Below are 144,179 nucleotides of genomic sequence, written 5' to 3'. Positions count from 1 at the left end.
GCGGGGCTCGAACTCACGGACCGCGAGATCGTGACCTGAGCTGAAGTCGGACGCTTAACCAACTGCGCCACCCAGGCGCCCCTACACACACTCACTTTCATATACTTTATCACAACTGACTACATGCATATATGTGTGGGGTACTGATATCCTAGTATAGTGGAGTTCTAAAATCGACTTTTAATTCCTTTTTTCCTAAGGAGCTTATGAGACCCCTTTAGCCAGTGTAAATGAGGAAAAATAGTATCTGTATTGCCTCAATCTAAAATCTTCTTATATTCTCTTCTAGACTGTGATAGATTTTAGCAGGCCACCTGCGTTGGGATTTATGTCTTACTTAAAAGCCCTCATTACTATTTTCAGAGTAGTCTTTTTCTTTTATATCTACATGTTCGAATTTCACTATCAGTTGATTTCTATAGAGAATTGACTTCTCTGATTTGTTCCACAAAATAGTTTCAGCCTGCTTTACTTCTTAACCTTGAAATGATCTCTCCCCCACCCCATCTCTTTCTTGGATGGATGGTGGATGGATAGGAAAGAAGAGAGGGAGGGGAGGAGGGAAAAGAAAAAGAGAAAGGAAGAAAGAAGAGAGGGAGAGAGAAAGGAGAGAAAGGGAGGAAAGAGAAAGGAGGGAAGGGAAGGGGACGGGAGGAGAGGGGAGGAGAGAAGAGAAGAGGAAAGTTAGTTTTCAGAGAGCATTGGTATTCCACAAACGTTGGCAACAAGTGTTATCTCCAGTGTTATCTCTAGTTGATAACAACTTTCCTATTGGCTAAAACATGAATATCATGCATGATACGGATTGAGAAAGTATCTATTTAACAGTTTCACCCATAATGCCATAGAGTTTAAAAACATAGTTAAAATTCAGTTTCCTCCTCTTTTGATAGAGGATAACCACAAAGGCAATAGGTACACAGGTGTTGCAGAGAGGGGGCAAAAAGAGGCTCAGAAAAGAGAGACTGAGGCTGCCAAATACTAACTTCTCTACCTCAGTGCTTGACCTTTTCTGTGGCTTAAGAATGAGCAGAGGAGAAGCTTTGAAAAGCCTAGGGAATGGGTTTAATTGCCCATGCGGCACTTTTGAAATCAGGGAATCAGTAAGGGAGGGCCTGAGATCTTATGTACCTCCCATTCCCCCAGCCTTTGGCCAATTACTTACTGACACAAAAATATGAATGCCTAACCCTTTCTCCTCCAGTCAGGACAAATGCTGAGGTGAATTTTACTTTTCAGAAGACTTAACATTCTCTGAAAAACAGGCTAAAGCTCCTCCCTGGCTTCTTTTTCTTCCCTGTCCTGCTAACCCTACTTCCTTCCTGGGATCTTCCTTGAGCACTTCCTTTACAAATCATGTGTCTGGGGGTTGGTATGCTTGTAAGAAACCTGGCCTAAGAAAATATGCTGTCTTGAATAGAAGAAAAAAATTATAAACTTGGAGATGATCTATCAGAAATTGCATAGGATGGGGCGCCTGGGTGGCTCAGTCGGTTAAGTAGCTGACTTTGGCTCAGGTCATGATCTCACACACAGTTCAGGAGTTCGAGCCCCGCATCGGGCTGTGTGCTGACAGCTCAGAGCCTGGAGCCTGCTTCATATTCTGTGTCTCCTCCTCACTCTGCCCCTCCCTGCTAGCATTCTCTCTCTCTCTCTCTCTCTCTCTCTCTCTCTCTCAAAAGTGAATAAATATTTTAGAAATTAAAAAAAATTGCACAGGGCTCTAAGTTCATCCACAGAACTACTAGCCGTCAAAGGAATGGCATCTGTCAAATGTCACCACAAAAATACAAGGTTGAAACCCTCCCTAAACTAAGCCTGGATGAAGAATATTTTTATATATTCAGTCTTTGTACCAAAGGAAAGAGAGAAAAAAAATAAGTTAATGTCCATACAAGTTTAAAGATTCTTCTATCTAATTGTGGAATTTTTTTTACTTATTATTGAGATATAGTTGACCAATTGTGGAATTTTTTTTAAATATTTTTAATGTTTATTTATTTTTGAGAGAGAGACACAGAGCATGAGCAAAGGAGGGGCAGGGCAGAGAAAGAGGGAAACAGAATCTGAAGCAGGCTCCAGGCTCTGAGCAGTAGAAAGCCTGATGCGGGGCTCAAACTCATGGACCGTGAGATCATGACCTGAGCCGGTGTCAGACACTTAACCGACTAACCCAGGCACCCCTTGTGGAATTTTTTAATAGAGAAAAATGAATCATAATCTATTCCTTTTTAAAATTATTAATGGGAATATTGAATTCTATTGATTTATTCCAAAGATAATAAAATTTGTATTTCAGTTACTTTCTAGAGAAGGGTGAAGAACAGAAGGAAAAGAACAGGGGACAGGGAATGGAGACAAGGAGTCACAATGAGAATCAAATTTGCAATCATGTCTAATGCTTAGAGAGTGCTTATTGTGGGCCAAGTATCATCTGAATACACACACGTATATGGGAATGTACATATACACATGTACGTATAGATATACACGTGTCTATAGGTATGTGTTTACCCACCCACAAGTCTGAGTTGGGGACTTTTATTATCTTCATGTTTCAGATGAGTTTAAACTATGTGGACCCACTTATAAGCAAATTTTTTACAATACAGTACTATAAATTTTTTTCCTCTTATGAGTTTCTTAATAACATTTTCTTTTCTATAGCTTACTTTATTGTGAGAATACAGTGTATAATACATGTAACATACAGAATGTGTGTTAATTGACTGTTTATGTTATTAGTAAGGCTTCCCGTCAACAGTAGGCTATGAGTAGTTAAGTTGGGTGGGGGGGGAGTCAAAACTTATCTGTGGATTATTGTCTCCATGAGGGTTGGTTATTCAAGGGTGAACTGTACACATATCTATGTATAGATATAGATGTGGTGTACGTAGGTATGTATTTATCCACCAAAAACTCTTTGGGTTGGGAACTATTATTATCTTCATATTTCAGATGGGAAAGCTGTAACACTGAGATGCTAAGTTTGTCCAAGGTTTTCACATAGTATGCAGCACAGCTGAGGTCTGGTTCCAGGCAATCTGACTCCAGTGTCTATGTGTTACCTGTCTACTTCACTGTGCTCCCTGTCCTGAGAGAGAGAGAAATAAGTAGAAATAGACAGAGACTGGGGTGCCTGGGTGGCTCAGTCAGTTAAGCACCTGACTCTTGATTTTACCTCAGGTCATGATCTCAAGGTCTTGAGATCGAGCCCTGCATCAGGCTCTGCACTGGGCACGGAGCCTGCTTGAGATTCTCTCCTTCTCCCTCTGCCCCTCCCCCACTTGCACATGCACTCTCTCAAAACAAACAAACACATAGAAACAGTGACTGAAAAGGAAAAATGGAAAGTTAATTAAATATGTAAAAACTGACCCATACTTAAAGATTAAGCCTCAGACATAAAGATATCAACAGAGAGAAACACACACACATCGCACAGAGGCAATGTGAAATTGATATAAAAAGGCTCAGAATGATACCCACACACAAAAATAAGGCATGCAAACTTTATAAAGACAGACCAATAGACAAACCAAGGTGGAAGAGGATGTACATATAAATAAACAGGACTCAAGAAGAATGGGACATGCCAACTAAAGCATTCTGGGAACCAGAATTCAGGCAGACATGTCTTTACCTATTGCAGGAATGGCTTTGTTGGTGTGATTTGAAGGGAACGATCCATCTTCAGAGACAGAGAAGAGGGAAACTGACACAAACCATCCCATAAGGGAAGTTAAGTCCAAGATTCAGAATATCCATTTGCTTCCATTACCTATGGCTGTGTAAAAATGACTCCAAAACTTAATGGCATAAAACAATAACCATGTTATTATATGCCATTATTTTGTGACTCAGGAATTTGGGCATACTTACCTGGGCAAGTGTTCTGTTCTTTGATTCCAGACCAATGTTCTTTTCACTTTAACCCCCCTAAAAATATCATTTTCTCTTTTTTAAAAAAATGGCTTTGAATTAATAGGTGGAATTTGAATTAATGCTAGGTGAAGTTTGGGATCCAAACTATAGTCACTAGTTATAAATTATTAAGTTAACCAAAAGTTATTAAATAAAAAGAAGCATGGAAAAGTTGCATTCTTTTGGCTGCTGGTAAGGAATCATGCAGTGTATGACCATTCTGTTTATCCTATCACTGGGGAATAACCACATAGGCACTTGCATGTATACACACAGTTATACACAGGAAATTTCACTCCAGATACGCAACACCATCACAATGAAGCCATTTCTCCTCCAGTGATGCAGTTAGGAAGATCAGACATCTATGTCATGTTCCTTACCTTAGTTGGAAGGAAAATACTTGTTCTTTTACCGTTAAGTATTATGTTAGCTGTAGGTTTTTATAGATTTCCTTTTTCAAGTTGAGGGAGTATTCTTGCGTCCTTTCTTTGCTGAATATTTTATAAGGAATGGATGTAGAATTTTATTAAGTGCTTTTTTTCTGCATTTGTTGAGACGGTTTTCAATATGACTTTTTGTTTTCAGCTTGTACCATAGTGAATACGTTGATATATTTTCTGTTAAGCCAGCCTTATATTCCTTGGATAAAGTCCATTAGGTTATGATGAATTATCCATTTAATGTATTTGGGGGCTCAATTTGCTAAAATTTTGTTTGGAACATTTATAAAGACACTCATGAGGAATATTGATCAGTCATTGTTCTTACTTTTTTAATTTTGTTTCTTGGAATGCCTGTGCCTAATTTTGGAATCAGTTTAATAGTAGTTTCATAGAACAAGTTGGGAAGTTTTCCTTACTCATTAATTTTTGGAACAGTGTGTGTGGTATTAATATTGTTCCCCCTCTTAAATATTTGTTCAAGTTCACCAGGTAAGCAATCTGAGCCTAAAGTTGTCTTTGTGGAAAGTTTTATAGTTATAGGGGTATTTAGATTATCTATTTGTTCATGAATGACCTTTGGTAATTAATGTCTTTCAAGGAATTTGACAATTTCCTCCCTCTTTCATGAGCTGGAAACTCTCTCAAAGCATTATGATAAGGATATCATAGTACTCACCTCATTTGTTTCCTATCTGTCAGAAGTCATTCTCCTTGAAACTTTATGTGTAGTGTTTTGAAATTATTGCTTCATATTATTTATACAATTTTTTATTTGTTCCTTATGTGTGGGTAAACTCTATCCCTGTTTCTTTACCTTGGCCAGAGTAAAAGTATTCCAGCATGCTTTTGATTGGCCTTTGCATGGCATTTATTTTTCCTTGCATGGTCTATCTTTTCCTGTGCTTTTGCTTTTAACTTATCTGCTCTTTTCTATTTAAATTCCAATCTTGTATACAGCATATATTTGGGCCTTTCCATTAAAAATAAATCCAGTCTAACTATTTTTTTGCATTTTAATTGGTGTATTAGGCCATTTACATTAAATATAATTATTAGTATTTAGGGGTTTAAATCTATTACCTTACTATTTGTTTTCTTATTTTCCCATCTGCAATTTGATCCATTTTTCCTGCCTTCTTTTGAATTGAGTATTATTTTTTATTCTATTTTATTCCTACTACTAACTAATTACCTCCATTTTATTTGTTTAGTGATTACTTTGGGGTTTACATTTACATCAACATTACAGTCTACCTTCAAATAACTTTTTAAAACTCATATGTAGTCTAAGAGCCATAAAACTGTATACTTCCATTTCCCCCACCTATCCTTTGTACTATTTTTGTCATACATGTTATTTTATGAATGGTTTAAACTGCATAGGGCATTGTTTTTATTTTTGCTTTAAATAGTAATTATATAAGAAGATTAATAAGGGAGTTAAGAACAAAATATTCATCTTCCATCTATTTATTATTTCAGGTGTTTTTCATCCCTTAAATCCAGATTTCCTTCTGATATAATTTTCCATCTGCCCAAAGAAGGTTTTTATGTTTCTTGTTTTTTGCTTTTTTAATTTATTGTTCTACATATCTGGTGGCAATGAATTCTTTCAACTTTTATTAATATGAAATAAAGTTTTATTTTGCTTTTGTATTGGAAACATATTTTCACTAGCTAAAGAACTCTAGCTTGACCATATTGTCTTTCAGTGCTTGGAAGATGATACTCCCTCCACTGTTTTATGGCTTCCATGGTTTCTGATGTTATTTTTAGATATGTTCCATTATAATGTGACTTGTTCTCTGGCTGCTGCTAAGATTTTCTCATGTTTTTCTGGTTTTCTAATAATTTGATTATGATATGATTTGACATGGTTTTTGAGTAATTTTTATTGAACTTTCTGGATCAGTGGGTTTATAGTTTTCATCAAATTTAGAAAATGTTTACCCATTATTTCTTCAGATGTTTTTCTGACACCCTCTTCCACTCCATCCCTTTCTCTGGAATTTCAATTACGCATATATTAAAATGCTAGATATTATTTTACTGGACATTGACTCTTGGTTCTTTCAATCTATTTTTACCTCCCTATGCTTCATTATGGATAGTTTATATTGCCGTGTCTTCAAGTTCACTGATCTTTTCTTCTACTGTATCTAGTCTGTTCTTAAGTGCATTATTCATATCTGATATTGTATTTTTCCTGTCTAGAAGTTCCATGTTAGCCATTTTTATAGCTTCTCTATAAAAGATTTTCACCTCATCATTTCATGTTTTGCTCTACCTTCTTGAACATGTGGATTATATTTCTAGCAGCTGTTTATATGTCATTGCTAATTTCATTATCTCTGTTATTTCTGCATAGATTTCTATTCATTGATTTTTCTAATAGTTATAAGTCACAATTTTTTACTCATTTGCAGAAAATTTTTAATTTTGATTTTGATTGGTAATGGACATTGTGTATTTTATAGCATCAGTTGCTGTGTTACATTTCTTTAAATTGTATTAAATTTTATTTTGGCATGTTACTTATAACACATATGCTATAGGTAAGTTACACAACAGAAACATAAGTTACTTGTAATCAGATCACTATGAGTTTTCTTTTAAACTTTATTATAGTGTGGCTGTAGTATAGAAAATTACAATTTCAAGTGCTGGGGCACCTGGGTGGCTGAGTCAGTTAAGTGTTCAATGCTTGATTTCGGCCCATGATCTCAGTGTCATGGGATCAAGCCCTGCATGGGAGCCCACTTAAGATTCTCTCTCTTCTTCTCCCTCTCTCCCTTCTCTGCCTCTCTCAAAAACAAATAAATAAATAAATAAATAAATAAATAAATAAATAAATAAAATTTCAAATGCTTTGAGTTTCACAGGTCTCTACAGGCCTTGCTATGTGTTCTCCTGCCCTCAATGGAAATATCCTTTTCACCCATTGGGAAATGCTGTCCATCTGGTTAGTTCCTCTATCAGCTGGACCTGCTCCACTGTACTTGGTTTAACACATCTCATCTCATTAACAAATTTATTCAAACAAGCCAATCACAACATCTCATAAGAACCTATTATAACTACAAACCCTGCTTCCTACATTCCCACTGGGGTTACTTTGCTCCCAAGGGCAACCCCCATGTAGCCCTGCATGGAACTTTGTGTCCATTCTTGAGCTTTGAGTATATGTAACCAATAAAATGCTGGCAATCTCTTCTGTGCATTGTTGGATGCCATGTGTCTGACAATCTCCTACTATTTAGGGTGGGGGACACCTCCTTCACCAACAGGGCGAATAGGAGTTCATCAGAACAGTGTCCAGAGTAGCCCTCAGTCTAGGGCTAATGTAGTCCCACTATGGTAATACTCTTTTGAAAATTCTATCAGATGAGTTTTGTATTATATGATTTTCACACATATTTAGGTAATAACATGAACAACTCCCAAATTTGTGTTATTTCTAGGAATTATTCCTCTTACTCCTTCATGGTGGTTCTTTATGTGATCCTCAAGTAGTTTTCCTCTTACTTATTATATGTAGATAACTTTTCAGTTAAAGACTCAAAAGATCCCTCTGAAAACCTCTGAAACTCTTTCTGTGCAGTTTTTTTCTTCTCCAGTATTCACACCAGCAAATTTTAACCAACTCAGCCTCCCTAAGATTTGGTTTTTCACTCACCAACTTAGCAAGACTCTTGGGCTCTGTTTGGGTTCCTATCAATATACTGCAGCATATAAGCTACTAGTAAAATCATAGGGCTCATACTATTTACTTTTCTTCTCTCAGGGGTCACAAGCCTATGCTGTTTGCTATACAATATCTGAAAACTTTTATTTCTTTTTTTTTAACTTTTCTTTCTTATGTGTCTCTTTTTTAAGTTAAGGCAATGGATGTGGGTAAAATTTGATCCCTACTAGTTCATCTTGACTGAAGGAGAAAGTTCTCATCTAAAATTTTAAGTGTATTTTTAAACAAATAATTATGTGATCAAAAATGGAAAAAATATTTATTTTTTAAATAGAACTAATTTCCCCTTTAAAAATTCTGAGAATTTATAGATGTGTGAAGGACTTCGTTTTTACAGATTTACTTTGAAACCCTGGAAACTGTTATTTTCACCAAGATATATGTTATTCCTTGGCAAGTTTCCTATTTTTCTCAATTCTGTCTCTCAGATCTCTTGTCATCATATGTCTCTAGATTAAAATAAACTCCTGTCTGATCCTTCTGGCCCCATCCTCAACCCCATGTCAGATCTCTCACCCATCAACGCAGAATAGATTGTTCTCTACCACTATCTTCACCATAGTATCCTGCTCAAAATTGAAAGATATTTTTCTAATGCTCACATAATTAAATCAAAACTTTCAGAATTTGAACTACTTAATAAACTAAACCACAAAACAAATGTTATTTATTAATAGAATTATACCCTGCTTAAATTTAAAAACAAAAACAAACAAACAAAAAAAAAAAACCTCTAACTTCTTTCCACTAACAATGTGAGTCACAGACTCATTGGTATTAAACTGGAATATGTTAAGCTTCCTGGGTTTTTTAAAGTTTACTTGTCAGTATTTGAATGCTGCATTGAGGATAATTTTCTTTATTTTTTGATCTAATATTTATTGAATGTTCACTATCTTCCAAGTGCTATATACATGTTAGACACCTAGATGATAGATACTATAGGGTTATATATAGTATAGTGTTACACATAATAATACATATAATAATATAATATTTAATTTTAATACAATGTCATAAACTCCACACGTATTTTCATTTTACAGTTGAGGAAACATTCAATTAGAGAGATACACAATGATCATATCACAGATATGAGATGTATATATGATCTTCCTCTTTCCAGAATTGGTCATCTTAACCATTATATATAAATGGGCAATGTAGAATATAACTGATGCAATTATTTATTTATTCATGGCATCTTGAAATAACAAATTATAATTCAAGCAAAAAACTACAGAAAAAGAGTGATATATAGTGATAAAGTATAAAAGCCACAATGACTATTTAACAGGCATGTAACTTTATAAACCATTGCATCTCTTATAAATCATATCACTTTTTAAACCAATTTATTTAACTACCATCTGAATAAATACCATTAAAAATATAACACAAAATATTTTTTAAAAAATTTCAGAAACACAAAAGGAGTAAATAAATGTGCTGTGTCATTCTCAGTTCATTGTGGTCAATTAAATGAAAAATTGCTAATATAGGGTATAAATTAATATTCTCATTAATAAGATTTATATAATAGCTATGTGTTGACTAAGTTCTACAGAAGTTGCATGGTCTTTTCAAGCATACTTCCCAATAGGAAAATTTTGCACAAGTAAAACCTCAGTGAGTTTTCTAAAAAGATACAGAAGAAAAAAAGAATGATTCCACAAATGTAAACTAAGAAAATTTTACTCAAAACATATACCTCTCCTTAACAAATTCTTCACAGAGAAGTCAAGTCTTAAATGCTTTTATAAAATTAAGAACAAAATAATAACAAGAAAATGAGGAGTGAACCCAAGAGATTAGAACAAAATAGTAAGTGAAAAATAAGAAAGATATAGAAGACAAGAATCAATGAAGCTACAAGTTGGAATTTTTATCTAAGTAAAAGGAAATTAATGTTAGAATGGGAAAGCAGGAGAAGAGCACACACAAACAGCAAGCTGAGCTGGTACAGATGGCTTTCCTTGGACTATAAGGAAAATTCTGGATGAAATGTTTTTTTAATGGCTTAATATAACTCTTAGCTTGAGAGCAAAACAAGAAAACTCCAGGAGCCATAAACATAGAAGTGAAGCAATAAACAGAGAGGGTAGGTGAAGCTGATGTCCTCGCCTACAAGTATTCAACCAGATATATGAGCAGGTGCTGGGGTTCTAGGGCAAACAGGAAGATTGAGGTGTAACAAAGTATTTACATAGTGGAGAATTTTAACACACTTCTTTCAGAAAGTGGTAGTTAAAGCACAGTAATTAATAGTTAATATGAAAAAAAAACACTTTTAAAAATATGAGCAAGAAAATAATTTAGAGAACAGTTAGGGAATGCACATTCTTTTCAAGCTCAAATGAGATATTTTCAAAGGCTGATCAGGTTCTGGACCACAAAGCATTCTCAATAAATGCCAGACTATTAATAACAGATACCACATTCCTTAACTACTCTGCTACAAAATGGAAAAACAATAACTGACAGTGTAAAACATAAATAAATCGAAATTACTATGACAGATATCTGGACATTTAAAATATATCCACAGTTCTAGGTAAGTCATGAGTCAAGAAATCATAATAGATAGTGTTTATCATTAAATATTAATTCATGAATTATAACTAAACTCCAATGTAGTAAAGCTTGTTCAATATAATTAAAACAGTTTCTATATCTTAAAATGCATATATTACAAAATTAGAAAAACTGAGAATCAATGAGCTATTCATCAGCTTAGAAAAATAACAGGGAAGAGTGCCTGGGTGGCTCCATCAGTTAAGCATCCAACTTCCATTCAGGTCACGATCTCACAGTTCGTGGGTTCGAGCCCTGCATCGGGCTCTGTGCTGACAGCTCAGAGCAGCCTGGAGCCTGCTTCAGATTCTGTCTCCCTCTCTCTCTGACGCTCCCCCACTCACACTCTGTCTCTCTCTCTTTCAAATGTAAATAATCATTAAAACAATTTTTTTGAAAGAAAAATAATAGGACAATCTTAGAGAACAAGGAAGATAATAAAACTAGAATCAATTTGTGTAAGAAAAAAAGATACAAACCAGAGAATCAAGTTAACCAAAAAAATCTTTTTGAAAAAGATTGATGGGAGAGACAGAGGAAGAGAGAGAAAAAGGGAGGGGAGGATGAGGAGAGAAAGAGTGTTGTGGTAAATCAGCTCTCTCTGGAATGGGGGTAGGCCCCAGTTTGTGAGATTTCTGATTTCCATAGTGTAAATATTGACACTATTGCTGATTTTAATCTACCAACACAATGTCACTGTACACAGATTGGGAAAAGATGCATAGAGTTGGCTCTGGAGAACTACTACAAGCCAGCTCTAGCACACCACTAGAGAGAAGTCACAAACAAATAATATTAGGACTGGAAAATAGGACACAATGCAGTAAAAATTTTAAATATTATAAGAGAATGTCTTGAATAATTCTTTCAACATTAATGAAAACTTGGAAAAAATAGATAATTTCTTAAAGAGCTATCCCTTTCCAAATAGACCTAAAAGCAAACTAGACGAGAACTAGGGCATGAAGATCGTGAATTGATAGTTTAAAATTTATCCATTAGTTAAGAAAACAAAAGAAACAACTTGGCTTATCAGGCTTTATAAATAAGATTTACCAACTATATAGGCCAGTGCTTCTTAAAGTCTAGCCCTCAGAACAAAAGCATCAGCATCATCTGGGAACCTGTCAGAAATGCAAATTCTCACGTTCCTCTTCATACTTCCTAAATTAGAAATTCTGGGTGTGAGGTCACTGAATCTGTATAGTGATGCAAGCTGAAGTTTGAGAATGATTGTTTTAGGGAAAAGATCAACCTGAAGTAATACAAACTTTTTCAGAGGATAGAAAAAGAAATTCCTCTATGCGGCTGATATAGCCTTCAGTCCAGGATCAGGCATAAATACTATAAGAAAAAATATGAGCTGATGTCACAGGGAATATAAACCTTCTAGCCAAGGTATCAACAATGGAATCCACTAGCGCTTGTGTGTGTTTGTCTCTGTCTGTATGGCCATGACTAAGTTGGGAATGTTCCAGGAACCAAAAGATGTTTTTGTATCTGGAAATCGGTTACTGTATTTGCCACATTAATAAATTAAAGGAGAAAAGCCATATGATGATCTGTATTGATACAAAAAGTATTTTTGGTAAGTTTAAATAACCACTCATGATAATATTTTATTATTATTACTAACTCTTAGCAAACTAGAAATAGGAAAAGTTTAACCTGATCAAAACTATCATTAAAACCTTTATGGGGCGCCTGGGTGGCGCAGTCGGTTAAGCGTCCGACTTCAGCCAGGTCACGATCTCGCGGTCCGTGAGTTCGAGCCCCGCGTCAGGCTCTGGGCTGATGGCTCGGAGCCTGGAGCCTGTTTCCGATTCTGTGTCTCCCTCTCTCTCTGCCCCTCCCCCGTTCATGCTCTGTCTCTCTCTGTCCCAAAATAAATAAAAAACGTTGAAAAAAATTTTTTTAAAAATAAATAAATAAATAAATAAATAAATAAATAAACCTTTAACAACCATAGTATGCTGATAAAATAATAGATCTATTCCTTGGAACAAGACAAAGATACCTGCTATTACCACTTCTGTTCAGCCTTGTATTGGGAGCCCCAGTCTGTGCAGTAAAAAATAAAAGAAGTAAAAGAGTATCAGTCAGAAGAAAGAAAGTTCATTCTTTTCTTAGTGATATTATTGTGAAGAAATATACAGAAATTCAAGACACTTTATAGACAAATTAATAAAGTTCAAGAAGATTGTTCAATAGGAGATCACTGTATAAACATCAGTGGGATTCCTCTGCAATAACAGTAGATCTCATTCACAATAACCTTAACATTTTTAAGTCACTTAGGAATAAATCTAACAAAATAAGCAGGATATACAACCCTAATTACTTAGTGATATAAATGCTAACTAGATGGAGAGTATAGAGTGTTTGTGAAAAGGGTGACTCGGTATTTTAAAGATATTTCTTCCTAAATCAGGGTTGCCAGATTTAGCAAATAAAAAATAGAGAATACTCAGAATAATTCTTATGTATAAGTATCTCTCAAATATTATATGGGACATACTTACAGTAAAAACTTATTGCATGCAGCGCCTGGTGTCAGACAGTTAAGCGTTGGATGTTGGAGTTAGCCTCAGGTTATGATCGCACAGTTTGTGAGATCCAGCCCCACATCAGTCTCTGCACTGACAGCATGGAGCTTGCTTGAGATTTTCTCTCTTCCTCTCTCTCTCTCTCTGCCTCTCCCCCACTCACACGCACTCCTATGCCATTTTCCCCTTCAGTTTCAATTAATTTGCTACAGTAGCTCACAGAACTCAGGAAAACAGTTTACTTGTTTACCCATTTATTATAAAAGGATATGATAACGAATACAAATGAACATCCAGATGTGAAAGATGCATAAGGGAAGTTATATGGGAGGGGCACTGAGACCCTATGCCCGCTCTAGGTATGCCACTTTGCCAACACTTCAGTGTGTTCAACGGCCCGGAAGCTCTCTGAACCTGATACCTTTGGGACTCTTATAGAGGCTTCATCATGTAGGCGTGATCATAATTTACTCCATTTCCAACTCCCTCCCCGTTTCCTGAAGGATAGGTGATGGGGCTGAAAGTTCCAAGCTTCTAATTATGTCTTGGTCTTTCTGGTGACCAGTCCCCATCCTGGAGTCCACTGTGAAACACCTCATTACAACAAAAAACAGTGCTATCACCCAAGAAATTCCAAGGGATTTAGAAACTCTGTGTCAGGAACAAGGGCCAAATGTAAAATATTAGAACAAAAGATGTTCCTAGTATTCTTATCACTTAGGAGATTACAAGGATTTTAGGAGCTTTGTACCAGGTGTGTGTGTGTGTGTGTGTGTGTGTGTGTGTGTGTGTGTGTATATTCACTCACAGGTTTTTGCCTTAGATCTATATGATTAAAGAGACATTTTTAAGAAGTCTGATACAAAACAAGGGAATGTCTTCCTCAAAGATAAATTCAGTCTTTTTACCCCAGAACTCAGAAACCTCAGCCTCAATTATACCTGCATTGGCCTATTCACTCCTTCCCAGTGGCAACAAGAGGGGAAAGGAGAACCCCCCACATCACTGTCATTGCTTTCATTTATTCTCTTCTCTTCCCATCAGGAATTCAAAGTCTGCTTTTGATTTGTAGCAATAAAAAGCAAAAATGAAAGTATTATAATTAGAGAGTAAGTCATGACAGTCATTTGACCTCAATAACCATATTACAGGTGCGATCTGATCTTAGCCCCATTTTGTGAATGGATCCAGCAACTCAAGAGAAAAGTAGAGCAGATGGAAGAATGGTGTCAGTAAGATCAATTTGGAATTCTCCTCATAGATAGATGCACCCAAGTAACAGGAAATTTGGAGAAAAATCATACTTACATAAAAATGCAACCATGAATAGAACTTGTATCATTTGGGATTCTTTAAGTACAAGAAACAAAAATCAATGCAGCCTAAGAAGCACAGGGGAATATATGGAGGATTGAAGACTATGGGACATCTTTACACAATCTCAGAGTCACTCTTGGAAAAGTAAGGAGTCAAAGTATCTATGGGGAAATAGAAAGGAACAGCCAGTCACAGCCAGATGGGATTGATCATCCCTTACTGCTTTTTCCACCTTTCTCCACATTCCATGTGAGCTTCAAATTCCAAGGAGAGGAAAGAATCTGACTGGTATAGCTTGGGTCACATGTCCATCCCTTGGCCAGGGGAAATGGGGACATCTTGATTGATAACTCCATGGTTGTATCTAATAGTGAAGGAGTGGTTTTCCCAATGTAAGTTCAAGGCACCATTTCAAAAGAAGAGGAAATGGATTTTTGGCAGCCATGAACACCAGATGTCCACTGCATGACCAAATAACACAGGTTTTGGGAAATGTACCAATGTAAAACAATGACATTGTGATTGTCAGTTGAAACTTGGTGCAAGACTGTGGTTTTTATATATATATATAAGAGGAAGGATTTTTCTCAAGATTACCCATTCTAGGCAGTGGTTAATAGGAGAGTAGAAAATGAGTAGGACCCCTGTCTAGGAAAGGAAGGGAAACTTCTTCACTCTCCAGGGCTGGAAGCATTATGCTGACCCCAAGGTGTTATTTTAGAACTACACCCGCCTATGGTGGCTGCTGGGAATCTCTGTTTGCTTTGTGAAATGAAACAGCAACAACAATGAAGAAAGGTAAGCTACCAGTATCCATGATGGTAGATGTAGAAACCTCCCATGTCAAGGAAGGTACCTCTGAGTGAGTGGTCAATATGGTACATGGTGAAAACAAAACAAAAAAGAAAAAAAAAAAAAGATGCCCTCTCCAGCAACAAAACAAAACACTCCAGTTATTTGGACCGCATGAGGTTTCTTTGCCTAAGATCAGGATGGAGTTTCCTCAGTGGCGATCTGTAGATGGTCTGTGGCCAGCAGAGAAACAGTCGAAAGATTCAGCAGCAGCAACACAGCATAGAAGCAAGACGAGCACGCCGGAGTGAAAGAATCTGCTTAGTGAAAGAATCTGCTTACTGCAGAGCAAGCATATGTATCTACCCATCTAGTGAAAATCCATGTAACCATTCTTGCATAATAAGGTAACATATAAAAAGACAGATAAGAAAACAGAAACACATGCACATATATATAAATGTGTACATATGTATATGTAATAAACATAATGTATATTTCACTTAGGAAATAATTGCTACTAATATTTCCAACACTTTTTCATTCTTTATTTAATTTGTTTAAGGTATTTTTGCTGTACAGAAGTTTCCCGCTTTTTGTGTGTTTTATTTATTTTTTTTTTCAGAAGTTTCCCATTTTGATGGCAGCAAATACTGTTCTTTTCCTCTATAATTTCTTCTATTTCTTTCGTGCTTGGAAAGTCCTTCCCTGCAAAAGACCAATATTATGTGTCTATAATTCACATTAAATATAATTCACTGGCTTAGGGTGCCTGGGTGGCTCAGTCAGTTGAGCGACTGACTCTTGATTAAAGTTTAGGTCATAATCCCAGGGTCATAGGATCAAGCCCTGAGTCAGGCTCTGCACTGAGCGTGGAGCCTTGCTTAAGATTCTCTTTCTTAAAAAAATTAAAAAAAAATAAAAATAATAATAAATAAGTAAAAGATGCTGACATGGACATACCTGATGCTATCAGGTATGTGCTAACTTGCTTTAGGCTACATATTATGTGTAGTCATTTGCTGTAATCAGAATTTCCCATCTAAAGGGTAATCAGCTAGCATTAGGTCAGAAAGGCCACTCCCCTAAGACTATGTATGGGCGCTTCAGCTAGTTTCTGATCACCACCAGGAATTTTGCTAATCAACATATGAATGATAGACAAGGGTATCTGTTGGTGAGATGGATTCTTATTGATGAAATTAATGGCATTTAAGATAGGTACATGGGATAAAAATTTCAGAGACGACTTCTGCTCTTGGTTGAGCAGTATACAAAAATCAAGGGAACCCTATATCTGTTTGCTCAGGGATGGCACCAAGACTTGACCCCTAATAAGGTGATTTGCCTACTAATAACAATCTGATCAACGGCTGCATGTGTGTCAGAATCTGAACTGAAAATTGCGTTCTTTATAAACTGAGAGAGGTTGTTGAGGAAGTAATTAATCTTCACCCGCCTCTAGCCCTTGGAGACTACTATTAGCTAACAAAAATAACTGAAGAGTTGTACAAAATCAAATTGGCTTAGGCCAGTTCACAAGAACCAGTTCAATACCTGTGTTTTCTTCTAATTTATTTCAAGATTTTATCTTTTATATCTAACACTTGACCCATCTGGAGTTTTTAATTTCAAATGCCTGCAGGACTGGAGCGATTCATATAGATTCATGAGACAAACTGGCATAAAACAGGAGGTAGAAAGAATTGCGCCAAATTGCAAGGCACCAGGGGGCCATTACTCTGTTCGTGCCAATTGCTGCCATCTGGGGATGTGAGTCCAGTAGTGCTAAATTATCTCATTTACTTTTTCTTCGTGGCTTTTTTTAAAAACATTTATATTTTGTTGAAAAATTTTCTGGTTTTTAAAATACCATGCAACAAACAGTATAGTTTGTGGTCCAGTTACAGTACAAGGGTAGTCAGTTTGCAATATTTACTTTATCATATAAGAGTTGGATGTAATATATTTTTTCCTCCAGGTAGGCAATTTTCCCACAAAAGTGTTGAAAACATAGCTTTTCTTTCTTTTTTTTTTTTTTAATTTTTTTTCAACGTTTTTATTTATTTTTGGGACAGAGAGAGACAGAGCATGAACGGGGGAGGGGCAGAGAGAGAGGGAGACACAGAATCGGAAACAGGCTCCAGGCTCCGAGCCATCAGCCCAGAGCCTGACGCGGGGCTCGAACTCACGGACCGCGAGATCGTGACCTGGCTGAAGTCGGACGCTTAACCGACTGCGCCACCCAGGCGCCCCAAAAAACATAGCTTTTCTTATTAAGGTCTTATTCTGCCTTTATCAAACCCTATACACTTGTATACTAGCAGCTGTCTATTATTTCCCACATTATTTGGGTAAATTTAAGAGTAGCATCCACCTCCAATAACATCCAGATTCTGATTTGGAATTTTAATTACAAATTGAGTACTTTTTACTTCAAATAATTTTTAAAACAATATTAATATTTAATACAATATTTACTTTAATACTTTAATAAAAATATTTAAATTTTTATATATTTTTTTGTTTCTAAATATTTCGCTTAAGGTTTTTCTAGTTGTAAGAATTTTAAAATTTATTCTTTTGGGTGTTTTAAATATGTAATTGAATAATTGGTCATCACTTTCTGGGCTAGCAAACATGTTATGTAACTTGGAGAGTTTTTATTTATGAAAGTTTGCAAGGGCTCAACAGTAAAACTGTCATTTTTTTGAACTATTTTTTGAAGTAATTTCATGATTATTGGATAGGCCTTGTGATTCTAGTCATTTTTATTTTCCTAAAAAATTACTTTATTTGTTAAAAGTTTTCAATGGAGCTATTTTTTACTTTTCTAGTAATTCACTTCTGGTTTTTATTCGGATATTTCATAATACTACATTTTCTGTAGAGAATAAGTAAGACTTTCATTGATATCAACTATGTACCTCTGTTCTATGAGCCATGGGCTGTAAAGATGTTCAAGGCCCCTGTTTTCAAGAAACTTACATTCTCAGAAGTAAAGACAGATAATAAACCAAGAAATAAATTTTTACATTATCAAGTAATAAAAAATATTCTGGTGACATTAAGAGTGTGATATGGTAGGGACACCTGGGTGGTTCAGTCAGTTAAGTGTCTGACTTTGGCTCAGGTCGTGATCTCACAGCTTGTGGGTTCAAGCCCCACGTCCAGCTCTGTGCTGATAGCTGGGAGCCTGGAGCCTGCTTCACATTCTGTGTCTCTCTCTCTCTCTGCCCCTCTCCCGCTCACACTCTGTCTCTCTCTCTCTCTCTGTCTCTCTCTCTCAAAAAATAAATAAACATTAAAAAAAATTCTTTTTAAAAGAGTGTGATATGGTAGGGAGTAACAGGCTGAGGGATGTTGAGGAATTATCGACATCCAGGAAAAAAAAAAAATCTGAGGAAGTATACCTTTAAGCTGAGACATCATTGACAAGAAGGAACCATCACAGATCCAGGGAGACTTGTCTTAGTCCACTGGGGCTGCTATAACAAAATACCACAGATGGGTAGCTCAGAAATTTAATACAATCCTGGAGGCTGTAAGGCAAGATCAGGATACTGGCATGGTTCGGTGAGAACCTCTTCCGAGTCTCAGATCTCTCCACAAGCAAAAGGGCTGGGGAGTCCTGTGGGAATCTTTTACCAGAGCACTAATCCCATTCATGAGGGCTCTCCCCTCATGACCTAATCTTCTCTAAAGTCCCCACCTCCTAATACCATCACCTTTGGGAATTTAGGATTTCAACTTGAATCTTGCAGGGACACAAACCATAGCAGGTTCCCATGTAGAAGGCACAGTTAGTCCAAAGTATATGAAAAATTTATGTACAAAGATTAGTATGTTCCAGGTTACTCATGTCACTGGAATTTTTTTTTTTAATTTATTAGTATAGTGTTACTTAGTAATGTTATCTTCCTCTACATCTATGGCTGTTTTTCTTTTTCATTTTTAATATATATCTGTAGTTTATATCTTTTGTTAAAATTTGCCCAAGATTTATCTGTTCGATTGTGTATTTGTTTTTAAATCAAACAAAACTTTTGGATTATCAATTCTACTTTGATTGTATTTCGGATTTTATTCCTCTACCCGTGTCCTTTTTAAAGATTCTGTATTTTTAGTAATAGAAAATTATAAGACTAAGAAATTTTCTCTGGTAAGTTTTGCCACATTCAAAAAAAAAATGCTGATACATTGTGTTCTTGTTATTCTTGTTTTAAGATCATGTCAAGTTAGGGGTGCCTGGGTGGTTCGGTTGGTTAAGTGTCCGACTTCAGCTCAGGTCATGATCTTGCGGTCTGTGAGTCTGAGCCCCACATTGGGCTCTGTGCCGACAGTTCAGAACCTGGAGCCTGCTTCGGATTCTGTGTCTCCCTCTCTCCCTCTCTCTGTCCCTCGCCAACTTGTGCTCTCTCTCTCTCGCTCTCTCTCAGAAATAATAAACTTAAAAAAAAAAAAAAAGGTTGTCTCAAATTATAATACTGGTTTTATTGTTGGCCCAAGATTTAGAGACTTTAAACTTTGAAATGATAGGTAATTTTTTCCCATTTAAGATTTTATTAATACCCAGTTTCATTACATTAACAGCAAAAATATGACCTGAGAAATTTATTGAAATATTCTTTGTAGTCTAAGTACTTGAGTTTCTTTTTTTTTCCTGTTTGGTAATGATTATATGGGCCCTTGAATATAAGGTATATTCTTCTCTTGTGGATATAAAGTTTATTGTATATCTATTGATCAACCTTAAAATATCATGCAATTTCTCCTTGTTCTCATTACCTTTTTAAAAAATCTATGTACTTTATCAAAGTTTGAAAGATATCAGTTGTTCAAAACAGGTACTTTTTTTTCAGGCCACCTATTTCTAATGGCTTAGTGTAGATAAGGAAGTGTGAGAGCCAGAAATACAAGTTTGTAGCTAAAGTATGGGACTGTTCATTGCCAGATCTAGGAACTGTATCATGTACCAGGATGTTTCTTACTGAAAATACTGCCCAAAAGTGAACTCAAGCTGATTAAAACAATATAGGGGCCATATGAACTTACATAATTGAGAAGTTCAGAGAAAAGGCAGCCTTTAAGTGCTTCAGTGAGGCCTCGGTCATTTTCTCAGCCCAGTTGTTCTCTCCCCATCAGTTTCATCCTCAGGCTGGTTTTCCTCAGAGTAACAATATGGATGAGGCAGCCAAAGGTGTGACCTCTGCACTTCATGCTATCCAAAAGAGGAGAGGGTCTGTGTCCCAAAGCTCTCTGCAAAAGTCCCAGAATTCCGCACAGTAGCACTGTCTTAGGCATTAGCCTGGGGTTAGTATATACTCACCAACTTAGTCCAGTTTCATGCTCCATTTACAAGAATAGTGTAGTGTTTTCCAGAATCTCATGGACCTCTTATGGAAGGTTCATAGGACAATGAGGAAGAACAAGAGGGGAAACTCAATACTAGGTAGAGTGGAAGCAAATACCTTGTCTGTTGATGCCCAGCCTCACACTGGCACTTTTATATTCTGCTTGATATCTAAGGGGGCTGGAAAAAATAATTTTCCAGAATCCACTGACTGTTAGTTTCCTGGGTAATTGTACCAATGGAAGGCACTCAAATGGAAATAGGAGATGGAAGGGAGGTGATTCTGTCCTTGTTCCTGTCTCAGCAGTGGCAGGGGTAGGTAGGTAAGTCCTGGTGGTGATGAGTTCCTGGATCCCTGCAGCCTCGGTGAGCTTATGAGCTCCTGGCTTGCTATTGCAGCACTTCAGACAGATGTGCCCCAGCAGACTTGGGGAACATGTGAGTAGGTCTTGGGAACACCAGGAAGCCCTTTACTCCTTCGACCTTAGGAGAGCTAGCAACTTTCTAGTTACTGATTTCATCGTATCCTTATCTTCCTTCTTTCGCTCCTCCAGTTTTCTAAAACTTGCAACCAATTCACTGCATTATGTCCCCTTCCTTTGAAATATGTAATGTGGTTTCTATTTTACAAACAAGACCCTGACTGATATAGTGCTATGAAAAATATTTCAAAGTTCTAGGTTATAATTTTATTAAACTGATAATTGATATAATTCCATAAACAAACAAAATCCCAAATATGCATGATTATAAAACCATTTAACATTGATTTCCTAAACCCTAGCCATTCTGAGGAATATATGATATTGCAAAATATATTTGCTGCCTATATGACTATAAACTATTTCCTCTTATATAATAGGGCATATTGTTTAAGTTTCAGTTTTATTAAAATAATCATCTAGCTTTAAAATAATAAGTGATTCTGTCAAAAAATAAGAGCACTTATTCTTATTTTTTAATATTATCTTCAATGAGTGGTCATGTCATCCAATGAAACAAGCATGGACTTTGGAGATAATAGCTAATATTGTCAATATATCTAAAAATGAATACATACATCATGTGTACATACAACCAGAGTTAGGAAAGCCATGCCTCACTTTACAATCAAACTGTAAAATTGTGACTCAATGGCTATTTTGTGTTGTGTTATTTCCCACGAATACAATTGTCATAATTCAGTTGTAACTTCTGGGGCTGCAGGAGGAACACGGAGAACTAGTCAAAGAGCAAGCACTGATTATCACATTAGGTAAAAGAAAAACACAAGTAAAACTGTCTACTATACTATTACTTACAAAGGAATTTCTACTGGGAGAGTATATATTATTTGATTACTGTAAGTAGGAACAACATCAAATGGTAGGACAGAGACCAAGCTATGTATCAGCTCTTGGAGCAAAATCTCCAATTGAGATGGAAAAGTTTGTGTTCCAAAACTTCCCCTTGGCTTTATTTGTATTCATCTGCTAGCTATAATGCTGCATTTCTGAATCTGGTTTGTCCTGTTTCCAGACATATGAAAGTTGCGTCCACAGATGATTGCTGGCATGTAGGAAGAAATCTAGCTTAGAGTGGGGACATGAAATTGCCCGAGACCAGTGTTCTCAAACTTTTTGGTCTTAGGATCCTTTTATACTCTTAAAAATTATAGAAGACTCAAAATTAGCTGTTGTTTATATGTGTTCCTTAGAAACTAAAATTGACAACTGTTTAAAGTATTTATTGATTCATTTAAAAATAATAACCCTCTTAAGTATAAACATAGCACATAAATATTTTCTGAAAAAACAAAAAAACAAAAACCCTCTATTTTCCCAGAAAAGGCTTAGGGCATTATCTTATGTTTTGCAAATCTCTTTTAGCCTGGCTTAATTGTTATAGTCAAATTCTAATATTTCCTTCTACATTTAATCTGTTGCTACATCACATATTATGTAACCTCTGGAAAACTTCACTGTACAAGGGGCCAGGGGTATGGGTTGGGGGGCGACTGAGTGAACCAGGCAGCTAGAGTCTTAGTATTATTATCAAAATAATTTTCACCTCTGGAACCCTCTGAGATCTCAAGGGGCCCCAGGGAATACTAGAAAACACTTTGAAAACCACTACCTTAGACTAGTTACATCAATGGTTTTCAACAAATTTTTCATTGTAACACATAATTTTCCCATGTGTGTTTTCATGGATGTCTTTAGATATTAACTAAACAAAATGAGTATTTTTATTAAACAAAGCAAATAACATCAAACAACTTTGAGTGTTGGGGCAATACTATGGGATGCCTATGGGGTGCCTGGTATTCATAAAAATATTTTCTGCGCTCGTGGGAAACAGATAATGCATTAGCAATAATGAGCACTTCCTAACAGTCTGTTGCAACTCCTTTATCTCTGATTCAATGAAGCAAAATAGAATGCTAGTGACAGTAACATTATTACAGAGATACCCTGTATCTGTTAGGCTCTGATTTATTTCTTTAAATCACTTGAAAGTTTGGGTATTTTAACAAATACTGAAAACCAGTCACTTTCAAAACATTTCTGACCACGGTAAGAGGTGCTGTACTGTATTATTCATAGATAGAAACCCACCACTATCTTTCAGGTGGCTGGTGGAAACTGGGTGAATAGTATTGTACACATCCAATTCTCTTTATATGCAATTGCTGACAAATAACAAGTTTGTATTCATTTATATATTATTTGAGATATAAATGTGTATGCACATATTCATTCCTTCAACATATATTTAGAGAGAGTTTCTCTAATGTGTCAGGCTCTATTTTTGGCAGTTAGGATACAAAAGAAAACACAAATTCCTGCCCTGGAGAAATTTATGTTCTAGTGTGCAGAGACACACAATAAAGATGAGTAAGCCAACTAAATCAGACTTTAAGTATTAGAAGGAAAAAAGTAAAGGAGGAGAATAAGAAATACTGGGAATAGGGGGTGCCATGATTTAAAATAGGACAAATAAGAGAGAGGCAAACCATAAGAGACTCTTAAATACAGAGAACAAACTAAGGGTTGAGGGGGGTAGAGGCTGGGTTAAATGGGTGATGGGCATTAAGGAGGGCACTTGTTGGGATGAGCACTGGGTGTTGTACGTAAGTGACGAATCACTGGGTTCTACTCCTGAAGCCAAGACTACAATGTACGTTAACTATTTTGAGAATAAAAAAAATAAAATAGGGTGGCAAGTAGAGGAGTGACTGAAAGGATGGCTTTGGGGAACAGAGAGAGGAAGGAGCAAAAACGGGGGAGGGCTAGAGAGAGAGGGAGACACAGAATCCGAAGCAGGCTCCAGGCTCTGAGCTGTCAGCACAGAGCCCGACGCGGGGCTCGAACTCACGGACCGCGAGATCATGACCGAAGTCGGCCGCTTAACCGACTGAGCCACCCAGGCGCACCTAGTTTTAGATTCTTACGCTGCTTAATCTCTCCCTCCAGCTCCCCTATGCTCTAATCTAAGAAAAGTGGGTCCAAAAGGAAATTAAGATCTATTTTTTTCTGATTAAATTGCTCAACCCTTCAGATGGTGAATAAAATAGAACATCTTAGAAGGCCCTTTTTGTTGTTGTTATTGTTAAGAGAACAAGTAGTACTTTGCCAAATACTCTGTACCCCCAAATCCAGCTAGGCGCTCAACCGCTTTTTCTGGATCTTGCAGCGGGGTTTCAGAAAAGCACCACCTGCTGGTCCTACATGCGTCTTACTTCCTCGGCGCCAAACTCGTGGGCCTGCATTCTTTCAATCTTCAGCACCTAATTACAAGTAAAGTACAATACAAAGCAGTTAGAACGGCCAGGGCAGTGAAACTACAGGTCTCCAAAGGCAAGAAAAAGCAGGTATCTAACAGCTCGCTCCACGGTTGGGTCGTGGGGAAACAGGACGCAGAGGGGGTTGACACAGGCTCCCCGGTGCAAGGCGCTACTTCCGCCCCGCGCGGCCCCGCCCCCGCGACGCGACGGGAGGTCACGTGACAGCCGCGCGCGTTCCCGGCCGCTGCGGGCTCCGAGGCCGAAGAGAAAAGACTGCGAGACGGCCGCGGTTGTGGCTAGAGAGGTGGGAGTCGGGGTGAAGTCCTGGCGGGGAAGGGTGAAAGTCAGCCATTCCGGGATCCTAACCCGAGGAAAGGCATAAAGGCTTGCGGCGTCACCTCCAGCCGCGACGCTGTCTGGGTCGGCCCTTCGCTCCGGGCCTGAGAGGGGCGGCGGCGGCGGGGTCAGGGGCCGGTACGTAGGTGGACGCCCTTGGGCCAGCGCGGCCGCGGGTCTCTGCACCCAGGCGGGATGGAGCAGTTCAGCCTTTCCCGCCGCCCCCACCTTGGCTGCTGTCACAGGCAAGAAGACTGTGACGGGCGCTGCGTAGTCCGCGGCCGTCGCAGCCCCTGCCCAGGGCGACGGCCCAGAGCTGGTCACGGTCCGGGTGCGAGAGGCGGAGCAGCGGCCATTACTGCGCAGCCTCTTCCGCCGGGGTCCTCTTCTCCGCCTTTGGTGGCAGCCAGGTTTCTCTTCTCTCCCCTTGGCGGTGGTGTCAGGCCTCTACGGGGGGACCTTTTGGCCTCAAGATTTAGGGGCGGCGATGGTTTGAAGGGTTTCGTGCTCCCTGTTTCCCGTGTGGAGGCCTCTACCCTGGCCCTGGGTCAGATCGCAGCCACGGCGTAGAGTCCCTGCATTTTGTCTTTTTCCTGAGTGTGTTTTGCGGCTTCCTTCTCTTCCCTCTCTCCTCCTCCTGCTCAGTGTCTGGGTCTTGCCTAATAGGAAGAGCATTCCCTCCACCTTGCCTTGGTTAAACCCAGCGCTGCATAGTTTTCGTTGTTTTGATGGTTATTAAAGCATCAGAACAATGAAGAGATCTCTTGATACCCGTGAAGCCAAAACAACAACAACAACAACAACAGAAAACCTCAGGGCATCTTAAAAGCGGAGGCTGTTGGCTTTGTTCTGGTTGGTGGGTGCGAGTTCTCTCTCTATCCCCCAACCCGTCTAAGAGTAGGGGTCTTCCATTGTTGTCGCTATTTTATTTGCCGTAGGCGTCTAGAGAAGGTTGCAAAATTGTTTTCAGTTTACACATACATTTTGGCAACTAAAGCTTTCTCTTGTTAACCATTTCGTATATGTTTTTTTTTTCCCTTCCCTGCGTGCCGTTTTAGTGACAGTCTTCAACTTTCGAAAGTACTTACATTTTGTTTAAATAATATTTTTGTAGTATTGGAACAGGGTGGAATTGACGGAAGAAGAAAGCCAAGAAATGATAGAAAAAGCGTTGTCTTTGTAGCTTGACATTTCAGGTGCATCGCCACACTCCTTCCCCTCCAGTGTGTATACTTTTTAAATAGGATGCGAAAGTATAACATTGGCATTGAAAGCAGTGTATAATTACAGAAATTGGAGGAGTTAGGATTTTTTGTCTTTTGAGCAAATGAATCTATATTTAGACTCTTAAAAAGACGTGGAATATAGGACATCTGAAGAAAATGACTCGCAGAAATAACAGGACTTGTAATGTTGGCTTTGCTGTTTTCATGACCAGCAAATATTTTCTTGAGTGTCCGAGTTTCTAAAAACACATGAAAACAGGTCAAGTAATTCTCTTTTTAAAGAGAAAACCAGGAAAGTGAAAGCCATACTAGAAATAGATTTTGGATGTGTTTGTTTCAGCCTTGTGTATCTTAAACTGGAGCATTTTGTTAAGCCTGCTCTTTGATTTAGAATTTATGTTTGAAATGGGCCAATATTAGTTGTGGGCAAAATGAAAATAATAGTAAACATTTGAAGGTTTTTGTTATTTACTGGTTGTTAAAAACTTGGTAGATTATGATAACCAAGGAAACTATCTTTCCAAATAGCTGGTCATTATTAGAAGGAAGAAAAAGGAAATGGCGTTTTTTTTTTTTAGGAGACAAGTATTAACTGGTAAGGTATTTTGTTTCAGTTTCCACCAATTTGAATGGTCAGAAGAATACGGAAGATTTTTTTAAAGGATCCAGAAATTATTTTTTGACTGAGTATAAAAGAAAAAGGTTGTATTCCATGTTTGTTTGTTTGTTTGTTTGTTTTGCAAATACTAATGTATTTAGAGAATATTATTTTATGTATTAGCACTTGACTAGCATGAAATGCCTTGACACACTGTCAGGTGGATATTTGAATTTTTTTTTTCCAGTGTCAGTAACAGAGGGTGCTGACCCTTCTTTCCATTCCCCCTGCTTGGTACCTGGTTGTGGCTAAGGAACCTGCATGTGTGAAACAACAGGCTGGATTAGGAATAATCTTTGTGGGTATGAAAACCATTTTATTAACATTCTACTGCAGCCACCTGTGCTTATTTATGGACTATTGAGTGTGGCTTATTACCTTTTGGATTAATTAAAATAAAACCCGTTAAATGCCTGTTAATTATTTAGAATTACAAAAAAAAAAAAAAAAGATTAGGGTGAAATAACTAAAACAATGGAGTTATGACTTGACCAAGGTCACACGTATAATTAGCAACAGTGCCTTTCTCATTTACAAAATGGCTGCAGGCTATGAAGCTTCTGTTTGCTAAGATTAAAAGAACATATTTGTTCACATTCATATTTCATGTTTTGTTTAAATTAAAATGCAAAGCTCACATTTGGTTGGGGAGGAATATAAAAATTGAATGCTTGACTGTGAAGATTGTGAAGGTCATAGGTTGCCATACAGAGATGTTTTAAGGGAAGTGCTTAACAATAAGGGAAATGATTCTTTAAAATAGTGTAGAGTCAAGTGTTAGCCCCCATTTGGTTGAAATGAGTTTTGACTGAAGACTTTTGTTTCCCAGTATGACCTGTGCTTTCTGTAAGCTCAGTTTTAGCAGGCCGATGAGAGGGAAAGCTAAAAATGGAAACATTAGGGCATTTAGTTACCTCTCTCAATTTGAGACTCTTAAATATGAAGATGTAGCTGCTAAATTTCCACACTATTCCTTCTTTTACTGGTTTTTGCTTTTCCTTGCTTTTTTTTTAAATTTGTATACCAAAAGTTGGGAGGTTTGAAGTATTTTTTTCTGTCACTGTTAGCTTTTATATAGAACATTTCCTGTTTTGTGTCTTTTGCATAAAAAGGAGTAAAAATATTTTATTAAACATTAGCTCTTAGTAATTGGAAAAATACAGGAAGTCTTCAAATCTTTGGTTAAAATACCAAATACAGTTAATGTGCTTATCTTTTTCTTTGATTAGTTATTTAAAAAGACAGTCATTTATATGAATCTATTATGTGGGGAAAAAAATGTGTTTTTTTGACTTTGTGACTGACTTGAGAAAATGGAATTGTAATCCTAAAATATTTTCAGAGAAGATAACCGCATATGCAAATAAGGAGTGTGAATTTGTTGAGTGGTCACAAATTATAAATAGTATGGTATTACTTCATTTTCAGTTATACTTATTTACTGTCTGGTTGAGTGGGTAAATAATTTAAATTCACTGACAATCCTAAATTCTTACATATTTTTAAATTTAGTGTGTCACCTTTTTTTTTCCAGAATTAAGAGATGGGAATATGTAACATAGTTTCAAATCTTTTCTTTCTTTATGTTTCCTTCCTAATAATTCTTTTCTGTATAAATTTTCACCTAGAGAAAGAACCTTAACCCATTAACTAATTGGTATTTGCATATTAGAATACTGTGGTAAATTTTACTGTAGTAATTCATAAATTATATTGAGTTTGGCATATAATTTACAAATCATTCATTGCAGTGAGATTTATGTATGTTTGAATTATTTATGTTTGCCAAATTAATTCTGGCGTATAGTTAGAATTACACTATTCAATCTTACATGTTTAACTGAAAGTAAAATCCTCCCCCACCCCTCATTTAAAAAAAGTCTTTGGTTTCAAATGTAGAAGTTTTCTGAGGACTACTACACATGACTATTCTGAATATTACATGCTGTGCCCTATGTTGTGCCCATTTGGCATTATAATTCTGAGGTTATAGTGGATGGATCAGTTTGGCAGAATTATTGTCACTGCAACCAGTCAATTTTGATTACAACAAACTATGCAATTTTCTTTTTTATCTGTACCAGCAGAGGTGTGGGTAAACTAATATGGAGTTATTTTCTTTATTCAACGATTCTGATAGTAAATTACCAGTTTTGTATTTTTAAAAATTGTTAAAAAGCAAAACATTCTAAATCGGCATTGCCTAGTTATGGTACCCACTAGCCCCATGGAGCTGTTGAGCACTAGATACATGGTTAGTTTGAGTTGTGCTAGAATTTTAAAATATGCACCAAATTACAAAGAATATACACACACATAACAATGTAAAAAACACATGAATAACTTCTTTATATTGAATACATGTGGAAATGGTAATGTTTTAAATATATTGAGTTAAATAAAATATATTATTTAAATGAATTTTACTTGTTTCCTTTTTCTGTCCTTAATGTAGCTAATAGAAAATTTGTAATCACACAAATGTGGCTTGCATCATATTGTTATCTAACAGCATTATCTAATGCTATTCTAGACCTTTTCTCTGAGATATAGTACACTGAAGAAAAGATTTTTTTAAAGGTACCCTTGGGAATGAATTGCAGCTCCCCAGTATTGATAGCTTTGTGATTTGGGATTAATCCTTACGGGCTTGGGTTTCCTCATGTAGAAAATGTGTATAGTCCTATCTCACAGTTGTTTTGAGGATATCTAGAGCTTCATGAACTTTAGTATGCATATGAGCCACCTGGAGATCTGATTCTGTAGGTATGGAATGGGGCTCCAGATTTTTCATTTTAAGGGACTCCCAGGTAAATGCTAGTATAGTTGGTTGGGAACACAGTTTGCATAGCTAGGATCTAGAATACTACATAGATTTTAGTTTATTTTCCTTCTCCCAAGCATTATTATCCATTTAGAGTCCACCTGGAAAATTATCCATGGGATATAGGAATTGGAAAAGTCACTGTAGCTTGCAAGATTTACTTAAACCGGTTTTATTCTTGGGTTTTTATCTGCATTCTGGAGATTCATTGACAGTGAACAAAGCCTAGGTAAACGGTGTGCTTGGCAAAAGATATAAAGATGATTCTAATCTTAAACTTGTAAATGTAACTTCCCTGTGTTATGTTTTAAGTTCTTGAAAGAAATGATTAGAACTTGGGTATCTTTATATTTTTTGTGGCTGGATGCCTTGTTCACAGAATTGAAATGTTGTGTTATGTGAATTAATTTAGTTTTTCAATATTTTATTTCTCTCAGTGGTTATTTTAGGAAGTTTTTCCTTCATCCAAGAAATAATCACTTCAAGTCAACAAAAACTGATTGGCAGATTACTAGCCATTCAGAGATAGAAAACAGTCTTTATCATTAGGGGGCTCATGGTTTAATAGAACAGTCGAAAGCAAACAAATAATTTCAGTGTATATATGATAAGTTTGGTAATAGAAGAATGTACAAAATATCGTGGAGGGAACCATTTTGGGGATGTAGTCAGAAAAAATGGTAGTAGCATTCATAAGCTATAAAAGAGATAGATTATACCAGAGGAGGAAGTACACAACTACAAAGGGAGGTTTAGAGAAATATGAATAATTTGGTGTAACTATATTATTAATCTGTGAGAGTGGTGGTGAGAGAGAAGACTAGAGAGAGATTGAGGTTTCAGGTCATTAAAGCCTTTGAATGCTGTTCTTAGGAGCTTTGCCTTTATGGTATAGGCTGGAGAGCTAGTATAGGGTTTTGTGTATGGGAGGCCCATTTTGCCTTTTTAGTATATCATTCAGAGGCTTAGTGAATACATTTGAGGGGTTTTACTGAAGCAAAATAATCAGGCTGAACAGTCGTTCAAGTAAGAGATGATATATGTCTAAACCAGGGCACTAGAAATGGCAAGAGAGTAGAGGATTCCGAAGGTGTTTGGGATAGAAGTTGACAGAATTTGGTGCAGTTAGTTGGATAGAGGATGAGGAAAAGAATTTTCTGTTTTTCTTCCTGCCATCAGCATTTGTTGGTTAAAGTATGGAAGCTGAGATGTCACTTTAAGATTCATTCAGAAAAGGGGTTTGTAGAGAATGTGCAGATGAGAGATGTGAGAGAACCAAGGATTCTGTTAATAAGTTAAAATGGTGGAGCTCCAGAATGGGCAGGAAAGGAATTGAGACTGGCACCTGGATAAAGAAAAGGAGGCTGGCAAGAAACTGGAGGTCCTTGTGAAATTAAAGAACAGGTGTGGGAATGAGAGCATAAGTTAGCTGGGAACACGTGAGTTTGTGATCCAAGAGTGAGATTAAGATTTTAGAGAGGCAGCAGTTTAGGTGGCATCCAGTTCCAAATGTTACACATCATACTTTGTTGCTGGAGGGACAAGGAGGTGAAGTTCATTGAATGTAAGATTTTAGGATTTGAAAACAGAACAGTGTTTCTCACTGTTCTACCTGTATTCGAGGGACTACCTGCATCACTGTCACTTGACATGGGATTCTTGGGCTTAAACCCTTCCATGTCTACTGGCAAAGAGGATGATGAACAGTGAAAATTAAGTCAGTGCCTTAAAGGTTAAGGAGAACTGCTGTTAGGGGATTGTATAGTCAGTGGTAGAGACTTCAAAGAGATAATGTTTTCATTAAGAGTGATGATGTTAGAATGTTAGAATGTTTCTTCCTGTCCTGTGTGTGCAAATGGGCAGTTTCTGTTTTTAGTAGCCTGCAAGAGAGACACGGAGTCTCCTGTGGTGCCATGAAAGTTGTAGGCACCTGGAAAGTAAAGTGAAAGGGTTGGGGGGTAGGAGTGGTGATCAGGACAATGGAGTCCATTTAATGTAAAGACTCAGTTTCCAAAGTCTGTAAAACAAAAAGTCAGGTAATTTAGGAACTCTTTTTTAACAGTTGAAAATCCTCTGGTTCTGAAAAGATTATTGTTTGTTCTGTTAAACATTTGGTGGGACAAGCTGGCTTGTATTTAAAGGCTATGTATTAAAAATATTTGTCTTCAAACACTTAAACTCCTGTGTATTATGAAAGGCACATGGAACTGAAAGAATTCAATTTTTTATTGTGAGGTTTACCTAACTCTTTCGTCATCATGTATACTTGATTCTGAGTTCTGTGTAGTATGATGTGCCTCCTGCACTGGGTATTGTGAAGTGGAATGAACACGTACTAAATGAGAAGAAAGAGGATTAATAGCTGAGATGATGTTTTGTTTGTTTCTTCTGGATTCCCTGCATAAGTTTGGCTTAATGTTTGTAAAGTTGGATATACATAGAAGCAGCAGGAGGTCCTGGTTAATGTGATGGCCTAGTCTCTTCACACATGACTTCCTTGGAAAAAGGCAATGGCTATGGAATAAATTCCATATGGACTTTTTTGTCCACATAGAACTTGTCTCCCTTTAAAAATTTTTTTATTGTGGTAAAATATAAATAACGTATACAAGTCAGTACACTTTTAAGTGTACAAGTCAGTGCCATTAATTACATTTACAGTGTTGTACAACCATGACCACTGTATATTTCCACAACTTTGTCATCATTTCAAACAAATTCTGTATCTATTAAGCAATAACTCTCCCATTTGTAGCCCCTAGTAACTTCTCTACTTTCTGTGTCTGACTAATTTCAATATTTCATGTTAGTGGAATCACAGCATTTGTCCTTTTGTGTCTGGCTTATTTCACTTAACATAATATTTTCAAGGCTTATCCATATTGTAGTATGTATGAGAACTTCATTTCTTTCTGTAGTTGAATAATATTCCATTGTATTTGTACCACATTTTGTTTATCCATTCTTCTGTTGTTGGGCACTTGGGTTGTGTCCAGCTTTTGACTTTTGTGAATAATTCTGCAGTGAACGTTGGTGTACAAGTATGTGTTTCAGTCCCTGTTTTCAATTATTTGGGGTATATGCCTGGGAGTGGAATTGCTGAATTATATGGTAATTCTGTTATATGGTAAAACTTTTTTGAGGAACCAGCAAACTTCACAGTGGCTCCACTATTTCCCATTCCCATCAACAGTGTACAAGGGTTCCTGTTTCTTCATATTCTCACCAATGTTTATTATTTCCTTTTTTTTAAATTTGTAGCCATCCTCATGCATGTGAAGTGGCAATACTTGTGGTTTTGATTTACATTTCCCTAATAACTAATGCTGAGCATCTTTTCATGTATTCATTGGCCATTTCGATATCTTCTTTGATGAAATGTCTGTTCAAGTCTTTTGTCCATTAAAAATATTTTTTTCTTTGTTGAGTTGTAGGCATTTTTTTATATATTGTGGATATTAAACCCTTATCAGTATATGATTTGTAAAGATTCTCTCCCATTCTGTAGGTTGAATTTTAACTTGCTTGACAACGTCCTTGTATGCCCCAAAGTTTTAATTTTGATGAAGTCCACAATTTATCTTTCATTTATGTATCTGTTTTTTTTTATTGCTCATGCTTTTGGTGTCATTCATATCTAGGAATCCATTATCAAACCCCAGGTCATAGATATATATCACTCTATTTTCTTCTAAGGGTTGTATGGTTTCACCTCGTATATTTAGATTGTTGGTCCATTTTGAGGCAGTTTGTGTATATGGTGTGAAGTAGGGGTCCAACTTCCTTCTTTTGCATGTGGTAAATCACTTGTCCTAGCATGTGTTAAAGAGACCGTTCTTTCCCCCCTTGAATGGACTTGGCACCTCTTTAAAAATCAGTTAGGCATAGGTGTGCCTGGGTGGCTCAGTCAGTTAAGGGTCTGACTTCAGCTCAGGTCATGATCTCACAGTCTGAGTTTGAGCCCCACATCAGGCTCTGTGCTGACAGCTCAGAGCCTGGAGCCTGCTTCAGATTCTGTGTCTCCCTCTCTCTCTGCACCTCCCCTGTTCACATTCTTATCTCTCTGTCTCCATCTCTCTCAAAAATAAACATTAAAAAAAAATTTTTTTTTTAAATCAATTAGCCATAGAAGTATGAGTTTGTTCTGGACTGTCTCTTCTATTGGTGTATTTGCCTTGTTCTTATGCCAATACCACATGGACTTTGTTACTGTTAGCTTTGTAGTAAGTTTTGAAATTGGCATGTGTGAGTTCTCCAACTTTGTTCTTTTTTAAGATTGTTTTGGGTTATTTTAGGCCTCTCACAATTTCATATAAATTTGAGGATTGGCTTTTCCATTTCTGCAAAAAAGGCTGTTCGAATTGCCATAAGAATTATGTTGAATCTCTGGGCACCTGGGTGGCTCAGTCAGTTAAGTGTCAAACTTTGGCTCAGGTCATGATCTCACAGTCTGTGAGTTCAAGCCCCATGGCGGGCTCTGTGCTAACAGCTCAGAAGAGCCTGGAGCTTGCTTTCGATTCTGTGTCTCCCTCTCTGCACCTCCCCTGCTGGCTTGCACACACGTTTCTCCCCCCCCCCCCCAAAACTAAATATTTTTTTAAAATTTAAAAAAAAAGAATTATGTTGAATCTATAGATCAGTTTGGACAGTACTGTCATCTTCAATCTTCCAATCTGTTATAATTGTCTTTCCATTTATTTAGCTCTCCTTTAATTTCTTTCTGCAGTGTTTTGTAGTTTTCAGTGTACAAATCTTTCCCCTCCTTGGTTAAGTTGATGCCTAGGCATTTTATTCTTTTAGATGCTTATAAATGGAAGTCGAGCATTCTGTAAAATGCTTTTTTGATTTCCTTTTTGGATTGTTGACTGCTAGATACAGAAACACAGCTGACTTGTATGTTGAAGTTGTAACCTGCAGCTTTGCTAAATTTTTTATTAACTCTAGTAGTTTTCTTGAGGATTCTTTGGAATTTTCTATATAGGAAATAGAAATAGTTTTACTATCTCTGCAAATAGAAATAATTTTACTTCTTCCTTACCAATTTGTTTGCCTTGCATATCTTTTTCTGGTCTTAATTGCTCTGTCTAGCACTTCCAATGCTGTGTTGAATAGCAGTGGTAAAAGCAGGCATCCTTGTCTTGAAATTTTTTCATTTTTAAGATAAGATTTGCCACTGAATTTTGTTAAATGAAAGGATCATATGTAAGTGACTAATTTTATTGATCTTAATCTTTATAGAAGTTGACGAAATAATTTCTTTTGCAGCACAGAATGAACCCACAGTGGAAGAGAAAATACTGCAAACTGTTTGACTGCTGGTGAAGATGGTCTTTTATTTTTGTGACAGACAACTGTGGGATCTGTAATAGAAATGTAAGTGTGGCATCGTGGTTTTTCCCAAGGATGCAGTAAATTAAATGGACTAATAAAATGCACTAAGCCAAGTATATGTCATATTTAGTTCTAATTATAAAAAAAAAAGAGCATTTTGTATTGACTTTTAGATATTTTATTGAGGTAACAATTTTTTTCTCATTAAATTATTGCTAATGTAGATATCCAGAAATCTCATCAGGAAAAATTTCTGTAAAAGTGAATGAAACTGAAGACAAAAGAATTTGCTTATAGAATGCTAAAAAATTTGGAAAGATCTCCAGGTCTTTTAGGTTCTACTTCTTTACATAGTACAGTATAAAACCTTGGTTTGCGAGCATAATTTGTTCTGGAAACATGTTTGTAATCCAAAGCACTTGTATATCAAAGCGAATTTCCCCATAAGAAATAATGGAAACTCAAGATGATTGGTTCCACAAGCCAAAAATATTCATATAAAAATGATCACAATACTGTAATATAATACAAAATAATAAAATACAAAATATAAAGAAAAATAAATTAACCTGCACTTACCTTTGAAAACTTCCATGTCTGGTGTGAGAGAGACAAGAGAGAGGAGGGTTATTGTGTAGGATGACTTTCACTGTCACTGATGGAATCACTGCTATCTATTGGCTCAGTGGAATCTTTTTACAGTACAGTATTAATACACTCTTGTCATATACTGTGTTTAATGTAACTGGCAATAAGGCAGCAGAGGAAAGGGTCTATATCTGCAGGCAGCCTGACCTAGAATGAGGCAAAGCATTCCTAAGCTTACTCTTGTATGGAAAAGCAAAAGGACTGTCCATAGATGCTTTGAAGTGACAAAAAATACACTAGTGCTAGTTGTGGTCACCTTCTAATGTTCTGAAAAATCACTTACTTCTGCCAAACACCACAGCCTGGGACCAAGCATGGGAGATGATCACCCACAATCCTGCAGTGAGAGAGAACTATTGGCTCAGTTGTGATCGTGTGACGTGAGGCATCACGTACTAATATTGCAAGACATTGTTCATTTATAATGATTTATTAGAAATGTTTGCTTGTCTTTTATATCTTTTTATATTTTTTATTTAATCCTGTTTATATGTTATCTGTCTATATACATATAATATTGTTTAATCTTGTAGGTCAAATATTGTAGGTGCTGGCCATCAAGGAACTAGACTATGGTCTAATAAGTGAGACATAATTTTATAATTATTAATTATAATTTATAATTATTAAACAGTGAGAAAAATGCCATATTGAGGTAACAATAAAATGCTTTTGGAACGTAGAGGATTTAGTCCACCTGAAGGGCTCAGAGTAAGCAAAAGAACTTTTGGCTTGGTCTTAAAGAATAAATAGAATTTTAACAAGCTGAGAAAATTAGGAAGTATTTTTCAAGCCAAGGGAATGAGGGAGGGGCACAGTTGCCCAAATATCAGGGCATCTTAGGAGAGTCAGGAAGCAATCCTGTGTGGCAAAGTGGGGTGGGGTGGGGAGAAAGAGACTTCAAAGTTAGTAAAGGGAGTGAATGTTTGTTTAGTCCCTACTATTTTGCTAGGCGCTTATTGGGTATTTTACTTGGATTATTAGATTTAATCATTATGAAAAATGGTAGTAGCTCATTTACTGGTGAAGACGTAGAATTAGAGAGATGAAGTCATTTGCCATGGCTTGGCATTTTCCAAATTTCTCTGAGAATTATCTCCTGGAGCACTTGTTAAACACACAGATTTTTAGGCTTTAACTCAAATCTGTACTCATCAGCTAATTCTTACTTTCACGGAAGAGTTTGAGATATGCTCTTCTAGGTTAGTGTAGTGAGAAGAAATGACGGAGCCAGGATTTTAACTAAGTCTGTTTTACTCTAAAGATTATGTCAATGTATTTGAAAGCCAGTGCTTAGGAATTTGGAATAGATTATGTAGGCAGTAGAAAACTATTGAAGATTGGAAAGAAGACTAATTTGACATGGTTGAACTGAGAAAAGAGAAGGAGAAAGGATTGAAGTCTGAGAGACCACTTGAAAGGTTAATATTTTGTACAAGCGTGTGTCCAAGAGGCCAGAATTAGGGTTATAGGCTTTGGGAATGAAGGGGACACTTTTTTTTTTTTTTTTTTTTAATATACAGTGCAATGTTGTTCTCATCACCACAAGGGCCCTCCTTAATACCCATCACCCATCTAGTCCATCTCCACCTGCCTCCCTCAGTTTGTTCTCTATCGTTGAGTCTCTTGTGGTTTGTGTCCGTCTCTTCTCTCCCCCCACTTTTCCATATGTTCATCTGTTTTGTTTACTTAAATTCCACACAGGAGTGAAATCGTATGGTACGTCTTTCTCCGATTGACTTACATCACTTAGCATAATACATTCTAGCTCCAACCATGTCATTGCAAATGGCAAGATGTCATTCTTTTTGATGGCTGGGTAATTACTCCATTGTATGTATATGTACACCACATCTTTATCTTTTCATCAGTTGATGGACATTTGGGCTTTCAGTAGTTTGGCTATGGTTGATAATGCTGCTGTAAGCACTGTGGCGCATGTATTCCTTCAAATCTGTATTTTTGTATACTTTGTGTAAACACCTAGTACAATTGCTGGATTGTAGGGCAGTTCTATTTTTAGTTTTTTGAGAAACCTCCATACTGTTCCCCAGAGTAGTTGCACCAGTTTGCATTTGAAGGGGACACATTCTAAATAAGTTTCTGTCATGGAGAAGTGAAGTGGCCAAGGAATAAGGGAGCATTGAGGATGGATCTAAGTTTTGTCCAAGATCGAAAACAAAGGACAAGGACGCAGGTTTGGGTGAACAGATAACTTTGGTTTTAGTCATGTTTGATATCAGGTCCTTGGAGAATATTGAGGTAGATTTTTTGAATACAGATTGGAAATATAGTTGGAATGGTTCTGGATATTAGATTTTGAGAATCATGGTGGTATATCTATAATTTTGAAATCTTAAGTAGATTGTCTAGACATAGAATGCAATGGGGAAATGGGGCCACCCATAGAACCTTTGTGAAGAACACTGGTACTTAAGGGCAGCTGGAGAAGACAGAAAACAATGAAACAGAAAGGAGAATTGGGAGAGAGTACCATCAAGGAAATGAATAGTATAAAGTTTTAGAAAAATAGTTGCTGGTCATTATCGTTCAGTGCAATGGAATCAAATACATTGAGACCAAAAGAGACCATTAGACTAAAAGCATGGTAGTTGATTTTGAAATTTAAGGATAGAGAATATTAACCAAAATCTTGAGGGAATTGGGATGGTATTAACAGAAGTTGAGGAGTCAACTTTGAAAACAACTAACTATACCCCAACCTGAGCCAAGAGGAATGATGACAAGGTAGAGTGAAGATAAAGATAAACTGTAAGGATTCACTCTTACCTAATTTCTTAATGATAAAGGAATCTGGGACATTTCTTAAGAGATTGGAGAAAATTGTCTACAGTCTTTGGGAATAGGGGAAATAAAGTTGTTTTGACTGAGTAAAAAATTATTGATAGGAGGCTTGATAGTCTCTGGGAAATCAAAATAGCTAATTGTGTGTGGTGCTCACAACTTTTGCACCATACATTTCACTATAAAAGTAGAAATATGCCATGAGTTTAATAGTTAACTTTTTTTAAGTCCTCTCCTTGGTTGACCCTTGTTTTAGACAAGTGTCTCCCTTGTGGCTTTTGTGGTGGTGGTGGTCTCTTTATTCCCCATCTCTCTCTGACATTTCTTAACATCTTTTGCAGGCTCTTTTGCCTCACTTGTAAATACTGAAATACTCCAAGGTTCTGTGGTTGGCCCTTCTGTCTGCTCTCCCTACAAGTTTAATTTGGGTGTTCATTCATTTTCATGTCTTCAAGAATATATACTTTTTTTTTCCTAAGTAGTGATGAGTATTAGCCCATTTCTCCATTTTGTCTTATGAATAGAATCAAAATGGATGGATGACTTTCTTTTTTGTTGGGTTTTTGGGTTTTGGGGGGTTTTTTGTTTTGTTTTTGTTTGTTTTGAGAGAAAGCCTGTGTGTGCATGAGCAGGAGATGAGCAGAAGGAGAGAGAATCTTACAGAACCCAAGCCTGACACTGGACTTGCTCCCATGAACCATGAGTTCATAACCTGAGCCAAAATCAAGAGTCAGACGCTCAACTGACTGAGCCACCCAGACACCCCTGTTTTCTTTTTCTTAATGAGGCTTTAAATAAATATGGAAATATAAAAAAAAAAATTCAAGAATTTCATTGACAACTAGGTCGCCTGGGTGGCTCAGTCAGTTAAGTGTCTGACTTTGGCTCAGTTCACGATCTCACAGTTCGTGAGTTCGAGCCCCATATCGGGCTCTGTGCTGACAGCTGAGAGCCTGGAGCCTGCTTTGGATTCTGTGTCTCCCTCTCTCTCCGCCCCTCCATCACTCATACACACTCTCTCTCTCCCTCTCTCCCCCCTCTCTCCCCCTCCCCCCCTCCCTCCCCCCTCTCTCTCTGTCTCAAATAAACATTTAAAAATTTAAAAAAAGAAGTTCACTGACAACTAATTTCTTTAACCTAAATTGAAAGGGATGTAAGAAGATACATATTATTTGTTCTTCCATTCTGTAGCTAATTTTAATTCTTTTTGTTACCAAAAAGTTAAGTGTAGCAATAGGACCTGATGAATTAAAAGAGGTTTTCAAATACAGTTTTATACTTTCATTTAATGTATTCACTTTACAATAATTTTGAATTGAACATGAATTATCCCCGTTTTACTAAGGAGAAAGCTGAAGATTCAGAAGCATAGCGTATGATTTTTTAAAAACCTCTTACAGGTACATTAGGTGCAGGTTATATTTGGCAGAATTGAAAGTAATGTACACAGACTCTTACCAAAGTGTAAGGTTACCTGGAGCAGATAAAAGTATTCTCATTCTTTTGCCAAATGTAATTGAAATATGTGGTACTCTGTCTCTCACTACTTTGGGAAGTACTAAGATATTTTGTATTTAAGAAATACATATGAGTTGTGGAGAGCCTAACAAGATGTGGTATGCACAGTCAGTTCTTTTTAGGGGAAATAGGTGAGGAGCATTAATTGACCAGTTGAGAAGCAGGAGCTTTCACTTACAGTTTAGATTGTTAAGTTACAAGGTCTTTGAAGGTGAGAGTTTATCTCAAAATACTTTGAAGCTTCTATAAGTGCCTAACATATATGAAGAGTTCATATTTGGTAGAACTTACCATAGGTTGGGAAAAAGTTGTACTTTATGTAACTAGAGTTTCTGGTAAAGGAGTTGATTGGAAATGTAATTAAAAGTTGAAACAAAGTTTGGAAATCAGATATTTCATAGTGATCGTTTCTTTCTGTTGAGCTTATGCGTTGCTTCCTTTTCTATTTAAGTACGGTCTTTTCAACAACTTGCCGTCATTTTGAACCTTGCCTGTTGAGGAACCAAGGACACAGAAAAGCAATAAGAGAATGGATTGTTGGACAGATAGGATGTGATGAAAGTCTAGGAGCATTGTTTTTGAAGTTTTGATGAGCATAAACATTTTTAATGACTACTCTTGTAACCCTGTGCCCTTTTTTGAATGCTTGATTTTGGAAAAAAGCGTAGATCCATATGGTGATAAAATTTGAAATATTCCTTGTTTAAAACACAGAATCAAATGGTAGAGATTGTCACTCATTTTAAGCAGCAGTTAATTAATGGTTGCCAATCACTGTGAGATCTTTTACCTCTATTTCTGTTTACTAACTACTGGTCTACTCCCTCTATCATTTTCTCTCGTCTTTGAAATATCTATGGTTTCCTAGTACCATGGGATAAAATAAAATCAGATGTTTCCTTAGCAGGGCACAAAAAGATTTTCATGTTTGGCTTCTGATTACTTTTACAGCTTCATTTTACTCTTCAGTTGCTTATTTGACTCGGTGTTGTGCACATGTCTCTGCCTTTAATCTTTTCCACTGCTCTGCACTCCAAACTTTCTGGCCTATATCCATCTTCTCATCTGCCTCTCATTATTACTTTTAATAAGTATCTAACACTTTACTGCAAGAATTAGGCCATATTGTGATTATTGCTTGCTTGCATTAATGTTTTTTTATTTAACAAAGTAGGTGTGTTTCTTTAGATCCATCAAATACTCAGCATTATAAATGGACTATAATAGTTTTTAAAAAAATGCTCATCTGAATAAGGCAGAAATTAACAAATTTTACGTCAGTATTTAAGCCCTATACATCCAGTTTGAAAAATGTCCCTTTTTCCCCCCTCTCCTGCTTTAGGACAACAATATTCAAGTCGTTTTCTCTTGGCTTTAACATTTGTGGAGCTTTAGTGAATGAAGCTTTAGTGAACACTTAGTAAAGTGTTTTGTGGGGTCTTTTTGGAGTTTTTTTTAGCTATTCTCACCTAATTTTTATAAACTGATTTTTAGGTAAGGAAATTTAGACTGTGGGTTTAACTGAGTGCTGAAGAGTACAAAATAAGGGAGAGGGAGACTCAGGTTTTTAGAGTTCTTATCTAGGTTGGTTTCATTGTATAACAGTTGCCTTAATTCAAGTTATCCTTTCTCCCTTGGCCATCTGCAATTTTTCATTATAGTTTTCAGTATGCTGCTTCAGGGCTGATCTTTAAGTGTACTAACAGAAGTTTTATACATTCCCAAGGTATACACAAGTAAATGCTTTAAAAAAAAGTTTATCAATCAGATGGTTTAACTTAATGTTATTTAAAGTAAAATAAAACCCAAAAACATGTTTTATAATATGGTGTATTATATTCTTCTTTGAAAAACCTGTTCATTTCCTTAGCTAATATTTGAGTGTTCTCTATCTGCCTGGTCTTGTATGAGAATACAGAGACGAGCCAACAGTGACCTGTTTCCTGCCCTTAAAAAGCCCACCTGCTTATGGGGAAGACTGACATTAACAAAATAGTCACACACATAAATGTAACATTGCAATTCTGATAAGCGCTAGGAATGAGAAATACATGCTAGTAAGCAGTTAAAAAGAAATAGGGTGATTTGACCTAGTCATGGAGGGTTTCTCAGGAGGGCTATAAGATGAGTAGTAGTTGGTCCATGGGGGATATGGGAGGCAGGAAGTGAAGAAATGTTCATACAGAGAAAAAAACCTTTTATTGGAGGGAGTAGCCATTGTGGCTAGAAGCTTGATCAAGGAGAAGTTTAATATATGAGGCTGGTGGTGGGGTGGGGACCATTGCACATAGATCCTGGTCTTTATCCTAAAATCAGCTTTTTAAGCAAAAGAGGTAAGGCTGGACCAATTACAAGGCATATTCAGTAATTTCATAAACAGTGTTTACTGGGTGGCGAGGGAAGGGTAGAAATGTATAGTAGATGGATTCAGGAGATGCTTAGGATAAAATTGATAAGACCTGCTGATGTTTTGGATGAGAAGACGTGGCCAAGGGCAGTTTGAACGATGAATTTCTGGCTTAAAAAAGCAGATGAATAATGGTGTCATCAGGAGTGGGGAGCTTTTAGGGAGTAAATAAGCAAGGAACAGATCATGTGTTCAGGGGTTTTTTGCCCTCAAAACTTCCAGGAAGAATTCTAAAATAGACAATTAGAAATCTAGATCTAGGGCTGAAAGGAGACCTGGGCTGGTGATACCAATTACTGAGTCATTTGTTTATAAGTAACTGTTGAAGCCATGGGTGTAGATGAGATCATCTTGAACGAGTAAGCAAGAGCATATGGTTTAGAAAAAGGCAACAAGGACAGGCCATCACAAGAAGAGTGCTTCATGGAGGGGAAATGAAATGACTGGTTTACCAGTGTTTTTAAATATACAGCAGGAGTAGAGAAGTTCTAGGATTTCAGTTTTAATCTTTATTTCATATGGTCTACTTGTCAGGTACCAAAGTATGTTAATATATGGCAGCATTTGCAAAGCTACCACTTAGTAATATTGTAAAGGGCTACAAAATTGTCACCATCTGTAATTGTAATCTAAATTACTTTTAGCCACTTTCTCTGTGCTTTCTACACTGGTTGGAAAAGTCAGTCTAGAATTTACATTTTTAAATCTTTGCATTTACTTATATCTCATAAGTTCTGTGACTGAATAGAAATGGTATATTTATTTAAAATCTATACTTTGGTTGTATTTATTTTTGGCTTAACATTTACTTGTGTGCCCTTTGCCCCCCCCCCCCCCCCGCCAGTGTAAAAATTAATGACCTAACAAAATCAAAAAGTTTTTTTCTACACAAGTTAGATTTTTTCTCTTTTATTTTGTTCCTCATTGTCTGGTATGTAGTACACATATACAGTAGGTGTTTAATAAGTGTTTTTCTGAATTGTTGAATTACAATATTAGAAGAGTTGAAACAGTTTTAATATCACATGTATTTTCTCTCATTTTCTTAGGATGGCTGGCTGTGGTGAAATTGATCACTCAATAAACATGCTTCCTACGAACAGGAAAGCGAATGAGTCCTGTTCTAATACTGCACCTTCTCTAACTGTCCCTGAATGTGCCATTTGTCTGCAAACATGTGTTCACCCAGTCAGTCTGCCTTGTAAGCATGTTTTCTGCTATCTGTGCGTAAAGGGAGCTTCATGGCTTGGAAAGCGATGTGCCCTCTGTCGACAAGAAATTCCCGAAGATTTCCTTGACAAGCCAACCTTATTGTCACCAGAAGAACTCAAGGCAGCGAGTAGAGGAAATGGTGAATATGCATGGTATTATGAAGGAAGAAATGGGTGGTGGCAGTATGATGAGCGCACTAGTAGAGAGTTGGAAGATGCTTTTTCCAAAGGTAAAAAGAGCACTGAAATGTTAATTGCCGGGTTTCTGTATGTTGCTGATCTTGAAAATATGGTTCAATACAGGAGAAATGAACATGGACGTCGCAGGAAGATTAAGCGGGATATAATAGATATACCAAAGAAGGGAGTAGCCGGACTTAGGCTGGACTGTGACGCTAATACTGTAAACCTAGCGAGAGAGAGCTCTGCAGATGGAGCGGACAGTCTATCAGCACAGAGTGGAGCTTCTGTTCAGCCTCTAGTGTCTTCTGTAAGGCCCCTAACATCAGTAGATGGTCAGTTAACAAGCCCTGCAACACCATCCCCTGATGCAAGCACTTCTCTGGAAGACTCTTTTGCTCATTTACAACTCAGTGGAGACAGCATAGCTGAAAGGAGTCATAGGGGGGAAGGAGAAGAAGATCATGAATCACCATCTTCAGGCAGGGTACCAGCACCAGACACCTCCATTGAAGAAACTGAATCAGATGCCAGTAGTGATAGTGAGGATGTATCTGCGCTTGTTGCACAACACTCCTTGACCCAACAGAGACTTTTGGTTCCTAATGCAAACCAGACAGTATCTGATCGATCAGGAACTGATCTGTCAGTAGCAGGGGGTGGAACAGTGAGTGCTGGTGTCAGATCTAGAAGGCCTGATGGACAGTGCACAGTAACTGAAGTTTAAATAAAAAACTCTTCAAGGTTAAAATGGTTATCTGTAAATTTATGCCCACATAACATTATACTCATCCCTAGTAGTGCATTTTGGGAGTTGGGGTGGGAAGGGGTATGGGGAGGACAGACCTGTAATAAAAATGTTTAACATGTCTCTGTTGAGGAATTTATTTAATATAAGGAACTCGGGCGTTAATAGTTGAGAGTTGTTTAGTAATAACCCAGTTTTTTTGAGGTCTGTTTTATAGGTTTTTAAAATTTCTTCAGTTCTTTTGGCCAGTGTGTGTGTATTATCTGTGCATTAACAGTCCTCATCTTATTCTTGCATTGTGTCTTATTTTCCTGCATGGATTGACGTAAAACCATTACTAAAATTTGGCACCTATGAGATGTCTGGTATCAGTATGAACAGGAAGCTTAATTAATATGAAAATAGATGTGAATTTGGAATTTTAAAATAGATGAATAACAACTATTAAATAGTAAAGTTACTGAAATGGAAATGTAAAGAAAACAGTTAACTTATGTTTCAGAATCTTGTAACATACTTCATGGCGTTTCCCATAGGCTTTGCTGTCTAGTCCTTGTAGTTTGAGGTTCCTCTTGATCTGCATTTTTCTTTTTGATTACAGAATTTATAATTTAATAAATACTAGAGTTTATCAAAAATAATTTGTCTGTTGTTTGAGTCTGGAAAGAGGATGGAAACATTTTGACATTAGTGGCCAAAGGTTAATAAACAGGTGATGGTTTGGAGTGGTGGTATTCAGCTTAGTCACCTGCTTGAAGTTTGATTTATTCATAAAGAATAAACAGAATCTACAAGCAATTGCATGGTATAAGTGTGTATGGAATTAAATCTACAGCCCGTGAGACTTAAATTTCTTACATAACTGGTAGTGGAGACCATACTAGATTTTCCTTGCCAGTCTTCATTAGTGGCCTGACACTAATGGATTAAATTGTATTATTTGTAAACAGCCTTAGTAGACACAAATTCACTTCACACAAAATGTAGACTCTATGGCAAGATAGGAAGTCCTGGGTTAACTTGGAAATCCAGAATTTGGTTCTGAAAAAAGGTAGTGTGAGTTTTAGTGTTTTAACTCAAAACAGTAGGATCATGTTGAAGCCTATGCACGTTACTTTTAATATGTTTTTCAAGTATGAATTGAATGTTACAAGAGCAAATAAAAACTGCCACTACTTTGAAATTATCTTTTATCCCTTGCTGTGATAGAACTGGGACTTCATTCTTTGACTTTTAAAGCCCGTGTCATTGAGATCATAAAAGTTTGAGCTGTGCATTTTTATTAAGTGTACTTTCAAAATAGAGCTAGTTCTAAAAAAGAAAGGTTAGCCACTTTTCAGAAAAAAATAGAAATCTGATATAAAATGCGAACGTAACAGTGATGCATCATGTGTCCTTTTGATGTCAGGACGTTTTGATGTAAAGTTAAATTGTATTACTGTGTAAACTAAACAGTACTACTAGTTCGGAAATCCCAGGGCATACAAATGCATAGCCAATTTTGTAGAGTCAGTAGACTTTCCACATGATGGCTATGGTTGTTTAGTAGATCATTTAAAATAGAAACTACTAAAATATGCAGTAAGGCTCCAAATTTTGTAGGGTGGTAAGGTGGGGAGCATTTTTATTTAAAAGAACCATAGAAAAAAAAAGCCATTCCCCAAATTTTATTATTTAAAAAAAAATTTAACGTTTATTTATTATTGAGAGACAGATCGTGAACAGGGGAGGGGCAGAGAGAGAGGGAGACACAGAATCAGAAGCAGGCTCCAGGCTCTAAGCTGTCAGCACAGAGCCTGACGCAGGGCTTGAACTCACAAACTGCAAGATCATGACCTGAGCCAAAGTCAGACGCTTAACCGAGTGAGCCACCCAGGTGCCCCAATTCCCCAAAATTTTTAAGTTTATTTATTTATTTTGAAAGAGGGAGAGAGAATCCCAAGCAGGCTCTTTGTGGACAGGGGGCTCAACCTCAAGAACTATGAGATCATGGCCTGAGCTGAAATCAAGAGTTGGATGCTCAACCAACTGAGCTACCCAGGCATTCCTCCAGTTTTTAAACATTCTTTTATTTTTTAAGTAATCTCTATATCCAACATGGGGCTCAAACTCACAACTCCAAGATCAAGAGTCACATGCTTCACTAACAGAGCCAGCCAAGCACCTCTCCCCAATTCTTTACCTATTACCGCTGATAAAGGCAGAAGAAAATGATCATACCGTTTCTTATCTTGTTCCCTGACCCCTCTTCCACTTTTGTTCTTTAGTGCAAATTTCACTGTTATTTTTGTAAATTATTTCCAGATAAGACTGAACAGACACCATGAAAAATAACCCAGGAATAGGTTCTGTGGAGAGGTTTTTCCTCTCAAAAACTGGTCTTTTGTTACAGGCTAAGAACTACTATGGAATTGATAATTTTTAAGCCAAAAGTGTTGTATATTTTAACCAAATGTTCTACATTACTTGATAATTACCCAAATATACTGAAAACTAGGTCAATGAGTTCAGATATTAAAAAATTATTAAATCAAATACTAAGTGTAGCCTTCGAAGTAATTCTGGTATTCCTAGTTAATATTTAACTTTATAATTATTAATTTATTGGAGTTTTTCTTGTAGTACGTCATATTTTAAAAAAATTATTTATCAAATTTTTGTCTCCTAGCAATAGCCTCTTTATTTGCAGGTCCCCCCCAAACTGTTCCTAAAAGGTCTCTTTCATTCTGTAATGCGTCCTCAAAACAAAGCTCTTTACCTGAAGAAACAGATTTTTTCAAAGCTCTAATTACTTCTGGTGGCCCTTTGATAAACTGCTTTAGCCACTCTTGTGCCTCTTCTAGACATTCAGTTTCATCTGAAGACTGCAAGACCTCGTCAACCATTCCTATGTTTAAAGCTTTTTTTGAATCCAGTTTGAGGGCCCCACTTAATACTTTGAGAGCTTGTCTACTGCCGATTATTTCAACTAGTCGGGTAGCACCGCCCCAGCTTGGTATTATACCCATCTCTTTGTGGACAAATCTTATCTCACTCTCTGGCGTCATTAATCTGCAAAAGAAAAAAGAAAAACTTAATTGTAACTAAGTATATGTAACTGTAAGTATATGTGCTTTACTCAAAGTATTATTCATTATCTGATCTGAAATGTCCATGGATCTTTATAGGTCGGTAGATCTGTTATATTAAAAACTAAAAGTTCAAACTATCTGGATAAGTATACAGTTCAATTTACTACATAGTACTGAATATTTCCCTTTGAAAATAGTATCAGCAGTTTCACTGTGCTTGCTTATCCTTTACTTTGCAAAATAAGAATTTAGTTTTTATTTCTAAAAGCCCAGATTATCTTTTAAAAGTGAATAGTGGCCTAATGAGAAAACCTGGATTAAGTAAAAATACTGGAGTAGGAAATGTCAGGGTCATACCATGGGAAAAAGAAAAAAAAAAAAAGGTGCATAATAAAAGTAAGGTCAGTAGTTGTCAGGAAAACATTGGTTCTTAACCCAGCATCTGTATACAGCCTTTGAGCAAGTATTTACTAAGCACCACCTATGCCAGGTTGTCTAGGTGTGGGACTACAACAATGACCAAAATAAAACCCTGTGCTGAGTTTACATTTCTGTTAGGAGAGAAAGATACTGAACGATATAGAACCAGTGGGGATAAGTGCTATAAGGAAAAAATGGGGCAAGGGACTACACAATGAGGATATGGATGGAAAAAGCATATGAGGTACAGTAATATCCATTTTACAGAGGGAAACTGAAGCCACCTAGAGATGAAATAAATAGCTCACTCAAGGCCATGCCACTGTAACAGCCAAAATTTAAACACAGGAAGGTTAGCTCACTATGTGTGCTCTTAACCTCACAGTACACAGGGAAGCGAGACTAGGATGGAAACAGATGCCATTAAGAAAGCTGACACTGGCTTGGGTTGAGTAGTGAATTCCTATAGCAGGGATGCATTTTCCCCAAATGGGGTTTTTATGAATTGGGTGATTAAGAAACAAAGTGGAACAAGAAAGGGAAGTATTAACACAAATCAGTGGACACAGTAAAAGGCTTCATGTTTGCCAATTAAATATGTGTACATTAGCAGAATGCACAAAGCTATACTACATAGGAAATGCTGTATGTGAGTTTTATTTTGACTGCATACTTCAATGAGCTTTCACTGTTAAAACCTCTAATTTGGAACAAAGATCATGTCTGAATTGTAATTTTTTAAGAAAAATTATTGCTTTCAAACTACTCCCTACATAAAAGAAGACCTTACATTAGTTCTGCTTTCCAAAGTGTAAATGCTCAGCTGCAGGTGTTCTGGTTCTATTAGCACCAAGAACAACAGACTCTTAGTCTTTGACTCTTTCATCAGGAAAAATATTCCAGTAAATTCTCACAAAAGCCTATTTAGTAACCCACTGGGAAAGAGAACTTTCTCTTCACAGCTGTGAATTCCTACAAGGGAAAATCTGCCTCAATTATGAACAATTGCTTTTAGAGGCAAACAGCCCTGAAAATAGTTTTCAATGAATTTAAATGGGAAGAAGGAACAAATCTCCTAAGAATCTGAATCTAACCCCAAAACTGAGAGTACTTGCCTTGTTGTAATAAACAGAAAACAATGTCAAAAATTAAAATGGAATAGAAATCATAGGAATAATGTCTAATAGTCTTAGAGATGGGAATGCTGTTAATCCTGAACACAACTCGGGGCACTTGGATGGCTCAGTCGGTTGGGCATCTGACTTCAGCTCAGGTCATGATCTCACAGCTCGTGAGTTCGATCCCCTCGTCGGGCTCTGTGCTGACAGCCTGCAGCCTGCTTTGGATCCTGTGTCTCCCTCTCTCTGCCCCTCCCCCGCTTATGCTCTGTCTCTTTCCTTCAAAAATAAACATTAAATTAAAAAATTTTTTTAAAAATACTGAACACAACTCGATAAAACTTTTCACAGCATAAATTGAGTACGTCATGGTTCTAAATTATATCCTAGAATTGACACGGATGTTGGCTCAACTGTGCCTACAATACAGAAAAGGATTATGTCGGAAATAAATTCATTTAGATTCAGCTGAACATATAAAAGTTGGTTAAAGCCTGAATGTTAGGAAAATGTAGATGAGTTTATGACAATAAAAGTTATTATCTATGTAAGCTTGCTTATATTTGGAATTCTCTGCTTCTAAAGAAGAATCCAACTTTATACCATGTATTTTTTTTTCCTTTGCCGTATCTTACAAGGTGAGGTATGCCATTTTGAATCATATTTTACAACTCTTAACAAATCTTGAGGTAATCTTTGTAAAACCTACCTGTTGTGATCAAACTCTGACATCCACTTAAAAAAAATTTTTTTTAATGGTTATTTTTTGAGAGAGACACAGTGTGAACGGGGTAGGGGCAAAAAGCAGGAGACACAGAATCCGAAAATAGGCTCCAGCCTCTGAGCTGTCAGCACAGAGGCTGAGGCGGGGCTCAAACTCACAAACCATGAGATAATGACCTGAGCCAAAGTCGGAGGCTTAACCGACTAAGCCACCCAGGCGCCCCAATATCCATTTTTTACACATGCCTAGGATGTGTTTGTGTACTGATATACATTTGAAGTTTATTTATTTAGAGAAAGCACAAGAGCATGTGCAAGCAGGGTAGGGACAGAGAGAGAGAGGGAGAGAGAGAATTTCAAGTGGGCTCTAACAGCACAGAACCCAAGGTGTGGCTTGAACTCATGAGCAGTAGGATCATGACCAGAGCAGAGATCAAGAGTTGGATGCTTAACCAACTGAGCCACCCAGGTGCCCCAACATTTAATATACATTAGTAAATACTACCAAAAAAATTATTGGCAAAAGAACACAAGGTAGTTTAACAGAAAGAGAAATACGGAACATTCAGATGATAACCTACACAAGACCATTAATCCAAAAATTAATGTTTAAACATAAAACTTTAAATGTTGATAACCATAACCTACAAAGAAAATGTCCAATCAACAAGATATATCCAAAAATAGAAACAGCTTCCTAATCAACCTTACAGGATTATACACTAATTAATTACTTCTAGAATGTAGATGCAGTTATTCCACCTGTTAATGTAATTTACTGCAGTGAATAATCTACATGGAAAACTGGAAGACCTAAATCTTAAAATTCTGATGAATTACAGCAGACTCAATTTGTAAAATGACATTAAACTCCTTTATTTTGACAAAAGAATTAAAAATATCTTCTATTAGTATAATTATTATTGTCAGTGTTCAAAATCTCCTGTGACACCTCAGACAGGAGATGAGGAAATTAATCAAATGTAGATACACTCCTCATTACTGTATGGCTGCAACAGTAAACTACCCGTAACGAGAAAAACTAACACCGGTGGCAGGTGTTACAAAGTCAGTCTTGACACCTGAAAGGACTGTTCAATGTGCTAGTACTTTCTAATAAGTTGCCTGTTAAGTTCCAGGCCTTTGAACAAATGTATTCAAGAAAAACAATTTTAAAACAATTAAATTTTTCTGAAGTTTTTTAGTAAAAGTTATACATTTTAAGAACTGTTTGTTTCTAAATAACGGTACTTTTAATGAACTCTGCAATAAAGAATTGAGAAACAAATAATTGTGTTGGGAGACAATTAGGCTTTGATGTGAAGTGCATAGACTTGAGCCAGACTGCAGGCTTTACCAATAGACTGGTTGCATACTACACCCTGTAAAATACAGCACAGAAGAAGTCACAGTATAAAAAGGATGAGGAAGATTAAATTACTTAAAATCCCTAGGCTTTGGTATGCTTGTTTATAAAATAGATATGATAATAGTACTTATGCCATAGAATTATTATGAATATTAAGTTAATATACGAAACATGTTTACAATATGTATGCCACAATTCATTTAAATAAAGTCCTAGAGGAGTGACTGTGTTTGTGATTTTTTTTTTTAAGTTTATCCATTTTTTGAGAGAGAGCACACGAGCGGGAGGGGGGGGGCGGGGGGGGGGGCAGGGAAGGGCAGAGAGAGAAGAGAGAAAGAGAGAGAAAGGCTTGATCCCACAAACCATGAGATCATGACCTGAGCCAAAATCAAGAGTCAGAAGCTCAATCAACTGAACCACCCAGGCACCCATATTTGTTTAAAAAAAAAAAAAAAAAAAAAAAAAAAGTGTGACATCGGCCTCAGCCACATCCATAGTAGAGAACAGTATTATTTATACTTTAGAATATAAATGTTGTTTATATTTTGTAGCCTCACAGTGCCTGACATATATTAAACTCTATGTGTACTAGCTTTTATTAAGTTGGTTGCATTGATAGGTCACTACAAATGACAGTAGTGTTTCTGCTAGTAAAGTAGTATCATGTTTCCTGGATGAAAATGACTTGACCCTTAAAGTACTGAAAGTAAAAGAACTATACTATTATACCATGAAGCCCAGCAAATGATGGTATACTATCCTTCCTCAAATCTGTTAACAAGACTACAAAATATATACAATTATTTTAAAGGTTTTATTTTTTTAAGTAATCTCTACACCCAATGTGGTGCTCCAACTCACAACCCCAAGATCAAGAGTCACACACTCCCACTGACCAAGCCAGCCAGGTGCCCCTATATTACAATTTTTATTTCCAGATAAAGGTAGAATAACTGTGTTCTACTATAGATAAGGCTGAAGCAAAAGACTCCAAGTTGATTTTTTTTTTAAATAGACATATATCTAAGATTAGCTTAAGGAATACTGTGTAATATAAGTAAAAGCATAAATATTTTAAAGTTTTAAAGAAAACATTCATATTACAAATTTATGACATAACATGATGTCATAAATTTAAAGTTTGGAATCATCAATTTAAATAAACTTTGGTCTAGTACCATAAACTGCTAGTCCTTTGACAGTGCATATTAAGAGCCAAAGCCAATAAAGCAAATTGTGGTGACATGTGCAAATGTGGTATGTAAAACGTATATAATTAGCAACAGCACCTCTGATCACAATACTTTAAAGTCCAGGCTTGACCATAAGCACTTGTTTGCACATGTACTTATCTTCCTGGCACCCTCTCCCTCCTACTTTCTACCTGATCTCACATCTCTTGACATATTATGGAAAAGAGAAGGCAAGAACCCAAAGATTCTCCCCTATTTTCAGGATTCCTACCCTCGGGTGACTGGCCTCATGAGGCTCCATTTATTTTATGCAGAGACAGCCTGAATAAGAAAGTATATGGTTGAATGTGTGAATTTCTGTATTCATGTGTGTGAAAATATTTTGGGACATCAACTCTGATTTTAATATTCAGTCAGTAATCTTAGCCTGCTCAGAGGTGAATTTTCTTGATATTACAGGATCTGAAGAATTTCCACATAATAATGTTGGTAACTACAAAACAAGCTAACACAGGCAATGTGACTGCTTCCGGAGGTAGACATCTCATATTCAGAGAACAGGCACTGCCACATCAAAAATGGAGTTTGCTTTGTAATTATTCTGAGATCTGGGATATTGCGTGTGTGTGTGTGTCTATGTGTGCATGCACACAAGCATGCACATTTGTCTCTTTGCAAGTGGGTGCATGTTATGTATAAATATTTTGCGTTTTATTTAAGAAGAGGGTTACTACCTACCTAGCACCCTTGGGACAAGCATGCTTACAGCTCCCTTTCTTTGTAATACACCTTGAACTAATGGGTAGCAGCTAGAAATGCTAATACTTTGGGTTAAGGTTTATTTACATTCATGAAAACAATGTTAAAGAATGGAAACAAATTAGGCAGACTCTAAACTGCATAGGTGAGAATTTTATTTCACTAGGGAGATATAGGAATAAAAATGTTTTTCATTCTGTATAAACAGCTAAATCTTTGATCTTCCAAAGAACACCAGGAAAAGAAAATGCAGACAATTCACAAATACACATACACACACACACACACACACACACACACACGTGTGAATGTGAAAATTTATGTATTACCAAAAACCTTTAAAATTGCAAATTCAAATAAAATTTAATTTTTGATTATCAAAATTAGAAAAGCTGTTTTAAAAGATTATATTCATGGGGCACCTGGGTGGCTCAGTCAGGTAAGCGTCTGACTTAGGATTTCATCTCAGGTCATGATCTCATGGGATCAAGCTCTGCATCATACTCTGCACTGACAACGTGGAGTCTGCTTAGGATTCTCTCTCTCCCTCTCTCTTTGCCCTCCCCTCCTCACTCTCTCTCAAAATAAATAAATAAACTTAAAAAAAATTATGAAAAATTAAAGATTATACTCCTATAAGACAGGATGCTCTCAAACAGACACACATATACAGCTGGTATTAATATAAATTGGCAGAATCTTTCCTGAAGGATAACCTGGCACTTTGGATGAAAAAGTTAGAACATCTTCATATCCTCTGATTAAGTACTTGAACTATTTGCAGGATTTATTCTAAGGAAATAATCTGAAATGTGGAAAAGCATTATTTATAAGGTAATTATCATAGCATGTAATCATAATGGAGAAAAGTTGGAAACAACCAAAGCAGAATATTTTAGTACATCCATATTGATGGAATATTTTATACTTATTAAATTCATGTTTTCAAGCATATTTAATTTAATAATACAGGAACACTACCATTTTATAAACTATATACCATGTGATCCTAATTTTTTTAATAGAAAATTAATGTCTATTTTAAAAAGACATGAAGAAATCACACCACAGCATTAATGCTAGTTACCTTTGGATGATGACAACTTTAATTTTTTACTCTACACATTACTATATTTTAAAGATAATCTAGAATCTTGTTATTCAATGTGTGGTTGTGTGGGCCAGCAACATCAGCATCATCTCAAGGCTTAACCTCAGATCTATGAAAACAGAACTGTGTAGTTTAGTAAAATCCCCAGGTGATTCATATTTACTAGAATGAGCACATATCCTGTTATAAACAGAAAGCACTTTTTAAAATATCACCTGTATTATTTACTATTGATGCTATAACACAAATTCAGTGGCTTAACACTAATTACCTCAATTCTACAGGTCAGAAGTCTGGGTAACCATGGCTCAACGAGGATCCACTGCTTAGTCTCACAAGGCTGAATCAACATGTAGGCAAGACTTGCTTTCCTTTCTGGTGTCTCTAGACACTAATATACTTCCAAACTTTGTCAGACTGTTGGCCAAATTAAGTTCCATGCAATTTTAGAACTAAGGCCCCTATTTCTGTGCTGGTTTTCAGTTGGGGAATTGTTATCTGCTAAACACAACCTGCATTTCCTTGGTTTGAGGTCCCCTTTCTCCATCTTCAAAGACTTTTCATGCCTCTCATCTCTTTGACTTTCCATTCTGCCTCATGTCTTTATTTTTTAAAGGCTCATATGATTAGATTGGGTCCACCCAGATAATCCAGAATAATCTCCTTGTTTTAGAGTCTAAAACCTTAATCACAGCCACAAGTTCTCTTCTGTCAAATGTTAATACATGAACAACATGGGTGTTAGGGGTGCTGACTCCACACAGTCAAAACTCTATGTATAACTTTTGACTCCCCCAAAACTTAACTCCTAATAGTCTACTGTTGACCAAAAAGCCTTACCAATGACATAGTCAATTAACAAATATTTTGTATATGTATTATATATTTTCACAATAAAGTAAGCTAGAGAAAAGAAAATATTAAGAAAACCATAAGGAAGAGTACATACATTTACAGTACTGTGAAAAATCCAGGTATAAGTAGACCCATGTAATACAAACCCATGTTGTTCAAGGATCAACGTGTAACAAATTCTGAGGAAAAACAAAATGTGGGCAGACATCTTGCAGGGGGAGGTGCTGCTATTCTGTCCACTACATCACCTAAATGCATAATAGAAGTACTTAGCCTGACTTTCCTTTCATTCCACTGTGCTATTAATTTTCCAGCCCTCACACATTTTTCTTACAGCCCTGCAACAGGTGGCTCCCACCACCATCACCCACTTCTCACCTTTCACCTTCTTTTGCTAACTATCCAAGGATTCTTTTTGTTCCATTGTTCTAGTTGTTAGTAAGTAAAGACTCTATGGGGAAAACAGTCTCCATTAGGAAGAAAAAATAAGGGGTCCCTAGGTAGCTCAGTTGGTTAAACGTCAGACTTCAGCTTAGGTCATGACCTTGCAGTTCATGAGTTCGAGCCCCGCAACGGGCTCTGTGCTGACAGCTCAGAGCCTGGAGCCTGCTCTGGATTCTGTGTCTCTTTTGCTCTCTCTCTCCCCCTCCCCCCCCTCGCTTGCTCGCTCTTTCTCTCTCTCTCAAAAATAAATAAATGTTAAATTCTTCTTTAAAAAAGGAAGAAAAAATGAGGATTTGCTGGAACTATAGCATTACTACTTTTAGGTGAATGTTAAAAGGACTCTAATACCTGTTAAGGAATCCAGATTTCAGAAATGAAGACACTACACCTACAAAGTTCCAGAACCCCAAACAAGACTTTTTTCTCCAACATTAACTTAGTGAAACCAGAATATAAAGGCATGATTGGTTCTCTGCTATCACTTTAAAGAACAACATGTTACAGAAATCTAATTAAGGCCTGACTGAATGTGGGGGGAAAAAAAGGTATATATCACAGTTAATGCAATATTAATTCCTGTACTCTGTTAAGAACTTTTTCTAATTACAAAATATTTCAAATACACAGAAAATAACACACTCATGTACCCACCACCCAGATTTTAAGGATGTTAACATTTTGCCACACTTATTTCTGAACTCTATTCTCATCCCTTTGCCTTCTCTTCCTGACTTCTTTCTGTCTCCAGCAGCAGCTAATATCCTGAAATTGGTGAGAATCATTTCCATGCACAATTTAACTTTTTTTTGAGAGAGAGAAAGTGGGCATGTGAGGGAGAGGAGCAGAGAGAGTGGGAGAGAGAGAATCTCAAGCAGGCTCCACACTGTGCAGAGCCCAACATGGGAGCTTGAACCCACAAACCATGAGATCATGACCTGAGCTGAAACCAAGAGTCAGCACTTAACCAACTGAGCCACCCAGGTGCCCCACAATTTAAATTTTAATAAATACTCTATATATTAATCAAATAGTAAACTTCTGCATGAAGTAATATTTCCATTTTATGTCTAGTATCTCAAAATACAGTGCACCCTGACTACCCAACACTGGTCTTAAATTGGTCAATATCACTTTGGCAGGTAATGTCTATATTGAAAATGAATTCATCAGACTATCACATTGTGATTACATGAACCATTAAGATATTTCAATTAACTCTGTCTACTCTGATTTCTCCCTTCCATTTGATGAAGGATCTTTAGGACTGTTTCCTATTTTTAGCTATTATGAATGGTACTGCTATGAACATTCTAGTATGTGTCTGTAGATAAACAACTGTAGGCATTTCTACTGCATTTATACTACATTAGTTATCTATTGCAGTTCTGTAGGTTAAAGTCCAACAAGACTCACTAGTTTAACATCAAGATATCAGTAGGACTACATTCCTTTTGGAGGCTCTAGGGGAGAGTCCATTTCCTTGCCTTTTCTAGTTTCTAGAGCCTGATCACAATTCTTGGCTCATGGCCATCCTCCTCCATCTTCAAAGGTTGCCCTGATGGGTTAAACCTTTCTCACACTGCATCAACTCTGATCTTGCTTCTGTCAGTAAACCTCCTTTTCTGACTTAGAACTTTTCAGCTTCCCTCTAGCATTATTAGGAACTTTGTGGTTACACTGGGCCCAGTCCCCCAGGATAATCCCCCTATTTTAAGGTCAGCTGAGTATCAACCTTAAGTCCATAATCCATCAGCAACTTAATTCCCCCTTGACATATAATGTAATATAATCACAGGTTCCAAGGGTTAGGATATAGACATTTAGGGAAGGCCATAATTTCTATCAACCACATATACACAGAAATAGAATTACTGTGACATAGGGTATGTGACATTCAACTTTAGTAGATACTGGGCATTTTCCATTGTACCAACTTACACTCCCATCAGTAGTTTCTGAGAGTTGCAATTGATATATTCCATCTTTTTCATTTTAGCTTTTCTTATGGGAACACAGTGAAAAGTAGTGATTCTAATTCAGTTCTTTAATGGCTAATGAAGTTCAGTGCTTTTTAACCTATTTTTTTTTTTTTGGCTATTCAGATATCCTCTGAAAAGTCAGTTCAAGTTTTCTGTCCATTTATTTTAACTGGGTTGTCTTTTTTTTTTTTTTAATATTTATATTTGAAGGCGTGGGAGAGAGAAGACGGAGAGACAGAGACAGAATCTGAAGCAGGCTACAGGCTCTGAGCTGTCAGCACAGAGCCAGACGTGAGGCTTGAACTCACAGCTGTGAGATTATGACCTGAGCTGAATGAAGTAGGACGCTTAACAGACTGAACCCAGGTGCCCCTGGATTGTCTCTCTTATTGCTTTGAAGGGGTTCTTTACATATTCTAGCTATGTCTTTTGTAAGATATAAATATTGAGATAATCACTCACTCTGCAGGTTGCATTTTCATCCTCTTCGATATGTTTTTGATAGAAGTTATGTTTTTGATTAACTTTAATACAGTCTAATTCATCAATCTTTTTCTTTATGGTTAGTGATTATTGTGTCCTGTTTTAGAAATCTTTGACTACTTCAAGACCAGATATTCTCCTGTATTCTTTCAAATAGCTTCACTGTTTTACCTTTCACTTTTCTACCTGCAATTCATCTTGAATTGATTGTACACATATATATACACTCACTAAAGAGACCATTCCTTCCTTTTTTAAATTTTTTTAATTTTTTTTTTTTGAGACCATTCTTTCCTAACGCACTAAAAGTGTAACATTCCTCTTTGATTAAAAAACCATATATTTTGGATCTGTTTCTGAACTCTAGTGGTCAATTTTTCTACCCTTGTATGTACAAATAGCAGACTGTTTAAATTACTTTAGTTTCATAACAGGTAGTTTAAACTTTGCTCTCTGGTATTTTAAACCTTCCAACTTTGTTCTTCATGACCACTTTAGTTCTTTGTACTCTGCATTTCCATATGAATTTTAGAGGCTGTCAATTCACATACACACACACACACTCTCACTCTCTCTCTCTCACACTCACACACCAATTTGCTGGAATTTTTACTGGAACTACATTGATTATGTGGATTATTTTGGCAGAGAACTGAATCTTTACAACATTGAGTCTTTTATTCCATGGACATGGTATATTTCTATTTCACTATTTAGGTCTTAATTTCTCTCAGTAATGTTTTCTAGCTCTCAATGCAGAATTCTGACATACCTTTTGTTTTAATTTGTTCCTAGGCGTTAGGTTTTTTTCTTCCTAATGCTACTTTGAATGCTATTATTTTTTTAAATTTTGTTGTTTATTTGTTTGCTACTTGGCATATAGAAATGCTTTGATTTTTATTGACCTTGAAGCCAACAAACTTACAAAATTGACTAATTCTAATACATTAGCTATATATTCATTTGGATCACAATGATGTCATATGTGAATAAGATTTTATTTCTTATAATCCAATCCTTACAACTTCTTTAATTTGCCTTAGTGAACTGTCTAGGATACCTAGTATAATGATGACCAGAAGTGGTGACAGTACTGTCCTTGTTTCTGATGTCAGAGGGAAAGCTTTCAATATTTTTATCATTATGAGATGTTTGCTGTAGGATTTTTGTAAATGTCCTTTATCAGACTAAGAAAGTTCCTACCTAGGGTGCTAAGAGTTTCTATCATGAACAGATGTTGAAATCTGTGAAATGCTTTTTCTGCATCTGTCAGATTGTAATGATCTGTGTCCCTTTGTTGTTGTTGTTAATATGGCATATTAAACCAACCTTGCATTTTGGGAATAAACCCCTTGTAGTCATGATGCATTATCATTTTTATCATTTGACTAAATTTTTTAATACTCTGTTTGGGATTTTTACATTTATGTTTATGAGATTGACCTATAATTTGCTTTCTTATAATGTCATTTCTAGGTTTTGGAATAAATATTACACTCATTAAAAGAGATAGGAATTATAACTTCTTCTTTTCAGTGAAAGAATGTATGTAATATTGATGTTATTTCTTTCCTAAATGTTTGGAAAACTCTACTGATAAATCTGCTAAGTTTTAAAAACTAAAATTTCAGGAGTTGGTCTGGAAGATAAATGGCTGCCAAGTGATTCCTAATCTCTCCACACATCCTCCCCCAAATTACAAAATTAGCAAGGAGTGAAAGAAAACCATGCCAACAGGATTACTCAGAGACAGAGAATACTACATCTTTGATATTATCAGGTACGGAAATAAACACCAAATTACAAAAACGATTTCCTGCTGCCATTGAAAGCCGATGGGCACAAAGTGATAAAGAGGGGGCTTAAGAAATCCATGTAAAACAGGAGAGGGATATGGAAGACTTTGAGGAAGTACAGTCAAAATCACCCCCAGAATGAGAAAATCTAACACTGTGTTCTAAAATACTGAGTACAACTTGGGGATTTGGTGGTTCACAGGACTGGCTATAGAAAAGGAATCTGAAAGTGAGAAAGGCTAAAATTGATAGTTTGAATAAGCACAGCTTCCAAAGAAGACCCAGATAAGTAGAGAAGAGGTGAAACCCTCAGAGAAATAAAAGAAAAAAATTAGAGGGGAAAAATAAAGATTCTGTAAAAACAAAAGAGATACAAATCATGCCAACTCCTCTCCCATTTCCACTGTATCACTAATGCATCCATCCAAAACTAAACTGTGAGAAGCTGGCACTCTCAAATTAGGGATCCTAGCCACAAATTATTCAGAAATAGAAAATATCAAGCTAATTGTATAAAAAGCTACTGTAAGAATAAAGCAGAACATGTAAATTCAAACATTTCAGCTGATGAAAAGCACCTCCCTCCCTGAGAAAACCCATGAAAGAAAAATGGTCATTCCAAACTGAATTCAGTATCTTCAAGTAGCACAGTTGCATGAAAAAAGGAAATTTAAAAAACAGGACTAGAAATGGACCCACACACATACCAAAAAAAAAAAAAAAAAAAAAAAAGGGGGCTGGGAGATAAAATAAATGAAAGTTGACTGAACTCAAAAAAGAAATAAAAGACAAGAATAAGCGTAAATAAAAATTTAATACAGGACATTGAAGAAAAACAGGAAAACAACCAAGAGAATGAAATTCATTAAAAAAAGAAAAAGGAGTCAGAGAAATAGGCAAAGAAGACATAATATATGAATAACTGGAAATGAAACAACAAATATTTACCTATTGAAAGGGTTCATTCAATACCTGGGGAAACTGACTATAAAGAATCAATTCTAAGACTTATCCTAATAAAGCACTAGATTTCATAGAGAAAACTCAGGGCCTCCAAGCAAATAACAAAACTAAAGAACTTACAAGAACAAAAGAATTATAATGCCACTAGACTCATTGAAAGCAAAAAAGTACCAAACCCAGATAGTTTCACAGGAAGATTTTACCAAATCTTTACAAACCATGTAGTTCTGATGCCACATATATTGTTTTTGAGATAGAAAATGAAGAAACACCCCAATTCTTTTAATGAAGTATAACACTGATACCTAAATCTGATATATATAGCACAAAAAAATGAAATTAGAGCAATATTGTTTAGGTATATTGTAGCAGGCAGTCTCTGTGATGATCCCTAATGATCACTGCCCCCCCCCCCCCCGCCCCGGTGTTTACACCCTTGTGTATGTAATCTTCTCCACTTGACTGGACTGGACCTAGTGACTCTCATCTAATAAACAATACAGTAAAGACATGGGATGTTCCTTTCCAGGATTAGGTTACAAAGACTGTGGGTTTCTATCTTATCTATTCTCTTTCTCTCAGAACCCTCAATTTGGAGGAAACAAATTTCCAGGTTGTAAGTAGCCCCATGGCAAGTCCAGGCAAGCCCAAGAAACTGATATCCCCAGCTAATAGTCAGTGAGGACCTGAGGCCTGCCAATAGCCACTTGAGTAAGCTTCAAATCAATCTTCCCTCAGTTGGTTCCTGGGTATCTTGATTATAGCTTCATGAGAGACCCTAAGCCAGAGGCACCCAATCAAGCCACACACATACTCCTGATCCCTAGAAATAATAAATGTTTATGTGTTAAGCTGTAAGTTTTAAGGAGATTTATTACTCAACAATAGATAACAAATACAAATATCAAAGCAAAAATCCTATTATCAAATAGATTTGAACACCATATTAAGAAAATCATACACTCTAAAAGGGGCTTATACTTTAACTGGTTAGAAATCAATTACTATAATTAATCATATTAATAGGTATAAAAAGAACCATTTATCTTCATAGATGCGGAAAAGTCCTTGGATGAAATTCAGTACCTCAAAACTCTTGAAAAACTAAAAACGGAAGGAAAATTCTTCAGCATGAATCTATATACAAATATAAACCTCAATCCTAAAGCTAGCATCTTACTTAAAGGGGATACAATAGAGGTATGTCCAAAAAGGTCAGGAACAAAGCAAGAATGGCAAATCTCTCACTACTGTTTAATATTGTACTGTAGGTATTAACCATAACAATAAGAATAAAAAACTATCAGAGAAATAATAATTGGGACAAAGCAAAAGTATCTCTGTAGTGCAATTAGAAAATTAAAGAATCAGGGGCGCCTGGGTGGCTCAGTCGGTTGGGTGACTGACTTCACTCAGGTCACGATCGCACAGATTGTGAGTTCGAGCCCCACGTCAGGCTCTTTACTGACAGCTTAGACCCTGGAGCCTGCTTCAGATTCTCTGTCTCCCTCTCTCTCTGCCCCTCTCACATTCTATCTCTCTCCTTCAAAAATAAGCATTAAAAAAAAAAAGAAAATTAAAGAATTGATAAAACCAAGTCAACAGAAAAATTCAGTTTGCAGCATATAAAATTAGCATAAAAATAACTTCATCCAATAGACAAATAAGAAGTTAGATGACATAAAGGAAAAGAAAACTCAGTTTGCAACGGCAACAAGAGCAAAATACTTTGAAATATACTTACACTTAAATATTTTTTAAAATCTATTAGAAAATTATAAAACTCCCCTAAGAGACATAAAAATGGACTTAAATATTAAGACATCTCCTGTTCTTAGTATGCGTCTCAACATTATCAAGATGTCAGTTCTCTATAAATTAGTTGATAAATTTAATGTTAGTCGAATAAAAATATCAACACCTGTTTTTATTCTGGAGGTAGACAATTGATAGGACATGTCCAACAGAAAAAATAAACATGCAAGAATAGCAAGGAAAATAATGGAAAAAAAAAAAAAAAAAAGCTATGAGCAGGGACCAGCCCTGTTATCAGACATTAAAACATATTAAAAATAATTAAACATACTTAAAAATATATAAAAATAGTACATGAATCCTGGTACATGAATAGTCAAACAGACCAATGGAACAGAACAAATCTATTATCAACAGATGCAACTACAAGTGGAAATCTAGTATATGATAATATCTAGTATATAGCATAAGATAAATCCAGTATATAATAAGTATATGATATGACAGTTATATCCACAGAAGACCTTTTTAAAGAAATAGTATTGAGACAAATGGATAGCTATTTGGAAAAAAAGAGAAAATAAGATTCATTACTCACTCCATAAAAACAAACTAAAAAATGGATTAGATATATAAATATAAAACACAAAACTATACAATAGAAGAAAACATGAGTGAATTCTTCTATAGCCTGAACATACACAAAGGCTTTTTAAAAAGTACTCAAATCCAAATGGAATAAAAAGATGGATAAACACGATGACAATAAACACCTGCATGGCAAAAACAAACAACAAAACATAAGCAAAGTCAAAAGACATAAAGACAAGCTGGACAACTATATAAAAAATATATCATCAAAAATAACAGATATCCTTAATATTAAAGAACTTAGGAATGCCTGGGTGGCTCAGCTGGTTAAGTGGCCAACTCTTGGTCTTGGCTCAAGTCATGATCTCACAGTTTGTGAGTTCAAGCCCCAGGTTGGGCTCTGTGCTGATGGTGTGGAGCCTGCTCAGGATTGTCTCTCCCTTTCTCTGTCCCTCCCCAGCTTGCTCTCTCAAAAATAAATAAGTAAACTTAAAAAATAAAGAACTTATAAAATTAAGGGAGAAAAAGCCAAATATCCTATAGAGAAATAAGCAAAACATGAATAATTCACAAAAAAGATATAAAAATGGTTCTTAACCATATGAAAATGTGACCAATTTAACTTTAAGAGAATTATGCACGTTAAAACTATGCTGAAATACTACCCTCACCCATTAGACTAACAAAAATTCAAAAGCTGTTTAACAGCAGCCTTTGCTGGCAAGGCTAAGTCAAACAGACTATAGAAAATGTAAGGATGGTCTATTCCCTATGGAAGTGAATTTGGCAATATCTAATGAAACTAAACATTCATTTAACCTTTGATTCAGCAGTACTTCTAGAATCTATCCTTAAGATATAACATTAATAGCACCGAAAAAGTACACACAGTTATTCATTACAACAGAGTACATATTAAAAACATAAAATTCAATCAAGAAGGACAGGAAGAAAAAAAAAAAACACTGAAAACTGAAAACAAAAACTAAATGAACTAACATTTCAAATGAATAACATAACCACATTGAAGAAGGAAAAATATCAGGGAACTAATTTAAGTAACTTCTGAACACAGTGCAGTGCTTTATGTATCTGTGTATCTGTAGTCTAGGGAAAAAAAACAAACACAAAGAGGCAAATCTTGAACTCTTTTAGGTAGTTTCACTTTTCATAGTGGTATAGACACAACAATTCTAAAACTACCTCATATAATAAGATCAAGCAAATGAATAAATATGGTGATGTTACTGGGAGCCAGGGGACCAGTGGTGCAGGAGATACAATATGGAATGGGAGAAGACCAAACTTTGTGAGAACAGACTACACTGGGAGATATCAAGGATAAACTCATGATCTCTAATAAATAAATGGATTAATTAATGTATGTCCTAGCTTTGTTTGCTAAAAAAGTCCACAAACAAAGATGCCAGTAGCAATGAGAACACCAGGCATCTAGATCTTGGTTTTTAAAAATTCTATTCCCTACTTTAAAGAACCAGTGCTGGGACGCCTGGGTGGCTCAGTCAGTGATCTCGCAGTCCGTGAGTTCGAGCCCTACATCGGGCTCTGTGCTGAACTCAGAGCCTGCAGCCTGCTTTGGATTCTGTGTCTCCTCTCTCCTGCCCCTCCCCTGCTCGCTCTCTCTCTCTCTCTCTCTCTCTCAGAAATAAACACACACACACAAAAGTACCAATGCTAAAAGTAAGGAAAGAAGGAAGGAGGGGAAAGGAGGGGAGGGAAAGAGGAAGGGAGAAAAGTACTCCTATGGGACATGCCTGAATCTAGGGTCAGGTAGAGGAAGATATAAGATGCCTGTACTCAGAAAGTTAAGGAAGTACTCAAACCAATGAATGAATGAATGAATGAATGAATGATGGAGCACATCAAAAGGATATGTGAGCCAGCTTAAAAAGCTCCCGCTGGCCAAATCCGGGACAATTTAAGCACCAAAACAATCAAGGACAGTAATGAATCATAAAGTGCTGAAAATGAGGAAATCTATTATCCCATACTGATGATAAATATACACACACAGACACACAACACACATGTAGAGAATGGGATAAAGGAGAGCTTTTCTTTAGAGTCAAATGACAACTGATACATACCAAGGGAGTGACAGGGTCAGAAAAATACAAATTAGCAACCATCATAGTAAAGATGGCTTGGGAAAGAGTAATCAGAGAACGCTAAATCTAGTGGAGAAAGTCTGGTGAAAAACACAGTATTAGACTTGTCTTAAAGCATCCCTCAAGGATTACTTATTAGTTTGCAAGGCAGGAAAGAGCCATCTATAGTGGAGAAACCAAACACTTTGGACAGTATGATCAAAGTCAGCATCACTAATGATGGGCAGAAAAACCACTTGTATGCATCTAGATGTGATACCCTGAGAATACAACATCACTTTTGCAGAGATAGTATCCAGGGACACATAACCTGAATCAAATGATGAGAAAATATCAGAAATCCTCAAGATGAAAAAACAATCTATTAAAAAACAAGAAGCAAAACCTGGCCTGTTTTCTTTAAAATGTCAATGTCGGGGTAGAGGGAAGATGGCGGCGTAGGAGGACGCTGGGCTCACCGCGCGTCCTGCTGATCACTTAGATTCCACCTACACCTGCCTAAATAACTCAAAAAACCGCCAGAGGATTAGCAGAACGGAGTCTCTGGAGCCAAGCGCAGACGAGAGGCCCACGGAAGAGGGTAGGAAGGGCGGTGAGGCGGTGCGCGCTCCACGGACTGGCGGGAGGGAGCCGGGGCGGAGGGGCGGCCCGCCGGCCAAGCAGAGCCCCCGAGGCTGGCTGGCAAAAGCGGAGGGGCCTGACGGACTGTGTTCCGACAGCAAGCGCGACTTAGCGTCTGGGAGGTCATAAGTTAACAGCTCTGCTCAGAAAGCAGGAAGGCTGGAGGACAAAGGGAAGGAGAGCTGCTGAGCCCCTGGACGACAGAGCTCAGTTTGGTGGGGAACAAAGGCGCTCGCCAGCGCCATCTCCCCCGCCCATCCCCCAGCCAAAATCCCAAAGGGAACCAGTTCCTGCCAGGGAACTTGCTCGCTCCGCACAAACACCCAACTCTGTGCTTCTGCGGAGCCAAACCTCCGGCAGCGGATCTCACTCCCTCCCGCTGCCACAGGGCCCCTCCTGAAGTGGATCACCTAAGGAGAAGCGAGCTAAGCCTGCCCCTCCTGCCCCCGTGCACGTTGCCTACCCACCCCAGCTAATACACCAGATCGCCAGCACCACAAGCCTGGCAGAGTGCAAGTAGCCCAGATGGGCCACGCCACCCCACAGTGAATCCCGCCCCTAGGAGAGGGGAAGAGAAGGCACACACCAGTCTGACTGTGGCCCCAGCGGTGGGCTGGGGGAAGACATCAGGTCGGACTGCGGCCCCGCCCATCAACTCCAGTTATACACCACAGCACAGGGGAAGTGCCCTGCAGGTCCTCACCACTCCAGGGACTATACAAAATGACCAAGCGGAAGAATTCCCCTCAGAAGAATCTCCAGGAAATAACAACAGCTAATGAGCTGATCAAAAAGGATTTAAATAATATAACAGAAAGTGAATTTAGAATAATAGTCATAAAATTAATCGCTGGGCTTGAAAACAGTATAGAGGACAGCAGAGAATCTCTTGCTACAGAGATCAAGGGACTAAGAAACAGTCACGAGGAGCTGAAAAGCGCTTTAAACGAAATGCAAAACAAAATGGAAACAACGACAGCTCGGATTGAAGAGGCAGAGGAGAGAATAGGTGAACTAGAAGATAAAGTTATGGAAAAAGAGGAAGCTGAGAAAAAGAGATAAAAAAAATCCAGGAGTATGAGGGGAAAATTAGAGAACTAAGTGATACACTAAAAAGAAATAATATACGCATAATTGGTATCCCAGAGGAGGAAGAGAGAGGGAAAGGTGCTGAAGGGGTACTTGAAGAAATTATAGCTGAGAACTTCCCTGAACTGGGGAAGGAAAAAGGCATTGAAATCCAAGAGGCACAGAGAACTCCCTTCAGACGTAACTTGAATCGATCTTCTGCACGACATATCATAGTGAAACTGGCAAAATACAAGGATAAAGAGAAAATTCTGAAAGCAGCAAGGGGTAAACGTGCCCTCACATATAAAGGGAGACCTATAAGACTCGTGACTGATCTCTCTTTTGAAACTTGGCAGGCCAGAAAGAATTGGCATGAGATTTTCAGTGTGCTAGACAGAAAAAATATGCAGCCGAGAATCCTTTATCCAGCAAGTCTGTCATTTAGAATAGAAGGAGAGATAAAGGTCTTCCCAAACAAACAAAAACTGAAGGAATTTGTCACCACTAAACCAGCCCTACAAGAGAGCCTAAGGGGGACCCTGTGAGACAAAGTACCAGAGACATCACTACAAGCATAAAACATACAGACATCACAATGACTCTAAACCCGTATCTTTCTATAATAACACTGAATGTAAATGGATTAAATGCGCCAACCAAAAGACATAGGGTATCAGAATGGATAAAAAAACAAGACCCATCTATTTGCTGTCTACAAGAGACTCATTTTAGACCTGAGGACACCTTTAGATTGAGAGTGAGGGGATGGAGAACTATTTATCATGCTACTGGAAGCCAAAAGAAAGCTGGAGTAGCCATACTTATATCAGACAAACTAGACTTTAAATTAAAGGCTGTAACAAGAGATGAAGAAGGACATTATATAATAGTTACAGGGTCTATCCATCAGGAAGAGCTAACAATTATAAATGTCTATGCGCCGAATACCGGAGCCCCCAAATATATAAAACAATTACTCATAAACAGAAGCAACCTTATTGATAAGAATGTGGTAATTGCAGGGGACTTTAACACCCCACTTACAGAAATGGATAGATCATCTAGACACACGGTCAATAAAGAAACAAGGGCCCTGAATGAGACATTGGATCAGATGGACTTGACAGATATATTTAGAACTCTGCATCCCAAAGCAACAGAATATACTTTCTTCTCGAGTGCACATGGAACATTCTCCAAGATAGATCATATACTGGGTCACAAAACAGCCCTTCATAAGTTTACAAGAATTGAAATTATACCATGCATACTTTCAGACCACAATGCTATGAAGCTTGAAATCAACCACAGGAAAAAGTCTGGAAAATCTCCAAAAGCATGGAGGTTAAAGAACACCCTACTAACGAATGAGTGGGTCAACCAGGCATTTAGAGAAGATATTAAAAAATATATGGAAACAAACGAAAATGAAAATACAACAATCCAAACGCTTTGGGACGCAGCGAAGGCAGTCCTGAGAGGAAAATACATTGCAATCCAGGCCTATCTCAAGAAACAAGAAACACCCCAAATACAAAATCTAACAGCACACCTAAAGGAAATAGAAGCAGAACAGCAAAGGCAGCCTAAACCCAGCAGAAGAAGAGAAATAATAATGATCAGAGCAGAAATAAACAATATAGAATCTAAAAAAACTGTAGAGCAGATCAACGAAACCAAGAGTTGGTTTTTTGAAAAAATAAACAAAATTGACAAACCTCTAGCCAGGCTTCTCAAAAAGAAAAGGGATAAAAAAATAGATAAAATAAAAATAATAAAATAAAATAAAAAAATAAAATAAAATAAAAAAAATAAAAAATAAAAAAAATAGATAAAATCATGAATGAAAATGGAATTATTACAACCAATCCCTCAGAGATACAAACAATTATCAGGGAATACTATGAAAAATTATATGCCAACAAATTGGACAACCTGGAAGAAATGGACAAATTCCTGAACACCCACACTCTTCCAAAACTCAATCAGGAGGAAAGAGAAAGCTTGAACAGACCCATAACCAGCAAAGAAATTGAATCGGTTATCAAAAATCTCCCAACAAATAAGAGTCCAGGACCAGATGGCTTCCCAGGGGAGTTCTACCAGACGTTTAAAGCAGAGATAATACCTATCCTTCTCAAGCTATTCCAAGAAATAGAAAGGGAAGGAAAACTTCCAGACTCATTCTATGAAGCCAGTATTACTTTGATTCCTAAACCAGACAGAGACCCAGTAAAAAAAGAGAACTACAGGCCAATATCCCTGATGAATATGGATGCCAAAATTCTCAATAAGATACTAGCAAATCGAATTCAACAGCATATAAAAAGAATTATTCACCATGATCAAGTGGGATTCATTCCTGGGATGCAGGGCTGGTTCAACATTCGCAAATCAATCAACGTGATACATCACATTAACAAAAAAAAAGAGAAGAACCATATGATCCTGTCAATCGATGCAGAAAAGGCCTTTGACAAAATCCAGCACCCTTTCTTAATAAAAACCCTTGAGAAAGTCGGGATAGAAGGAACATACTTAAAGATCATAAAAGCCACTTATGAAAAGCCCACAGCTAACATCATCCTCAATGGGGAAAAACTGAGAGCTTTTTCCCTGAGATCAGGAACACGACAGGGATGCCCACTCTCACCGCTGTTGTTTAACATAGTGCTGGAAGTTCTAGCATCAGCAATCAGACAACAAAAGGAAATCAAAGGCATCAAAATTGGCAAAGATGAAGTCAAGCTTTCGCTTTTTGCAGATGACATGATATTATACATAGAAAATCCGATAGACTCCACCAAAAGTCTGCTAGAACTGATACATGAATTCAGCAAAGTTGCAGGATACAAAATCAATGTACAGAAATCAGTTGCATTCTTATACACTAACAATGAAGCCACAGAAAGACAAATAAAGAAACTGATCCCATTCACAATTGCACCAAGAAGCATAAAATACCTAGGAATCAATCTAACCAAAGATGTAAAGGATCTGTATGCTAAAAACTATAGAAAGCTTATGAAGGTAATTGAAGAAGATTTAAAGAAATAGAAAGACATTCCCTGCTCATGGATTGGAAAAATAAATATTGTCAAAATGTCAATACTACCCAAAGCTATCTACACATTCAATGCAATCCCAATCAAAATTGCACCAGCATTCTTCTCGAAACTAGAACAAGCAATCCTAAAATTCATATGGAACCACAAAAGGCCCCGAATAGCCAAAGGAATTTTGAAGAAGAAGACCAAAGCAGGAGGCATCACAATCCCAGACTTTAGCCTCTACTACAAAGCTGTCATCATCAAGACAGCATGGTATTGGCACAAAAACAGACACACAGACCAATGGAATAGAATAGAAACCCCAGAACTAGACCCACAAACGTATGGCCAACTCATCTTTGACAAAGCAGGAAAGAACATCCAATGGAAAAAAGACAGCCTCTTTAACAATGATGCTGGGAGAACTGGACAGCAACATGCAGAAGGTCGAAACTAGACCACTTTCTCACACCACTTACAAAAATAAACCCAAAATGGATAAAGGACCTAAATGTGAGACAGGAAACCATCAGAACCCTAGAGGAGAAAGCAGGAAAAGACCTCTCTGACCTCAGCCGTAGCAATCTCTTACTCGACACATCCCCAAAGGCAAGGGAATTAAAAGCAAAAGTGAATTACTGGGACCTTATGAAGATAAAAAGCTTCTGCACAGCAAAGGAAACAACCAACAAAACTAAAAGGAAACCAACGGAATGGGAAAAGATATTTGCAAATGACATATCAGACAAAGGGCTAGTATCCAAAATCTATAAAGAGCTCACCAAACTCCACACCCGAAAAACAAATAACCCAGTGAAGAAATGGGCAGAAAACATGAATAGACACTTCTCTAAAGAAGACATCCAGATGGCCAACAGGCACATGGAAAGATGTTCAGCATCGCTCCTTATCAGGGAAATACAAATCAAAACCACACTCAGGTATCACCTCACACCAGTCAGAGTGGCCAAAATGAACAAATCAGGAGACTATAGATGCTGGAGAGGATGTGGAGAAACGGGAACCCTCTTGCACTGTTGGTGGGAATGCAAATTGGTGCAGCCGCTCTGGAAAGCAGTGTGGTGGTTCCTCAGAAAATTAAAAATAGACCTACCCTATGACCCAGCAATAGCACTGCTAGGAATTTATCCAAGGGATACAGGAGTACTGATGCATAGGGGCACTTGTACCCCAATGTTCATAGCAGCACTCTCAACAATAGCCAAATTATGGAAAGAGCCTAAATGTCCATCAACTGATGAATGGATAAAGAAATTGTGGTTTATATACACAATGGAATACTACATGGCAATGAGAAAGAATGAAATATGGCCTTTTGTAGCAACGTGGATGGAACTGGAGAGTGTGATGCTAAGTGAAATAAGCCATACGGAGAAAGACAGATACCATATGTTTTCACTCTTATGTGGATCCTGAGAAACTTAACAGAAACCCATGGCGGAGGGGAAGAAAAAAAAAAAAAGAGGTTAGAGTGGGAGAGAGCCAAAGCATAAGAGACTATTAAAAACTGAGAACAAACTGAGGGTTGATGGGGGGTGGGAGGGAGGGGAGGGTGGGTGATGGTTATTGAGGAGGGCACCTTTTGGGATGAGCACTGGGTGTTGTATGGAAACCAATTTGACAATAAATTTCATATATTAAAAAAAATTAAATAAATAAATAAATAAATAAATAAATAAATAAATAAAATGTCAACGTCACGAAAGACAAAGGCACGCTACAGAACTCTTCCAGATTAAAGGAAAGTGATGAGATCTTGACAACTAGCTGCAGTACATGAACCTGCAATGGAGGAAAACAATGCTACACTGGACATTATTGTCAGATTGACAAAATCGGTGTATAGATAGTATATTAGATAAAAGTATTGCATCAAGGTTAAATTTCCTGCCTTTGACAACAGTACTGTTGTTATGTAAGACCGTATTCTTGTTCTTAACAATATATATAGTTATGTGTGTGTATGTGTGTAAAGGATTAAAAGGGCCAAGATATTTGTAAACTACTCTCAAATTTCTCAGGAAAAATATGCACACATACATATATATATAAACATACATACTCATATAGGAGAGATAGAAAATAAAAACAAAACATTAAGATGTCAAAAATTGGTAAATCTAAGTGAATGATATAGGGAAATTCTTGGTATCACTCCTGAACTTTTTCTGTAAGTTTGTAATTATTTCCAAACCAGAAAAAACAACAAAAAACCCAATTCTAGTTTCTGTCTTGCACCAAATTCAATAACAAAAATTAAATATTAGACATGTCATTAAAATATTTACATGCTTACTTGATAAAAATTGATGCTAACAGCCAAGCAGTTGGACTTTGTCATTTTCTCTTCTCTAGGGTAGTTTTGAGGGATTTTTTCTTTTCTCTTTCTCCTTTCCACCCTTTTTTGAATGAGGTGGAATAAGACAGAAAGTAGAATAAAGGAATGAGTGTTCTAAGTACCTCCTAAAACACATTCTGGAATCTTGAGCTTAAAACCAATCTAAGAAACCATATTATAATTACACTTAAAATAATGTTTGTATAAGTGAAACTTTATCAGTTTGTCACACATAGGAACTATCATTATTAAAGTTTTCTAAAAAGTATCTAAAGAAAAGTTTAAAAACTAAAAAGTTTACAAAGGTAACTAAGAATAACAAGGTTACCAATTTTCATTGGTCCTCAAAGAGGTGAAAGGTGAGAACTATATTCTCTATTCCAAGCCGATATGTTGTAGGCAGAATGATCCCACAAAGATGTCCATGCCCTAATCCCTGGAACTGGTGCATGTGTACTTTACACAAGAAAAGAGACTTTGCAGATGTAATTAAGATTACATACATTAAAAGAGGGAGGTTATCTGAATGGGCTCTTAATTTAACCACATGAACTCTTAAAAGCAGAGAACTTTCTCCAACTGGAGTAAGGTAAATGAGAAAAATTCAAAGTATGAGAGAAACTCAACCCTCCACTGCTGCAGGGAGCCACATGGAAAACATGAGAAGGAATGCAGAATGCAGACATCCTTTAGGAGTAAAGACCAGTCCCTGGCTGATAGTCAGCAAGGAAAACAGGGACATGGGTCCTACAAGTGCACAGAACTGAAATCTGCCAGTTGTGATCAGGATGAGCCTGGAAGTGGATTCTCCCAGAGTCTCCAGTCTAGCCAACATCCTGATTTGGGCCTTGTGTGACCAGCTTTACAGAAACCAGTTGAGCCTAGCTGGACTTCAGGCTTCTACATTTGTGAGATGACAAACCGATGCTGTTTTAAGCCACTAAATCAGTAGTAATTTGTTATGGCTGCAATAGAAAACTAATAACGCAAATAAGTATTTTCTTAATTTATATTGCAATGTAAATATTTTAATTAGTCAAGACAGATTAAAAAATTAGAAGCAAATCATTTTATCACAGTTCTAGCTTTTTATTCCCTACATCAATTTTGTAACTAAAAAAGAAACATAATCTCTGAATGACCAGATTCCAAGCACTGAGGAATGCCAATTTTTAATTCATAATGCTTTGCTTTTAAAAATGTTTTTAAGGGGTACCTGGGTGGCTCAGTTGGTTAAATGTCTGACTTTTGATTTTGGCTCATGTCATGATATCACAGTTCGTGAGATCAAGCCCCACATCAGGTTCTGTGCTGATAGTGCAGAACCTGCTTAGGATTCTCTCTCCTCCCTCATTGCCCTCCCCCCCTCAAAGTAAATAAATGAACATTTTTTAAAATGCTTTTTAAAAGCCATTTTTTCTAAGAATGTTTTATATGAAAATTATGACTCAGTTGAGTGCAATTTAATATAAGGGTCTACATATGCCAAGTAGACCTGAATGTTTCTGAACTATTCTGAAATATTAATTTGTTATAAGTATCAGCAACGGGTGCTTACAGGGTTGGGAGCAGAGGGCAGGATAATGCTAGAATGCTGCATGAGCTAATTTCTTTGGAGTATTCACATCCAGTGTATCTCTCATCTTCTGAAATATTTCCCATGGTAATAACAGCAACAGGGACGAAAATCTTAGTTGAGTGAATTCTAGGCAATTCTCCAGGGTAAGAAAGTTAAACAAGCTAAACATATAACCCTAAGGAAGGAACTTATCTTTTAAAAGAATGCTATGAAAGATTTTGGTGTTCTTTTGGAACACATAGATATTTTTAGAATAATAATTAAAGCAATTTGTCATACAGAATAACTGACAAGGGTCTGATAAAGTTGGGAGGAAAATCAGCTATACACTTATACTGACTTACGGCTTCCTTGTAACTGTGGCCAGTAAGGTAATTCAGTATGCAATACTCTCTATTAGCCTCTAACCTTTAAGAACTTTTGTTCTCGGTGTGTAGGTTAAAAGGGGCTGAACAGCTGAAGACAATGCTTTTCAAAATTCTATTGTGAAGGATCAGTTTCTACCATTTGTTTTTTAACTCCTTGTCAACTGTGAATCAACAATTTTGTAAAATGAGGTAAAACTACATTACTAGAAAAATGAAACAAAATCCTAAGGCATACAAGTTTCTTGGGTGCTAAACATGTTTAATGAATGACTCAAATGAATGCAATTTAATATGAGGGCCTGTATATACCAAGTAGTTGATCCACAAATGAACATGTCTTCATTGGCAAGGTGAATGTAGCAGGTATATTACTAGATTTATCTGATGAGGCCAAGGCCCGAGGACACAGAACACTTCCTTCATTTAGGGGACAGTAAACAAGGCAAACTAGCAGTACTAAAGGACTAAGTAGTCTGTGATTGTTTTCCCTGTGATTTTGCCTTTTGTCCTAAACCCTAACTACACCCAAACACAGATCAGGAATGACTATGAAGGATAATGCAAAAGTCTAAAAAATGCTTAAAGATGAACACCAGGCTCTACATGAAAGAGTGCACTATTTCCAGAGGACATCTATAAAGTTTAATTTGTACTTACTTTTACGTAAAGGCTTTTTAAGTATAATAATGCACATTCACATATAGCTTAGAATTCCTTAAATGTATTAAATTATATATTTAAACATGTACTTTTAAATATGTTACATATATTATATAATTACATATTTGAATTATGTATTACACAAATACCTGTATTTCAGGATAAAGTGAGAAAAGTATTTAATCCTTTCACACATAGAACATTTTAAATTAATCTCACGTTGTCCTTTATAAAGCCAAGACCCTTCCTCCTACAGAATCAAATGTAGTATCCTAATGCAATCTGCACTGATGACAGCAGAGGGCACTGTCATACGAAATGGCCATTTTTCACAGTACACACGATTCCTCCCCAAACAATTGCTAGTTTTCAAAGAGGCTAAGATCTTTATAAATTGTCTTATACACCAAAACTATTTTAATATATATATTTATGTGAATACAAAGTGATCTATTTCAACTGATAAATTGGAACCTGAGTCATGAATTATAAAAAAGAAGAAAAACTAAATAATTTAATACTTTACATAAATAAACTTACTCTTTCCTAATACTATTTCTATTACTATACGATGCCATTTATACTAAGTTCAAGAAGAAAATAAAATAGAACATATCAGCTACAGAAGAGTTAATTTCCTTAGGAAATAAGGAAGGTATGAAGTAATTTGATTAAAAAAGAGAAAATAATTATAATAAATATAAATAAAATATATATTTATTTATATTTTTATATATTTATATATAATATATATTATATAATATATTATTGATTGATTTATATAATAATTATATATTTATTTATTTATTTTTATTTATATAAATATATAAATAAAACTTAGGGTAACTGTTGCCCCTACATGGAAATGAGGGGGCTGTAACTTAGAAGGTGCATGCAGGAGAGTTCAGGACTGCTGACAATGTTCCCATTCTTGACCTATATCATGGTTACATAGTTTTCCATTTTATAATAAGTCATTAAACTCAATATTATGTTTTATATAAACAAACTCAAAATATGTGAAGGCCATGGGGCGCCTGGGTGGCGCAGTCGGTTAAGCGTCCGACTTCAGCCAGGTCACGATCTCGCGGTCCGTGAGTTCGAGCCCCGCGTCGGGCTCTGGGCTGATGGCTCAGAGCCTGGAGCCTGTTTCCAACTCTGTGTCTCCCTCTCTCTCTGCCCCTCCCCCGTTCATGCTCTGTCTCTCTCTGTCCCAAAAATAAATAAGCGTTGAAAAAAAATTAAAAAAAAAAAAAAAATGTGAAGGCCTTACCAAAATTACATCAGTAGTCAGAAGAAATATACAACACAGGTAATGATAAAGTGAACAGCATACCTGTAGAAATATATACTTCAAAAACAGGGGTTCTAAACCAAGGATCCATGGATGAGATTTTATGCAAAATTTCCTCAAAGATAGGGTTCCTGGCTTTCATTACATTCTCAAAAAACTAGAAGAACAATGTGCAATGTGTAAATATCATCTGGGTATGAATACTGATCCAGTTATTTTATAAGCAATTAAGTTCTGAAACTATTCAAATGACACAGAATAAAATATATCTAATATAGGAGAATTTCTGGTTAAAGAAACAATTTTCTTCATTCATGAAGTTAAAAATTCAGATGTGCTTAAACGCATAATAATTTGTGAAGTTATGATACGTAGAAGCAAAATGCATGACAACAATAGCGTGAGGACAGGAGAAGGAAATAGGAGTATATTAGTATTCTAGTATTTGATGTAAGGTAGCATAATACTATTTGAAGGTGGACTATAAGTTCAAAATGCATCATATTAACTCTAAGCCAACCAGTAAAAAAAAATGTATATATGTATGCACATGTATTTGTGTGCATATACAAAAAAAGAGAAAATATTTTTCAGTATTTTAGAAATATATATATTCCTATATATGACAGACACTACAATTCAAGAAATTCATATGTCTTGGTTTTCTGTTTCATTTTTCTAATAATATATTTTACTAGGTATTTATATTTATATATATTTGTATAGGTATATGTTTATATATAGGCATATCTTATTTTATTATGTTTTAACTGCACCTTGCAGATACTGTGACCTTTACAATTTGAAGCTTTATAGCAAACTTGCCATCCAGCAAGTCTATCAGCTCTGTTTTCCCAACAGCTTTGCTGACTTTACATCTCTGTGTTGCATTCTGGTAATTCTTGCAGTATTTCAACTTTTTATTCATTACTGTATTTGTTATGGCAATCTGTGATCAGTGATTTATGTTGCTACTGTAATTATTTTGGGGTGCCACGAATCATGCCCATATAAGACCGCAAACTAATTGATAAATACTATGTGATCTGACTACCCACGGGCCATTCCCCCAACTCTCTCCGTCTCCTTGGGCCTCCCCATTCCCAGAGAGACAATTGCTAATTAATAATCCTGCAATGGCCTCTAAGTGTTCAAGTGAAAAGAAAGAGTCTCATGTCTTTCATTTTATATCAAAAGTTAGAAAGCTTAGTAAGAAAGGCATATCAAAATCTGAGATAAGATGACAGCCTTTTACAGCAGTTAGCCAAGTTATGAATGCAAAGGAAAAGTTCTGCAAGGAAATTAAAAGTGCTACTTACTGAAAACACAAAGATAAGAAAGCAAAACAGCCTTATTGTTGATATAGACAAAGGGTTTTTTTTTTTAATTTTTAATTTTATTTGAGAGTGAGCCCAAGCAGGGGAGAGGGGCAGAAGGTGAGGGGACAGAGGGAGAGAGAGGCAGAGAGGCAAAGAGAGAGAGAGAGAGAGAGAGAGAGGAAAGAGAGAGAGGAGAGAGAGAGAGAGAGAGAATGAATCTCAAGCAGGCTCCACACTCAGCACAGAGCCTGACACAGGGCTCGATCCCACAACCCTGGGATCATGACCTGAGCTGACATCAAGAGTCCAACGCTCTACCAACTGAGCGACCCAGGCACCCCAAGATAGATAAAGCTTTAGTAGTCAGGATAAAGATCAAACCAAACACAACACTCCCTTAATCCAAAGCCTAACCCAGAGCAAGGCCCTAACTCTCTTCAATTCTAAGAGGTTTGACAGAAGGGAGAAAGCTACAGAGGAAAAGTCTGAAACCAGCAGCAATTGGTTCATGAGGTTTAAGGATAAGCCATCTCCATAGCATACAAATGTAAGATGAAGCATCAAGAGCTGATGTAAAAACTGAAGCAAGTTAGAAGATCTAGCTAAGATAATTAATGGAGGTGGCTACATTAAAACAATTTTCAATGTAGACGAAACAGCCTTTTATTGGAAGAAGATGCCATATAGGGCTTTCGAACCTAAAGAGCTTCAGAACTTCAAAGCTTCGAAGGACAGGCTGACTCACTTGTTAGGAGTTAATGGAGCTGGTGACTCTAATCTGAAGCCAATGCTCATTTACCACACCAAAAATCCTAGGGCCCTTAAGAATTATGCTAAATCTACTCTGCCTGTGCTCTATGAATGGAGTAACGAAGCTTGGCTGATGGCACATCTATTTACACCACAGTTTAATGAATATTTTAAAACCCACTGTTGAGACCTACTTCTCAGGAAAGAAGATCCCTCTCAAAACATTACTGCTCATTGACAAATACAGCCGGTCATCCAAGAACTCTGATGGAAATTATGGGATTAATGATTTCATGCCTACTAACACGACATCAATGCTGCAGCCTATGGATCAAGAAGTCATTTTGACTTTCAAGTCTTATTATTTAAGAAATACATTTCATACATAAATCTAATGCTGCCATAGACAGTGATTCTTCTGATAGAGCGTGGCAGAGTAAATTGAAAACCTGGAAAGCATTCACCATTCTACATGCCATAAAGAACATTAATGATTCATGGGAAGAGGTCAAAATGCCAACATTAACAGGCTTTTGGAAGACATTAATTCCAAACTTCATGGATGACTTCAGTGGACGAAGTCACTGCAGATGTAGTGCAAACAGCAAGAAGACTAGAATTAGAAGTGAAGCCTAAAGATGAATTGCTGCAACTCATGATAAAAAAAAACTTGAACAGATGAGGAGCTGATTCTTACAGATAAGCAGAGAAAGTGGTTTCTTGAGATTGAACCTATTCCTGGTGAAGATGCTTTGAAGACTGCTGAAATGGTATAGTGATTATTAGAGATAAAATACGAATATAAAAAATAATCTAGAATGAGGCAGAAAAGTAAGAAAGACGGGACAAACAGAAAACAAACACCAAGATGATAGATTTAAACCCAATTATATCAATAACAATGAATATATATGGTGTAAACACTCCAATTAAAAGACAGAGATTGTCAGACTGGATAAAAAAAAAAAACAACACTCAAATATATAATGTCTACTAACTACATATAGCATAGGTTAAAACGAAAGGAAACTGGGGGGTACGCCTGGGTGGCTCAGTGGGTTAAATGTCTTGAATTCTGCTCAGGTCATGATCTCACAGTCCATGAGATTGAGTCTTGTGTCAGGCTCTGTGTTGACAGCTCAGAGCCTAGAGCCTGCTTCAGATTGTGTTTCCCTTTCTTTCTGCCCCTCCCCTACTTGTGTGCACACTCTCTCTCTCAAAAATAAACATAAAAAAAAATAAATAAATAAATACAATACAATACAATACAATACAATACAGGAAAGCCTGGGTGGCTCAGTTGGTTAAGTATCAGACTCTTGGTTTCAGCTCAGGTTGTGATTTCACAGTTCATGGGTTTGAATCCCACATCGGGCTCCACACTGGCAGTGCAAAGCCTGTTTTAAGATTCTGTCTCCCTCTCTCTCTGCCCCCCCCCCCACTTGTTCTCTATCTCTTTCTCTCAAAATAAATAAACATTTAAAAGTAAATGAACAGGGGCGCTTGGGTGGCTCAGTCAGTTAAGCATCCAACTTTGACTCAGGTCATGATCTCACGGTATGTGAGTTCGAGCCCCGCATTGGGCTCTGTACTAAGCCTGGAGGCTGCTTCGGATTCTGTGTCTCCCTCTCTCTCTGCCCTTCCCCCACTCATGCTCTGTCTGTCTCTCAAAAATAAATAAATGTTAAAAAATAAATAAATAGATAGATAAAATGAAACGACAGAAAAAGATATACCACAGAAATGTTAATCATAAGAAAGCTGGGATGACTATATTTACATCAAACAAAATAGATGCCTGATTAGATCCTGGACTTGAAAAAAGACATTAGTACAACAATTGAAAAACTTCGAATGAGGTCTATAGATGAGTTAAAAGTTTTGTAACAATATCAATTTCCTGGTTTAATAATTGTACTGTGGTTATGTATGATATTAACATCTGGAAAAACTGAGTCAAAGTTATATAGGAATTATCTATGTAAATTTTGCAACTTTTACATAAGTCTGTAATTATTACAAACTGAGAGTTAAAAATATTTTAAAAATTAAAAATCTCAGCTCTTTGAAAAACACTAACAAAATAAAAAGGCTGAAAGAATATTCACAATACATCTATTTGACAAAAATATGCTATATATTTGACTTATATAGACTTTTACCTATAATATATAGTAATAATAATACATAATATGCATAGAAAGCCATACTACTGAGCAACAAAATGAATAAACCACCAATAATATGGAATAACACAGGTGAATCTTGAAAACAAACTGTAGTGGGCGCCTGAGTGGCTCAGTTGGTTAAGTGTCAGACTCTTGGTTTTGGCTCAGGTCATGATCTCACGGTTTTGTGAGTTCAGGCTCCGTGTCGGGCTCTGCACTGGCAGCATGGAGCTTGCTTGGGATTCTCTGTCTCTCCTTCTCTCTCTGCCCCTCCCTGACTCATACTGTCTCTGTCTCTCTCAAAATAAATATATAAGCTTAAAAAAAAAAAAAAAGAAAAGAAAACAAGCTGTAGTATATCCATGCAATAAAAAGCTTTTCAACATTAAAAAGGAATGATGTAGGGGCACCTGGGTGGCTCAGTCGGTTAAACGTCCGACTTCGGCTCAGGTCATGATCTCACGGTCTGTGAGTTCGAGCCCCGCATTGGGCTCTGTGCTGACAGCTCAGAGCCTGGAGCCTGTTTCAGATTCTGTGTCTCCCTCTTTCTCTGACCCTCCCCCATTCATGCTCTGTCTCTGTCTCAAAAATAAAGGTTAAAAAAAAAATTTAAAAAAAAAAGGAATGATGTAGTGATACATGATACATAACTGATAAATCTCAAGATAATTACGCTGAATGAAGGAAGCCTGACACACACGCAAGCATACTAAATGAACCTATTTATATAAAATGCTAAAAATAAACCAAAAAAACAAATCTAATTTAGAGTAAAAAGGTGATCAGTGTTTGCCTTGGACTAAGGTGCTAACTTCCTGGGAAATGGTACATGCAAACACGTGGGGTTGGTAAAAATGTTCTATATCTGGATTGTAGAGATGGTTACACAGTATAGAATGGAAATTATGCCACAACAAAAGTGATTTAAAACTTCTTAAAATGAAGGCTAAAAAAGTCTTTGATTAAAAAATATACATCTTGGGGCGCCTGGGTGGCGCAGTTGGTTAAGCATCCGACTTCAGCCAGGCCACGATCTCGCGGTCCGTGAGTTCGAGCCCCGCGTCAGGCTCTGGGCTGATGGCTCAGAGCCTGGAGCCTGTTTCTGATTCTGTGTCTCCCTCTCTCTCTGCCCCTCCCCTGTTCATGCTCTGTCTCTCTCTGTCCCAAAAATAAATAAAAAAAAAAATTAAAAAAAAATAAAAAAATAAAAAAATAAAAAATATACATCTTTAGGTATTTTTAATTATAGGTTTTTTCTTTTTGATGAGTATCTTTTATATTACCATGACTATTTTCATAGCATTTTAGTACAGTAGATAGATTATAAGATTTAGCTTATATACTTTAAGAATCTGAACTTTGAAAAAAAATAATTAAAAATATATTTTTTTAAATTTTTTAAAAAATCTGAACTTTAGGGGCACCTAGATGGCTCAGTCAGTTATGTTTCCAACTTCAGCTCAGGTCACAATCTCGTGCCCTGCGTCGGGCTCTGTGCTGACAGCTTGGAGCCTGGAGCCTGCTTCAGATTGTGTGTCTCCCTCAGTTCTGCCCATCCCCTGCTCACACTCTGTTTCTCTCACTCTCTCAAAAATAAATAAACATTTAAAAAAACTTAAAAAAAAAAAGGAATCTGAACTATGAAAACATGAAAATTTGTGATTCAAAGAAACAGAACTGAAATGGAACAAAAGATCTGAATTAGTCACCTCAACTATTTTTCCTCTAGTCTACCACACCACGTGCCAGGGGACAATGCTTTTTCTTTAGTATCTGAAAGGGAAGTAAAAATTTTAAACAATGAAAGTCTCCTCTTAGTGTATGCTCCAACATTTTCCTTCCAGCATCAAGTGTATAATGAATAAGAAAAAAGGAGTAAGGCCAGGATTAGCCTTACGGCTGAAAAGCATCCCTAGTGAAAAGAGAATTAGTAAGTTTAAAACTATGCCAAAATATTCCTACACTGGCATTTCTGTAAAAGTATAAGAGTAGTAAGGTAATCTTATCTATAATCTAATCAATATCATGTGTACATCAATGTGTACCTAGGTTAAGTTTATGCTAAACATCTACATATTAAATCATTTATAGATTTTTAGCAGAGATTATTTGTATTTTATAAAGAAACTGAGACTTAGACAAACTAGTTATTTATTTAAAGTCAAATACAGTTGAACCTTGAACAATGTGAGGGTTAGGAGCATTTACTCCCCATGCAGTCAAAAATCTGTGTAGAACTTTAACTCCCCCAAAACTTAACTACTAATAGCCTACTGTTGACCAAAAGCCTTATCAATAACATAAGCAGTCAACTGACATATACTTTGAATGTTATATGTATGATATACTGTATTGTTACAATAAAGTAGGCCAGAGAATAGAAAATGCTACTAAGAAAATCATAAGGAAGAGAAAATACATTTACAATACTGTTCTGTATTTATTGAAAAAAAACCCTGTATAAGTGGACCCGTGCATCAAACTCAGGTTATTCAAGGGTCAACTATAGAAAAAAGTGGGAAACTGGGATTGAACCTAAGTCTATCTGACTCCAGTGCTCGGGCTCTTTACTGTTTTGCCATTTTATCCCCAATTATGCTTGCTATATAAGCTATATATACTGCCTTCCATATTTGTACAGATCAAAGAACACTATAATGGTTCTCCTTATAGCTCAGCTAGCAGGTCTTAGGAATAGTAACTAAGAACATGGTTTCAAGCACAAGTAAAGCATTAGATTCTACAGAACATCATTCCTATAAAATATAGCTATCCGATATTAAAAAAGAATTCTGGAAACTGAGGGCTATTGGTCCCAAATAATTCTCTCTAATTTCATTCCCTAACCAGTCCAAAAGTTCCACAAAGTTACTACACATCACCAAAAGGAGAACCTCCCTCTACTGGTAAGAGGACTATTGGAAAAGGCAGTGTCTCTTTCTCCATTCTGTTTTCTCTTTTTTAGTGTTTTATTTTTCTCTGTATAATTCTTTTGAATCTTAAAGTTTCATACATTTCATTGACTTCCTTCCCTAGGAATTTTGCTAACACGGACTTCATTTGCTCAAAATCATTTGTTAACTTTTTGAAATGTATAGTAATAAAGTAATGATAGAGTTATTATTATACTAGATTGACTAAAATTATCTACTTTAATAATAGACAAAAGAAAATATTCACTAACTGATCATCTTGTTTAAGAATATATACAATATTTATATTCAAGCAAAATATAAATTTGAGCATGTTGATTATATTTGTGGAGGGAGTAAAGCAATTTTCACCTTACCTGAAATCACATGCTGTAGTAAATTCTGCTCCTCCACCCAATGCCCGACCTTGAACCAGCGCAACACTTATTAAAGGGAGTCTGTTTATTGAAGGAAAAAGGAAAAATGGATGTTAATATTTTTCATTTCAATATTAATTTACAAATATTATTTTTGAAAAACTTGAACTACAGTAGAAACAAATTATTGAACTATGTTTGTAACACACCTCAAAGGATAGTGGAAACTTGAGCCTGTATATCATGACAAATAAAGCAGTCTAATTCTTAAGATATAATAATTCATACTAAATGCTATGTAAGTTTATCATACTACCTCCCTGAATCATTATATAGTTTAAGCTATTAACTATATTTTATACATATTACACATATATAATATGTAATATAAATAAAATTTATAAAGTATAATATATACTATACATGATATATATACTTTATATTTTTTGTACATTACTGTATTTTGTAACTATATATCATGACTTCCTTCCAAATGAATTTTTTAAATATAATATACAGTTTCTACAACTTCTCAGCAGCTGGCAATCAGGAGTAATTCAATGGGACCTTATCTTACTGCATTTGTATTGATGTCAAGTTTTAGATAGCAAAATTTAAGGCTATATCCAAAGGGAGGAAATGTGGTAGAGAAGACTGAGCTCCAAAACTGTATTATAAAGATTCTTACCAAAAGTCTTTTTATTACTCAGTGAAATGATTAATATCTAATCCTATGGAAAGGAATGGGTCTGTGGTAAAAAGAAATCTCTTCACCTTTTCTCTTTGCAAAGAACCACTCCTGGAGGAATATATATTACAACATAAATCTAAAATGCCTTGAAAGAAAAAAAAAAATTAAAAATAAATAAATAAATAAATAAATAAAGTGCCTTGAAAGTATGGAATATTCTGTAGGTTCTAACCAAAACGCAAATCTGCAGGCCTAAAGTAATGGGAAATTTATTAACAGATTATGTTTCTAAATACAAAGGATTAAAAACACTTTTAAGATTTCTCTAAGAAAAATTCAAATCATAGCGAAGGGAAGGTGAAGTGGTACAAAAACTATGAAAAAACCAAATATAGACTGATGCCCCACTAGTAAATATGCTAAATAACATGAATTTCCTTATTTTTTATAATTTTTAAATTAGTTACATTTGGAATACAGAAGTAGAAAGCTAATTAGCCAAAACGTCATAGTTTGTAACCCCAAATGCATAGTGATAAGCCAAGAAGAATTTTCTGCCTTTTCTTCTTCATCTAGATGCAAAGTGAATCCATTTTCCTCAGGAATCGGTAAAAGCCATCACCAATCCATAGGGCTTTTGCTCTCTCTTCTGGATATACACCACTTCACCATACGTTCTACTAATTTTGAATATGAGGTAATCTTTATGTGTCATCTCCTGAACAGTGTCCTTATTCTGCTCCAATATCAGTATTTAACTTTCCCATGGCTATGCCTAAATATAGCTAGTAATATAAGCTCTTCAGGAAAAGTGCTATGTCTTAAATTCTTTTTATCTCTCCCTTCTCTTATCTTTTAAGTAACTGTGCATACTTCACCAACATTTAATTAAATGGCTCTCCTTGATGGCACAAATAAATAGTTCATCATTAAAATAAATATAATTTAAAAATCAAGTATTTTTTAACTGGTGCAAAACAGAACAAATAAGAGCTATTTTTGTTTTTTTTTTTTTTTAGAAATCATAAAGAAAGATACGTTACCTCATAAATCTTGTTAAGGTGTTCTGCATGAACATACATAAGGTCATTCCATCCTTTAAATAAGAATAAGCATAAACACATTATAATGTAAATGTATTATATATGAAATACTTAGCAACAAAGCCAAAAATATACCCAACTTTTTTTTTATGAGGTTTTCATTTAAAATTCTTTGATGCTGTTAGAAATGCAAATGATGTAGTATTTGATTTTGTTGACTTTCTAGGGCTCCTTGAGCTCTGCATGAGATATTAGCAAAGACTTGGACATGAGAGTCATATTACATACACCAGAAGAGTGTGAAGTTCTACTCAAGGTAATTTGGGGGAAAGAAGTATAAGATACACCACCTGTTATCCCAAATTCTGATCTCCTAAGAATATATAAAAAACAAATTTCTGGGGCGCCTGGGTGGCTCAGTCAGTTGAGCATCCAACTTCAGCTCAGGTCACAATCTCGCGTCAGGCTCTGGGCTGATGGCTCAGAGCCTGGAGCCTGCTTCCGATTCTGTGTCTCCCTCTCTCTCTGCCCCTCCCCCATTCATGCTCTGTCTCTCTCTGTCTCAAAAATAAACAAACATTAAACAAAATTTAAAAAAAAAAACAAATTTCTTAAAAGTACAGTTGACCCTTGAACAACACAGGTTTGAATAGCATGGGTCCACTTATATGTGGATTTTTTATAGTCCAGTACTGTAAATATGTATTCTCTTATGATTTTATTTTTTTTACCCTAGAGAGAGACAGCATGCCCAAGCAGGATGAGGTGGAAGGGGCAAAGGGAGAGAGAGACAGAATCTCAAGCACAATCCACACTCAATTCAAGCAGGCTCCACACTCAGCATGGAGCCCAACACAGGGCTCAATCTCACAACCCTAGGATCGTGACCTGAGTCAAAAGCTAAAGTCGGATGCTCAACCAATTGAGCCACCACCCAGGTGCCCCATTATGATTTTCCTAATAACGCTTTTTTTCTATAACTTACTTTATTGTAAGAATACAGTATATAATAACTATAACATAGAAAACATGTTAATCTACTGTTTGTTATTGGTAAAGCTTCCCATTCAACAATAAGCTATTAGAAGTTAAGTTATTGGAGTCAAGTTATATGCAGATTATCAACTGCACAGAGGTTGATGGCCCTAACCTCTCAAAAGACTCCCCTCAAAAGTTTCTAATAATCTTCTATTTGTGAAATGGCTTTTTCCTTATCCTTATGTTCCTGTCTCCATTAACACATGGTAGCTTGCTTTGACCAAATTCTGTATTTTGAAATCCTTTTAGTTTCTAGCAATATTTCCCACTCCTGATTCTCTTCCTGTTTCTTTGATTTTTCCTTTTCAGTTTTCTTTTCTCATTCAGCTAATCCAGTAAATGCATGTATTCCCCAAAATCAAATCCATGATTCTCTTTCTCTTCTTTATCTAATATTTCTTCCTTGAAAGTTTCATTTATCCCCAATGCTTCAGCTAAAATAAGATTTAGAAAGATTGAGTGATTTTTCTAATCACTTACCCAGAAAGTGTTGAAACCAGCATTCAAATCCAAGTCTTATAAAAATTACCAAAAGAGAGCTCTTTCCTCACATTTTTATGCAAATACAGATCATATACTACACAGAGCAGTATGAGTTGTAGAACACCATTAAAACATCATTACAGGGACGCCTGGGTGGCTCAGTGGGTTAAGCGTCCGACTTCAACTCAGGTCGATCTCGCGGTCCGTGAGTTCAAGCCCTGCATCAGGCTCCGGGCTAATGGCTCAGAGCCTGGAGCCTGCTTCCAGTTCTGTGTCTCCCTCTCTCTCTGCCCCTCCCCCGTTCATGCTCTGTCTCTCTCTGCCTCAAAAATAAATTAAACGTTAAAATAAAAAATAAAAAATAAATAAATAAATAAAAATAAAACATCATTACCTATATACAGCCCAAACCTATAATTAAATGGCAATGATTAAATTTTTCCTTTTCCTTCCTCCCCCCCACACCTTTTTTTTTTTTTTTTTTTAACCTAGGAGATATGAGTGGAAGTTCCTAGGTTCCTTGAAAGATAATGAAAGATGATTAGGATTCCTTTTCTATCAGCGCAGTTCAAAAGCAAATGTTTTAATCATTACCATTTGTTGAAGCCTACTACATGCCAAAGCATTGCTGGGTACTTTATATATGTACCTCATATAAAATTCCTCATCATGAGATGCTAAGGGTCTTCCACTTAAAAGAATTCAAATTCCTGCTGGTTTTAATGGGCTTTAGTGATTGCTAATCTTCTTGCCCTTCCTTTTCTTCCCCTCCATTACTTTACAATATTGCAACCTAATCTATAAGAAGAAAACTAAAACCTCTGACCCTTGGAAGCCTCTTAATATTATCCTGATTATTATGATGATAGCTATCATAATAACCAATGTAAAACATCAATGTCTCAGTGATAAATATCTGACACGCATGTGGAATCTAGTGCACAATTCATAGAATACTTGCCTCTGGAGTCCCTAGTGCTTTCACAGCATTCAAATCAGATCCTGAGGAGAAAGTATTTTTTGCCCCACGGACAATGAGACCTTTCCCCTCTGTCCAACTTTCCAATTCAATCACTTTTTCCAGAAGTTGTAGAATCATAACTCCTGCCACAGAGAAGAAGACAAATCAAAGTACATAAGATACCAAAAAAACAGAAATAATTTAAAGCCATCAGGCATCAAACATGACTCTTAGATCCTACATTTGATAGATATTTACTAAATATCTATCAAATGCCTATTGTGTTGGTACCATGGGGTATACACAAAAGAGGTATACATGACAGCCCCTGCTTTCAAAGTTTACAATGTTAGTAATCTTTCTCTGTCTGAATTAAGAAATCACACAAATACATAGCTAGGTAGAAAATGAGAATATATCATACATGTCCTAGGAATAAGAAAATTAAATAAATAAGGGTATGGTGGTAAGAAAAAATTATTCCTTAGGTAAAAATCAAATATAGTCCTGGGGCGACTGGGTGGTTCAGTCGGTTGAGCCTCCGACTTTGGCTCAGGTCATGATCTCACGGTCTGTGAGTTCAAGCCCCGCGTTGGGCTCTGTGCTGACAGCTCAGAGCCTGGAGCCTGCTTCAGATTCTGTGTCTCCCTCTCTCTGGCCCTTCCCCATTCATGCTCTGTCTCTCTGTCTCAAAAATAAATAAACATTAAAAAAATTTTTTTTTTTTTTAAATCAAATATAGTCCTGACTTCACAATAGTACACGTTGTCTTAGGCAACAAGCTCAACAAGCATTATTAAAATCAACAAGCTCATAACAAGAGTTATGCCTGTATTCCTAACTCAAATATAGTTCTGCCCAGAAGACTGAGATCTTACAATCTATTGGGTATATGGTATACAAAACAAAGTATAATATTCCTACTCTACTCACATGAGAACTATTATAATAGATGTTAGTTCAGGAAAGGGATAGTACAGAGCATCTTGTTCCACAGCTGACAGACTATGCTCTGAGTAGCCCAAGGCATACTCTGAAAGTACTTCATAGGCTGCCAATAAGATGCCTACCAACCATCAATGCTATGATTTATAGATTACATTTTTACCTTGATATCATTCCGAAATTCTACTGGAGTTTCTTTATAATGAACAAATTTTAAATGGGAATAGGAAGGACTATAATTCTTTTTTTTTTTTTTCAACGTTTTTTATTTATTTTTTGGGACAGAGAGAGACAGCATGAACGGGGGAGGGGCAGAGAGAGAGGGAGACACAGAATCGGAAGCAGGCTCCAGGCTCTGAGCCATCAGCCCAGAGCCTGACACGGGGCTCAAACTCACGGACCACGATGTCGTGACCTGGCTGAAGTCGGACGCTTAACCGACTGCGCCACCCAGGCGCCCCAGGACTATAATTCTTATCTGTGGTGGTCTTCCAAGTTCATAAAGTTCATAATGCTGTCAACATGATTAAGTTTACTCTTTGTAAGAAAATATTTTAGAAGCCAATATAAAGATCATAACAGACGGTTAAAACTGGCAAAGACTCTCTGTATCACAAGGTTCCAAAACTTACTATACAGGCCCCATTAAACTATGTATACTATTCTGGAACATAAACCCCAGGATATCAAGAACTATTATTTTCTTTGCCATTTTCTGAAGTAACCAGTAAGGAAGTAGTTCCACAATAAATGTTAATGTTATTGATTCACAAGTAGATTCCACATGTATAGAAAGTTAGAATCCTTTCCAACTGCTAATTATGACCTAACTAAAATAGTAGCCCTTCCCAAGGATGTTCTAGGTGTTTTATAAATATAGTTCTTGCTCTCAAAATTTATACAGTCCAGTAGCATTTAACAAAAAAATAAAAATAAAAATAAATAATTTAAAAAACACAGTCATTTAGCACAAGAATAAATCTATATAGATAAATATGGACCTTCAATCATCCCTAATATTTAAGCTTCTAAAAAAATGGCCTTAAGTATGAGACATCTATACCAGTAGTTAATCTTGAACTCATCTTTTTCTACTCTGGTAAACTAAGCATTAAGTGTTAGAAGAAACCTTAAAGAGTAGCTGGTTGGGTAATTTTCAAACCAGAGCCTTGAGGTTTGAAAATTGTGTGGTGTGGGACTCACTCAACTTCTCCCAGACCAAGTCAACCAAACACCATTACCCAAGTCAAAGCATCTCTGCTTGTATTCATTTTAAACATCAGCCATCAAATTAGTATTTGTTTCCATTTGAACAAAAATCTTCACTAATATAAATTATTTGTACCTATTCAATAGTAAATTAGACTATTAATCTAGTCTAATTTTCTAGAGCAGTCTTTTCTAATTTTATTTTTCCTAGGTTAATATTAAAATTGGCTTTTATTCTCTGAACCAATTGAGGGTATGGAGTTGCATGGTCCAATAAAGTAGCCACCATCCATATCTAGCTACTGAGCACTTGAAATGTGGCTAGTCTAAACTGAGATGTGCATTTATGTGTAAAGTACACACCACATTCAAAAAGTTGGTATAAAAAAAGGGAAAACAACATATAAATGATTTCTCATGAGTCACATGTTGAACTATTAATATACTGGGATAATAAAGTACTTTATTAAAACTAATTTCACCTGTTTCCTTTTACTTTTTAAAAATATGGCTACCGTGGGGCGCCTGGGTGGCTCAGTCGGTTAAGCGTCCGACTTCGGCTCAGGTCATGATCTCACGTTCCATGAGTTCAAACCCCGCGTCGGGCTCTGTGCTGACAGCTCAGAGCCCGGAGCCTGTTTCAGATTCTGTGTCTCCCTCTCTCTGACCCTCCCCCGTTCATGCTCTGTCTCTCTCTGTCTCAAAAATAAATGAACGTTAAAAAAAAATTAAAAAAAAAATAAAAATATGGCTATCAGAAAATTTAAATTTACATATGTAGTTCACATCTGTGTATACTTCTACTGGATAGCACTGAGAGAGAGAGAGACATCTCTGAATTATGATAAGAGAAAAGAAAAGTTATCTTGCGTTTTAAAGACCCACCATGACTAACTTACAAAGTTTACAGTCTACTAAATTAGGTCTCAAGGTATGAAAATTTATAGAGGTATTTTTAAGCTCAGTATTTCAAATATTACAGAATATAATTTACCCTCCATGACGGGCATAACAGGCAAATTGCCGAAGTCACCTTGACTGGGCAGTCAGCAAGGTTATTTATTAGCTCTTGTACAACATCATTAACAACCAACAAGGTACACAAGGTACATCACTCACAGACAGAAATCGCCAAAATCATCTTGAAGCAGGGAGAAATGCTAGAGAGTCAGCAATGTTACTCACTCAGCTCTTGCATAACATCACAATAGCATAGTTCAAATTTGAGCTTTGGCACAAAATCACAAATTACCACATGTCCTGGACTTTCAGGTCCCTTAAACAGGAAATTCTTACATGCCCAAGAATGCTGCTTGGAAAACAGAAGGTATTTACTAGTATCTAAGAGTCAGGAAATGCTGCAATACATTGGCAAGTGCAAGATTAATTTCCAAGTTTCCTTTTTATCAACATCTGTATTCATGGATTTTTTAAAAAGATTAAAATATTCACAATTAATAAAAAATTATTTTTTATTCCTGGTTCAAATGATGGTTTGGGTTTTCAGTGTGAGTGTATGTGTTCCAAGAGTACCACAACATTCAAGAATTGTCACTAGAGATAAAAATATGTGATAGCAGCTTAGATTTAGTGTCATTCTTTAGCAAAAGAAAGATCCCTATACCTGAGAAGGCATTCATTTTACTTGGATTGTTCAGGGTAAGAATGCCAATACCACTATCTTCCTTCTGAAGGTCAATGGATCCACCAGGAAACTGCTCAAGTTTTTTTTTTACTTCTTCTTCATGGAAGCCATGGGATGTATTATAAAGTGACAATCCTGTTTGATGTAGTAATTTTGTCCTCACAGATAAAGATGATGTCTTCAAAAGACTTCTTGCCATTTCTGGAAAACAGAAAGAAGTACACAGTGGTCCAGATGAACACTTTTCGAATATTGTATGTTAATAGGTTTTAGTGATAGACCTTTCTGTTTAATTGGGAGTACTTTCCCACTCGTAAAAGCACTCTGAGGAGATGGTCGGTATGGAAATCCTTCTGTTTTGCCTCCTCAAACCAAATAATTCACAAAGTATATCATTTCAGTATATCACTGAGAGATGATGATATAGTTACAGTGCACTGACTGGGATCCAATACACTAGGAAGATTTAGAAAAATGTTGCTGTTCTGTGTTTAGCACCATCTCCTGCTTCCTGGTAAGTCTTTCTCATGATAGTAGTTCTTCCTCCAACTCTTTGACTTTTGCAAAATCTAAGAATAAACTGTCCAATGTCTCCTTGGAAACAGTCTCTATGCAGAAATGCTACAAGGGCAATCCCATTCTCTAACAGAAGTTTCATTCTTAGCATTATCCTTACCTTATGCAAAGCTTTCATAGGAAAAACTGAGGAAAATGGGGAAAGAAATAGGAATATGTGCATGGTTTCTTTGTTCCTCAGCATTCTGTCACTCTTCTCACTTTATATATACATCCTGGGCAATCTCACCTTAGCCCATAGGTTTTTTTGCCCTATGTAAGTACTTTTGTTGACCTAAAACATACATTCAGAACAGTAAACAAGTCATAGGATACAGCTCAAATCATAAATTTCATAAGGTAAAAACACTTGTCAATAATACCCAGACCAAGAAACAGAACATGAAACTCAAGTCTGTTGTGTCCTCTCTCAGTCACAACTCCAAACAAAGATAACAACTATCCTGACTTCTAATACCCTAGATTCGTTTTTCTATTTTTGAATTTTATATATATTCAATAGTATATATTATTTTGTGCCTTTTCAACTATGTTTGTGACATCCATTATTATGTGTATTTACAGTCTAAACAGTCCACTACTCTTTGTATTTTATATGAATACACCTCAATCTATCTATTCTAATGTATGCATTCTGTTGGCTCTATCTAAAAATGGAATTATTTGGTTGGGCTGCAGCTGACTTATACTGATTGCTAAACACTGCAATAAAATTATTGGGCAAATAGCCTGGGTGGCTCAGTCAGTTAAGCTTCAAACTTGGGCTCAGGTCATGATCTCACAGCTTGTAGGTTCGAGCCTCGCATCGGGCTCTGTGCTGACAGCTCAGAGCCTGGAGACTGCTTCCAATTCTGTGTCTCCCTCTCTCTCTCTGTCCCTCTCCCCTTCACGCTCTGTCTCCTTCTCTCAAAAGTAAATAAACATTAGAAAAAAATTTTTTTAAACAAAAGAACACCGCAATCCAGGTATAAGTCTAGAGGCCAGTGGTACTTGTAGAAAAACCAAATTCTGGGTCACCTGGGTGGCTCAGTCGGTTAAGTGTCCAACTTTGGCTTAAGTCATGATCTTGTGGCTCATGAGTTCAAGACTGGCATCAGGCTGAGTGCTGACAGCTCAGAGCCTGGAGCCTGCTTCTGATTCTGTGTCTCCCTCTTTCTCTGCCCCTCCCCCACTCATGCTCTCTCTCTGCCTCAGAAATAAAAATTAAAAAAAAAAAAAAAAAAAGCCAAAATAACTTCCTAAAGCATGTGAAGGAAAATGATCAGAAAAAGAAGGAAGCCAAAGGGAAAGGTACTTGGGTTCAACTCAAGGGCTAGCCTGCTCCACCCAGAGAAGCACATTTGTGAGAACCAATGAAAAGGAGCCTGAGCTGCTGGAACCTATTCTCTATGAATTTAGGGCATGGTAAGTATAAAAGAAAAGAAAGAAAAAAAAAAATCTCAAGAATGCAAAAGAAAAAAAAGTTGTGAGGCATTCTTTGCTTTTCTAAAGACAAGTTTTGACAAGATTAGCAATTAAGATATTTTAAACCAAGATAGTATTCTTTTCCAGATTTAAAGTAGATAAAAAATAAAAAAGGGTTAGGGGCACATAAAGCATGTAACTCTGAATCTCAGGGTCATGAGTTCAAGCCCCACAATGAGCATGGAGCCTACTCTAAAAAAAAAAAGAAAAAGAAAAAAAAAGGCTGGAGTGGGGGTGGGGGTGGGCAGTAGTTGAATAGTTTCGTTGCAATGAGGGCCATTAAGGAAACCACACTCATTTGAAGGTTTTAATGGCCAAGAAGTTCATAGATTGGTGGGGGTGGGGAGGGTACCTGGCTGGCTTAGTCAGAACAGCATGCAACTCTTGACCTCCAAGTTTCAGGGTCATGAGTTCAAGCCCTATTGTTGGGTGTAGAGATTACTTAAATAAAAACCTAAGGGACACCTGGGTAGCTTAGTCAGTTGAGCATCCAATTCTTGATTTCGGCTCAGGTCATGGTCTCAGTTCATGGGATTGAGCCCCACGTCAGGCACTGCACAGACAGCATGGGGCCTGCTTGAGGTTCTCACTCTCTCCCTCTTTCTCTGCCCCTCCCCCTGAACATGCACAGAACTCTCTTTCTCTCTCAAAATAAATAAATAAACTTAAAAAAAAAAAAAAAACTTAAAAATTAAAATGAAACAAAAAGAAATTCATAGACTGGAATCCTAATGTATAAACACATACATATGATAAAAGCATTTGGTAAAGTATAATTAGTAATGATTAAATGGGTATTTACTGAGTTACTAATGATCTCCCCTTTGCTAACTGTTTCAAAGAGAAAAAAAAGTAACTTTACCCTCAAAAATTTTTTAGTTTTATCAAGGAAACAAAATATGCACATAAAAAGCAAAAATAATTCAACTAATTGAAAACAGAACAAAGTCCCTCTTTTCATTAAGCTCTATTAGAGATTTACATCAAACTTAAAATATAGTCTTAACTTCATAAAAGCGTTTTTCTTCTTCACCAGTAAACTTTTAGTATGAAATATAAGGATTTTCTATAGGCAAAAATGGATCAAAAAATATTAAATATAAATAAAATATTACGATATTTTATTTCACTTCATTCTAAGTTTTAAAATTCTAAGCAGAAGCACAACAGAAATCAGGCAATATCCCAATTTTGCTGGGGAGTAACCAAAAGAAAATATAAACCAGCTTTTCTTTGCAGTGTCTTATGGCCAAAATATTGGCAGAGGGAGCCACCTTTAAAATACTCTCATTTTACATATTTTCAGAGTATCATTTCTTCAGAAGATTATGTTACTACTAAACTGTTAGCATAAAAATTGTATAGTTCCACTTCTCTCCGCAAAACAAATCTAGAAAAAAGCAAAACAGGGCCCACATTTCCTTTTCACAATTAAAGTTTACCTTTTGTCAAATTTTGAAAACAACACAAAAGTTCTCAAAGTTCTCACTCTCTACTTTTGTTTCAAATACATATACATTTTTTAATGAATTGTCAATTTATAAAAACCTTTAAAACTTGAGACATTATTTCATGTAACTCCATAGATAGAAACACATGCCTTTTGAATGGACAAGAACATATTTTATATATAGGCTATCTGATTAAATCAAATATTTATGAGATGGTTATGAAATTGTGCAGCAATTTTGTTCATATGTTATTTCCATAAAAGATTATTTTTGTTTCATGATTTGAAATTCAAGTTGTATTATAGTTGGTAAGAGTAAAAATAAATGAAAACATTAAAAATGAAGAAAGCTATTGCCTGAGTCACCTAACACATACTAAAAAAGTTAGGTCTCAGAACATTTTTTTTTTTTTTTTCTTAACCTAGGTAATGGGTACATAGGTATCCATCTTCTGTTGTTCTTTAAACTCTTTTTATGTATTTTTCACTATATGCATGTATGCTACATTTCTCAATAAACTTTTTTAACTGAAGGATATCATTCCAAACTTTGGGGCTGTCTCTGGTTTTACCAGTAATTTCTCCCAATCTTCTAAACTGCCAATTTCAAAACTAGTTTCTTAAATACTCTAGTTCTTTACATAGAAGATACTACACAAAGAACACAAGTTATTGCATCAGCGACCACATAGGTGTGTCTGGTCTCTGGCCGGTTTGGCAATTAATAAAGAGTCCTTATTAAAGACAGTGATATTTCTTAAAAATCAGTGTATAACCAGAAACTACATAATAAAGAGTTAGAAATGCAGCCCCTGCCTCCAGTAAATAAAAAAATTCTTATGGGCAGGACTGCATATTATTCATAGCCTTTAGCACACAGAGGCTTACATTTAATATTTGTAGAACTAAATGACCCCTAATGTGGTTATTACTGTGAAGGGATGACAGTACCTAACCATCATTTTCTAAACTAAATATAAGATCTCTGTCTGCAAAATAGAAAAAGTTTATTTCACTGTTGGTTTTCTAGGAAATGCCAAGTCCAGGATATGTAGTTACAAATGCGCAAAGGTATGATTTTCTTTTCATGTTTACAAAATGGGTTTGCACACAACGCAATTTCTATTGTTTCATTAATAAAAATATTAACACTTTTTAATAAGTGAAGTAATAAATAGTAAGACATTACCGTACCTATCAATAATATGTGCAGTTGGTAATACATATCTTACAAGGAGCTCGTTAGTAACAGTCTTCGTTCTTTAACTATGTAACAAGATTTCTCTCACAAGAGGAATCTTAAGGCAGGCTTGGCCTGTTACATTCTTTCTCAGGATGAGAGACAATTTACCCAGTGATACTGAAGTGAATACTTACTATTTGTGGCAAACTTAAATGGGGAACCTGAGATTTGACCTATTTTGCCTCACCTTCCCTTCTCACCTTCCAAAGGAGGATATTGGTTTTCAGTGTTCTATAGCTCTGTGTACCAGGCAACAAAGTGAAACTATCTGCCCTGGGACTGCTATTTTGGATTTGCTTAGTTCTTTCTATTCTCCCTTCTTTTGCACACACACGCACCCTGTGCCCTCTCGCTCTCTCTCTCTCTCTCTGAGGTTTATGTGATAAAAGGAACCTGGGATTTTGCCTTTATCTTGTCCCATTTGAAGAAGATCAAATACAGTAGGGCTCAGGGTTCCTTGGGCCTGTCTCCAGTCTAGGGAAAATAAGCTCATAAGATCACTTGTCAGGTCAGTTCACAAAACTGAAAGGCCTACATAAGACAGTCAGAGTCAAATACAATATATCCAGTTTGCTCTATACATGCTTTGCTCCTGGGGATGTCAGATACAGAAGAGAAACCCAATGGCAAATTCAACTGAGGCAAAGGTCCTGATCTTTTCCATATTTACCATGACTTCAACATTTAAAAAAGTGCCCCCCAAAACTTGATAAGGACTTCAATGGCTATTTTCAAAAACTAAATTTGCCTGTATTTTCCACAATATTCTGTTTAGGGAAAAGAACAAAGAGTTAAACTAGAAAATAAGGAATAAGGCTTACAAAATCATTAGCATTTTAAATTATTCTTGTGGGATAATAAAATCAATAAACAATATATCTTCTCTCTTGTAAGGAGCCTGTTCTATCCTCATCTATTACCTCTCCAATATCTAACAACACAAAGGCAATTGACATAGATGCCATGAGATCTATTATCTCCTTACTTTAAATCATTACAAAATTAAACATACATATGACTAACATTTTTTTCTCTCCTTCCCCATTCCTATCCTTCTTCCACTACTAACTCTCCCTTCTTTTCTCTCCTCTCTTCACATTTCCTTGTCTGTGCCACAGAAGAGTACCACAAAAACTCGAGGGCACTGCTTAAGCCTACTAGGTTTGCTGACCTCAAGTTTAGAAATCATATTCTAGAAATTTGGTAATAGCCTATTATGTATCCGTCATCCCAATTCTAAATTCTAAGACCAAATTAGACAAGAGTTCAGTGCTAAGGACTGAACTATTAAAATACTATAGTGTCTGAAAGTTTATGTGTACGAACAAGGGTTGAGATTCAGGTTCTGTGTAAGGATGTAGTTAAACAGTCAGCATTTTGGATCTGTTCCAGAATCGTAAGGCAATGGAAAAGTTCTGAGGAATTTACGATTTTATAACCTTTATTCATGACAAAACGTATGTTTAAAACTTGTTGTAGGGGCGCCTGGGTGGCGCAGTCGGTTAAGCGTCCGACTTCAGCCAGGTCACGATCTCGCGGTCCGTGAGTTCGAGCCCCGCGTCAGGCTCTGGGCTGATGGCTCGGAGCCTGGAGCCTGTTTCCGATTCTGTGTCTCCCTCTCTCTCTGCCCCTCCCCCGTTCATGCTCTGTGTCTCTCTGTCCCAAAAATAAATAAACGTTGAAAAAAAAAAAAAAAAACTTGTTGTAAAGTTTTGCTGTCCTGCCAGAGTTAGACCAGTGGAATGAGCTCACAACCAAGCCACTGGAAAAGGGAAAGAGAAGAAAGGTCCTGACATCCAAGATCAAATGTGTTACTCTCTCTAATTGTTTTTTTAAAGTTCTGCAAAGGATCAAATAGTTCCCCTCCCTGCACAGGAAATAAGCTAGCTTTTCTCTTAAAAGCCATCTGTAACCCGTTTTACCATCTGCTGGATTTATTTAATACAGAAAATTAACACAAATGCATACTTAATAAGAAAACAATTAGCCCGAGGGAGGTGGTAAACAACAAAAAAGTCTGAAAGATTCTATTTAAGACTGTCCAAACATGACTTTTCAAGTTTTGGTTTCACTTGAGACTCATTATATAACCTACCTTTCGAGCTTTATCACATGCCACCATACACACACCTCTTCATACAGCCAAAATGAACTTTTAGTTTCTCAAATCCTTCAGGTTTTTCTCTTTGTTCCTCACGTCTGTATATGTGATCCCTCACCTGTTACACTTTTTTCTTCCTCAGAGTAACTCCTAGTCATCTCCTTTAATACTTAGGCTACATAAAATACTCTTACTGTTTGCTTGCACAGCATTTATATTCTTTTTTCCCCCACGTAATTACTCGTTTAACCGACGTTGCCACGGGATTTTGGAAAGCAAGCCCTTTGCAACGCTTAGAATGGTGCTTGACAAATAATGTAAGACAATAATAATTTGGCAAACAAGTATTAAGAATCCATAACGCCTTAGGAGGTTTAAGAATCTGTCCACAAAAGAACTATCCACTTTATTATTCCCGTCACTCACCCTGTTTCAACTCCATTCTTGCAAGCTGGTTTCTCTTCCTGAAATGCAACTATTAACTACTTCTCTTTCAGATCCGGCAAGGGGAGATCAAGAAAGGATCAGCTGTTTTCTTGCTATGCTCCTCCCTCTCCCAGCAGACTTCACGATTACATCTTCCCCCGAAGCTTATTTCCTCCAATAGAGTGCAAAGTTTCACAAAAGGGGTCCTCTGTTATTCTTGCCCAGGCCATTTATCTCTATATCTCTAGCACCTAGAGCCAACAGTTGGTAAACAGGAGGTTCTCAGAGTTGGAAAAGAAAGGGAGTTGGGGGGGTTGATACACTTTTTTTCTCAAGGTCCCATAAGCCCTTTAAATACGTAATTTAAGTAACCAGTGGTTTTAATCCCCTACATTTGTGACCCTGGTGTGTGGTGTAGCATTAAAAGGATTCTCGAGGCTCAAAAGTATTTTAGAATTAAAGAACCCTTACCAAAAATGATTTGGACATTTTTCTGTTGTTACTGAAAAGTCGGCTGGACGAAACAAATGTCTTAATTAAGCAAAATAATTTAATACACAGGACAAATCCAGAAGTCCTAGGGAACATCACCCACCCTGTCTATGCCTGAAAAGTATTTAGAATTTAAACTAGTGCGTTGAAATCATGTCTCCCCGTTCTTTTGAAAATGCTAATGTAGGCTATTTTGCCACAACCCTTAGAAAAGTTTTACTCTTTTCCCAAGTACCCTCCTTCACCTCGCAAAGTCCGTCAGCGGCGCTCGGCACTGCGTCCCCACGCCCAGCAGAGGGCAGTGGACCTCCGCGATGGCGTCACTAGGAACGCGCCAGTGAGCCCGGGCGGGTCCCCGCTTGTAATTCGTACCGAGAAGCGTTAAAGCCCATGACACAGCGACAAGCTAGAGTCCTGTCCTAGATGACACTTAAAGGGCAGCCCCTACAGCCACGCAGTCCAGTGCGCCTCGAAGCAGACAACCTCCTTTTCCGCTCCCCCACGACCCTCTTCCGCTTTCCGCCCCCTTTATCCGCTCCCCCGCGACCCTTTCCCTCTTGCCGGAACCTCCCCTTGGTTCCGCCTCAGGCCCTCCCTTTACCGCCGTCCTTCCTCTTCTCGTTTTCTTTAGGCTCTTCCGCACCCCTTCTCTCTCACGCGCGCCTTTTTCCATTTTCCTGCGGGAGAATCCCGGAAATCCCGCCCCGCCAGGAAGCGCCCCATTTTCCCGGCGTGGTGGCGGGCTTGAGTGGGCCCTCTCTTAGGTCCTGAGCGAGCCGGAGGCTAATGGACCTGCTACGCGCTTTCGGTTCCGAGACACAGCGTTAAGAGTTGGTGCAGTTGAAGGGCGCCCGGTGGCTCAGTCGGTTAAGCGACCGACTTCAGCTCGGGTCATGATCTCGCCATCTGTGAGTTTGAGTCCCGCGTCGGGCCTTGTGCTGACCGCTCAGAGCCTGGAGCCTGTTTCAGATTCTGTCTCCCTCTTCCTCTGCTCCTCCCCTGCTCACGTTCTGTCTTTGAAAAATAATAAACCTTGAAAAAAGATTAAAAAAAAAAAGTTGGTGCAGCCCAGCCCACAAACTCCACATTTTCAGTCTCCCCATAGGCATGGGAAGAGTGGAAGAGAAAGAAAGCCGGTTTAGGGAATTTGGAAAGAAGGGGAGAGAGAGGAAGGTACCAAAAGGTGTTACTTCTTAAACATCTTTTATGGGTTATTGAGCGGGGAAAACGTTTCTGTTCTTTTTTTTTAATGAATACTCAGCATATGCCCTGCTCGTGACATCGCCTTCATAAAGCCCAACAAATTTAGCATTCTGTGCTATTACCTGTCATATGGCCCAGACAGGATGTTCTTTGGAAGACACCTTAAAAGGAAAGTCATTTTTCACCCGGATAGGGATCATTTTGTCAAACAGGAGGAACTGAAGGTAGATCTTAGTAAATAAGGGAACAGTCTGGTGAACGGAACAGAATGTACGAAGAAGCCGAGAAGATAAGCAAGTTTTAAGGTATGGAGATGTGGAGGTAGGGAAGAAGTGGGAACCCAGGTTTGGACTGATGGGAAGAAGTCCAAATATTGAAAGTATTTAATTCCAGTTTAATATGAAATGAGCAACTTAAGCCATTGCACTTTGTCCAACAGGAGATTTGCTTGATTAAATGGTGATTTGGAAGAAATAGTTTGTAGAGTGGGGATAATTAGATATTAGATATAGGTGCTGTTTATGCCATAAATGTGCATGTGGGTATGTGGTACTGCCCAAGTTCTGTATATGGATGCATGGTACTGCAGCCTTGCAAGGCTGGCAGCTGTGGCTAAGAGGTTTGGCCTCTGGACATTTCTGTATAGATTCACTGATGGTATCTTTCTTAAAACAAATTTAGTCACTTGCCATTTCTCAGAATTTACCAACAAGTTGAGATAAGAATGATTTAAAGTTTTTAAACCTTGGGAATTTGGAGGAGGGAAAAAAGGTTGGCAACTAGTGAAGATTCAAGGAAGTTGGCATAAAAAGATGGCATCTATGCACTTTCAGTACCAATGACTAATATGCTAACAAGTAAAACAGCCTGTTTTCTGACTGTGCTTAGCTAGTGTTTTTTTACCCACAGCTACAGGAGTGTAATAGAAGAAAATGGGAATTTGCAGCCAGGTGTCCAGTGTTTTTTGGTAGTGTAATTGAGCCAATAGGAGTTTGCTCTTTGGTGAGTCAGAAACTGCACCAGGTTGAGTTGTGGCACAAAGAAAGCTTTTATTTGCAGGGAATCAAGAGATCGTGGGGAATGGCTTCCAAAGCTGTACCTCCCCAAGATAGAGTGAACGGATTCCTTTTGTTTAGGGTTAAAATCAATATTTAGATAGGGAAGCCTAAGGTCAAACTTGTGCCTTAAGGAAAGGAGGCTTGCATTACAAGGATCCTTGTATGTTATGTAAATGAAGTTAAGACTCTTCCTTGGGTGGAGATTTTAGTATTATAATGAGGTAAAGGCAATTGTGGGTCATTCCAGAGAGATCATCTCACGGTCCTTCTGAGCAGGCATGAGTCAGGTTTAGCTTAAATGGTCTGGGTGGTCTGGGCCAGTGGGAGGTCTTGTCAGGGCAGTCGCCATCACCTGGGGGTGGTTTCATGTTTCATTTGCCTGAGTAAAGAGGAAAGCTGCAAAGAAGAGCTTAGGGGAAAATATAAAACAAAGGTTAGTGAGTACAATCAGGTGAGCAGTAAAGGCCAGGTCTTGGGGTGTAGCTGGTGACAGTAATAGGTACATACCCGTATGTGTACATTTGTGATTGGCCCTGATAAATTGGAATCTACTTTGAGGCTAAACTACAAAAAAAGAAGTTATTTCAGTGTCCTGAGAGGACAGGAAGGTGGGAGCTGGAAGAGCTGAGACCAAAATATCTGGTACTTCCCATATCCTATAAAAAAGGGACAGTTTTCTACCTCAAGGTTTAGTCTTCCTCATTTTTTTTTTTTTATTTTCCAGTAGTATTCTGATTGCTCATCAGTATGTATAGCATTTCAATGTACTTGCATGTACAACTTAGTGTTAAAATACATTTCACTACAACAATGGTTTTGCCAAACCACTAACAAAAATGTAGTGTCCTGTAATATTAGCATGTTGGTACCTAGTTATTTTTCGAACTGCTGGCTCAACCAACAAATATTGGATGATAATTTCTTTAGTCATCTGTTTTCATAAAATACATATCCAGTTATTCTTCCCCTCCACTTGACTGTTAAACTGTTTTCTTCCCTTTGCCCCATATCATGTTTTACAATCAATACTTTTAGTACAGATAATTACCCACTATCTAAAAACACCTTTACCATAGTGCCTGGGTGGCTCAGTGGGTTAAGCCTCTGACTCTTCATTTAGGCTCAAGTCACAATCTCAAGGTTCATGAGTTTGAGCCCTGTGTTGGGCTCAGAACAGAGCCTGCTTGGAATTCTCTCTCTCCCTCTCTCTCTGTCCCTCCTCTGCTCATGCTTTCTGTCTCAAAATAAAACTTTTAAATAACAACAACAACAAAAAAAATAGAGCTTTATCATGAAACCTTTCATAAGCCAAAATGACAATACCATTAATTTGTGAAAAAAGTTTTAGCATCCCCAGACCCCAAAAATAACCTCTTTTATAGGCTTTTCTGATACCTAGAACACATCTTGTTAACAGATGCACAAAATAAATTGAAATTAAGCACCTAGATTTTTGTTCCCTCTCTCTCTCCCCTCTATCTGCCTAGAAAGCTAAAGCTTCTGTGTTTTGTCTTTTCAGGTCTTTGGTTACTTAAGAAAGTTAAAACTTCTCAGTGTTAAAGGAGCTAAGTTTTGCTAACAACTATATAACTCTCTGTAGAATCCCTTATTGCCACCATTGTTAAAAATATAAATATTAAATTTATAATGATCTGTAATCCTATTTAGGCATGTGCTTTAAAACTTTGAGTTTTTTAACAAACTTCCTAAGATTTAAATGGTAAATAGAGTCTTTTTGACTAATTAGTCTTACTTGGTGTGTTAAGCACTATCAAGCCAATGATGATAAACCATTGGTTATATTGTAGAGGTAAATGCTATAACTATTCAAGAAAATATATAAAATTCCTGAAGTTTTAATATGTCCTAACATAAGGTCATCACTTGATATTCTGATTATTGAAGTCTTATGTATCACAGAACCATATTTCTGTCAGCTGCATTATAATGAACTCTTCATATCAGTCTTTAGCCATGTCCATTTCTGACGTTCTTTTGTCATTTATAGTTAATGCTCTGATGCTCTTGCCCAGTGAGTTTTGTCTTCAAGGAGACTCATGTAAATGACTTTTTTTTTTTTTTTTTTAGTATAGGTATTTGATATGTTTAACATAATAAAACTGAACTGGGTTAAATTTCTTGAACTAATGGGACAGCTACATGTGACCTGAACAAAAATTACTAACATAAGACTAAATGAATTGAGAAAGATGATTATAGTTTTTATGACTCTTGTTTGAAACATTGCTGGTTCTCTAATGTATTCTCTTCCAGAATAAGGAACTTTTCTCTTATGATACCTGTGACGTATAGAAATATGATAAAATATTCCTTTGCAAACAAATTGAAACCTCTAACTTGTCTCCCTACATGAACCCTCCAGAATTCAGAAACTCTCAGTGAGTATTCTTTCTTCTGTAGCAATTACAATTATTTGCATAAGTTCAGTGAGAATCTACTCTCCTAGTAACAGGACACCATTTGGAAACATTGGTTATATTACCGAGGCTTTGACAGGAATGTCATATTTGAGAGAGGCGTGCGTAGACTCAGATATGACCAGACAGCCTTAAGGAACTAAGGTTGACTTTGTGGAGCCAATAGAACCCCCTTTGAAATGTCAGCCCGATACCTTACTTACAGAGTTCCTAGGAGCCTTACCAGGTGAGTAAAGAATGGCACTTCCTGGCAGGTGCAGAAACCTCAAGATATTTAGGGGACCTCAAGAAAAGGAATGAATACACCCAAATCTATAGGTATTGCAGACAAGTCTGACAAGTATTTGGCTTGGCTCCGGCCTTAGGAGTCTATTGAAAGTTCAATCTAGAGATTCCTTATAAAAGATTCCCAGCAATACATATTTTAAAGGATCTGTCTGATCAACCACTATTCTTGCTGAGCTTATGTAAATAATTAGGTCAAGTTTGTTAAAAGTGGACTTGTTTTGGGGTGCCTGGGTGGCTCAGTTGGTTGAGCATCCGACTTGGGCTCAGATCATGATCTTGCAGCTTGGGGGTTCGAGCCCCGCATCAGGCTCTGTGCTGACAGCTCGGAGCCTGGAGCCTGCTTCAGATTCTGTCTCCCTTTCTCTCTGCCCATCCCCCACTTGTGCTTTCTCTGTCTCTGTCTCTGTCTCTGAAATATAAATAAACATTTAAAAAATTTAAAGTGGATTTGTTTTACAAATTAGTTTTGATTTGGTTATCTCTGGAAATAAGGGTAAATTTAGAGAAAAGTGTTTCAATAACACATCCTTATGAATGTTAGATTCTAGTTTTGATTAAATAGCGTAAGCTAGACAACTTGAGGTAAACTTCAGAGATTGCCATAATAGCTCATATATAGATAGTCTTCCTGCTTGTTACTCTGTGGGGATAATAAAAGGGACCCTATGGGCATGTGGTTATTTAAATAGCTGGACAATGGGATGGACTCTCCAATAATTGTGTAACTTCGCTGTCACCTTCATTAATTCTATGTGGCTGGGATAACAAAATCGCTCCTTAAAAGCCAGAGCATACCCCACTCCACTGCGTTAACTATGGACTTTGGAAAAAATAGATGACCCCAGCCTCCTAATATTTGGATTGGATAATACACTTGGGGATGTCCTTATCTCCTGGAACAGATCATCTCCCACTTGCCCGTGATTCCTCATAATTAGAATATTGTTAAGATTAGACATCAGAGAAAGAAGGCTTCTTACTGGTTTTATCCTTTAATCATATCTGTCCTGAGAGCCACCTCTGTTGATGTAAAATTACAAGTAGAGGTTAAAGCCAAACATATAGCGGCCACCTTTATCCAAACCCAAAATGAAGTCAGCCACAAATTCGAAAAGTGGCCCCCCAAAACTTAATGGCCCTTGATATCCTGAATGCAAGTCAAAGAAAAAGTTATTATGCTAATATTGAGACTAAATGTGTATATATCCCGGATGACTCTGCTAATGTATCCAAAGTTTTAGCCCACATGTATACCATAAATAAATGGTAACTCTTTACAGTGGACACATCGTGGTAAGCTACAAAACCAGTCTTCATGCTAGATTTGTGGCTTATTGCACACATCAAGCACTTCAGACCTCCCTTGGTGGGTTTCTCCATTACAAGGTACAGATTGGCCTTATTTATATCAATACATAGCCAATATGACAGATCACTCCAATACCAGGACATAAAAGGGTATTTCTATTACTAAAAAAAAAAAAAAAAAAAAAATGTTTCTTGCTGACCTATGATAAATGTTACATGGGACTCTCCAGGCCATAAGAGTCCTTTTTCTTATCCTCAAACTATCAAAATTTTAACTGAAAATGCCAACCCACAGATGGGCTCACGACAATGCTGGACAAGATCCACGTTCCATTGGTGTGACCATCTGACATCTATTTTTCTTCCATCACTACATTTAGAAGATGTCATACGGCACATGGAGGCCCTTGATAAATACACATTAAGGCCTTAAATGACTCCCAATATAGCATTATGTTATTAAACACTAAAGTAACTCTAATGCATAAATCGATTCTACAAAATAGAATGACATTAGATATCTTAACAGCAGCACGAGGAGGAACGTCTGCCATTGTTAAAGAAGAATATTGTGTCTGTATTCTAGATTATAACTAAAATGTAACAGGTTTACTTACTGATACAAAGAATCAAATTGGTGCTCCTAATGACTGCATTGTCACTTGATAATTGGTTACATTCCTGGTCAGGAGGTGGGCTATCATCCACCTCTTATTTTTCATTTTAATAATAATTCTAATGTGTTGTCTCTTTTGCTTGGTTCTCTCATATTGCCAAGCAAGCAGTTCCTGACTCCTTCGATCCTACTCAAAACAAATTCATCCCGATGTCCCCTCTGGGCTCTACAGTAATGGCCCACCATAACAGTTTCTTGTAGGGTAAGAGAGTAACTAATTTCAGTCCCTGAGTAGGGACATCTCTACGACCCCTATCAACTTGAGGAAGTTACAGAAGATGAGCCCTTTGCCTTTCAACAATCTTAAAGATGTAAGGACTGAAAAATTGGTCAGGGAGGAAATGATGAAGAACAGAAGCAGAAAAATGTTCACCTGTAGCATAGAAGACTGACCTATATAGCCTGACAATATAGGTCCAATAAGAGTCAATTATGTACTGGTTGTTACATTCTCTCATGACTACCTGTACATCTCACCAATAGTTAATATCGAGCTGAATGATAAAGCACCAGAGAAATCTTGCAAAAGTAGTTTTATGAGTAGAAATTTGAACAAGATATCTATTATCTAATACTCCCTGCACATGTCCCCTGCCCCTTGAGCACTGCGTATATAACCATCAGATTCATACAGCAAAAATGCAGCTTTCTCTGCTCACGGGTCCTGTCCCTGTGCTGTAATAAAAGCACCTTTTTATTTTGCACCAAAAAGTCTCAATAATTCTGTCTTGACCGTTTGCTCATGCCCCACATCAGCACAGGTATTCACAGATACGGTTCAAAGATAGCAATTTGACGCTAAGATGCTGAGTGTGGTTCCCAGGGACAGAGCTTGGCAGTGTGACTCTCACTGCTCAGACCGCATGCTTCCTCTAGGAGGCTCGCTGTAAAACCAATGCTGAATGCCATTTTTACCTTTCACCCTTTTTTGGTAAAAGCAAAAATCCTCTTAATTTTTTGGTTTGTTTTGGGGTTATTTCCTTAGTAGTTGCTCTAGGGTTTGCCATATATATTTTAACTTATCAGAGTCTACTGCAGATTTATACAAACTTAATTCCAGTACCATATAGATATATTACTCTTATATAGTTCTTTTTCCTGCCTTGTGGTGCCATTATTATACATATTACATCTATAAATGTTACAAACCCAACAATACATTGTTATAAGTGTTAATTTACATAATTGTATGCCTTTTAGAGAAGCTGGGAGAAGAAAAGTCATAACCTTACTCCAATACAACTTTACTCCCCAATCTCCTCTTTGCTGTTATCAGCAAATGTATTACATTTCTATATGTAATAGGCCTAACAATACACACACACACACACACACTTATATATAATTTTATATAACTACCTTTTAAATCAATTAAGAAGAGAAAGGAGAAGTAATATACATGTATGCAAAGTTTTATAATTACATAATTATTTCACCAGTACTCTACTTCTTTGCTATTTTTCATATGGTTTCGAATTACTGTCTGAGGTCACTTGTTTTCAGCCTGAAGAATTTCTTTAAGTATTTCTTGATAGTTGGGTTCTCTTACAGTGAATTCTTTTAATCTCTATTTATCTGACATTGCCTTTATTTAAGCTTCATTGTGCTACTTCATATTTCCTCTTTAGATAAAGATGTCTTTTAGACAAAAACGTCTTTCAGCGTTTGACTCTGGTGTTTCTGGGTATACCTCTCTTTGTGTTTTCCCTACTTGGAGTTTGTTGAGCCTTTTGGATGTGTTGATTAATGTTCTTCATCAGATATGGGAAATTTGGGCATTATTTTTTAGAACAAGTTTTTGTGGTTTTGTTTGTTTGCTTGCTTTTTCCTCTCCCCTCTCCTGGTAATTCCAATACAAGTATGTTGGTGAGATTAATGTGTCATACATTACTCTGAGGCTCTGTTCACTTTTCCTTCATTCTTTTTGTTCTCTCATTTTTTTTTAAATTTTTTTTTTCAACGTTTATTTATTTTTGGGACAGAGAGAGACAGAGCATGAACGGGGGAGGGGCAGAGAGAGAGGGAGACACAGAATCGGAAACAGGCTCCAGGCTCTGAGCCATCAGCCCAGAGCCCGACGCGGGGCTCGAACTCACGGACCGCGAGATCGTGACCTGGCTGATGTAGGACGCTTAACCGACTGCGCCACCCAGGCGCCCCTATTTGATTTCTTATACCACTTTGAGAGTTTCTTCTACCTCACTTTATTTTCTTTGCTCAGATTTATGTCTGAGTAAAAAGAAGAAAGGGTATTTTAAGACTGCCAGCAAACATTTCTGACTGTGTGGCTAGATAGCCAGGCTGATGAAGAGGTAGGAAGTGAGTGGTGGTTTCAAAACTGATATTCCCAGCATTACTTTAGATACTCTTAATTCCTATTTTATATTCCTTATAAAGGTCCTGGGCCAATTTGTCCTCAAATTCCTTTCTTGGTCTGGCTCTAGTTTACAGAAGAAAGAATTCCCCTGCCAGTTGTTTTATTGCCAGGGTCAAATCCTGGGGAGAACTGAAGGGTGAGGGGAAGATGGAAGGCAAACTTTGTGCCATCCCCTCAACAGCAGTGCCTTGACTGGTAGCCTGATGTGGTTCCACACTGGCCCCTGTGCTCTGATAATGCTGCCTTCTGCTTTTGTCCCTTCAGGCTGGGATAAGGGAGATAATGGTTTGCTATTGTTGCTAGCCTCTGGATGCCCTGGGTGTCCTGTTGGGGTTCTCAGTCTTTCAGCACCTGTGTAACCGTGCCCCCGCAACAAAATCCTGCTGTTTTAGGGGAGCCTGGGTGGCTCAGCTGGTTGAGTATCTGGCTTCAGATCAGGTCATGATCTCATAGTTTGTGAGTTTGAGCCCCGCATTGGACTTGCCACTGTCAGTGCAGAGCCCGCTTGGGATTCTCTTTGCCCTTCTGCTGTGTGCTCTTTCTCTCTCTCAAAAATAAATAAACGTTTTTTTTTAATCCTGATGTTTTAAAAACTCAGGTGGTTTTTCATATGATTTCACTTACATGTGGAGCCTAAAAAAAAAAGCAAATGAATAAGCAAACCAAAAGCAGAAATGGACTCATAAATACAGAGAACCAACTGATGGTTGCTAGAGGGGAGAGCTGTGGGGGCATGGGTAAAATGGGTGAGGGGAGTGGGAGACACAGGCTTCTAGTTCTGCAAGGAATAAGTCAAGGAGATAAAATGCACAGAATAAGGAGTAGAGCCCATGGTATTATAACAACACTGTATTATGGTGTCCGATGGTAGCTACCACACTTGTGGTACGCATAGCATAACATATAGAGTTGTTGAATCACTCCCTGTGTTGTACACCTGGAACTAAGGTAACACTGAGCATGAACTGTAGTAAGTTGAAAAAGAATTCAGGTGGTTTTTGTTTTCCTGATTAGATCTTGACACACACCCAAAATACTTTAGACTTCCTTATGAAGCTCAGTGCACTTGTGAATGTATATTTAATAATTGTCTTTTTAGCCAAAGTCTAAGTCTCATAAGGGCAGAGACCATGTCTGTCTCCTTCACCCCTATATTGCAGTAATTGCCAGATAAAAAGGGTTTAATAATTATATGTTGAATGAATGAATGAATGAATGAATAAGATGTGCCATCAAGTTTTTCTCTCCTCAAAGCATCTGTCACCTCCTCACTTCTTATTCTTGCCCATCGGATCTGGGCATCTTGAGGGCAGAATAAATATTTATCACATGAATAAAAAAAGCTGTTTCAAAATTCGTTACTTTCCAGACTAACCAACTTTGATACCCACAGCCAAAATGAACAGCAGAATATAATGGACATTTAGTTATCTCAAAAACTCTGACTAAACATTTTGTTTTCTTTTAAAACAGCATAATGCTTGATACAGGCAAAAACATGATTTACATATATAGTCCTTGGCCTTGAGGAACTATAAATGTAGTAAAGGAAGTAGATTTATAATTACAAATTATCCCAAGGTAGGAAATCATGGAATACTTAAATTTGGGGGTATCATGTGAGTCTGAGTCTTGAAGGGTAGTCATATTTTACTAGGTTAAGGAGTGGAGAGAAAGGCATTTCAGATAGGGAAGAGAATGTACAAAGTATCATACTATGAAGTATCCCGTAGCATGGTTCATGCAGAGAAGTGGAAATGAAGCTCTATAGCTGAAGCAGGGAGAATTAAAAGACACTTCAATGCCTACCGAACTGCATGCATTTCTGTTTTTCTTGATGGCGACTGTAAGGATTTTAGAGTGTGGTAGATTGAATTACTGACCCTATTCTTTATCTCTCCCTGCACCCACCTCCTTGCTATTTCCTTGAATATATATATACATGCATATATACGTTTATATATATGTATATACGTATATATGTGTATATATATACGTATACATACATATATGTGTGTGTGTATATATATATATATATGTATATGTGTGTGTGTGTGTGTGTGTATATATATATATATATATATATATTCAAGGGATGCCTGGGTGGCTCAGTCAGTTAAGCACTGACAGTGGGGAGCCTGCTTGGGATTCTCCTTCTCTCCCTCTCTCTCTGCCCCTCCCCTGCTCATTATGCCTTTCCCCCCAGCTCCTTTACCTTGACCAATGGGATGAGAGTAGATGTAAAGCAGGCAGGAACTTGAAATGTACTTGAGAAGGAGGGTTTGCCCTTTTGAGTCTCAAAAGGCATGGGATAAGATCTTCCTGTGGGCAGCTGCTGACTCTTTTGCCTAGACTTCAAAATGAACGCAGGGAGCAGAGCCATACCATCTGACCAATGAATCCAGGAGTGAAATAACTGCTCATTGCTGTATGCCACTGAGATTTTGTGGTTCTTTTTTATGCAGTGTTGTTGCAGTAGTAGCTGACACAGAGCGATCCATCCATAACACCTCTTTTTTGCAGCCTCATTTCAGAATCAATTGAGAGAGAAGGAGTACGGTAGTGCCCGGGAAGGGAGTGAGAAAGTGAAGGAGGACAGAAGAGCAATCATTCAGATAGAGAGAGCAAATATCTCCTTTATTATGAAAATTCTACTTTGAAGGATGAGGCTTACGAGTATTTGAACACTGGCTTCATGATACAGACCTCAGAATCACATGGTTCTGATTCAGCTACAGCACATTTGGTACACAGAGGCTGAGCCTTTTTCTTGAAACTCTGCCAGACCCAGAAGAGCAGAATGGCTGTCTTTGGTGGGCAGATCCCAAAGGCAGAAGGATGGGGAGGGTGAAATATCCATATCTAGATCCCACTCTCAACTTTACCCATAAGATCATTTCTATCTATAAAAGTGCCTAATTAATAATGCCCACTTCTCAGGGTTCTCTGAGGGTTACATTAAAACAAATAAAGCACCAATAGAGTGCCTGATTTGGACAGGTCAACAAAATACTTGCCCTCATTCTTTCCCTACCCTATCCTGCCTCCGTTTCTGTTTTTGTTTATCTAGTATTCTTTTTCTCCTCTTCTTTTTGCTTTTCTTCCTGTCCATCTCCACTCCATCTCCTGCTCCATCTTTCTACTTCTACTCTAATGATAATGTATAGTGTATTGATTTTGCCAACTCTATGCTCCTTAATTTACACATCCAATGTATGAAGCATTTATTTCCTTCTATAAACATAGATCAAACTAAATTAAATTCCTTTCAAAAATTGGTTTGGACGTTCAATTGATCTTCACTTATGAAGTCATTGCATCTTAACCTAAAAACTTTCATCCCCTCAATATGTCACTGTCAAATTTCTCATAGGTTTTCTATTTTTACTTGTGGTTAGATTTTATGAAGAACAAGCTATCCTAATTTAATATGTGCTTAAGCTTATTATGCTTTTAATTTCAAGTCTCTTCAGATCACATACTGGAGCAATATGTAGGCCATTAAACAACACTGCTGTGTCTCCATTTTCAATGCTCATCTTTTTTTTTTTTTTTCTTTTTTTTGGTGGAATTTAAACAATGATGTTGAGGAATTGACACAAAAGAAAAATAAAAATGCTCAGCACTGGGCCCAGGTGATATAGTTAATGGCAGGAAGGAAAGAAGGAAGGAGAAGGAAGGAAGGAAGGATGGAAGCAGGAAGGGAAAGAAAGGAGGGAAGGGGAGAAAGAAGGAGGGAAGAAGAAAAAGATATAAATCTAAAAGCTGTTACTTATCAGGATGATGTAAACATGAAAGAAGTGAATAAGGACTGTTACAAGAAAACAAGGAGGCCCCAGTCCCATTTGCCTCAGAACCATGAGACAGAAACAGGAACACAGGTAAGGACAGCCTACAATGCAGTGGGGGTGGGGGTACAAACAGCATTTGGGTTCATCAAGTAGGCAGTCCGTGTGAAGATGACAAATATAAAACTTCTGAATCCATGTACACTCGTTATTTCCAACTTATTTATGGCTTTTGGACATGAAAGATGATGTGGGGAAAAACAGAAGTGACTTAAAAACTTTACATACCAGAATGGTTTAGGAAGACAAAAGACACACAGTTGAACAGTATGAAAATTTCAGTCTACCATCGCCACATACTTTGAGATTTTTTTTTAAGTTTATTTATTTTGAGAGAGCAAGAGAGAGCATGTGTGTGCAAGCAGGGGGAGGGGCAGAGAAAAAGGGAAAGAGAAAATCTCAAGCAGGCTCTGCACTGTCAGTGTGTGGCGCCTGATGGGGGCTCGATCTCAGGGTTCATGAGATCATGACCTGAACTGAAATTAACAGACAGTTAACCGACTGAGCCACCCAGGCTCCCCAAGAGCTCTTGATTAGGGTAAAATGTTTCCTAAAATTTGGAGAAAGTTTTTGTATTGTTTTGTTTGTTCTGTACATTGGTTTTTTGAACATTCAATGGGCCTAGCTCTTGTTTGTTTCTTTCTTTCTTTTGCACATATTCCTCTGTGGAAAGCCTGTGGCACCCGCCGCATTAGGAAAGGGAAAGGCAGAACTGTTCATCCTTCAGCAGTAACATTTGCTTCTTTTAAAGACCTGCTTCTCTCATCTTCCCATATTTAGTAAAGCAAGGAATAACAGAGGGAGATGCATCAATAACACTGGCAGTTTTATGCAGCAATGCCTAAAAGTAAAAAAAAAAAGAAAGAAATTTAGATATAGCATGCATTTTACAGATCAGAGGAAACTTTCCAGATGTTCTATCTGGAATATTTAGGTAATTTTTTTAAATGTACTGCTGACAGTGGTGAATATCAGTTTCCATTGTACGAGACTTGTGACTCGATCTGTCTCAGATCTGTGTGGCAGGCTTGGGTTTATTCTGGCATCTTGAAATGTCTTCAGATTATGGGGTGAACATTTTTCTTGCCCCTCTTTTGAGCACGGTGGGCGGAGGGGAGTGTGCGCTGCTTTAGTTCAGTGAAGTACATGCCTTACATTTCCTCTTATCTGAGTGGAGAGACTTGTGGCCATCATGCAGAGTGTCCAGGTGGGATTCAGAAGGGAACTCAGGTGAGCTCACCTCACAACCCAGAGCCAAATAACTCAGCAGTATCATTGTACCGCATATCTCTCATGTACTTTGTATTTTTTTTTTAATTTTTTTTTTTCAACGTTTATTTATTTTTGGGACAGAGAGAGACAGAGCATGAACGGGGGAGGGGCAGAGAGAGAGAGGGAGACACAGAATCGGAAACAGGCTCCAGGCTCCGAGCCATCAGCCCAGAGCCTGACGCGGGGCTCGAACTCACGGACCGCGAGATCGTGACCTGGCTGAAGTCGGACGCTTAACCGACTGCGCCACCCAGGCGCCCCTCATGTACTTTGTATTTTTAACCAGCTTTTCTAGCTGTTCTTGGTAAGGGGGCTAGTCTACAATAAAATACTTTGCTAATACCAGATATGGGAATGCTATATAGATACTAATAAATATATACAGAAAATAACTTTTTATTTTATTGTGAAGAGTTTCATCAGAATGGGTATTGAACTTTACTGAATTTTGTTAGATTTGTAGTGAGATAATTATATATTTTTGGCTTTGATTTATTGATTGAATTAATTATATGAATATACATTCTAATATTAATCTAGTATTTCTTAATTAGAGCCACTTAAAATAATAAGTGTATTACTTTTGGCATGTGACTGAATTCATTTTGCGTAATTTTTATTTAAGGGTTTAAGAATGTATGTTCATAAAGAATCACAACTTTTAATTTTAATTTTATTCTTAAATTTTTATTTAAATTCTAGTTAGTTAACATACATGGCAATATTAGCTTCAGAAGTAGAATTCAGTGACTCATCACTTACATACAACACCCAGTGCTCATCATAACAAGTGCCTTCCTTAATACCCATCATCCATCTAGCCCATCCCCCACCCACCACCCTCCATCGACCCTCAGTTTGCTCTCTATTGTTAATTTTTAAGTGCAAGTTTTGTTTCTTCTTGGATGAAAAATGTTATGAATATTCAGAGTTTACAATTTTTAAGTGATATTTTTTGTTCATATTTTTATTATTACATTGGTTTTATTGCATCGTATTCAGAGAATATGGCCTATGCCATTTATGTTTTTTGTAATTTGAAACTTCCTTTGTGGCCCAGTAATCAATTTTTCTAAATTTTCCATGGTTATTAAAAAATGAGTAGTATTATTGGTAGGGTGCAAATTTGGGGAAATTAATAAATTTTATTAGTTATATTATCAGAATATCTACAGTTCTAATTTCTGTCTACTTCATCCAACAAAGACTGAAAAGTATGTTTATATTTTCTTAGTATAGTGTTTGGGTAATTTTTCCTTTCAATTAAAATAGTTTTTTTAAATCTTTAAAAAATTTTTTAAAGTTTATCCATTTATTTTGAGAGAGATAGAATGAGCATGAGCAGGGGAGAGACAAGGAGAGAGGGGGAAGAGAGAATCCCAAGCAGGCTCCGTACTGTCAGCACAAAGCCCAAAAGGGCTTGAACTCACAAACCGTGAGATTATAACCTGAGCCAAAATCAAGAGTCAGATGGTTAATCAACTGAGCCACCTAAGTGCCCCTCAATTAAAATAGTTTTGATATCATATATTTTGATGCAATATTTTTTAGTACATGCATATTACTCCATAACTGATAAACACACACACTGTTCATTGTGAATTTCATCAACAAAGAATGACTGTCTTCATCCCACTAAATGCAATTTCCTTTAATTTCTTCCTCCTTGCTAATTATGCAATCAATTCTGCTTAAGAAATTATATTCATTTAACATATCATTTATGAAAAACCCATCTGGGTGTTTATAGAAAAATTTGGAAAAACTCTGATATAGATTCTTTGTAGCTCAAACTTCCTTCTATTCAGTAGGAATTCAAGTATTTTTTATTAAATTTTTAATGCTCATTCCTACACTTTGAAACCTGGAACACTGAAAGTTAGATGATAATACATTGATAATCAAATTTGAAATCCATATCCAAGAAGCATCTCTTTATGATGAATTAAGTAAACTAATGGCAATAGCAAATGCTTAGGTGATTATAGGATGATCTTTGTTGAAAGATAAAGAGTTCTGAGCAATAATTTTAGGTTACTTTAATAAAATTACAATGAAAAGTAAAAAGTCTCTGATTACCCCTCCTTAGACTTAAACCAAATTAAGCATAGTGACATTAATTGTATTTTATAGCAAATTAAACTGATAACCACAATGCCTTAAGTGGAGGAGAAAAAAGAAAATAAACCAAACAAACAAGGATTGATGAGATTTCCTGGCAGCGCAAACTTAGCATTTGTGAGGTTTTCTTTTGATTAATCATAAATTACTTCTTCAAATTGCCATGTAACTGAGAGTGCACTATTTACAAGATTTGTGATGTTGGTTGGTGCTTATGTTGTACCTTGGACCACCTAGGATTCTTGTCCTCCAAAGTCTTAGTACATATTTACACTTCTACCATCAGCATATTGGCTTCCTACTTATCCACATCCTTGCCAACACTTTATATTATCAAATTCTGACTTTTGTGTATCTCATAGTTGTGAAAATTTTAAATATCTTTAATATGTTTACAGCCCATTCTTCTTTCTGTCAACTGTTTTGTATTCTTTCCCCATTTCCTAATTTTTTCTTTTACTGCTTTGTAGGAAAGCATTTTATATTCTGGGTACTAACCATTTATCAGTTATGTATTGTCAGGAGCTCAGCTGAGCTCGGAGAGAGAGTGAGCTGAGCTATCAGATGTCAGAGTAGCCAATTAAAACAAGAACCCCAAAATGAGAAAGATGGGCATTTAGTGACTTACTGCTGTGATATAAGCAAGAGATTACAACTGGAGAAAGCACTGACTCCTCACTCACCTTCTATTTTTTCCCAGACAAAAGTGCATCAGTTAAGGGTCAGGTAGATCCACCTAGACATGGGTGTTGTCCTCCTGTGGAGAAAGAATCAAACAAAGGCTCCAGCAGTTTTATGAATCTTGGGATGGACAGAGGCTTATGGGGAAGAGCTAGAACAAGTGTCTTCTTGGTTTCCCCTCCTCTCCCTGACAAGGTGACTCAGCAGAAGCACCTGAAGAAGTCCTCCACCCAGTGCCTCGGATACTGAGACCTAGGAATGAAGGCAGATATTCAGGGAGCTCCACTCAGTGGGGCCTGAGTGCTTGACTGCAGCTCCCTTCAGAGGCCACAATGAGCTAGGTGCACACATCTTGTATGGGAAGGCAGGTTTCTCCATGAGGCGTGTCAGGAAAAGTCTTGGTGATTGCCTGTGGTCAGGCCTGAATAATCACACATAGGGTTTTAACCAGGACCTGGGCTCCTCTTACGCTGAAAAAGTCTTGTCCCTGTGTGTGGTTTATTTTTTCATTCCTTAAATAAGTCAAACTTCTTTAAACATTCTTTTTTGTCCCAAAGTCATAAAGTAGTCTCTTATCATTCTTAAAATCCTTATGCTTTTCCTTATCATATTTAGGAGTTTATATGACATGTGGACATAACTTATTTTTCCATATTTGTAACCAATTGTATAGCACCATTTATTGAATTGTCTATATTGTCTCTATTGATTAACAATGACATTTGTCTTATGTGAAGTTTGTGTTTATGTGTGGTTCTGTTTCTAGGCTTACTCTTCTGTTCCTCTGGTCTTTTGTTTCCTTCTGAGGCCACACAATATTGTCTCAATTATTATTGCTTTATAATAAGCATTGTTTATAATTGGGCAAATCCTTCCATCCTGTTTTTGTTGTTTTTTTTTTTTTTTTTTCAAATTTATCTTGGCTGTTCTTGCCATTAGCTGCTACATGTACATTTTCACACCAGTTTGTGAAGTTGCATAACAAACTTGGGTATGATTTTGAAAGGAGTTCACATTAAATGTATAGGTTAGGATATGCACTAATCATCTATGCTGAAACACCTGGCTGGCTTAGTTGGTAGAGCATCCAACTCCTAATATCAAGGTCGTAAGTTCAAGCTCCATGTTATGGGTAGAGTTCACTTAAAAATAAACAGCTTTAGTATATCAGAGTCTCTTCCTCGTGTACTTGATTTATTTCTTTAATATCTTCCAATAAAGTGTTCTTAATTAATATTAAATTTAATGTTAATGTATATTAAATATATATTTATAATAATATATAATAATTATATATTAAAGACTATATATACTCTCATATCCAGTTACTGTGCTTTTATCTGATTAAATCAAATAATTTTCAGTGGATTCTTTTTTTTATACAAACATTTTCAAATATGATTTGGTTCATTTTTTTAATGTTTATTTTGAGACAGAGAGTGCACGCACAAATGGGGGAGGAGCAGAGCGAGAAGAAGAGAGAGAATCCCAAGCAGGCTCCATGCTGTCAGTGCCAAACCCAACGGAGGGCTCAGTCCTATGAACCATGACATCATGACCTGAGCCAGAAATCAAGAGTTGGACACCCAACCGACTGAGCCACCCAGGTGCCCCACAATTTGTTTAATTTTCCCTTTATTTCTTTCATTTGTCTAACTGCACTACTATGGTTTTCTTTATGTTATTCAGTATAGTAATGATAGTGAGCATAGTTGTCTCAATCCTGATTTTAATGTGAATTAACCTGACATTTCACTATCAGGTGTGGTAAATTTCTGTAAGCTTATGGTAGATTCCTTTTATCAGGAAAGAAGTTTTCTTCTATTCCTAAGTTGCTATGAATTGTGATAGTAAACGTTGGATTTCCCTAATGCTTTTTTCGCCATTTAAAGAGACGATCAGATAACTTTTTTCCTTCAATATATTAACATGCTAAACTCTATTAGTAAATTTCCCAATGCTAAAGTGTTCTTGCATTCTTGTCTGGGATTAATTCAATTAGATCACGACATATAAATTTTTAAATACATTGCTTATTCAGTTTCCTGATACTTCCACAGTGATTTTTGCATCTATGATTCATGAAAGGCCAGATTACCATTCTTATTCTGTCCTTCACTGGTTTTCATATGCAATTTTCCTATATTCTGCTTTCTGTATGTCTTGATTTTTATGTTTCTCTTTTTTTCACCATTCTGAATTTCTTTTGGATTACTGTAGTTTTTAAAAAACTTGTATTGTTTTTCCCTCCCCACTGACTTGGAAATTCTAAATTCTATTTCTCTTTTTTTTATTATAATAAATGTTACATATAGCTAGCTCTGATAAACTTTTACTATATAATTGTCCACTTATTTTGCTATATCTTTTCTTGCTCCAAGTTAGACGTTATCGTTTTATGCAATTTTTTTTAAGAAAGATTTATCCTCTCCTTTATTTTTATCAGTTTCTTCATCATGACTCCTTCCCTTATCTGGAACCATTTTTGTGAGACTGTTTTCCTTTTTTTGAAATATACTTTGGAATTTCCTTTATTGAGGGTTTATTGGTTGTTGTTCTAAAATGCTTTTATTTTGTTCACATTCCTGAATAGTAGTTTATCTATGTATATAATTACAGGTTGAAATTAATCTGTGGCAGTACTTTGAAAATTTTCTGGTTTCCATTGTTGAAATTGAGAAGTCCGCGGTGAATCTAATTGTTATTTCTTTGTAGGTAATCTTTTTCTTCTCACTGTTTCCAATATCATCTCTTTGTTTTTGCTTTTCTTTATTTTTACTATGATATAGTGTGGAAGAATATTCCTTTACTTATTCTGATTATGAGGTTTGTCTTTTATTAATTATAAAATTTTGTTAACTATTATCTCTTCAAATATTTCCTGTTCCTTTTTCTATTTGCTTCTTTCTTCTAGAACACCATATAAATCCATATATATATAAATGTGTATATGTATATATGTATGTATATAATATACGTAACACACATATACATGTACATGTGTATATATTCTTACATACATATATTTTTTTCATTTGATTCTTCATGTGCCTTAATCTCTCTCATATTCATTCTTTTGTGTGAAATTTTAGTGTAAAATCTTTTAGAAAATTAATTTGAATCTGTCTTCCAGTTCCCCAATTTTTCTTATTAGTTACATCTAATCTGTTATTCAAACCACATTGAATGCTTAAATTCAATGATTACATGTTTTCTACAACTTCTGTTGGTTTACTTTTCAAATCTGCCAATATTTGGAAGCAAAATATCTTGTTAATTGCTTAGTTTTTATTTCTTTCTATTTCTTCAAGCATTTAAACATTCTAATTCTGTGAGTTTTATAATTCTGAGATGTAAGTTCCCATGTTTGGCCTGGTTTGATATGCTTGTTTTTTAGGCTTCAGAGAGCTTAAAGTTAAGCCCTTTAGGGAGAATACTCTGCCAGGTACCCGGAACTCTGCTAGTGGGGACAGCTGTAATTTATTTCTCAGCTTGGCACTTCCTATGCCACATAAGTGGTTTAACTTAAATTCCTAAGACTACTCAAATCATGCCTGTGTTTACAAATTCTCAAGGGAGAATTTTTCCTGACTCATAGCACAGTTAAGATTGATACAGTTTCTGACTGTACAAATTTGGCCTCATTTATCATTTTACAGAAAGCATTGCCCTCCAAAGACCACAGTTTTGTGTGAGAGAGGGAGGGCAGGACTCCAATTTAATTTTCTACCTGAAACGATTCCAGGTGTTATTTATTTTTTCTGTCCTGTCCTTAAAACCCAAACCTCTTGATAACCCAGACCACCAAATACTTTAGGGGCTGTTTCAACTCACCATTGTAAAGCACAAACAACAGGCCTGCAGATAGCAAACATTAAATGTAAATACACATTAAATAAATAATAGAATATGTCACATAGGAAATGACTAGTGGGACCAGGAATGTTTAACTTGGAGAAGATTGATATTTTGATAGGGTTGAGAATGAATAGGCAGATCATCTGGTAGCTCTCTCTACTCATTTCAAATATTTGAATGGTAGAGAAGTTCAAATAGATTTGCTCTGTGTGACCTAAATGAATAGTATTAATGTTGATCCATCAATAAATATAGAAGCCATTGTTGTCTGGCAGTGGAAGATTTAAAGAACTGCAATACTATCATTTGATTTGTTTTGTTTTTTACAAACCGTAATGGTCACATATGTAAAATACTCATTTTTCAAAAATTTAACATTAAATCATAACCTTTAAAAATAATATTTAAAAGTTTTCAAAACATGATTGTTGGCCTCATAATATTTTATAATGTGAAAATGGCGTGATTTATTTAATCATTCTCTTGTAGAGTGAGCTTTTGCTCTTAAGAGTAAAATTAAAATCTTAAGAGTAAAAAACATCCATACTATCTTTTTAAAAGATCTCTAATAAGTTCCTTAGATTGCTAAAAGTGTCCAAAGGTCATGAATAAGTTTTAAAGGCATATGATATTTGTTACTTAAACTACAAGTGTTGCCCATAAAATATACACTATATGTGTGTTAAATGTGTTAAATATGATAAATAGTTGCCAAATTGATTAATATACAGGTATTATTGTTATGATAACTTATCATATCGTCCTTCTGCTACTTCTATTGAACTGTCCCCTGATTTCTTTTGCCTAAAGGAGTCTACTAATGGTTCCATATGGGATATGTTTGAAACCTGTGTGGTTTTAGATACCACCTATAATTAACTTTTGCAGCAGTAGACATCGAATCTAAAAGTCAATCCATTTTAGATTCTTTCTTATATGACGTTTCCTCTTCCTACACAGCATGAAGTCCTTGATATCTAAGAAATGATGCTTATTAAAGGCCAGAGACTATAATCTTGAGAATTTGAGTGATCCTGTGATTTATTGCTATTCCACACTGACATATACTATGCAGGCTTTCCCTGGGCAAAGAGAGTATTAACTGGCATGGCTGAATCAACCTCATTCATTTATACCTTGAAGTAAACTTAAACCAACTCCGTATGTTGCACAAAGCATCTTCATTTAAATTCTTTCTTTCTCTTTCTTTCTTTCTTTCTTTCTTTCTTTCTTTCTTTCTTTCTTTCTTTCTTGTAAAATAAAAGTCTCCTTCCTCTGTCAGGGTATCAGGAGTCAGTCTAGATAAAGGAGTTGATTTAGGTGACAGGCATCCTTCCTGTTATCCCTGAAGGAACATTGCATAAGCAGCTACTGACTCCTCACGCGAGTACTACATGGTCTCTTGACCTTGTGGCTAGATCATATTTGGACACACAAGCCATAAGCAACTAGAACTCATTTACTTTTAGAATAGAGCTCAGAGATCAATATGATGAAACATGGGTGTTTTATTTCTCATCATTTATATTTTAGAAATGCTTCTTGTGAAATCTTCAAAAATTGAATTTCAGAAAAGAAAATATCATACCCGGAAAAAAGCCATATTTATAGGGAAAATATGTCTGCCATCTGCCTTTAAATTAATCACCAAGTGCTTTTGTCTAGGTAAATGTAGTAAAAACTTATGTGTTAGACAGCAGGACAGAAACAGAAAATATAACTGCCACCCTCTTTGAAAATTAATTAAGTGAAATATTATCCTTTATGATCTTTCAGAAGCCTGAAGTTCAGGGTCTTTTTTTTTTTAGCCTCCAAGACTTTAACTTAAGTTACATGGCTGCAGAACTGAGGCTGTTAACCACTGTGTAATGCTAGTACCCACTCTCCTCCATCCCTCTTGCCTGGTTTATAGTGGCTCATGATTTCTCATTCCATGATATACTTCTCAGGGAGACCACTCCCTTTCTTTCCTCTTTCCTGCACAATCTCTGCTTATCCTGTTCTTCCACACAGAGAAGTCTGCCATCTTTTCACTATCCATTGAAATGCTACACTGTCAGACTAATGCCAAGTTGTGCCCTGAAATTTTACTTAATATGTACGCAGAAACTTCTCTATCTTGCGTCTATCACAGACCATTGCATGTAGAATGATATTCAAATTGTGCATTTTGTTTGCTTTTCATCTTGACTGTTTTGAACATATTTATTAATCACTTTGTTAAATACATAATATCTAGTACAAATTTGGATATCGTAGGCTCTTAATAAATACTTGTTGCCTAGAAATAAATCATCATAGTTCATTGTAAAATAGGTACATTTTGCAATGATGAAGGAGTGGAACCATTATCAAGATAAAAAGTTACAAATGGGATAATAATGACCACAAAAACACAATTTTCTCTCTTGGCTATTGGTAACCTTTTATAATTCTTTTTTAACAAAGACTAATAAAAGATACTAATGTACACTTTTTGGGTATAATTTTCCCAAGGATGGATAAGTGTAGAAATACAAGTGGGAATGGTAGACAGAGAAAGGAGAGTTTCTTGCTACCTGTAGTGTTTAATATATATGTGTAAGAAAAACACAACAGAGCATACCTCCACCGGGAAGCAAGTTGACCATATAAGTATCTGCAAACTCTTCAGAGACTGAGCCTCTGTCACAGTGAACTTTGTAGCCCCAGGGCTGAAGATGGCTTCTCTATAACAAAGTACTTATTTTTGATTGAACTAAACTGATCTTGCCCATAGCGTTGAGGCAACAACTATTTCTCCTATCTGGCACATTAATTTGAGGGTTTTTTTAAAAAGTCTTTGTTTAAATTCCAGTCAGTGAACATACAGTGTAATATTAGTTTCCAGTGCACAATAAAGTGATTCAACACTTCCACACATCACCCAGTGCTCATCATCACAGGTACACTCCCAATCCCCACCATCTATTTCACTCATCCTCCACCTCCTCCCCTTTGGTAACCACCAGTTTGTTCTCCATAGTGAAGAGTCTGTTTCTTGGTTTGCCTCTCTCTGTCTCTTTTTTCCTCTTTGCTTATGTGTTTTGTTTCTTAAATCCCACATATGAGTGAAATCATATGGTATTTTTCTTTCTCTGACTGACTTATTTCACTTAGCATTATATTTCAAAGCTGTAGTAATCAAAACATTATGGTACTGGCACAACAAAATTGACATATAGATCAACAGAATACAATAGAAAACCCATAATCGACCCATAATTTATGGTCAATTAATCTTCGACAAAGCAGGAAAGAATATGCATTGGGAAAAAGACAATCTCTTCAACAAATGGTGTTGGGAAAATTGGACAGCAACATGCAAGAGAATGAAACTGGATAACTTTCTTACACCATCCCCCCAGATGAATTCAAAATGTATTAGAGGCCTAAATATGAGAACTGAGACCATAAAAATCCTAAAAGAGAACACAGGCAGTAATTTCTTTGACATTGGCCATATCAATATTTTTCTAGGTGTATTGCTTGAAGCAAGGGAAAGAAAAAAAAATAAGCTATTGGGACTGCACCAAAATGAAAATCTTCTGCACAGAGAAGGAAACAATCAACAAAACAAAATTCAACCTATGGAATGGGAGAAGATATTTGAAAATGATATATCCAATAAAGGGTTAGTATCCAAAATATATAAAGAATATAGAACTCACTGCCCAAAACTCAATCCAATTAAAATATGGGCAGAAGGCATGGGCAGACATCTTTCTAAAGAAGACACACAAATGGCCAACAGACACATGAAAAGATGTTCAACATCACTCATTATCAGGGAAATGCAAATCAAATATGTGAAATGCCACCTCATACTTGTCCGAATGGCTAAAATAAAAAACACAAGAAACAACAGGTGATGGCAAGGATGTAGAGAAAGGGGAATGCACTGTTGGTGGGAATGCAAACTGGTACAGTCACTCTGGAAAACAGAATGGAGGATCCTCAAAATATTAAAAATAGGATTACCATATAATCCAGTAATTCTACTACTGGGTATTTACCTAAAGAATATGAAAATGATAACTTAAAAATATATATGCACCCCTATATTTATTGCAACATTATTTATAATAGCCAAATTATGGAAGCAAACTAAGTGTTCATTGATAGATAAATAGGTACAGAAGTGATATCTATCTATATCTATATCCAGATATATAATGGAATATTACTCAGCCATAAAAAAGAATGAACTCTTGCCATTTGCAATGACATGGATAGATCCAGAGTATATAACACTAAGGGAAATAAGTCAATCAGACAAATATTGTTTTGCTCATATTCACTCAAACAATGTATTGTTTCACTCCCTGTGCAATTTAAGAAACAAAATAAACAAACAAAAGAGAGACAAACAAAAAAACCCAAACCAAATATAGAGAAGAAACTGGTGGTCACCAGATAGGAGGTGGGGGGGGATGGGTGAAATAGGTGAAGGGGATTAAGAGTACACTTATCATAATGAGCACAGAGTAATATATAGAACTGTTAAATCAATATATTGTACACCTGAAACTAATATATCACTGTATGTTTTTGTGTTGTTGTTGCATTGTTGAATTTATTTATTTATTTATTTTTTATATGAAATTTACTGTCAAATTAGTTTCCATACAACACCCAATGCTCATCCCAAAAGATGCCCTCTTCAATGCCCATCACCTATCCTCCCCTCCCTCCCACACCCCCATCAACCCTCAGTTCTCAGTTTTTAAGAGTCTTTTATGCTTTGGCTCTCTCTCCCACTCTAACCTCTTTTTTTTCTTTTTTTTTTCCTTCCCCTCCCCCATGGGTTTCTGTTAAGTTTCTCAGGATCCACATAAGAGATATCACTGTATGTTAATTATACTGCAATTAAACACACACACACATACCCACAAAATATGTCTCTGTTAGAATATTAATCTTTATTTTTTAATGCATCGTTTTTCCCCTTTTTTATTTTATTTATTTATTTATTTTTAATTTATATCCAAGTTAGTTAGCATATAGTGCAACAATGATTTCAGGAGTAGATTCCTTAATGCCCCTTACCCATTTAGCCCATCTCCCCCACCCACAACCCCTCCAGTAGCCCTCTGTTCTCCATATTTAAGAGTCTCTTGTGTTTTGTCCCCCTCCCTGTTTTTATATTATTTTTCCTTCCATTCCCTTATGTTCACCTGTTTTGTATCTTTAAGTCCTCATATGAGTGAAGTCATATGATACTTGTCTTTCTCTGACTAATTTTGCTTAGCATAATACCCTCCAGTTCCATCCACGTAGTTGCAAATGGCAAGATTTCATTCTTTTGGATTGCCGAGTAATACTCCATTGTAATACATATACCACATCTTCTTTATCCATTCATCCATCGATGGACATCTGGGCTCTTTCCATACTTTGGCTATTGTTGATAGTGCTGCTATAAATATTGGGGTGTGTGTGTCCCCTCAAAACAGCATACCTGTATCCCTTGGATAAATACCAACTGGTGCAATTGCTGGGTCATAGGGTAGTTTTATTTTTTAATTTTTGAAGAACCCCTATACTGTTTTCCAGAGTGGCTGCACCAGTTTGCATTGCCACCAGCAGTGCAAAAGAGCTCCTCTTTCTCTGCATCCTCGCCAACATCTGTTGTTGCCTGAGTTGTTAATATTAGCCATTCTGACAGGTGTGAGGTGGTATCTCATTGTGGTTTTGATTTATATTTCCCTGATGATGAGTGATGTTGAGCCTTTTTTCATGTGTCGGTTGGCCATCTGGATGTCTTCTTTGGAGAAGGGTCTATTCATGTCTTTTGCCCATTTCTTCACTGGATTATTTGTTTTCTGCGTGTTGAGTTTGAAAAGCGCTTTATAGATTTTGGATATTAACCCTTTATCTGATATGTCATTTGCAAATATCTTCTCCCATTCCAATGTTGCCTGTAAGTTTTGCTGATTATTTCCTTCACTGTGCAGAGAAGCTTTTTATTTTGATGAGGTCCCAATAGTTCATTTTTGCTTTTGTTTCCCTTGCCTTTGGAGACGTGTTGAGTAAGAAGTTGCTGCGGCCAGGGTCAAAGAGATTTTTGCCTGCTTTTTCCTCAAGGATTTTGAAGGCTTCCTGTCTTACATTCAGGTCTTTCATCCATTTTGAGTTTATTTTTATGTATGGTGTAAGAAAGTGATCCAGGTTCATTCTTCTGCATGTCGCTGTCCAGTTTTCCCAGCACCACTTGCTGAAGAGATGGTCTTTATTCCATTGGATATTCTTTCCTGCTTTGTCAAAGATTAGTTTGCCATACGTTTATGGGTCCATTTCTGGGTTCTCTATTCTGTTCCATTGATCTGAGTGTCTGTTTTTGTTCCAGTACCATAGTGTCTTGATGATGACAGCTTTGTAATACAGCTTGAAGTCTGGGGTTGTGATGCCTCCAGCTTTGGTTTTCTTTTTCTAAATTGCTTTGGCTATTCTGGGTCTTTTCTGGTTCCATGCAAATTTTAGGATTGTTTGTTCTAGCTCTGTGAAGAATGCTGGTGTTATTTTATAGGTATGGCATAGAATATGTAGATTGCCTTGGGTAGTATTGACATTTTAAAAATAGTTTTTCTTCCTATGCAAGAGCATGGGATATTTTTCCATTTTTTAGACTATTAACCTTTAGAGGGTAGGGTTAATCTTTTTGTGTCCAATTTGTGTCACAAGACACTTCATAAATGTTAGTTTTATAAATGGATAGAAGTATGCATGTGTTGGTAAATGAAACCAAACTCCATAATGGGCTGAGATATGTGATAAACACTCTGTGAGGAGAATCAGTGGTGTGCTGGAGTTTATGAGAGCTAATTGATTAATAGTCAGTAGTTTTATGAGCTAGTTGATATCATATTGATATCTGGAAAATGTCCATGATTGAAGCAATGTACAAAATGGAAATCAGCAAATATTATAATCAGGGTGTTCATTTTTGTCTCTTCATTCACCAACCAAAAAGCAGTTGTAAACATTTACCATCACTCACATTCAGAACCCTTATCCTTAGTTCCGATATTTACATATGTTATATCTTGGAAGGAAAGAGACATTTATACATAAGCAAAGAAGGATCCAGTCACTCCACAGCTGTTGTAATACAGACCCACATCACTCACCAGACAAAAACCTCACTGATGCCTTTCAGCCAAGCCCATGATGATGTGAGATTACTGATTCTAATACTTTGTGAACTGCATTAATTATACTAGATGCCTTCCAACAGACAACTGGTTTCCCACTGACTGAGAGGTTCAGATGCAGAGGGTCCTCCCTTCTTTTTCACATGGAGGAATAGACCAGAGGGAATAATTTGTTGGATTGGCTGTAGTTCAAGTTACATTTTCATTATTTTTGTTAGTCTACACTTTATTTTCTTCATTTTTCATGTTTGAAACTCAGCTTCTGAGTAAAGTCCTGATCTTATGCTCACAATAATGGGTTCAGAATGAATTTAGCCTTATGAAACAAAGGAGTTGGCTTAGGTTTAAGATTTATTAGAAGAAAATTGTAAGACGATATAAATGGAAGCCCTAAAATAAATAAAGATAAAATAGGGGCGCCTGGGTGGCTTAGTCAGTTAGTTAAGCATCTGACTTCGTCTCAGGTCATGATCTCACGGCTCAGGAATTCGAGCCTTGCTTGCATTGGGTTCTGTGCTGACAGCTCAGAGCCTGGAGCCTGCTTTAGATTCTGTGTCTCCCTCTCTCTCTGCCACTCCCCAGCTCCTGCTCTGTCTGTCTGTCTCTCTCTCTCTCTCTCTCTCTCTCAAAAATAAATAAACATTAAAAAATTTTTAATAAAGATAAAATAGTAGTTATATGGTGCAATATAAAATGAACTTAGCCCAATGTAATATGGTAAGGATGACAAGGTATCTAGCTTATTAACTGCTTTATTCAACAAGATTGGCACAGCTAGTAAATGTCAGGCCTCATGCTAAGTGCATGGGATTTATTGGTGTGCAAATCAGTAATGTTCCATTTCTTCATGAGGCTACTGGTCTAGTGAGGGATCTGATAGTGAAACAATCAAAATATTCCAATAGAATAGTATACAATGACTGGCTCAAGCTTCCACTGAAAAATAGAGAATGTTAATTCTACCGTGCAACCTCCAAGGAATGTATCTTTCTTTTACATCAAGTTATCTCAATTGTAACATCATACATAAGTTTCTTTTGGCTGGGAGCAGCAGGAACCAATTCTGACTAGAATAAGCAAACCAGAGAGTTTGTTGGAAGACAATGAACATATCTGAGAAAATCAAACGGAAAAATCAGAATACAAGAAAGGAGGGAAGAAGGCAGCTCCAGGAATCCAGTAGCAGTGGACTATTAAAGATTTTGTCCAAATCCTCTCTGCCATTTAAAGCATTCAGCTGGGGGTGCTTCAGTGGCTCACTGGATTAAGAATCTGACTCTTTATTTCGGCTCAGGTCATGATCTCATGGTTTGTGGATTCGAGCCCTATGTCAGTCTCTGTGCTAATACCATGGAGTCTGCTTGGAATTCTCTCTCTCTCTTTCTCTCTACCCCTTCTTGCTTGTGCACATGCACGTGCACACTCTCTCTCTCTCTCTGTCTCTCTCTTTCTCTCTCTCGTAAATAAACTCAAATACATACATACATACATGCATACAGCATTCAGTGCAACTCCTAGGCTTCTCTCCCCTCTTCTGATTAACCAGTTGTCTTGTTCCAGTCCCAGCCTATCAATAACCAATGTGTGGCTGGACCAGCCCTGTATTTCTTACTACGATTACAAGATGCCCTTCAATAATAACTGTCAGGAAACTTTGGGGGGGAAAAGTTTATTACTCATAAGTCCTGGATAGCACATGGCATGCCTGGGGACACATGGTGAGGTTGTGGGGAAGGAGGGAGAGAGAGAGAGAGATTGGGTGGGGGGCGGCGGGGACGGAAAGAAGTCACAGGCCTGGGGTTATAGTTTTACTGGGATCAAGGATGGAGACCTAGGGGTTTCACTGGATCACTCCTTATTGGTGAAAAAAAAGTTAAGAGAGAATTTAAAGCATGGGAAAAGAAAAGAAAAAAACAAAAGCAAGAGGCCCACATGGTCAGTTATTGAAATCAACCAAGATCTCTACTAAAAGAAAGGAGGTTCAGTGGGGGTAGGGGGCCTGATGTATTACCTAGTTGTCTAGCTGGAGGTATCCCTACTTGAAGTGGATGCTTCCTCAATCAAAGCTTAGGTCAGGCACTTACATTACAAAAAAGAAAAATAAAACACAACTATCAGGGTTTACCCTACAACCTACTTTGTGATGCCATAGCTTCAGAGTTCATGATGAGGAGGCTAACTGCCTGGATAGTTAATATACTAAATGACACGGGTAGGGCTCTACCAGAAATTATCTGCAACATCTGTTGCAAACCAGAAATTGCACATCTAATCCAGATTAAAGTAGCAAATCCTGTAATAATTCTGTAGGCCTGAAATCCAGTCCATAGCTGTAAAAAGGTGTCAGTGATCTCAGGGACCTTGGGAAATCTGTTCAAGAATTTGGGTAATATTACGAAATATTTTAACACCTTGGGACTCCCAGCATAAGCAGGTTTGAACCTCTCCTGAGTTGGTAGATTGCTCATCTAAGGAGCAACAAAGGGAACCAATCTCTTAGTCCTGAGAATAGGCCAGTTCAGTTCAAGAATTGTGTCTGATTTCAGGAGGTGACAATGCAAGTGACTTTCCCAAATTAGGCGTATGTGTTGCAAGGACTTGTATCAGATATTTAATAAGAGGCATCATGTATTAACAAGAATTTCTATGGAGGGGGGTCTAGATGGCTCAGTAGGTTGAGTATCTGATTTCAGCTCAGGCCATGATCTTATGGTTGGTGAGTTTGAGCCCCACATAAGGCTCACAGCTGTCAGCACAGAACCTACTTTGGATCATCTGTCTCCTTCTCTCTCTCCCTCTCTCTCTCTCTCTCCTTCTCTCTCTCTGTCCCTCCCCCGCTGGTTCTCTTTCTCTCTCTATCAAAATAGGTAAATAAACTTTAAAAAAAGAAAAGAGTTTCTGTGGAAACAAACAAAAAACAAAGGTTGGTGACTGGAGCACATTGTAATCCCAGTTTCTACGTTCTGAAGGCAGCCTGTTTATAAGATTTCTAGATGTGACAAAGTGGCCTAGGTCAAAGTGGCACATTTTAGAGCAGCCTGACCTTGGCCACTGAGGAAGTTTTGGTGTGATGGTGGGGTGGTCTGGAGCCAACAGCCAGGAAAGAATTCTTACAGATGTCTTTGGTGCAAAAGGTGATTTTGCTAAAGTATGGGGACAAGACCCGTGGGCAGAAGAGCTGCACTGAGGTTATGAAGAGTGACTGGTTTTATACTATGAAGTTGGGGAGGTAAAGTCAAATGGGAGGCCTCCAGAGGGAATTTGATATGCCAAAGAGGACTCCTAAGATACCTGAGGCCTTGTTGTTGTCAAGCTAAGGTTGTTTTTCACCTCTAGCAAAGCATTAACATTAGGACGGTGGGAGGTTTCTGGAGAAATGTTATACTCTGTATTTGCCTCAAGTATTTGTCAATGGGCTGCAGGTTATAAGGAAATTTAATTTTACCTGCCATTTCCTTCTTGCCTTTGTTCCCCATATCATTATGGAGAGATGATGTTGGGGCTCTAGGAAACTGAGTCTATGTGTTTCTGGAGCTTAGGCTATTGATGAGATTGCCTTTTTCTTGTAATTTATTAAGATATTTGTAAACTGATGGAGACCCATGTCCTGTATAACTGTGATCTGTATCAGTTGCTCATTTGTTTTCTTTCCTTTCCTTTGTCCTTGGGCAGCCTGAAGTGCCTGAGAAATATCAGACATAACTCACCAGGGGAGGGGGAGGTGTGCTCTAGCTTGCATTTTGTATTCAGCCCGCCCCCTCCCCCATCATACATAACATATATCTTCAGACATACATAAACACACAGACACAGAGACTCTATAACTTCCAGATTTTAGCCAGGAATCAGGTACAACAATATATAAGTCACTAGTTTATAAATAACAGTTGAATTCAAATTTTGTCTCTGGCAGATGGAACTCGTTAAGCTTACCTACTCCAATGGCTAAAGCTTTTTAAAATATAACTGAGGGGCAGACTTTCGTATCTGTCACTGACAAGTAATCTTACAGAGTCTGTGGACTAGATTTTGGGCAAGAGCTTTTACAGCACTTTGTATTTTACGAGTCCTCTTCCCACCCTCCCCACCCCCCTTTTCTCTTTAGTCTCAGGTGATTGAGGGCAGTGTTTAGTTTCTTGCTGGTGTGTTTACATTTTGAAGACATGGTAAGATTTACATATTCAAAAGTCAGAAAAAGAATGTGAGTTTTCGCCAAGAGCTTTAGTGCCTCTGGGTTCGTTTAGACAGTTCCCATAAAATGTAGTTGTGCTGCCCTGTAATTAGGAAAAACACTCTGTAAAACTAATTTTTTGGACTCAGGGTCAAATGGGGCCTCTTCAGGGTTGGAAATGAAGAAGGTGTCATTCGGGTCACTGTGGTCATGGAAGTGATAAACCCACTGGACTGTGCCAATTTTGTGCAGCAAGAAATGGGTCTCATCCTAATGTTTTCCATGCACTGTGAACCTAGCAGTGACCGTGATGGAGGAATGGACACAGTGCCAGGCATTAAATATCCAAGTGAGGAAAGGGAAGGCCCTGGTACAAATATTGTCCTAGGTGCTTTTGCCTTTCCATTTCCCTTGTCTTCCCCACTGGAGATCCTCAATAACCCTGTCGGCGTTTCCTTGGTGACTGAGACACTTCTTAAGGCATGTTTCTTAGCTCTGCCCCTTTCAGAAGAAAGTGGAAGCAACTGAGGAGCTCTGGTATCTTGGAGGCAACAAACATCTTGCCTGGGAGGATCTATAAGAAAGTTATGGATTTGAGGTGCCTGGGTGCTCAGTCTGTTATGCGTCCGACTTCGGCTCAAGTCATGATCTTGTGGTTCATGAATTCCAGCCCCGTATTAGGCTCTGTGCTGACAGCTCAGAGCCTGGAGCCTGCTTTGAATTTTGTGTCTCCCTTTCTCTGCCCCTCCCTTGCTCATGCTCTGTCTCTCTTTCTCTCAAAAATAAACAAATATTTAAAAAAAATTTTTTTTAAAAGAAAATTATGGATTTGAAGGTCTGTAGAGATACTGGCCAGTTGACATTTTGGCAGCCATGTGCAACAGTTCAGAGCCTTTTCCAAACCAACCAAGTGAAACCCTACAAGGCATGAGCCCAAGGCATGAGGTAAAAAACATGAGCCCACTTTGGGTGAGCCTTGCTTCTCTCTCTCTCTCTTTCTCTCTACCCCTCCTGGGATTCTCACACTCTCTCTCTCTCTCTCTGCCCTTCCCATTGCACAGAGCTAGTAAGGAACAAACCTAGAGATACCTGATTTTAAAAGTCATGTTCTTTCTACCATGTACCTTTCTTATAAGATTTGTGTCTTAGTTTTCATTTCAGTTTCTTTTTTATTGTATTATTATTTTTTTAAGTAGGCTCTACACACAATGTGGGGCTTAAACTCTTGACCCCGAGATCAAGAGCCACTTGCTCAGCTGACTGAGCTTCCAGGTCCCTCATTCTTGGTTTCTTTTCAAAACTGAAAACTCACTTAAAATTAATCCTCAGAGTTTGTAAATTACCAACTAACTAGGAATTTCCTACATGAGGTAAATGAAAATTAAGAAAGCGGTGTTTATAAGAGCTGCATTCTAATATCATCAGTGGCATAATTTATTAAAAATGGGGAGAAAACTTGAACCTATCAGTTTTTTAAGATGTTGAAGAAAGAAATATATGGCAGAACATATTCCTGTAATATTTCCATCCTCTAAGAATGTATTAACAACACTTCTCTTAGAATTTAATTCAGTGTGTCAGACAGATTTCAATACTCTGTCTCCACTAGAACTAATAAAATAAATTAACTTGAAATACCTTTTGTGAGAAGAGAGCAGAGACAAGCCAGAAATCATCTTTCAATGAGAACACACACTTTATAGGGCCAAGAAATCTCTGGACACTTTAACGTGACTGAATAAGGAATAGAAGGCACTAACTATAGTGTGGGGTAGAGGGTATCACACATTTTTGCAATGCTGTAGCTATTTCCATGCCTAAGAATGTGATGTCTCAGAGCCATCGCACAGCCAGGAACCCCTCATGTACAGTCTAATTGGCAGGACAAGGGTGCACTGCATCCCAGTGACCACCCGCTATGTTAGGTGAAAACTCCATAGCAGGAGGGTAATGACAATGCAATCCCCACTCACAGACAACCTGTTGACTACCCTGTCTCCCAGAGCTCATACTTACCTATGAGTGGGTTCATCTCTGAAAAAGCCTGAGACCACATCTGTGTAATGACCAGAATGCTCTGTGTCGATGTGCAACTTTCTGTCAAATGTATAGCTATTTGCCTGTATAACATCAAGTGACTAGGCATTCATTAATTTTCCCATTCGTTTATCACAAAGTTTTCTTTTCTCATTTGGATGCTTAATATCCTTTAAATATGATCCAGAACTCATTTAGAAATTAAAAATTCTCCTTTCTTATACAGCTCCAATAACCAGCATGATATCACCACCACCTGGCTATAAATAACAGAGTGTCAATGATCCTGCGGCCTCCCTCACACAGGGCGGATGACAAACTCCTACCTCTTTTCTCCAGAGGAAGCTCATGTTTTGTTATTTCCAGTTTATGGTTTATAAAAGATCTAATCCACAATGTTCTTCTATTTTTACATCTGCAAAAACTGAGTCTGGGAGACATAGGAGCTATTTAGGATATTTTAGTTCTGCTGGCCATGTTGACTCAAGGGCATTTGAGAGGCCCAGTCTCCAGCAGAAAAGCTAGGCTCACTGCTTGTTTCTGACACTGCTGCCTGCATAAGCCAGGTGGCTCACTAGTGTGGCTTCTCTCAGCTCAACCACTATAAAAGTCATCTTGAGGGGTGCCTGGGTGGCTCAGTCAGTTAAGCGTCCGGCTTCCACTCAGGTCATGATCTTCTGGTTTGTGAGTTTGGGGCCACGTGGGGCTCTGTGCTGACAGCTCAGAGCCTGGAGCCTGCTTTGGATTCTGTGTCTCCCTCTCTCTCTGCCCCTCCCCTGTCACACTCTGTCTCTCTCTCTCTCAAATATAAATAAACATTTAAAAAAAAATTTTAAAGTCATCTTGAGTTATGTCGCTATCAATCTCAAGAGACCTTCATCCATGGTACAGGCTAGTAATTTTCACTGGCAACTCACCAGATAATCTGTGTTATTGGTATCATCTCATATTACCATTATCAATACTAGAATCACAGACTTCTAGAGCTAGAAAGATGCTTCTAGATCATTGGTTCTTCTCCCTAATTTTAGATAGAAGAAAAAAGAGGTCTGATCAGGTGTTGGTGGAGACACAAGGCTCTCCCATGAACCAAGGTGAGGTTGTAGGATTTCATACATGAAAGACCATGAAATTCTTGGGTACATGACATGAAGTGCTAGGCAAGGAATGATAGAGACAGGTGGTCTGCACCATAAAAATGCATGAAAACTAAGAATTGTCATAGGCCAAAAGGTAGCTCACAGTGAGTTGCTGAGCAAGAGGGGTGTCATCTTTGAGGGCAGGCTTTTCCTGGCAGGACCTGGCTAGGTGATTTCACCTGGTAAACCAAGACTTTCAGGCCTTCTTTCTGACATTGATTTGATACATTCCTAAGTTTGCTCTCAGAACTTTCTTCTAGACCCCAGGGAACTTCTATTCAAAAACAAGAAGAGTATAAGTATATACATTGATATTCTGTAAATAGGGACTTAATTAGAAGTGTGGTCCACCTTTCTAGTATTGTCCATTTTTTAATTAATTGAAGCAGTTACACACATAACTTGAAATACTAGTTATTAAAATAATTGAAATTAGAATGGAATCAGATTTATAAGGCCTGAAGAAAGTAGGAAAATACATATTACAAATACATTAGATCACGATTGAGGAAATAAAGCCAACATATTTTTTGAAGGTAACTGATCTATATCAGTAAACAATTTGATTTTCTGCTAATTTGGTTCAAATGTCTATTGTTCTATGAATGTATCTATGTAATCTATTATAAAGTTCTATGAGGGGCACCTGGGTAACTCAGTCGGTTAAGCCTCCAACTTCAGCTCAGGTCATGATCTCGCAGTTTGTGAGATCAAGCCCCATGTCGGGCTCTGTTCTCTGTGCTGACAGCTCAGAGCCTAGAGCCCCCTTCAGATTCTATGTCTCCCTCTCTTTCTGTTCCTCCCCCACTCACGCTGTCTCTCCCTCTCTCAAAAATAAAGATTAAGGGGCGCCTGGGTGGCGCAGTCGGTTAAGCGTCCGACTTCAGCCAGGTCACGATCTCGCGGTCCGTGAGTTCGAGCCCCGCGTCAGGCTCTGGGCTGATGGCTCAGAGCCTGGAGCCTGTTTCCGATTCTGTGTCTCCCTCTCTCTCTGCCCATCCCCCGTTCATGCTCTGTCTCTCTCTGTCCCAAAAATAAATAAACGTTGGAAAAAAAAAAATTAAAAAAAAAAAATAAAGATTAAAAAAAATTTCTATGAATTATTGGAATAGAATAGCATAGTATTTTCTTATATGTTCTTTTCTAACTTTTTATTTTAAAATATTTCCAAATTTGTACAAAAGTTGCAGGAAAAATACCACTGTATAGTTAACAAATTCAGTAAATTCAGCTCTGATACAATAGTTTTATCAAATCCACAATCTGTATTACAATTTTGATAATTTTCCCATAAAATTCATGGTATTTTTTCCCTTTAGTATAAGACCAGTCTAGGATCATATATTGTAGGAACTTGTCATGTTTCTGTGTTCTATCATCTGGAATAGTTCTCTGCTTATGACATTGGTATTTTGAAGAACACAGGCAGGTTATTTCATAGAATATTCTGGAATTTTTAATTGTTTGATATTTTCTGATAGTCAGATTCAGGTAATGGCTTCCTGACCAGAATGCTACAGAAGTGATATTATGTCCTTTTCAGAGTTTCGTACCTGGAGGCACATGAAGCCTGCCTACCCCTCCTTGCTCCTTGGTGACTTCTGATCCCTGGTCAGTGTGTTGTATGGTTTCCCCACTATGTAGTTATTAGTCTCCCCCTGGAAACTAATAAACAATCTGTGGAGGGACACTCTGAAATCAAATCATCCCCTACCCCTGGCTTCATATCTGTGCATTGATTATTTTTGTCCAAGCCAGTATATACTACAATGGAAGCAAAATGATGATTTTACAACTCCTGCATTCTGTTCAAGTTTATTAGTTCTTATTTGGCTCTAAGGAAGAGCCCTTTACTCTCCTCAACTTCTCTCTCCATGTGGACCCATAGATTTCCATTTCATTTGATGATATTACTGTCTTTATTTACTTAGATAATTAGAATAGCTCAGGTTGCCAAAGAGGCAGCTTAATTTGTGGCACAGCAGTGGGTTCCAAGCACATCTTGTTCCTTCCTTACTGCAACCCTGGAATCCGTCATCTCATCTAATTAGCTTTATGGAGCCATTTTAAAGAGTTTACATTTTAACATTTAACACAAAATGCAAAGACTTATTCTGGCATTCTGGATATAGTCCTTGTTATTGCTTGCTGTGCTAATGAGAAAAAATATTAAAGCATTCTCTTTTTAACAAATGTGCAGCTCTTTAAAAAAAAGTTAATCATACTTCTATGGATTAAAAATAATCAACATGAGGAAATTTGTAATAGAACTTGTAAATTAGAGAATACTATGCTGGATGAGAGCATTTCCCTTGGTCTCTAGGGCATGTTCATAAGGAATGATGTGCTAACTATACAATTAAGTATTGCTGAACTGCTGGAACAACAATAAAATCTGTACTTACCTGCCCAATATCTACTGCTCAGTACACCTATCACTTCTGGGGACAGCTCTTTGCATTCTGCCACAACCTGTCAGCAATACAAGTTTGCTTTCATCACTGATTCTTAAGCAATCTGAAGTACTGCATTTTATCTTTCTTAATTAAACCTTTTAATCCTATGATCCAATAATGAATTTCTGTTTCTCCAAATAAAACACTATATATTCATCAATCAAGACTATCTTGTTAAGTTATATTACAATACAAAGATGGGACAAGTTTAGGAATAGATTAAATGGATCTCGATTCTGAGACAGGCTATTATTACCCAATGAAATGAAATTGCCATCAGACCAATTTTATTTCTTTAGTGCATTTGCAAGTTATAGAAATCACTGTAGTACTTTAAGTACTTTAAGTAATGCAAATAGCCTGAGAGGCACATCTGAATAAAATCCCATGGTGAAAAAGGAGCAATTTTGAAATGAGTGTTGAGTTTTTCTGTGAGTAGTATTTTTCTTTCTAGAAGAACTTTTGTCTTTCTGGACCTGTTTCAGAGAAAGCAAAGGCCAAGAATTCTCTTATTTCCTTTGTAGTATTTTAACCAGTATTTCTAAGGAAGCAAGTATGACATGGTATGGTATGGTGTGATATGGTAAATATTGTATACTCTTCAAAGCCTTTTCCAAGCTTTTGATGTGGCATCAGCATCTCTGGAGCTAGTTTAGGAGACCCAGGGCCTCTACCTCACCGGTTGAGTTATAAGGTGAGTGAGGGTTGACTGACTGTATATATAATGGTTTTCAGGGTTACCTTCCAGATTATTCCAACATGTGAGAACTTGTTTTGTGATAGAGCATGTCTCAGCATGCTATTGGGCAGAGAGCACAGGATTAGGAACCAAATGGATCTCTATTTGAGTTTTGATCACTCCAAAGCTGTGTGAATTTAGGACACTTAAACTCACAAATTTCACTCTTCTAGAGTATTAAGTGGGGACTGAGAGTAACCACCTCATAAGATTATTTTGAGGTTTAACTGAGATAAAATAATAAAAGTGCTTTGAATATTTTGAAGTGTTACATATGCTGCTTCTTTTTACTATAATAATAATTGTTATTAATGTTAACATTATAGGTGTGTCTTCATCTTTTCTGGATGGTCAATAAATAACTCGGAATCAACGCACTTGGACAAATACTGAACAAATGAAAACCGCAATAAAACACCTCGACTAAGAACCTTATTACATCAAGCACTATCAACATACTTTTATAAATATCCATTTATTGTTAACGATCCTATAAATTATAAGTTATTCCCATTTTGCAAATGAGAAAAATTGGGAGTGGACATATTCAATAATGTGCCCAAAGTCTTTAAGTGACAAAGCTAGGATTTGAAGTTACATCTGCTGGACTATGTCTTCATCAAATGTTGTGTTCAATATTAACTTTGTTATGTGTCTTGCTAACTTACGTTGACAACAGGAAGAAAGCTGAGATGTTATAAGAGGAAAGAATTTTCCGTGGGCTATAATAAACTCTGAGTGGGGTTGGGAGTGCTCATCAGGTGAACATGATTGTGAACAACTGAGAATATCATCAAAGATGATCACCATGAAAGAAGAAGGGCAAAGGAGAGGCTGAAAGAGAGTTTGCTTTTTGCTTTATCAGATGGAGGACTGTGCCCTAGAAAGAATTGTGGGAGGAAGTTCTGGAAAGTATTTTTTCTTTTAAAGATCAGTGAGGTAGTGCAGCTTTTCTTTTTTCACCTTGTAAATTAAAACAAACAAAAAAAAAGCACCAACCAACAATATACCCTAGAACCAAACAGGTACAACTTATTCTGAAAACAAAAGAATTGGATTACCTGAAATCTAGGATATTATGACGCTTATTAAGGGAATGAAACACAGGGGTGCCTGGCTAGTTCAGTTGTTTAAGTGTTCAACTCTCGATTTTGGCTCAGGTCATGATCTCACAGTTCAAGCCCCATGTCGGGTTCTGCACTGACAGCACTGAGCCTGCTTGAAATTCTCTGTCTCTCTCTCTCTCTGCCCCTCCCCTGCTTGCTCTCTCTCTCTCTCTCTCTCTCTCTCTCTCTCTCTTTCTCTCATAAATAAAAATAAAAATATATAAGTAAATAAATATGTGAAAAACAAAATGAGATTAATACGTTAATTTAGAATTTTATTACTGTTGCATACTATGATGACTTAAAGACACTTATCAGGGTCAGACAAGGAATAGAGCAACACACATGGTTATGGTGGGATTTGCCTTACTTGCTTTTGTTCATTTTTTTCCCTTACGTGTAAAATTTTAATTTATTGACTATATGTGTTGGATTTTGCTTCATGGCCAATTGCACCCAAACTTAGTGTCTTAAAGCAACAAATGCTTATTTGGCTCCTGAAATTTTGTTTGGCTTTCACTGGTTGGAGGTGAGGCCTTCCTTACTCAGGTGTCTGCAGGGAACCCAGGTTGGCCTCAGCTGTCATGGCTTACCTCTTGTCTGTGCCATCTGTCATGTTTGACCTGACCAGCCACATGAGCTTGTTCACCGGGGCAAGCTACAATCCACAAGTGCCTGTCAAGCTTCTTCTCCTCATCTCTCCTTCACTAAAGCTCAAATCAAAGGTGAAAAAATAGATTACACCCTTTGATAGGAGGATCTGTAAAGCCAAATTGCAATGACATGGGTTTAGGGAGAGAAAGAATTTGTAGCCAGTTTTAGAATCCATCCCATTGATCTACACTTAAATATAATATAAAATTAGAAATAAATGATTAATCATAAATACTTATTCTTTGGCATAAATATAGATAATAGTCTCCCCACAGTTCGAAGTTTTCTTGAACTGAAGCCTACATATGCCTGTATCTTGTAGTCTATTATAGCGCTTAACTAAAGAAACACTCTGCATCATGGTAAAGTGAAGGTGTTGGACATCTGTTATTTTTTGCAGATGTCCCCTCGTCAATTTTTCTGATGTCTGTTAATGGAGCTTGCTCTTCTTTTTGGAAATTGTTCCTTCCTCATTCCAAATTCAAAGGGGTAGACAGGCAAGCAATACATGTTTTTCAAACTGTACCAATTACCATCTCTTAAAATCTAAATCTGAATTTAAATCACACAAGCACAAAAAGCAGGGCCCTACCTAAAAAGACTTGAGGGTTTCTGCAGCTGACACCCCCAGAGATATCCTAGTTCCTGTATTTCTTGGAATCTGATTGTTTAGCATTTAGCATCTGATTGTAAAGCATTTTGCTTTAAATAAATACATTTACATATTTAAAGTATATATATAATTTGCTCCATTATATGTAAATATATATAAATTATATGTAAAGTAGAACATTTATGAAAAGATAAACATTTATATATTAAAGAAATATACTTAAGTTTGCTGGAAATTTTGACTTTTTTCAGCCACTGTATGCTTAATAATAAATTAACATAACTCATTCTAAAAAGGGATGTTACAAGCCCTGAATCCCAAAACCTCCCTAAGGGGCAGTACATTCCTTCATTCAACAAATATCTACTGATTACAAACCATGCCAGGCCCTGTTATGTGATTAGGATATATCAGTGGACATAGCAGACAGGAATCCCTAACCCCCTAGAGCTAATATTCTGAAAGGAGACGATATGGTTGCAATGACTCTAAAAATTCATGGGATGTAGGTCACTGAACCTTAAAATGCTCAAGGAAGTCTTCATTGAGGAAGTAATGGTGACCTGTGCATTCAACTAAGATTTAGATAACCAGAAGGAAGAAACAACACTATAGTAAATGTATGCCTGGAATTTGGTATGCATTTTTATGAATTAAAACACTAGTGTGTTAGTTGGTATTGGTAACAAAAAAATCTAAAATCTGCATTTAAAAAAATGTAAATAAGGTCGATCTCAATTTAAATTCTTCAGATGGTTTTCCAGTGCTTACAGGGTAAGATCTAATATCCTCAATAGGCTTCCTCAAGATCTGGTTCAAGCATACCTATAAAGCTCCTTCTTTAACCTTTCTTCTCCTTGGTTAATAAAACTCTAGACACACTGACCTACTTTAACTCTTATAGCTTATTAATCTTCATGCCAAGATTTGCCTATGAAGCCCTTTACCCACCAATTTTGCTTAACTAACTCCTACTCATCCTTTACTTCTCAAACATTTTCTCAGAAAGCCTTTAGTGATGTCCCAATTACATAAGATTCCTTGTTACATACTCTCAACATTCTGTATTTTTCCTTCAGAGCAGTTAATAGAATATAATTAAATAATTATCTGTGTAATTATGGTTTAATATGTGTTCTCCCACTTGATCATAAACATTTTTGAGGACTTTCAATATTTGTTAAATAAGTTAATGAATACCATGAAGGTGTTGTGCCTGTTGAGACCCTTTCTTGTCCCGGGAGTGTTTACTGTAGGGATTACTCTTGTCTGGGAACAAATGACACTAGATAGTCTCACGATGAGATTTGCCAACAAGGGACTTCCCAGCAGAGAGTATAATCTTTTCAATCTCCCTGTCTAGGTTAGAGACTGCAAGAGAGGTTGCTTTTTTAGGGTGAAAATTCTCCTTCCTCCTTACATCTGTCCCTTCTCATAGGATGACTACCCACCCACCCAGTTGGATGCTTGCTGAGTTGCAGGATCTGCTGTCCCATCCTGTGCCTCTGGGGTGTGCAGAAATATCTTTACAGCGAGGTGGCATTGTGAATATATAGGGAGCAATCAAAAAAATTAACTGATTTAAAATATTAATCAAATTCACAGTGGTGAGTGAGATTCCCTGGAAAATTATAAAAAAGTATAAAAAGAAGAGAACTAAAAATCTCAGGGCATTTACATTTAAGGGAAGATTTGAGGAAGAGAAACAGCATACTGAATGGGAGAAGCCAGCGGTCTGGAAAGAAAACATGGAAGCTGTATGTCATGGAGGCCAGGAAAGAGAATCATTCAAGATGAAGGGCAGCCAGTGCTTTAAATGCTGCAAGAACAGGGCAGGGGTGCCTGGGTGGCTCAGTTGGTTGAGCATCTGACTTCGGTTCAGGTCATGATCTCACGGTTGTGAGTTTGAGCCCTGCATCCAGTTCACTGCTGTCAGTGCAGAGCCTGCTTTGGATCCTCTCTCCCCCCCACCCCCCGAATCCCCATCAAAAATAAATAAAACATTTAAAAAAATTTTTTTAATAAAATAAATGCTGCAAGAGGGGTGGAGTATAATTTTAGAACTTTTCAAATTATTTCCAAAAAGGAGATCATTGATGACCCTGGGAAAAGATACTTTTATGGAGCTAATATGGCTTGGAGGCATGGGGCATATTGAGTTGGGATGTGTTTTAGAGTGAGTATATTTAAAGACTTGTGGGACAGAGATTATAAAGATGGAAAGATTTCAGATATATCAACAGGGAAGGAAAAGTCCCTAAGGGAGTAGGAGGAGATAGCATCTAGGACTCAGGAGAAAGCCAACATTTGAGGTAGGAGGGAATTAAGGTTGAGTGTCTGGCATGAGCATGGAGGGGAAACATGACCCTGTTCTTGCCAAATGATGTTTTTTTGTTTGTTTGTTTTCATTTATAAATGAGGTGAGGTAAATTGTCAAAAACTAGGAGAGGGTGCGAAGTAGAGTGCTTGGGAAAAGTGGAGGACTGAAATTCATAGTGTAATGGAAGGGACATAACAGAAAAACCAGAGTAGTGCCTCAGTAGAAAAACTGAGACCCAGGTGAACTTGATGATTGCCCCATGTGGCAATATACAGACCAGCCTGGACTGGTGTAGGATTTCCTTTCATTTGTTCAGCAGTCCCAATAGATGAGAGGAAAGAAACTACTGGATTGGTATAGATGTGGATTTTTCTAGGTGAATGGCTAGGTGCCATGACCAGGATACTTCTCTCTCCTATGATCTCTCCTATGTTATTTAAATTATAGAAGAAAATCCAAAATTTAGAAAACAGAGGAAAGAACATACCACATCAAAGAAACAAACACACCAGTGGCACTTTGATATGTCTTTTTGTCTTTTTATGTCTTTTTACTATGTGTTTTTATTTTTTATATAATGAAAATCAATACTATATAATGAGGACTTTTTTTTAAATTTAAAATAACCTTTTACAATGACAAAGTTATGTCTCAGGCATGGAAAATTCAAGTTAAGAATTCAAATTATGGGAATGATGGGTAGGTGAACTCTCTCTTTTTTTTTTTTTTTCATGTGCAGAGTAGCCTATATTCTCAATTACATACCTCTCTTATGGCTACTTGGATAATTATCAAGTATCTTTTGCCCAAACATGACCTTGTAAATGCTTTTAGTAGTTTTCCAAATTGTTCTGTTAGACTGGAATTTAAAAGCAAAATAAATAATCTCCATATTCAAAAACTACTCATGCAAATATCATCTCTTTTAGAAATGTTTGATTAGAATTATTTTTACATGATATGGTAAGAAGATGAGTGGAAATTAGAAAGTTTGGTGTTTTAGTTTTTCATTGTGATCTAGTGAGAAGAAAAAGGCCAATGAACATCTGTTGATGTTTTTGTTACATTTTAACTCAACTTTGGATAAGGTTCTTAAATCCCTCCTAATCTGATCTTTTTCCTCTCAATTGTCTCTACCTGCCTAGAGCTGCATATTGAATTTAATAGCTCAGGAAGAGGAGTCCTGCATCCCACCTGTTCGAAGGCCAATTGTATTATTCTTTTGTCTCCCACTT

General features: G+C 37.0%; 2 protein-coding genes and 1 long non-coding RNA gene across 8 annotated transcripts; 2 read left to right on the top strand and 1 right to left on the bottom strand.

Annotated features, from left to right (window-relative positions):
- The first annotated feature begins 24,682 nt into the window (after nt 1–24,682).
- Nucleotides 24,683–44,993, top strand: RNF146 (ring finger protein 146). Of its 5 annotated transcripts, none has more exons than XM_047102259.1 (3): nt 24,683–24,767; nt 34,778–34,880; nt 43,266–44,993. In XM_047102259.1, coding segments are annotated over exons 2-3 (1,071 nt in total). In that variant the 5' UTR covers nt 24,683–24,767; nt 34,778–34,878; the 3' UTR covers nt 44,335–44,993. The 5 variants fall into 5 exon arrangements, with proteins under 5 accessions (XP_046958215.1, XP_046958214.1, XP_046958216.1 ...); XM_047102258.1 differs by having other exon boundaries at nt 34,773–34,880; XM_047102260.1 differs by lacking the exon at nt 24,683–24,767 and adding an exon at nt 24,832–24,937 and having other exon boundaries at nt 34,773–34,880.
- A 1,978-nt stretch (nt 44,994–46,971) lies between these two features.
- ECHDC1 (ethylmalonyl-CoA decarboxylase 1) lies at nt 46,972–99,850 on the bottom strand. Of its 2 annotated transcripts, XM_047101878.1 has the most exons (7): nt 99,655–99,850; nt 98,918–99,168; nt 91,637–91,858; nt 87,859–88,001; nt 85,377–85,429; nt 83,643–83,723; nt 46,972–47,406 (listed from the first exon to the last, which is right to left on the bottom strand). In XM_047101878.1, exons 2-7 carry the CDS (start codon nt 98,931–98,933, stop codon nt 46,998–47,000), a joined length of 924 nt encoding a protein of 307 aa, XP_046957834.1. In that variant the 5' UTR covers nt 98,934–99,168; nt 99,655–99,850; the 3' UTR covers nt 46,972–46,997. The 2 variants fall into 2 exon arrangements, with proteins under 2 accessions (XP_046957834.1, XP_046957836.1); XM_047101880.1 differs by lacking the exon at nt 98,918–99,168.
- Nucleotides 99,851–100,400: 550 nt separating this feature from the next.
- Nucleotides 100,401–139,406, top strand: LOC124529302 (uncharacterized). The gene is made up of 3 exons (XR_006966307.1): nt 100,401–100,917; nt 118,116–118,286; nt 138,578–139,406. It is a non-coding gene; the product is annotated as an uncharacterized LOC124529302 (long non-coding RNA).
- Nucleotides 139,407–144,179: the final 4,773 nt, after the last annotated feature.

The sequence above is a fragment of the Lynx rufus genome, unplaced genomic scaffold, assembly GCF_022079265.1.
Source record: "Lynx rufus isolate CCGP_SWC_20201006 ecotype Redwood Valley unplaced genomic scaffold, mLynRuf1.p SCAF_6, whole genome shotgun sequence".
Lineage (NCBI taxonomy): Eukaryota > Metazoa > Chordata > Mammalia > Carnivora > Felidae > Lynx > Lynx rufus.
Note: the sequence above shows the minus strand (reverse complement) of the source record. Positions and strands in the feature narration are given on the sequence as shown.

Coding starts and splice junctions, on each gene's coding strand:
- ECHDC1 (XM_047101878.1), bottom strand. Junction 88,002..91,636: donor TAAAATGAATGCCTTCTCAG/GTATAGGGATCT, acceptor TCTCTGTGGCAG/GAGTTATGATTCTACAACTT. Junction 47,407..83,642: donor ACTACAGCATGTGATTTCAG/GTAAGGTGAAAA, acceptor TTTCTTTTGCAG/ATTAATGACGCCAGAGAGTG.